The sequence below is a fragment of the Atheta coriaria genome, unplaced genomic scaffold (genome assembly GCF_025399875.1).
Source record: "Atheta coriaria isolate IRGN ID8LTWV9N9 unplaced genomic scaffold, Caltech_Dcor_3.1 hic_scaffold_5_pilon, whole genome shotgun sequence".
Classification (NCBI taxonomy): domain Eukaryota; kingdom Metazoa; phylum Arthropoda; class Insecta; order Coleoptera; family Staphylinidae; genus Dalotia; species Dalotia coriaria.
The window spans coordinates 7,330,837-7,434,960 of record NW_027045447.1 but is presented as its reverse complement, the minus strand read 5'-3'; the positions used below and the strand labels follow the sequence as shown (position 1 = coordinate 7,434,960).

Here is a 104,124-nt window from a genome sequence, read left to right as displayed (position 1 = left end):
ACACTGTTTACATCCCCTGTAATAACCAATTATGAAATTTGTTCTTAATAGTTTATGTAGCAATTGAACACCTATAATATAATTGTCGTATACACATTCGTGGATAATGAAATATTAAATCACCACCATTGATTCTAATTCCTAGAAAGTGACTAAGATATTTCTGGTTTCGGAGAAATTTAATTTTGGCAGGAATTGTTCTTATTCACTGCAATTCTGAATAATTATGAATCATTGACAATGTCAGGATGATTAGTTAATCATAACTGATGTCTTCGTCTTAATTGAAATATAGAAGGCGTGTAAAATTAATTCGTCATAGTTAAAGCCTACATATTTATGAGTTGATATAAAACGGCGCTCCAGGCGTACAATTTACAGAATTGGAGCGCTAATATCGCAGCCTATTACCATCTGCAAATAATGGCGTAGTTTCTAATAGAGGCGAGCAACCCTTTCGTGTTTTACGGCCGCGACGCCGGAAACTATTAACGTAATTGAATCAACCTACCGTAACATTACTAACTAAATACTCACTCATTCTATTCGTGCCTAATGAATAAAAATAAAATGCACGCGCATACGTGGCAAATATTTGATTCGCGGCTTTATTAGAATTACGAGCGTCGGTCCGCGCGGCGCGGCGCCGAGCACTCGAAAAAATATTATATTTAGAAGCGATTCCGGACCGGCGCCGTCAACTTATGCGGGCTGGCAGCGGCACCGAGCGTCGCGGCGAAGGGGGCGTCGGCAGCGCGCTCACGCTCGCGGGCGAGCACCGCGCCGCCGTTCAGTACAGCAGCGCCGATCACATGCGTCGTGCCGCCGCTCCGCCGCCGCTCTCACACACACCGCTCCCGCATTGATCACGCATCCACCGAACACAAGTTGATACCGTGTTCAGATAAAAACGAACATTCGCTTGTTTGTTGTGCGAGAGTTTCAGCGCGAAAATATCAAGCGTTAAACATCCGAGTCGAACAAGTCAATAAATAAAATTCATAAACTCAATGTTTCAAAAAGAAAATTAAACAACCACAACGAGTTGTGTTAATGTTTCGAGTGCTGTGCTTCGTAAATGTGAACATTAACTGCACTCATCGATTTTGGACGTAATAGTAAACGAGTAATTCAAGACGTGGAGTTGCGTCTTCCTTCCTTCGAGCGACCGCAAAGCCCAAAGGACTTATATAACAACTCCTTACGTAGCAATCTAGAAAAAAGGGGTAAGTGTAGATGTTCATGTAATTGACGTTGTATTACAAAGAAAACTAAAAATAAAAAGCGTTGTTATTTTCGTCTGCGACTGCTCCAATGTACTATTTTGAGCAACAGCAGTTTATATATACAATTATGTTAATGTGACTTGGTTGTGGTCAATATTTTAAATAAAATCAGGCATATATCACTCCCTCGTGTACAATTACTTGTAGATGTCAAAGCTGCGCGCGGTCGCTTTAGCATAATGTTTATTTTATCTAGGACATTTTTTTGCGCACCCCTGGCGCATATATGCCGCCGGCTTCGGTGTAGATATATATTTGCTACTCGCCCGCCACCGAAACCGAAGGGAATATATTCTTCCACTTAGTTTTCTTTTACTTCGAGCGTCTTTTTGTCGTTGTCGTTGCGAAACTTATGTACGCGAGCAAACGCGTAAATATATAATGGCAACGTCATTAAAGTAAAGTGGTAAAGTGGCAACGAGCTAAACTTGCCCTCGCGCGTAATGACAAACATGATAAACACTCCTGAATGATTCAGTGTTTGTGTATACACTTTGTATACCGGTACATACCATGCGACAGCGTTTGAAATTGGTGGTATTTGATATTTCAGGCGATCAAATGTGGGTTTGTGTTCGACACGAGGTCAGACGGTCATGCAATTTATTATGAATTCCATTTATTCGCCGCGGCGAGTGCACAATGGCCACCCCATTAAACCGGTCCCATTGTCGACAGCGGGTCCACGAAATGGACCGCGCACGGTTTACCCCGCTTGCAGTGGTCGCAGTGGCGCCCCCTTTTACAAACCGGGACGGTTTCATTAATTAAAATAAATAAATTATCGATTCGGTATTCACCGAATATTCGTTATCGTCAGCCTGGCTTACGGATTGTCCTCGCTTGGGCTTACAAATGGTCGTACAGCTTGTTCATTCACTTAACTACAGTGAAAATTGCTTTCGGAGCTGATATCCGGGGCACTATTTAACATTATGTTGGGTTTTTAATTGAATCCTTTGATCCTATGGGTCATCATTCAACAAAGGATTTGCATTGTCAGCAAAATAAATTGCCTCGATTTAAGTAGCATCAAATGGCATTTTATCTAATGATAGTACTTTTATATTAGGAGATTAAATAACTTTTAGGGTACAAAAAAGAGAAAACTCTTTTTATGTTACGTCTGGACTGACCTAAGGTTTTACCTAAAAAAACAGAAATTTATTTGAATAGCAAACAAAAACTAACCTCACATTTAATTATGTCAACTTGAACGAAAAATATTTTATACCTACCGCATTAAATTCGATTTCTCGTGGAAGAGTAATTATATTGTTACACTCGGTGTAATCTTGGAAGGTTGCCACAGCCGTTATAAACTTGTCGCATAAATTGCTCATTACTACAACCGCCACATTGCCACACCGCCGCAGCAGCGCCGAAAATCAAACAGAGGAAAGTAATAATACGCCAGTTTAATATAAATTACTCGTTCATAATGCGATGCATGAAGAGAGCGCAGGGAGTTGCAGCGAGTGCACGAAGTTGCTCGTGGTTGACAGGATTTCCATCGAGCTGGGAAATTAACGCCGCGCAAGATTACGTGCGCGCGTGCGCGTCATATCTTGCCGAATCATTGTTTGTCGCCGATGATGACATATAAATTATAAGGCTCATCTTGGAGATGCGCAGGACATGCTGGAAGGGCGATGCATGTTAATGTTTGAACTTTACGCTGCCGGCGCTTTTCTACGCTGCGAAAAGTTTTAATGGGCACGCTTTAAAAGTGCACACATGTGCAAACTACGAAAATTATACCCGTCAAGGGGCCGCTTTATTCCGCACACTTTAGAATATTCTTTTAATTTCTCACTGCAAATTGAACGTAATTTACGTTGCGTTTTTTTTAAGGAAATAAATTTTTGTGAAATTGGAATCGTGTTTGTTATTGATTTATGCCTAAAATTAGCTGCACAAAAGTGGCAACACAATTGGATATATGCCATGCATATTAACCACCCTCGTTGCGAACGGGTCGCAAAAACAATGTGTGAAATATGCAGGCTGGGAAGCGTGAGCGTGTTTTGCAAATGTTGGAGTTGCTCGCGTATATATTTATCAATCTACGAATGGTGGAGGCGCAGCTGGGGGTGAATAGGGAGGACTGGGGTGGTCGCCGTGTTCTGTTCGGAAGTAGAAATGAGAAATTAGTCGAGTCAAAACGTAACAGATGTTGTTACCAGCCAGGTTTTGCCGTCGCGCCTCGACTATCTCGAATTTATTGCAACATGTTTAAAACAGACTTAACTAACAAACACACACACACACAACAACTCTCGGAAATAAACACACATTACATTTGCGCGAAAGTCGTTTTACAAAACAGCGGGAATTCAAGACATCGTCGTGGAGGATTATCAAAAAGAAATTTTGCGGGCGCACATTTTGTTTCTCTCCACATAAAACTGCGTCCGAGGTTCGTTTTTGCTGTTTCCTTTTAGTCGGGACGTCAGGGTTTTTTTTCTTGCATTTGGGAAGGAAACCCAAAGCCAAGCGCGTACACCCTTCATCCTCCTCCCACAAAAACGAGGAAGAGAAGATGCGAGAGGCTGCGCCGAGAACAAAATTCTTTATGGATTAGTTTCTTGTGTAACTCTGTATAAAATTCAGTTCACGTGGTCTTGATGAAGGTCGTAAAATTCGAGGGTTCGTCAGTTTGCGAAAAGAGAGCGGCGGCAAGACGGCGCGCAATACCTAATCTGAAAAGGAATTTCGCGATTTCCTCATTCTCATTGCCTCATTTGATGGTCGACGTTGCCGGGCGATATCAAACGAAACAAATAAAAAATTCAATTGAAGTAATGGATTTTTTGCGCCGCCAGCACGAAATCCAAACGCGGCAAGAAATTAGACAAATGCCTACGCGCGAATTCTAACACCGCACCCTCCGAAAATAGTCGACTTGCTTTGACACTTACTTTGAGACGTGTCAAGGCTCGTGTGCGAGTTTAAAATAACAACAGATTTGCATTCCGACGCGCCGCGTTATTTATGGATGAGATTAATTGAAGTTAATGGAAGGGATGAAAGTCTTTGTAATTTCCGACATTCGATTGCCGACCTCTTGGGGGCTGGAGGCGACAGTACGAGAAAATACGCGCGCGTAAATTTTAGATGTTGCTTTAAGTGCGCGGCATCGAAGAGAGGCGAAACGCGTCTTTTAATTTTCTTATTTTATTTTGCTTTCTTTCCGAAGAAAGGACGGAAATCTATTTGATGTCGTGAATCCGGAAAGACGCTTTGAAAGGCGCGCATTAAGTTTGCTCGCCTCTGCTTGGCCGCTTAGTTTTTCAATTCGAGAAAGTGCAATTATGTACGTTCGTCATGTCTCGCGCGTATATTTTTATTTTATTCACTTGGTTTCCGAAAGGATTGCGCTTGCTTTTGGGTTGGTATTTGTGTATATATGTGTACTGGCACTAACTTTGTCCGGGAGTGTTATGAAGCCCCTCATGCGCTCGTTTTACTATCCATATTACGCTTGGGAAATTCGGAATGACTTTATTTGATTATATCTGGAAAGTAATTGGCTACAAAGCTGCGAAGTGATTTTTTACACAAAATCTGCAAACAACTGAATTTAATTTTCTACAAATTACACAACTGTCCTAGTTTTTGTGTTTTCTACGCGTTACTAAAACTAACACGGAATTTAAGTGAAACAGGTAAGCTGAAACACCTAGAAGAAAATTATAAATACAAATTGTGCCCACAAGGGCACACTCGTGGCTGTTGCTGTGGTTACGTGCATGCACATAGGAAAGCAAGTTTGCCCAATGGGAACAATAGCACCTTTTGTCGAATCTTAATTAAATTTCTCCGTGTTTTTCTTTCGGCTTCCGTGTATACAACGAGTGGTCGGCGCGCACAACGCCTTTATCCACGAGGGGTGTTCGCACCCGAACACCTTTCCCGCGGTGCAAAGGAGAAGAAAGCACGCGTCTAGCGCAAGCAGCAAAACGAAGAAACGAAGAATCGCCGACGGGCGGACGGAGCGAATGAAAGAAAGCACTGAGAGAGCGCTAAAGAAACACGCGAAATAGATTTCGCCACGCAAAGGAAAACTTCAATGCATACTAATACGGGCAGAGATCTTTTTATACTTTTTATGGACTGACTGCTTCGTTACCAATTCGCCGCGACGTGCCATGTTTCAGTTCGTCTGTTTTTGAGTCATTTATTCATTCGCTTACCGAGGTGCGAGTGCGTTTGATGCGTTCGTGCGCGAAACTAAAATTGAACCTAATTTCACAACGCGTCTTTGTCTCGTTTGCAACAATATATTTTTTTGTTATAATATATTGTCATGCTGATTTATAACACTTCTAAAAATCCTTGAATTTTTTTGCTATTTTTATGCTTTGTGGAAAGTTCCATGAAAATAAGCTCCAACTAAAATCGCAAATCAATAAAATCCTTCCCGAGAAACGAGTGTAAACCCCAATACTTTTATGGACGAGTCAAAGCGATTCTGGAAATTCGAAAATTTCGAGTTTGTAGACGAATCATTGAGCAAATTGTTATAGAAATACATGTTTGCCTAAAATAACACACAAAAACCCTAAGCAAACAGAAGATATACTTTAGTTTTATATTATTATGTTATCAGTCAGTATATATTTCCAAATACACACAAAAGAAAATAAATCATGTGGAATCTAACGATATGAAAATTGTATTTTTGTTGTACCAAAGTTGCGCATTACACTGTGCTCCTCATCGCTGTTCTTTTTTTTTTATTCTATTCGATACTTGATTCCAGTCAGACAGCGCAGCAACTATTTGCTGGGATAGATTCAAGAGGAAAGCTCGCATAACATAAAGCAACAAAAAATTCGACTGCCCATTGAATATGTAATATACGTAAAGGAATTTAGACAAACAAATATGCATCGATTTATTGCGCTTTTTTTGCCAAACGCTCAAAATTTATGAGATAATTTCTAAATTCTTACAAGATTAAAATGCTTGCAATGTCTATCTGTAAGCGTCTTATATTTAAGCCGTTCTAAAAGACTACGTGATTAAAGTGAGTTTGCTTTTTTTCTATTGCAAATCGCATTAAATTTTGTTTGTAAGACTCATGAATAGAAATTGGGTTTCAAACTTAATCAAGCAATGTGTACTTACTTAAGCATTAAGAACAGAAAAAGCAAAGGCGTATAATTTATCTAAAAAAATAAAAATTGCTATAATAAAATCAACTTTTTATTTTCTAGTGAAAATATTTTGTTTTACGAACCTAAAACTTCATTTAAATCTGTAAAGAGAGCATGATAACGACTTGTTTTCACTAACAAGCGTTGTACACACTCACAAAAACCCACGAATTGTGCGAATTGGGCTCCGGGCAAACATGTTCCGGGAGACGCAAATATAACGCCGAAATTATCGCCGCCGAATATTTTTTGGCCAACTTTCGGTTTGCACAATAATCCTCCGTCCTATACACACACAAACACCGAGAAATATGAGGATGGTCCTCATTGTCCCAATGGATTTGTCAGAAAGTTTTTTACACGCATGTCCGATTATTACTTATGGGCTCATACAACATGTCAGGAGTTTAAATTATTAGTGCATTACAATACGTCCAGGCAAACACGCAAACACTCTGTATGCAGACGCGTATAGGTGAATTATTATTTAATATTTTTGTTTCGCGGAATAAATGCTGGCTGGCTCGGAAGTTTTACCATTCATTCATGCGAAATGCGTGCACATCTAAAGAGGGGGTGGTTCTCCGGCTATGATATAATGATATATCATCTCGGGCCGGCGTAAGAGGGCCGAAACAAACATCCTCGCCATGAATAGCGACAGCGGATTAAACTTTTAGACGAGTGCCAAGTTTGAGATTTATGATTTTAATGGGCCGGAATTACCACGACAATCACATGCCTTTATCTCGCGTATTTTTCCATTTCTATATCTGTGAACGTGTGGAATATTTTTTTCGTTTTTTTTTTTCAATTAGCAAGTCTTGAAACTAGCTTGTGATTGTGGTTTTGATTGCACAGCACGTGTAATTAATGATAATTTAATGAATGCATGACAAATTATCCCAGCTGCGACAGTTGAATGTTTTTTTGGTTTTATTCTTTGCTTCTGAATTGTCTTTGATGCAAAGCGGAATGAAAGGAAGGACTGAGCGCTTAATGAAAAAAAAAAACACGAAGAATATTAATTACGCGGAAGGAAACGCGAAGAGCTTTTTGCCTGAGCGCGCGTCAAGCTGCCGAAGTTTAATCATCAATTAGGTGTTGTGTTTTTCGGCGTTTTACGCATTCGTGCACGCTGCGGTTTTGCAGCAGACGGAGGGCGATCGGTATCGTTTTGACGCCGCGCTCGCAATTCATCAGCTAATTACAGGCGCGCAGCCGTCAAAAGGCAATTAAAATGCGTGCGCAGCGCTCGCAACACATTTTTATATTACATTTGGCGCTTTGTGTTGTCGCGCGTCGCATAATGGGAAAACATTTTGCGCAGTCGTTTTGTACACGTGGAAATATTATCGTCTGCGCAAGCCAACACAGGTTTCGGGGTAGCATAACAGAGTAATATTTGCAGCGAGACTGAAATTACACCTCATCAGACCCCTCGTAGAGCCGGAATAGACTAAAACTAGTCAGCGTATTCGCCTCGGCGCACAGAGAAAATCATCTGCACGTCGTATATTACTTTCTCTTGCTGCACTATCGTCGACGACGTCTTTTGTTGCGCATGTCTGCGATATTTTCTATTTTCTCGTCCTTAAACGTGACACAATGAGACATCGCCGTATGCACGTTGCGCTGAAATGAAATTAACTTTTTTTCTTCATATGCCGGCGGACTCGGTGCTAAACAATTTTTTATTACGCACGCAGAAGGGTTTTACGACTCAAATATTTTTTATTGAGCGTATGCTTCCGCGTTTTAATTGTTACCACAGACGTTCGAAATGAAATTTTCCATTTTGAAATTGAAAATTTTCTATTTCAGCATACGCCTTGAATTTTAATTTTTACAATAGTTAAAAGTTTTTTGCTGGAAAAAAAAATATTTGAATGGGGAATAATGCTTTGTTTGACACATAAAACATTCGCAGGAAAAATTTTTTTAGCGCTGAAACCGTGACGTTTCTCGCATCTCATTTATGTTTCATTTCTGGCGCACGTGCGACGTGCGTTCGGTGAGTTTGCATCATATTAACGAGCTCTGCCGTCGTCGCCGAACAAACACCCTGCGTATCCTCGTGTACAGAACTCGCATGCGGTGGCAAAATATCCTGAAAGATTCATAACGACGCCAACAAGCGTCGCGCTGCAGTTAATACGAATGTGCCCAACGCCGGTCGTAATTTTTTGCGTAGAGCAAAGTTTGTGTACGAATTTTTGTAAACTCGAATTGGCATAAAACATGACCGCACCGTGGCTCGCACCACGAATATAGTGAGTTGGCGATTAATTCGGATTCCGGTTGTTTTCGGTCGGAAAATGTATGACCGCTGGAAGTTTGTTCGAGCGAGCCGACGTGCAGCCAAGCATTCCGGCTTTAATTGCCCGGATACACATGCAAGAAGTAATTAAATCGAATCGATTGCAATAAATATGATTAGAATCCTTTTGAGCGCCCGGTGCTTGCACCATTTGGTTTTTTTTTTCAAACAATGCGGTGTACAATAGACACAAACCTTTTTAATTAATATTACATATTTTTTTGGTTGGATTTGAGCTGCAAGCTTTTTGTTATTTGCGGATTTTTTTTTCATCCAAATCAATGCATTTGATTGTATTTTTGTCGGATCAATTATTCACATGAAAGTTTTTGTGATGTTTTTTTTTTTCATTTGTATTATACTCTTAACAATGATTATCCGTCATACTATTTGTTTTCAACATATTTTCCGGCGTTGGTATGAAAAAGTTTTATATTTAATAAATTTATAAAACTCTCTAGTTTGATTAAAAGTTGATTTTTTATCGGTCACAGCACATTAGCGCCCTGTAATAAATCGTTTAGAACTTGCCAATGTAAAATAAATTACGTTGAAATATTGTCGGTGCGAAAAAAAGCGCGCGCGCAGAAGATCTTTTGTTAAAAACCATATTGAAACTTTTCAATTTTCTTTTATGACCAAAGTAAAAGCTTTCCAGTGTACTCGGTGGCCCCAGCCAGCCAGTTAAAGGCGTCGAGTGCGACGCTGTCACGGCGATGCGTCGCGTGCTGGACGCGCGCCCGTTTCGTTTCCATCGCGATGGTGAAGGCGCCGGGCTCGTCCAAAACTCTACGTCGAGGTGTATTAGCCAATGGCGGGTGAAGGCACCGGGCAAACGCGGACGCGCGCGCGTTCCAAACTTGGCTTCAAAGTGAAATCGTTAAAATTTTAACGAGAAAGTTTCACTTTTTCGATGTCGAGCTGACTGAATATTTAATAAACGAGCAAATGATTTATAAACGTTTTATAATTTCGCGCTGAATTTAATTTTCCAAACAAGCATCACACGCAGTACAAAGTGTGCGTTGCGCAATTCGTTTAAATCAAGGCTTTGCAATTTGAAATGCGAAATGTGCTTGTTGTATCGTCAACATTCCGCGAGTGCATACCTTTCGCTGAAATACGGGTTTACGGTGGCTGCGTGGGCGCCATCCAGGGAGGAATACACTCGTGACATGTAAGCTCATATCGATTTTGTGATTTAACCAGATTTTGATTTTTAGCTCTATCTATACGGGCGTGCACAGGTTACACGTCCGCGTGATAATGATGCGCCGTCATCGCGGTTGTTATGCGGTTGTACATCCCCCGCGGGTGCAATCTACACCACGACGGAGATTTTTTTATGTTTTAAAACTCACGCACGTCAATATTAGATTTTCGCAAACCAAAAATTGATGGGTCCTACAGAAATGTGCATTCACAGCCTGAATAAACAACAAAACAAATCCGACATTTGGCCAGAGATGAAATTTACAAACTTTTAACGGCCATTTGTAAATTTAATTTAAACCCTAACAACTTTTCCGCATGGCATACTCTTGTTTCTTTTGTTTTCGTGTTCATTTAACTACGAAAAACTCTAATTGTAACCGGCGTAATCAAATACAATTTAAGCGGCGCGTACCCTCGCGGCCGTTTGCCGGCTTTTTTGTCTCGTCGCTGAACCCGAATGGTTTTTAGCGTGTATAATTCGCGCCAAATTAAAAAATAAAATAGCGGAAGCCTTTATATATCTTTTTTGTGCGGTGTTGCCTCAACTTGGCTACAGAAGCACGTTTCCAAGTGTCTGTGTGTCGTCTGAGTTTTTTCTCGAATTGCGCTTGCTTTGCGCAGATAAATGTGAATTATGACGACAGGCACAGAGACAAAGGTCATGCGGAGATTAAGTGCGAGAGAGGCAGTGCAAAAAACTCACGCCTATATTTACCTACATGCGGGGTGGCAGTGTCTCAAAAGCTCTTTTTTGCGCTCTTGCAAGCGCAAATTAAATGTCTGCATAAAAAAATCTTCATAGAACGTTTGATAAAAATAATATTTATATTGCAGAAATAATGATAAAATTCCAAGAAAATGTTTAGCTGATAAATGTGTGTCAGAAAAAATATGGCCGCCAGCGGGATATTCTATTTTACCATTGTGAATAGTGCATTTACATTACTTCCAAGTAATTTGATGCCGTTTGCGTACCATTGTACTTGTCATTTTTACTATAGGTATTCAAGAATAAATTATCCTTTGCTAGGCGAGGATCCTCGGGACGAAAAACCAAGCGCAAAAACTTTTAGGTGAACGGAAGCTCCAGCAAGCTTTCGCTTCGCAATGCCTTTGAAACTATGTGTGGCGCTTTGAGCTTTTGAGGGTTAGCGTACACGCGGATTCTGCTGGCTGGTCGATTTGCGCGATTACGGATGCATTAATTCGCGCGTTAATTTACATCGAACGCGGAAATGCTTTTTTAATATGTTCGCGCGTCGAAAGCTTTCTAGTTTATTAAATGCGCGCGCTGCATTTTAATTTGCGCCAGTCGTACCTCAACTCTCGCAATATCACGCGCGCCACCCTCATTGCTTCTTGTTGATGAAAAATACAGCATAAGTGCAGCTATTTTTGCGTTTCTATGCTGAGTCGTTTTTGTATGCACAGTACAATCACTGCTGGCACATGTCAAAACAGAGACGTAAAAAACAAACCCGGGATGCGTCAAGCGTGTGCGCGCGCTTTCGGTCGAAATAAAAATGCGGCCGAGGCGGGTTGAACTCGACCACCGGGGTCGACTGCCTGAATAAAACACCCGAAAGCCACCGCAGATGTTTGCAACAACCCGGCGCGACCGGCTTTGCAGACTTTGCGGGAGGCTTTTATACGCCCCTGCATCGGCGCCCCAAAACTGCCCTCGAGAAAAGTTTGTCATTTGAATTTCAACGATTTTCACAACACGACGACCGACGACCATATTCAGTTTGTGTGGTTATACAAGATTTAAACAAACTTTTTGCTCCAAAATTAAATTAATTCAAAAATTAACTCCAAATATTCGCATTTATCATCATGCTCATTAAGGATTATGTTATTGGCGTGTCTACACAGCAAACATCTGCTCGCTAGCCCGGCGCCTCCACCATCATCAACTGGCATTGCTTTATCATCTCGAAATTATTGAACCATGCATAATGCGCGTTTCGGTTATCAGCTATGAATGAACAGGACGTAGACAATCTATTGTCAACGTTAATGATTTGATGAACCTCAATTGAACATAATTGTGGTTGAATTTACTCAGAATACAATATTGTCACTGACAAACTAGTAAAATCAATAGTTTAAATTTAAACTATTTTGGTGTATTATTTAGACGTGCTAAATTCGTGAAGACAGCAGCAGGAAGCGACAAAAGTCGTTTTCTGAAAGCATTTATTGCGACCCGTGCATTATCCGCCTCCGGGCGCTCCACGTACAAATCAGACAATAAATTGAATTAATGAGACAGAAACAGTGAGCGCCAGCTCGCCCGTCGACGTCTATCGAGCGCGGGTGGTGCGCGCTGCTCGCCTGCCACACTATCCTGTAATCACGTCGTCATATTTCCTTTTACGCCCTCGTGGCATTAGCATACAAACATTCACGCTTGCTATCGCTCTTGTCTACAGCTCTTTAAAACTAATTTCTTCCAACAACCGCGTCTTTTAAATCCGAGACTTATATTATAGTTTGACTTTTTGTAGTGGTTTATTTGACATTAATGTGTTTGGCATGTTTGAATAGAGACTCTCCGGGGTGGGTACTGTCAACCAACCCTGTGCACTCATGTCGTATATGAGCTTTGAATATTCAAAAGATTATATGCGGGCGCGGGCGTGCACAAAGTAAAGCGATAGTGATAACGTGTAAGGCACTTTAATAAACAAACTTTGCGCTTGGGTCGACGCGCGCGCCGTCGTCATTGCAGCAGCACTAGACTTTTTCGTCGGCGTGGGCGTTTGGAGCTTCTTATATGAGTCGCAGGCGTGCTTCGTGCGCGATCGCACGTACTACATAATAATAACCGTTTGCATGGTCATGACGCCGGAGCGGAAAAACTTTATTATAAACTCACGGCGCCTCCACCAAAAATGCTACAGCTAGGCATAGAGGTTTAAAATATTTTTGGTGTACAAGAAAAATAATTTGATTTTAGGTCAAAGAATTGTTTAATTTTTGAGGGTAAACAGCGAGTGAAACGCGTGCGGATTGACGTGTTGCTGGCTTTATCAGAGTTGGAAACAGAAAGCAAAGGTAGAAGGTAGAGATGCTGTGCGTAACTGTGTCTGCCTGCATTAAGCATGTCGAGAGACGCGTATTTTCAGGGGTTTCAATTATTCCACCCCGGAGATTATAAATAAACTTGTTTTGCGTCGCGTCTCCAGGTCTCCACTCGTTCTGCGCGCTTGTACGTGCTTCTTCTATTAAGATGTACCGCACGCACCCCTGCCGCCATTGTGTATAACTTTCCACATGGCATTAAGACCATTTGCGTCGGAGTAAATTAAAGTCTTTAAGCATTAAAATCGTCTGCAAGTAGAAGGGACGTAATGTTCCACTAAAAGTGTGCGTTGTTTACGAATTTATTGGGTTTTATTTCGCTGTAAATGTTGTGCGTTTAAATTTTTTAGTGTTTTTTTCCGTTATCTTGAGGTTACCCTTATCGGGAGTGAAACATTTCAAAAATGATGATGATTGATGCGATGATGAAGACGTGTCTGGCGTGCGTCTTGGAGTGCGGTGCATTCATCCCTTGAATTATCCCTGCAAATAGAGTGGAAAAAATACTCGTGGCAAAAATGGAGCCGAGATCGTTTTCGATGATGGTGACTTGCAATGTGACGTTGTTTTCCCTTAACAAACTCTTTATATTCTTGCGCGTGCGAGCGACGTCGAGGGGGTTTACCCTTATTACCCGAAAGACATCCAGCTCTGCCGATTCGGGGCATCAGTGGTGACTTGCCATCCGAAAGCCGCGACCGTCACCGACTTCAGTTTTCTGCGCCGCTGCGTCTCCGAACCAAAATTACCTCTCGCGTCGTTTTGGCAGATGACAAGGGAAGTACATTTTCGGTGGTATAAAATATTTACGCCTAGTCAAGTCAAGTGAGCAGGTATAAACCACCCACATGCACCTACACATCAAGTAGCAACCCTCTTAATATCCTGCCAATTAAAATCTCAAGTTTCATAACCTAAGTTAAAGAAAAACTAAAATTAAATGAATATCGAGTTTGTTGGAGTAGTTACACAGTTATTTCGACTATAGTTATATTATTCGGCTTCGGATCGCTGGCGAAAACTTTTCGCGCCCGGATTTAGTTACTTGCTTCAATTTCGTCCACAGTTAACTGCCGCTGCGCAGAAACACACAACGGAGTTTTCAAGAATTTGCTGGTACGCGTTGTTCGCTTTACGAGACTTTGCATTCGATTCGCAGCGGGCGGCAAGTTTTATCGGGAATAATAAAGCAATGAAAAAGTAAGCAAACATTTGGCGAGTTCTGAGCGCGCGTGCGTTTACATTCATGCCAATTAGGGCGCGTAATTGCGTCGCTTGTGAAACAACTCGCCAACAAAACAATTAAACTTATTTTTTGCCACTTAACTCAAGTCCCAGTTTAAATACTATTATATTCATCAAGGGCAGAAACTAGGGCGTTTATTATACTTTTATGTAGAGCAAATTAAAACATTTTCAGAAATATTTTAACCTAATTATGGTTTAAAAGTTGATTTGTTAAATGTGTACAGTTAACAACTACTAAACCGCATGCTAAATGTAACTCTAAATGGATGCATTTTGAAACAAGTTGCTGGAAGTAATTCGGTTAAAGTTATAATCTAACCCATCTGGAGAGTTAAATTACGAGCACAAGGATTGCATGAAATGAACGTACGCATTAATATTTCACTTTGCACAATGTCTCTTAAAGTCGAACAAAACATTTGTAAAAATTTTAACTGTTTTTCATTTATTTTTCATTTTTTTGATTTGTACATTGTAACAAAATCCGTCTGTAAGTTTAATTCCATTGTCTCGTCAATGAAATGAAAGCGCTGCATCTGTGCATTGCAGCCCTTTTATATTTATTATTATAATAAAGCTCGTAAAAGCGAATAATTTCCGGACGCGTCTGCCGAGACTGAGAAAAATCTGCGACACATAAACTCCAACATCTCCAACTGAATAGTTTTTGTTCCTAGTATTTTCCTTCGTCTGTATATTTTGCATTGCGCTGTCGCGTCGTGTAATTATCCATTAGCAAATACAGCTTTTCACGAGATGAATCATAAAAGAATTGCTAATTTGCATCTTAGTTACGTTTTTTGCAAGATAAATACATTGTATACAATCTTGCTAATTTAATAAATGAAAACCTGGCTTGAATTCTGAGATATCTACGTTATAAATATTTATAGACACGTTCGTTAATTACACAGATGCAAAATTAGCAAAAAGCTTTCCATTTCGTAAAAGCTGTTACTTTGACGTGGAATACCTGAAGGTGCACGCGTTTCAAGGATCTCCGACACCTTTCTCGTGCTCGTTTTTGATCAACCGCTACGCGTTAATATTTAATGTGGTGTACGGGTTTCCAGGCTCAAATTGCGGTAGTGGCGGTTCGTTGCACTGCGCATCGTAAACGAACCGATGGTGGAATATTTTAAAGTGACCCTTTTGAGCCCATTCTACCAGCAAGGAATAGATATGAGATGTGAGATGTTCCAAATGTAAAATATGAATATATTAATACATTCACAGTTGTAGTAAGTTGTTTTGCATGTTTTACATGTTCTAAATGTACCGAGTGTTTTTTTTTTATTTGTTTTTGTGTAATTTTTGTAAATAGTAAATAAATTCTGTCTGCTTATAAAATTGTTGTTTATATCAGAAGCATTTGCAATTTTGCTTTGCAAGCTATTTGCATTCCTTTATCGTGAAAAATATATACACCGAATAAAAAGGTCGCAAAGGATGTCGCTGAATATTTATGAGATCGAACGCTTTATGAACTTTAATTGAAGTATAATATTGTTTGCATTCCCTAACGTTTTACAAATAGCTAATTTACGTTAAAGTTGCTTGCTGCTCATACATGTAAATAGAAAAAACATCACCAAATATAAAATAACGATGATCATTAAATTTATGCGCTGGTAAATTCAAATGTAAACGCTAAAAGCTTGCGCAGTAAAGAACGCAAACTATTTCGCCGAGAGACACGTAAATTCGTCTCTGATTCCGTGTGTCGACGCGTGGTCACTTGCTTATTTAACGAATTTTAATTAAAAGTAAGGGATGTGCATTTATTCACGCCGCGCACTCGCCACTAACTGCGTGCGTTGTATATTGCATAATCCAAAGCGCAATTTCGTCGCCCACGACACCGGCGCCTCCACCAACACAACTTTTGCGTGTCACGAGTGTGCGGAAACAATGAGAGAGAATTTAATTTTCTACTAGAAGTGACATTGTTTTAATTAATTTGAGAAATATTTACCGCATAAATTCGGAATATAATGAATGTTGACTCGCCGCATAACCCGCATGCACACGCGAACATCACGTGTGTAAAATATGTAATATTGTTATAACACCATCCGCGTACGTACTAATTGTAGCGCACGTATGTGTGGGTATGTGGGTGGAATTGTTGTTGTGGTGGAAAGTTGTCGGCGCGCACGATGCACGAAAATACCGCCAACCCGAGTACATTCCACCGCTTGTTACAGCAGGACCATCAACTGTAACTATCGTTATGAGCGTCGGTCCTCGGTTTGATGCTGGCGGCCGCGTCGAGATGAGCCGGTCGTTATTGCGAATTGCTAATTATGCCAACGCTTTAATGACAAACACAGCGGCGCCCGATATTGGCGAATAAGAAGAGAGAATATTTGATAGATTGAATGATTATATACTGCCACGTCAATATAATCTCACTTAATTGACACCTGAAGTCTTAAACTCTCAAATCATTTTATATCACAATAGAGACAAATACTTAAATACAAGTATAAAATGTTTTAAATGTAATTACTAATCAAATACAATGTTTCCAGAAGTGGAGCAGCACAGCGGTGCGCCGTAAGAGGATTAAGATTTCATGGAATATGCAATTGACCGCAGAACAACCGCCGAGTTAAAATTATAGAGGTTGGTATTATATACAGCTTAGGTAGTTTATAATTAGCCGCAGAGAATAATAAACAGTGTCGGAATGGTGTTCCCCTCGGTCGCCTTCGAGGAACCGCCTACCGAGTTGAATCTAATATTAGGAAAGTTATTGTCATTGCACCGGCCGACCGGCAGCTGCTGCTGCCCAGTTGTAACAAATTATAACTACCTACGGTATTCACTTAGGTATGTGCACGATGTACGTACCCAATTTCGGTACAACTTCAAAGCGGTGGAGAATGGTGGAGGCGCCGGGCGGCTGCACAACTGGTCGTTACAGTTGAACCAGAAACCGCTGGTGTAGCTGTCAGTGCATATATTATTGTAAATGGAAATTGCGTAATTTACTATACCATCCAAAGATGTATAAAGTACAGGATTTAACAATAATATGTAAAATATTCTAAAGCCAATATACTAAAACGCAAATTAGTAACGCACAACGTTTAATTGGGTCGAAACGGGATAAATCGTGCGTGTGCGTGCTCGCCGCGTACTTTTTGATTACGACTACGATTTTGTAATTAGTTTTGTTGCATATTTATGGAAATGCGTGCGGCGTAACGAACTGCGTGCGAAATTTAATTACTGCGCGTCACAATCAAAAACTCAACCGGACAATAAAACAAACTCAATATTTATGAATTGCTAATTGTTATAAATTAATCGTGGTTGTGCATTCTACATCACGCGCCGAAATATAAATTTAGGTTTGATTCCATTCACAAATGAATGAATTGTGATTTTTTCAAAATGAAAGCGGATTTCGTATTTAATCGTGACAATTACGTTTAGTTGGTATTAATTGCTCGCGGATTAATTAAAAGTCATTAATCGACATGTTTGTTGTAATGTGTGTGCGCACCTGGCCAATTGGAAAGGAAAACCTAAAGTATGGGTTAATTTCCTTTGGTGTGCTCACACTGGCAAGGGGATCTGCGGCGTAATTAGTTTGCCAGCCGGTTATCTGCCCACACGGCGAGTATAGAGGATGGCTCACACACAACTCTTAGCATTTAATGCTTGTAATTATTATTAGGGACAAATTCGTTTCGTCCCGCGTCGCGTTTCCCTATTATTAATTGTTATTGCGCCGGAGTTAGTATAACATTGGCGCAAGGCATGCGGCATGCGGCGCAAATGGTTTGGGTGGATGCGCCGGGAGTTTTAGCCAGTTGATGGACGACCGTATTAAGCAGCGAAAAAATGAGCTCGGACCGAAGGCGCGCCACCGATGCGGCACGAGACGCTGCCTTCGCTAAAGTTTTTTAAATAGTTCCTGGGTCCTTTAGAATTATGGCAGTATGCTAATAAAGTGTCTAAATTTTAATGAGAGACCGAAGACGTGAACGATGAAGACGTTTTAACTATTTTTACAACCAGCCATCAGAAAATATATCACCCGGTTTTGTTGGATGACACAAAACGTTTGTTTTAGTTTTTTTCTGTTTTCAAGAGTAAGAAGATAAATTATATAAATACACATTAAACGCTGCTGGGGATGAACGTAAAGAACGGCGGAATGAAAAATGGAAAGTTTTCTTAATTTCCCACGCGCGGCGCGCAGAAAAAGAAAAGCGGAAATCTGATTAAGACACTTAGAAGGATTCGTCCGTGCGCTGCGCGCTCGTTTCGCCTAGGTGAAATTTTAATGTAAAAAAGTTTCTGCATTGTTAGCGTCGCCGACGTCGACTTGTTTAAAAACTTTTTCGCATGCACTCCGCCAGTCTCGCTAATGCTTACTTAGTCGCGCGCTGTGTGTGTTCGAAATTCTAACTATGCGACGGTCGGAAAAAGTGTAACTGGAGAACTAACAGAAAATACGAATATTCTAACTAGTTGAATATCTCCGGCGAGACATTACCGGCAACAGAAAAACTCACAGGACTCGTAAAGTTTCTTATATTCTTTAAATACTTCTTTATTTTAACAAGCAAAAGTTTCCATAGAACAACAGTGTAAATTCAAACAAAAATCGATTATAAATTAATTAGTTGTTAAACAAACCAAGTGACAGGTGAGTAAACACGACAGAAATGCAGTTGTGTAACAAATGGTACTGTTCCCATCGGTCGCATCATCATTAACCCAACATAATATTATCTCACTGACGTGTTTGACATCTGGCGTCATAATTACGCCAGCCACATCACAAATTTGTCATGATCAGGAAGTTCACCGGCGATTTCATACCTCGGCTTCAGTTCTCTGATGTTATGCTTTACAATAAACGACACGCTGGTATTTGTTGTAGAGTTAAGCTCGCGCTTTGTTCCAGCGAATCCTGCGAGTATTCGTTGTTCTGCGATAACAATGTCGAGCGCAGTGTATCGGGCCCGCTTCGGCCGGCTCGTAAGTGAGTCATAACTTATATGGATATTTGTTCAGATGCAATTTCCTCAGTTCTAAAAGCCGCGGCAGGCAGCGGCAGAGATGTCGTAATTTGACCGGGTTTCTCGGAAAGGTTAACTAGGAATTTATCGTCGCTGCCGTTGCCGCCGTTGTCGGCGAAATCGGTTTGCTTTAACTGCGCGCGGCGCGCACAACAACGCGCAAATCGAATGGTGTATCGCCGCCCCCAACACCAAACACCGGGCCACTTGGTTAAATCACTACTGTAATAACACACTTGTCAACTGCACGTGCGCTCACTGAAATACACCGATTCCATTTCCTCGATTTTCTTCGGTTTTTATTTTGAAATTATAATAAATTACTATCAAATTACATATTGTTATCCGTTATAAAAAGTTGGCGAAAAAAAGCTAAATCATTTCCGGGCCTATTGTCTCATGTCCGGGCGTTTAAACTAATTTATCGGAAAACTGTCCAAACACATCATAAATAATTCATCAAGTGGCAACACGCCTCGGCTTATAAAAAATTATGCGGTCCTATAGAGAATAAAGTAGATTATACGAGGGTGGCGCGCTACTGTAACAGTTCACTAATCAATAACCAACTTAACTTTCCCATTAGCACAGAGTAAAATATTTTTTATTTTTTATTGTGACGCGTGTGGAACTTAAATTAAATTGAAACTTTCTGGGTGCTTTTATTTGAATATGTATGCAAATTCTATTTTTATGTTCGCATCATAAAAATAGAAAGCCACATGGTGAAGGCGCCGGGCGCTGACGGCAGCAATCGTAATAGAACGTGCCACGCCGTCCAAAGCATCAAAGTGTCAATACAATTACGTTTTTATGCCAGGTACACTCGCCGGTTGCGCGCCGTGCATTTCTTACTCTGCTCCTTACCTCGCTTTTTATTCGTTTTCATTTACCGCGATTTCCTCGGCGCTCGCACATCGATTGAAAGCATCCGGAAGCGCACCACGCACCAGCACATCCTATACGAAATGCAAAATATAAAATGTAAAATATGTAAACGTATATCGAAATAGTTTCATGGATCAATCCAACCTTCATTGAATTTTTGCTTTAAGCCTCAGCCACTTTTGTATAACCTCAAAATTATTTACTAAACCCCTGGATCTTGGGTCTGTAAGACATGTAAGCAGGTTATAACTACAGCTATTACTTGCGTAGCACATACACCTTGCACACCTTTAAGCAGCTGTAATACAGTAATGCCTCCTCTGCTTGACTAATTCCACCTGAACGCCAGCGGTGGCGTAACATGCGGTTATTGCAGGGAATATGCCTGCGACGACTAATAAAGCACGTCGTGGATCTACTCATTAATATCCCGGGACCTTTACTCGACGGCTGGCAAATCCTTTCAAGATTCTCGCCGCTCTAATGCCACGTCCGCCGACGCGACGTCCAATCATCTCAAGTTTACTCAAAGTGGTCTCTAATGCGGCTACATTGAATGATGCGGTCGGGTTGTGGTCATTATGGAACCAGTTAAAGTGTCCAGTTTCTAAAATTTCATCTACCTAATTACCTTTGAAGTTATGATTTTCTACACTAATCAAAAACAAGTCCAGATATATTAATAGTGTTGTTTTTTTTTTGGCTAGAAATATAATGAGACAATAAATCATTTCTTTTCCATTTTTGCTCGAAACTCCATTTTCTCGTGTATTAATGTTATCAGTATTTTTCAGTATTCCACCCGGGGTGCCGCACACGAGCTTTTGCCCGAGCGCGTTTTATTACAGCCAGCGTATAGCAATTAGTCCGACTCGGCTCTCTTATCGCTTTTTGCTCGAGGCCGCCCACCGAAAGTCCCCAACACGAGCAACGGCTCGAGCGTGCTCCGCCAACTTATATAAAACACAGCTAGGGCTTTTGTAACTGCTAATTAATCGATTATGACCGATAATTTGTTTATGTGACAAGCGCGCGCCGCGAAAAACAAGTCTGCATCTAGCGCTTTTACGCATCCTTCTTTATTTAGGCGAGATCACGCGCCCTGAGCCGAAGAGCTCTTCACCGTTTAATTAAATGAGGCACTTTGCAATGATATCACGAGTTATGATCCTCGTTTTCGACACGCGCGCGCGGAATGAACTGCTAGAGACGCCGCACGCTTGACTCCCGCAAGTTCGTCTTGATCTAATTAACCTACATGCTTCTGATTTTGATGTGCGTACATAAATCTCAGCAAATTGACTGCGCGCCTGCCTAAGTCGGCGTAATTATATCTGAAACGTGTAGTTTCATGCATCGTGGATGTCAACATCTGATGTTATCATTTGCATAGTAATATTAAACGTACCTAGCTTGTGACTGCAAACATTGATAAAATTTAATAAAACTTAATGATGCGTATATTGGTATTTGAAGTTTTAAAAATTCTTTTCTTCCAATTGTTGTACATTTCAATAGCTGGAAATGGCAGAAATGTTTGGGTCGGGTGGGTCGGGCAGCCTTTATGTTTCTCCGGCCGGCCGAAAGGTCTTCGGCTTTTCGTGAAGCGGTAAATGTAACGGAATGCCGAGCGTTTCTCGCATTCGCACGCGAAACGAAAAACGCTTATTATCCGATTCATTTAAGTTGGCCTTTGCTCGAACGGTCTCGGCCGGGCGTTAAACGGAAAACCGACGGCAACAAAACCCGCCGATTGAGTCGAGTCCTCGCGGCGTCCTTCTAGCCTGCCGGCGGAGCGTAGGCGACGCTTTCGAATGTTTGGGATTGCTGATTGATCGATGGATGACGTTGACTGGCGTTCGGTTCGGCACGTTGCCATTACTCTACTTGCTTCAAAAATTTCAACCCAACACACACACACACATAGTTGTTTAGTAACGCCCAATTTAGCGAAAGCACCAGGCCTGAAATGCCAAAATCGAAAATTGGAATCCAAAATTTGGCAATCTGGATTTTATAGCTTGTTCTATTGCCTTGAAATAATTCTCAAGGAATTGAACTCACACACACATATATAAAATTGCAAGTCAACGTCGGGAAGCGTCTTCATAAATAAATAAACTGATCAAAATTGCTGATGATACAATAATAATTTATCTTCGCTTTAAATATTTGTTTTCGTTTTGTTGGTCGCTGCAGGACGCGTTTCTTAGCCTGTCACGCCTGGGTTGATTTATGAGCGGCTGCTTGCATTTTTAGTTTCTTATTTTTTGTTGTTTGTTGCCACCCTTAGCGCACATCTTACCCACCAAACGCATGTGTAGACATGCATTTGAAATATGAATGTTTTTCTCGGTTTTCAGAATTTCCGTTCTTTTCACATCGAATGCGTTGGGCGTTTTTATTTTTTAATTTGCATTTCCGCCCCTCACATAAGAGCAATGCATTACACGACGTTGTAGTTAATAAATATCACGTCTAATAAAGTACCCGCGACATTTTCATTTTCCTGCATATATGCATAATGCATATATATATGTATATGCATATAAATTTGCATTAGCCACCTCGTTCCAAAAGTGCAATTAATTATGTTGCTTACGCTTACCGCATCTAATGCTGCTGCTGATGTTGCTTTTATTCGGCAAGGAGGATAATAAAGCAGCATGTCGCTGCTTACATACTAACCACTATCAGGGATGTGCATGTGAGCTGAATGACATGCCACGAAATTCGCCTCGATGAGCACGAGCGAGCAGGACGTCGGCAGTTGTCGCACCCCACGATGGGGATGCTACTCTTTTCGAATTTCTGCGTCTACGTGCGCACACGTTGGATGAAAGTTTCTTGGATTTAGTGAAAAGTGCTTTCGTTCGTGATTTGAATAAAATCGTTTACTTCAATAACAAATATCTTTTTTGGCAAAATATCCTCATACATCCACGTATTTAAGGATTGAGGATAAAAAATATTCCTGCCAATTGTAAATCGTGACGTTTTGAGCACTAATAGTTCAGTATTGCAGCCGCCACCAGACGTATTGAGGCAAATTAGAGACAATTTCCAATCTCCGTGTAATAGAAGTTTCCTTTCGTCGTTACGTCCGGGGGTTAATGATCGTAATCGCCCAACTGCCATTTCTAGCTGAAGCAGTCGTTATACGCCAGCAGCGCGGCACGAATGTTTCAGAACTTGACAGGATATACAATTGCTAGTCACGTTCGGTGTGCTTCCATCGCGCGCGCATACGCCACCCCCACACGAAGGTGCCGAGTGAAATAATGAGTTGAACATACATTTAAGATTAACGCATGCACCCTAAAACTTTTTATTTGTATTTTAAATTATCCTGACAAATTTATCCATGCTGGATTATCGGCTGTCCTTGGAGGAATACATTTCAACTTTTCACTTTTCGTATTGATTCGATTGATTCGATTCCATTACGGCGCAAACACGCCGGCACAATGGCGATGGCTGTCTCGCGCCGAGAAGTCCCGCAGCGGCGTTTAGTGACTTTGAAGTAAACAACGGCGGATATATACACACGCAAGGGATGTGGGTCGCGCTTAATGCCAGCAGTCAGTGTGTCACCAGCACACGAGGCTTTGCTGAGGCCATCAGCTCTAGCGCAAAGTTAGGAGAACTTTTTTTATTCTCTACCGCACTGCTAACTGCTGACGCTAGGCGGGTTTTTCGTCTTTCAGTAAATAAATAACCTACAGATAAGAAAACCATTATGATATGCAAAATTTGCTTTTCCTGCCAAAGTGAGCGCGAAATTATTGCGTGTACTACGTGCAACAATATTATTACATCGTGTGAATATGAACCAAAAGCTTATTACTTAGTGTGTTTTTCAACAAGCACGCGTTCGAAATTTTCCAACGAAATTACGCCCGAATGAGCAAATTACGGTAATATTCAACAAAATTACTCAGCAATTTACGTACCTTTCGCCTTTTCCAACGCACCCCAAACCAGTAAATTGCGTTCGCGTTGAGCACGAAATGTTATTATATTCTTTCGGCAAAGAATATTGTTGTTTACCAGCAAACGCGCTAAATTTCCTAAAGTTTTAATTGCTAAATTCCCCAATAAATGCCTCTTGCAAACTTTAAGTTCCTCAACTATAATTAATATTTTCTATCCGATCGTATCGAAACGTTTCTATCTGACGGCCGTAAAGTGTAAATGATTTTTTTGTGTGAGTGGTTTGAAGTAGCAAGCGCGTGGGCGACCGCCCCGAGTATCGATTTGCCATAAACGAAAGAGAAGATTCCGCTCTAAAGACAAGTTACAACGCAATGCACTCCCCGGCGCCGAGGAGTATGATTACGGACTCTCGTACGTTCGAATCATCCCATCTTGTGTTCGATGCGGGAGGGCTCGGTGCCAGAGGATTCCCGCACGCGGATGGTCCTGGCGGCGGCGGCACGTAGTCGCGCATAGCCGCGTCCGAATCGATTCGCGCGCAGCTAAGTCTTAAACTTATGTCATGCGGGTCCGGTCAGGCGGCGACGGCGGCGAGTTGGAGGTGCGGCTAATTCTCCATTCTAGACTTATAGATTTTACTTACATGTGCTCCCCAAGTATTTATTTCAAATCTTTATCTGACGTAAAACTACATTCTGTTCAGATTGCACAAGTCCATTCCGGTTAAATCTCTAGATAAAGAGATTTGCAAGTAATGAAGCTATTATTTGCAAAATTAAAGTATCACTAGTAAATTATGATTTAATCTCTATGGCACAGGGATCATTTATGTGTCTTGCTCGTTTAATTTGGTTTCACCTCTTCGACATGACGAGAATATGAAGGAGGGCGGAAATCAAATTTCGGTCACGCAGACCGCACCACCGCAGGTTGTGATTGAATTCTCGAGAGCGGGAACAAACAGTGTATCAACATCGCCAAAGTATTTTTACATTCGTGCACAAAATTTTCCCCTTACTCCCACCACCGCCATCATCCCTTGTCATGCAGACGCAGTCCTGCTAAATAAAGCAAAGAATTTTAAAAATGTATTCCGAGCAAAAAACACACGCACAGGCAGAAAAAGTTTTCCCCGAACCTAAAAGAGTGAGCGCAGTGAAGCAAAAGAGGGGATGGTTGTGAAGGGTCGCACGGATGGTGTAACCCCACACCGCCTAAAAAGCGCGGGGACGTCGAGCTTATGAAAGTTTGCGCTCAAAGCAAAATTTATTCAATTTCGAATGGAACAAACGAAAAGTAGACCCGACGAAAATCAAATTCCCAAGTTAACTAACTCGAAATATAAACACACGGAGACGATGGTGGGTGGGGAGTTGGGGGGGGGGGGGATGGCAAAGCGCTGCTTTCGTTTCGTTATGAGCTTCCGGCCTGAATTTGATTCGTTGCGAATTCTGGCGGCGACGGGGGAGATAACTGCGTCCGCAGGTAACGCAAACACAAGTTGGCGGATTAATAGTGCGCGCATCCCACACCGCCAACCAGTAAATTACCCACCGGTACATAGCTAACTGACCACGACGAAATCAATGATCGCTCAATTTAATTCGAACACAATAAACCCCAGCGCTCAGAAGCGTTGTGCATCCGTTTCTCGGATTTGCGATTCTGCGACAAAGTGAAATATGCGCAAGCCGGGGTATATTGGTGAAATTAGTGAACCAACAGTCAGCGCAACGCGCACGTTGACGCATGGCGGGTGTTTAAATCGCGCCGGATGCTGTAACAAACCCCTTAATGTTTGCGCGCGCCGTGGAGCAGCAGCGAAATAGGTTTTGGCGGGTGTGCAGCGCGGAGAAGGGTGAAACTGGAGCGCCACCAGTTTCGAGCGGGTCAAATTATCCCGGGCGTGGTCCGTGGTCCGGCTATTAGCAATAGTAAATGATATATGGTTTGTAGCAAAGGTCCTATATTTCCCAGGACTCCCACCGCATCGCCGGCGACTTGCTTTCCCTGCTCGCCATCCGCCTTCGACCTACAGCGCCAATAAACCAAAGACCTAAAACTACAACTCAAAATGTTTTGCTCATTTCAAACCACAAATTATTATTTTTCTCAATTTTTTCTACAAAACAAGGAAAAACGAAATAAATCTAGAATAAATTGAATGAGCTTCCTGGAACTGTTTGTGGTGCGTATGCATGAGCCTGTGGTAAACCATTGGCCAAAAATGTTTTCCATGTTAGCAGTAAATATAATCCAGCACAAGAGGAAACTGCAACCAAATGCAGCCAAAACCAAAAACGACAATTATATTACACAAATCCACAAATCTACATAGCGCGCATAAATCAGCAGGGCGATCGTGTCCTGCCAAAATAACCAAATGCATGTAAATTGTCTGAAATCACATTACGCAAATCCGCTCCACTATTACAAACTGATAAATTTTCTCTTAAAAAAAAATTAACTACCCAACTAAAAATTGGCGCATAATTTAAACTAGAAAAACTTTCGGATATTGAACAGTGAAGCCTGACCGTGCGCATAAAATCCAAACTTTATGCAAATTTCATATATCATTAAATTCGCCAAGTTGGCAAAAACTTTTACGATGGTTCAAACCCAAGAAAGGCCGCGATTGATGGGCGCAAATGTTTTTTGTCCCAAAATTAAGCAACCACCCCTTTAACACTTAAAGTCATTAAATTATATTGCCCGCTGGCTGATTGATTAATCTTGATAAAACGTTTATCGTCTACTTTAATTATTCAACATTTACATTTCGAAAATAGGATTTGAGTGAGTGCATTAACCTTTAGTCTGCGTTGTCTGAATCACACTCATAAATGCATAATGTAGGCCGTTTGGCGGCGGCGTAAATGGTCTAATATAAATTATCGAGTCGAGTGACGCGAATCGATTTGTGGGAGTTCGCAATGGCAAAAACAAACGCAAATAAAATCGCTTATTCGCGACGCTTTCAACCTCGAAAAGCGCCGGAAAACAACGCAAAAGCTTTCCCAACTCGGATGAAAATTTCGATTATTGCGGGAGCGTTAAGTCTTCAATTAATTAGCGTGAAATGAACTCCCTGGGCCATCACGCACAAACGCAACGAAAACAACTGCGCGACGAACTTTTGCTAAATAAACTATTTCGAAATTTCGTTTCATTTCGTGTGTATCGACTGCTCTGCTGTGCCTGGAGGGTTAACCGTTGCGCACACATCTTGAATAAAACACGAACCCAGCCGAGTGAAGCAAAACGAGCGAGAAAAGCGGCCAGGTTCTGTAACTAATTAGAACTGGCATTATGTTTTTCTACACTCCTTCGGTGCGATCCCAGCTTTTCCGCACCTTTTGAGAGCCACGCACGCAGGCGGCAGGAAGAAAAACAAACACGCTAAGATGACCGCCAAACACGCGCTAAACACTCGCGCCTAAAAACCGAAAGTTTCCGCGCCGTGCCGCAGTAAAATAAGTTTTATAGGCTTAGCGGTCCTCTCCATCGCTGACGCCACCGACGCACACCGCCCCCAAAGTCGTCGTTCTTAGGTATTACGCAAGCATAAAACTTTGAGCAAAGGGCGTGAAACTTGACCGTACTTTGAGGTTAATTTTACGTGCAAATAGACCGCGAGCGTTTTGTGTATGCGAAGACAACCCCCAACCGCCGCCGACGCCGCCGCGTCTCTTCAAATAAAGTTACTTGTTGTCTCTAGGCGCTCGTACTTAAAGTGGAATGCGCGACTTGCCTCAAGTGTCTCGCTCTTTTGAATTATATTTACTCTTCGTCAAGTTTGTCGAGTTTGCAACTCTCGGGGTGTTTTAAAATTGCCGCCGACATAATTTTTATATACCCTCAAGGGTAACATCGATTTGTTAAGCAATAAATCATTCCGATAAACACGATTGTTATTCTTTATTTGCATACGCCTCATTGATGGGGGAGGATTTTTTTTACTGTTAGTGCTCGTGGCAAGAATAAAAGCGCGTAAACTTGTCGGTTTGTATATAGCGGCAATATTTTATATTTGATCGCGTCTCGTCATACGTCCCCTAAGGCCAATGCGCGAAATTGAAGCCGAGCGCACGCCGCCGCCCCGAAAAACGGACACCGCCCGCCGGTTTTGAAATAAAAACGCGACGAGAAAACGGAGAAAGAAAGTTAAGCCCTTGTTTGCATTCTCAAGTGGACCCGTCGAACCCTCGAGACCTCCTGATTTACAAATAGAATAAATTTGGAAACTTTCTGAGGCTTGCCGTGCTCTTTGCCGTGGTGGAAAGTTGTCGCACGCGCGCGCGCGCGCTTTGGAAAAAGGTATCATTTGTAATGAAGATTTTCCTAGAAATGAAAAAATTCACAAGTGCGACAAATGACAAAAAAAGCAATTCATCTAAAAATGGCGCAAAGTTAAAGTTGGAGCACTAAGCGTGTCCGGAAAAGTTAAAGCACTAAGTCAATAATTGTCTTAATTTAATTACATTCCTTTGTTGCCGATAATGAAATTATTATCGTTCGGAGGGTGCGAAAAATTTAATTTCCAACGCTGCATAAAATTCTTTATGACGGATGTGCGGATTTTTCACGGTTTTGTTCAATCTCGCCAATGCTGAGTGTAAACATTGACTATTGCGAGTTTTTAATACGAAAATTTTCCAATCAAAAATTTGAATTTTTGCAATTTCTCTTTGGTTATTTTTTTCCACATTGTGTGTGATTATATTTCGTCACGGAAGCACACATATGTGAAATTCTCATCATGCCTCACAATCGATCTCTTTTGTTGGGAATTATTTTTCATGCACACCATCGTGTTTGGTTATTCACAAGTAAGTTAATGATTTTTTTCCGGTCGGTTCGCGGGCTCTTGGAGCTTTGATGTACGCGTAAAATAAACCACTTTGCAGAAAATCTAAAGTACGCCGCGTTTGCCAGCCGATGAAGCGCCGACAAATTACTCCGGAAACTAATTTTTATTCCATTAATTGACTTATCCGCGCTCGAAGAATCCCTGGCTGATGGATTTTCTCTTTTCGTCCGCATGCCTAGCCTTCCAGAGTTAATAAAAATGTTTCTGCGAAGCGGGAACTTTTTAATCTATTCTAATTGAATTGATTTCCACACAATGAAACCGAAAATAACGTGGCACACTAACCAGCTTAAATAAAAAAAAAAGAAGCGATATAGTATTAGAATTAATCCCGTGCAAACGAAGTGCAAATTTGAGCGGACGTCTCGGCTAAATCCAATTTTTGCAAACTGGCGTCATGCGCACTTGACTCGCTTTTATCACCGCAAAACCCCTGCTCGAAAGGGTGTAATGTCACTGGTGCTACAAAAAATACCGAACAAAAATTTCTTAATAAACAAGCGGTTTTATTATCAAAGGCGAGGGTCGCATTGTTCCAACTTTTTGCCGCTTTTGCAAAACAAAACCCCAAAAAAAGCTCGGTGCGAGCGCAAACCCAAAGGAGTCAAAGAAGTAAAAGAAAGAAAACTGCAAATTGCCATATCTATAATTCGGCTCTTGTAATTTTATGCCACCCCACGACTTTGTATTCGTTGGCGTAGAGCAAGAGCAAAGCTTGCGAAACGTATAAATGCCTTCCACATCTTCCACATCGCGCTTGCTTTATCCGGGGCGCCTCCGCCATTTTTGCCGACGCGCGTTTGTATCTGTGTTTTCCGGTCGCTGCCGTAATACTTTGGCTTTTAGTTAAAATCCCACAGCGTAAACGCTGCATTTATTTGTTTTGCGTACTCCCCAAGGCAAGCTATCCAAAAAATTCCCCTCCAAAAACATGTTTTTTAAAAATCCGCTCTTCTTTCTAATTAATTAATCCGATTCAATTGCGAGAATCAGTGTGCAAACACACGCTCGTGTTAATAAAGTTGATCGTCGAGATTCGTTTAATTAACTGCTTGATTTTTAGTACTCTGGAATTTGATTGCGACTCATAAAGGGAGTAACGCGTTGTCTGGAGAGCTTTTACGGCCGAATGTTCCGCCGAAAGTTCTTAGCGACACGTAAAGTGGCATTTTCGTGGCCCGGCGGCGCATTTCTTTCGAATTCGTTGGGCAATATAAACGCGAGGTAGTTAATAAGGCATGCGAAGCGTGGCGAAACGACAAAAGGCATCACCGGCCATACTGACAACCAGCTCCCCACACGCCTGTGTGTTTCTTTTAATAAAATTCGAGGCGAAAATATTTATCAACTTCGAGATAAAAATAAATCTCTTTTCTTACGTGCGCGCGCGCACTCACACGCACAAGAATGATATATTTCCAATCCTTACAAATCTCCTATTTCCAGGTAGCTTTAACCGAAATCCCTGTTATTCGCACAAAGGCCCTGAAAAAAGTCGTTTTCCTAGACGCGCAGCGAAAAATGAAAGCTGTAGGTATATTCTTCAACGTGCGGAAAATAGAAAATCGAAAAGACATCAACTGAAATAATAATTATATACACAAATAATAGCTATTATCAGATATAACCTAGTTAAACAGTTACTATTGAAATTTTGTTGGAGTCTTTTTCGATTTGCAATCTGGGAATGAAAAATCAGGTTTGATCTATTGGTCAGAGCGCACCGGAGAGAAATGGTAATAATTCAATCACTGAATATTGAAAGCCGAATTCGCTGGCCAAGCTATAAATTCCTCTCGCATCTCTTCGGGGCGAGCGTCTATGGTGAAATCGATTTAAATTACGTACGCCGGCGCTCGCAGTTTTTCTCGATTCTATTTTTTGTTCCTATGCATCCAGAGCCTTTCTCGTCTATCAAGTCAATGGACGCCTGAATACATATGGCGGTAACGCGCGATAGTGCACCGTACAAACAACATTTTTCAATGTATCGACGTGCAGCTTAATTGCAATTTTTAAAAATTTTCCACATCAACGGTTCGCTTTGTTTCGTGTAATTAAAGTTTCAAATTAGTTTGATTAAAAAAGAGTTGCTGTTGATGTTTATGTGCTGACTGAAAGTTATGATTGAACTTAATTAAATTAGCTTTTGCTGGTGCGCAAAATGCAGCTGTAAAGTTACGCGATACTGGGATTTAAGTTCGTTGCAAGTTTCGTGGGCGGCAACAAAACCCTCGGACTCGTTTTGCATTGCACAGTTTTGTAACGCCGCACACTTCACGTCACGCTATCCTCCAGTGTGAGTTGGGCTGTTGGAATATAAAAAAAAAACTGGGTCTCCGTTGGCGCGGTCGCTCGCATCATTTATCAATCTCGCTCAGTGGACTCGCCGGACGTGCGCTTTTTCAAAGAACAATCCGAATATATTTCAACTGACGTACTCGTTGGTTGTGGGGTGGTTGGGCGGTGGTGCGGTGCGCCGGGGAAACGTTTGGTCGATTGCGTCCGCCGTCGTTGAATAAATGTATGAACACACGATAAACGAAGGAGGCTCAGTCGGACGCGGCAGTGAGATCAACCTCTACCACACTGCTGGTTGGTTGTGTTGGATGGTGGCTCAACCCAGGCTAATAAAGCTCTCGCTTCGCATGTTGCGAGTCATCGTTTAGTCGAACGTTAGATCGTTATTGATTATATCGTTGCCAACAACAATAAAGTATGATTTTATTTTGCGCGGAAAATACTCTTTAAAAAATTCTGCTTCCGTTTGGCATTAGGGGCTTGTTCAATGGTGCTAAATCCGTTTTGCAACGTCTTAATCCAGCGTAATGAACGAGCTAGTCATTATTTAAAGCACCAATTTATCTCGACGCTGTAAAACGGGCTCAACTAAATAGAAAATTAATTTCGGGAAAAATAAACGAGCTTAAAGTACGTGTATAATATTGGTGAAACCTGTGGGGAGTTGTGTGCGGACAACCCATGAATTGTAAATCGAGGCGGTTGGTTGGACACTGATCAAATGCAAGGGTCGAACACACAGCGCAGCAGTGCCACAATGTTGCCGTCCAACAACCGCGCGGATATCTCGGGCAAGTCTGGCTCGAGCAGCAAAGACCTAAAGTTATACAACACTCGGGTCCCGGTGCGAACCCTCCTCATGCCCGTCACGATATTAGTAACCAGGCTGGTAGCAAAGCAGTGGAGTGAGGTGGTATCGCCTCGGCGCGTGAATATATTTCGCTCGGTGCAGCCGAGTATTGTTTGTATTCCTCTCCCTTATTTACATTTGCTACGAGCGAGTGGGCTTCTTTTAAAGTTGTTGGTTTTTTTGCGTGTTCCAGACGTTGAGGCTCGTCCGCGCGGAAGGAGAACGCAAAGTTTTGCCGAGATGGCATCGTTGGAGAAGTAATCCACAATGAGCGCATTGTGGCGATGGAGGACGCTGGCGCTCGCCACCCTCCTCGCCTACCTCGGTACTGTCGTCGCCTGCCCTGGATCGTGCGTCTGTAAATGGAAGAATGGTAAACAGACAGTGGAATGCAACGACAAAAATCTTCTGTCGATTCCAGCCGGTATGGATCCAGGCACGCAGGTGCTTGATATGACCGACAACAAACTAGATGAACTCCATTCAGAGATCTTCCTCAAAATGGACTTAATCAACCTACAGCGGATCTATCTCGTGAGATGCCGCATACACGCTATCGATGAGCACGCATTTCGAGGTCTTACCAATCTGGTCGAGTTGGATCTTGCTGGGAATCTTCTAGATGTGGTTCCGACTGATGCATTCCTCGACTGCATTTCACTCATGAGACTTACACTTAGTTCCAATCCTATTAAGATCATTAAAAAGGCATCGTTTGCCCGTCTTGGGTTTCTCAATACGCTGGAAATTAGCGATTGTGAATTGGAGGAGGTGCAAGAAGATGCTTTCCATGGTCTGCACAGTTTGGAGTGGTTACGATTGGACGGCAATCAGTTGAAGAGCGTGCAAGGACGGCGTGTATTACCTGAGAATTTGCGCGGTGTAGAATTACAGGGAAACCCGTGGGAATGTGATTGTAGGCTGGTTGAGCTACGCGCGTGGCTGAAACGTTACAATGGTTCGCAGACCACGGAGCCGACCTGCCACGGGCCGTCGAAGCACGCGAAGCGGACGATCAAATCGATCGCCGCAGACGACCTCGCGTGCCTGCCGGACGTGTCTCCCACCAGCCTCTTTCTGGAGATCAGCGAAGGCAAGAACCTTACGTTGATGTGCAACGTGCACGCGACACCCGAGGCGCGCGTCACGTGGTGGTTCGAAGGGCAATTGCTACAGAACGACACGCTGATCTCTCCCGGCGTCCGCCTGCTGTACTTCATCGAAGAGGATGGTGAAGACAAGCGGAGCGAGCTGTTCCTCTACAACGCAAATGCTGATGATAACGGCACGTTTGTCTGCACCGCGGAGAACCCGGCTGGGAGTGTGAGCGCTAATTACACCATTCGGATCATTGTTAAAGAGGAGCCAATCGTTATCGGCGAGGTGTTCCCGTTCGAGTACGTGCTTGCGGGGGTCATCGGAGCCGTGGCCCTATTCATGGTCGTGATCGTTACGATTATTGTTTGCGTTGTCAAATGCCGCCGCAATAATAAACGCATGGAGAAACGCGAGAAGACCAAGGAGGTCGCCCTGCAATACCAACAGAATACAAATTCGAAAGTCACTCGTGAGGATGACACCGAACAGATACCACCTAGTATTAAACAGAACATCAACGAACAAGAGCATCAGCAAGATATCATGTTCTATAGCCCACCTTTGAGCAAGAACATTCTAGGCACAATGTCACCCGTTGCGATGGCAAATCAACTCCATAGTCCTATTTCTCTTAGAAGATATCAACTGGAGCAAAATCCTGACCTCATTAACGATACTGAAACAGGAGTTCGAGTTCGGAAGGATGACGTTGAAGGATGTCGCGATGCTTCTGTATGCACTGAACAGTTGACTCCAATGTTGCACCCAACGCTGGTGCAGTTCCAACCCATTAGCTGTATGCGAGGTTCTAGAAAACTCTATTCATTACACAGTTGGGACGCTGGTTGCTCAATGGATTCCGAAGGTTACCCAGCTGATTATGGACTACCAAAGATCCAACCTCAACACCAGCATCAGGTACCACATTCACATCAACATCACGCCGCTCCTCCACCACAGCCACAACCCGCTGAGAATTTCTATAGAACGTTGCCTTACAATCGCGCCGCAAAACGCGCATCCGCCGCAAACCCAATGAGCAGGTACTCTCGAGAAGCAGAGTTCCTCTCGCGTAGTGCCCACCCTGCTCCTTACGAGCACTACTGCCCTGATGTCCGGTACACGGCTGATGGTTATCTACCGAAACACTGCGACGTCGGCACGATACCGCAGGTCACGGTCATTCCATCTCCTCCGGAGGGTTATAAAACTGACGGGGCGCCCTCATCGCTACCGTGCGCTACCACCATTTGCTGGCCAGCGCGCGTGAAAACCGCTCCGATAACGAGCGCAGACAACAAATGCTCGACGATTAGTCGGCGGTGCGTTGGAGCCCAGACCACCGAGACTGGTAACGACCGGCAGCATGCGGCGAACGCCAAGACTGAACCGCCGCCGGGGGCTACTTCCACACCTGACGCTAGCAACGAAGTGAACCAGAGCCCAGACGAGGGCTACGTCGACGAACAGGCAGTGACACTCTAGAGTGCTCTAGACGAGACGTGCAAAAAATCCTGGTGCGCGACGGGTTAATTGAGAGTGGTCTCTGACAGTGTGTTACAAACGGCTAGGACGTGTTATAAACAGGGTAAAATTGTAAATTATTTACGATCACGTTTAGTTCACATTTCCACTAAAACTGAACCATTACGACCTCCCTCGGCTATACATCAATATATATATATTGTCAAATTCGGAATCTTGTAGCACTTGTAGTACTGCATTTCTCAATGTTCAGTGCAGGCCGTTGAAGTTGTTACTAAACTCGAACATGAATACGCCGTCGATCGGTGAGCGCTTTAGTACGCTGTATGCCCGCGGAAAACAAAACAAGCGAATGTTATCAGCGCAAAATGGCGGTGCGCGCGCACAGCGAATGCTTTTGACATACTCGAACGTAACATGACGCCCTGATACGGTGCGGTTGGAGAATTCGCTATATGTGCGCTGCATGCACCTGATGATGAATCGAAGTCGTACATTAAAGCAAGCTTGCGAACAATCTCGCACACCGAACGACCTGAACGTGCAACACGCATTCAGCCGGTGTTACATCGGCGCACACTTGCTTTCCGCGCGGAAAACAAGAACATTGACGCGGAATGAAGAGTGGAAATGCGGAAGCGCTGAAATAGACGGCGCGTAGCGGATTCGGATTACCGACGTGGTCGGGTTCGAACAGTTGCAGAAGCGTCGAATACAGGTTAGACGAGGGAGGGACAATGATGGCGCTAGACTTAACAACAGGTAATTCAGATTAATTAGAAGCGCAAAACTAATTGTTTTCTGTATAGAGGTGCACTTGATAGCAACTACTCAATTGCAGAATTTACACATTGTACAATGTACATAAAATTGAATTTGTCCAATTTGTCGGATGAATATAAAACATGTAGATAAAAAATTTTAAACGATGGTGCGATATTTTACGTTACGTAGGAGACTTTTGTTTCTGACGACTCTTAATGATATCATAGAACAAAACCGATTATAATGAATACCAATCATTACGGCAGTAATAGAAATAATGCGAATCTTATACACGGAATGTACTTACATATATATAAATATATATACTAGTTACATTTACACGTTAATTGGTAGAGTTTATGTAAACAAACAAAGACGTAGAGGAAACTGTTAAAGTTATTATTCGTTTTTTGTAAATAACTGTTTGGTCTTTCATTATAATGACGATATAAACACAGGATATAATAATAAAATTTTCACAAAAAAAGTTTTTAATTTTTTTTACTTTGCAGGTAAAAGTTTTAATGTGACAGTCTGCAATCGATGCAGTTAATGCAAGCCACAAAGATAAGACGTTGTTTGATGCTGGTATCGCAAGTTTACCACACGGCGTCGTAAGATCGACGTCGTTTGCGCGCAAAGTCGGACGGGTAATGTATGCCCGACGCGAGCAGGCCCCTCATTCCCCATGCCCATCGTATATCACCTCCCGCCGACGGGGGCGGCGGCGTGTATGCGCGTAATTCTTGGCGGCGGCGCGGTTGGCCTTGTTCGCTCGCTCGAAAACTGATGTATGTGTATCTAAGAGCCAGCCGCGCGCTCTGCATGCCGTCGCGCGACAAACTAAGGAGTCGTGTAGGACTAAGCACGAAGACTGCGAGAAGAGAGCAGCTACGGTCGCGCGTCGGCGGTACTAGATAATGTTAATGTAATCTTGGGACAAATATAATTCAGCACATAAATCCCGAGTATGCCTCTTGTTAGTTTACTTGTTTTGGGTTATTACGTTATGCTAAGAAAGCTCAGGAGAGATCTTTATCACTGCGCGTGCATTAGTTGGGGATATATCTTGGCCTCGGGATATATTGCGCGCTCGTAAGATCTACGCGGTGCCCGTAGCTTAATCTATTATGGAGCAGTTGTCCGAGCCGCCTTCGTCGCCGCCGCGCGCATGCTGTGCGCTCGCCAGTTTTGCATACAGAATAATAAGAGGTAAGTTGCAGTAAATGCGTCGTGAAATTTTCCATAATGAAAACCTCTAATGCAATGCAAGCGCATTATGTCTTGTATTATCTTGCTAGCTCCTATAAACTGCATTAATTATTTTTCTTGTGAAATTTTTAATTAAAACATAAAAATGGCCATAATTTACGAATTTTACAAGTGTGGCGGTTTTGACAGCGACACATAGCACTTCTTAGTTTCAGTTTGACTTGCATCTCGACGGGCGGAAGTTGTTACCACCGGCGTGCGAATGCGAAGTGTGAGCGAGGATCAATACACGCCGCCGCGGGAGCGGCGAGCGAACGCTGCGGGAATCTCAATTGTTCCGCGTTCCGCGCCCGCTGTCAGGACTTAAAGAGTGGTTGGTCAACTAGCGCACATGCCTGTCTTCTCGAGTTATCCCACCGGGGACCTGCCGCCGCCACCGCTGCCCCGGGTTAACCAACGTGAAAGCGCATGGAATGAAAAGAAATAAACGTACGCGCATGCCGCAAATAAAAATGTTTTTATTTACTCGCGCGACACGTCAATGCCAACGTGTGCAGAATGTCATGCAGAACAAAAACTGCAGAGCACTTAAAAAAATACTAAAAAGCTGACAAATACAACAGATATATTAAATTAAAATATTAGATATGCCAAAATTTATTACACATGATTGCGCAGTGTTTGAAAAACATGTTTTACTATGTGTGGGAAGCAAGTTTGAAAGATGTTGCGTTGTTGCGTCAAAATTTAATAATGTAACTGCTCCGAGCCATCTGGAGAATTATTCAGTATGTGCTCATTAGAAGCGAAGGATATTTACGAACGTATCTATCAATATTTACATTCAGTACGCCAGCAGAGCACATAAACAGCACATACATTCATTGAACCTGATTGGCCCAATTTGTTACCTTAGCACGAATTATACACGCATGCATTGCGACCGCAAAATTTGTGTTTCTGATATCTTCCTTTAATGATACTAATATTTGAATGATAATAATGCAACCATGCAAAAATATACAATATCATATTTCTGCTATTGTTAAATTATTAGCCATTAAATTCTAAATATTGAATAGTTTATGATATGATATATTTTTGATTACACTCGGTGGATGTTTGCATTTGGAACCTCAAAGGTTTAATTTGACGTCGGAAAGCCACAACCTTAAAGTGCTGGAAGCTTCTCAACGAGTAGTTTGCATGACGATATTTGTACAGCAAAATTTATCGGTAGTTATAATTCACTATGAATTTAATCCACAACGCAATGAAATAAATACGCTGAATTTTGTTGTGCTGTTAGGACCGCAATGCACAAACCGCAATTTAAAAACATCAAAATCACGAATTGCTGGTTTTTGGTCAAATGTTATTATCGGTTGTATGTAGATTGGTTTTGAATTTACGTTTTGAACTAATCCATCCACACACCTGCATAACTTTTGTGTTAATTAAAATCCTAAAAAATATTTTACGCCTCAAATTTTAAATTTTGTTTATTTTTGCTCTTAAACCGTGTTTTATTTGCAAATGAGCGTAGAAATTGTGTCTTCAACTAGCGGAAAATATTTTTTTGCTTTTCTGTATATGCGCTTACTATTTTTGGATTTGCATGATTTGCATGACGGCGCTTGCATATATGATGTCGGATATGCGATTAAAAGAAGCACGCGAAGGTGTTTGCAGGCTGTAATGAAAGCATGCTACCTTTTTCAACGCGCGCCCGGTTTCAGAAGCGGGGCGTGCAGATAAGCTAAATTAAATTTTATTCACTCCGCAAACACACATCCGCCTCACGCGTACGCTAAAATGATTGCAATTACAAAGTCAGATGCAAACTCACAATGCACCCGCCCGACAGTTACTAACATTTAATAAAAGCCCAGCGCCTCCACCAAAAAAAGAGCCGACCGTAAATGGAATAATCTGCATGCGCGAGAGAAAAAAAAAACAAGTCACTTTACAAATTCATTTTTAAATTGCGTTTTATATTCACTTTCCTATATGCTTTATGCCCGAGATATAGATTAATACACAAATTGGTATTCAGTGTGTTTAAACCATTTTTTGTAATATTTAGATTAGTTGGATAATAAATTGGCAATTTGTGCGTTTAAAATTCCATCAAGGCAGAGTTGGCGAGATAGTGTGATGAATGCATTGCACATTTGCTGGAAATGGTTGGTTGGAAATGATTACGTGCGGGCGCGAGCGTCGCTTTTCTCTTTCGCCGTTTTGACGTACTGCATTTCGCGCGGGCGCCCTGCATTTGTCAGGCGCGGCTAAAAAGCTTACCGAGCCGCGCGGAATGGTAATTTGCTGAAGATTCGGAGCATATCGGAAGCTCATCAAAACTCCGCGGAATTAGGACGCGACCCGAACATCCGTCACACAGGCACGCGCACACGCCCGGCACCTCCACCAATGCGATTTGACGTTCACGTTTGCGAGCGAGCAATTCTCGACTCTTGACTGCGGTTGATTTATTAACGCCTCGTACGTCTATCTGTGTACGGGCTTCTCCCGCGGCGTGTGTAAATCCGTCGCGAACCATTTTTCCTTTTCGCCGAGCATTCACTCACACACACCTTCGCATTTATATCTTGTTGGCGCTGATGAAAACATTACTACGCGGAAAATCAAAAACCGGAAGTCAACGAAATGTCACACACCGGAAATGACTCATATTATTACTTATTACTAGGAAATCGTAAATTAATTACAAACGTCAAATTAGAAAATTTTGCAGCGCTGCACTTTTCTGTACTTTACGAAATAAAAAATAAAATTGTCAGCAAAACGTTCAGCGATACGGGTTTTTATTTAAAAAGTTTGAACAGTTTCCGCCCGTTAAGACAACGCTTGGCCGATTGCGACGTTTCCGCCACGTTTGATAAATAAAAAGCGCCCGTTTGGCTTTTTGCGCACGTCCAGCATGCATTTAAATGTGCACTCCGAACTCTATCTCTTTGGTCGCATCTGAAATTAGCAAACAAACGCGCATAGGATGCCACGCTTTGTAGACGGAGAGAGTGCGCAAACATTTGGTGCTTGCACAAAGCGAATTGCACTCGGTGGACTTGCGATGATGAGTATGTCCGACGATTCAAAGTAGCGTACCACTCGCATATTGTTTAACGTGTCTGGTCGTCAATAGGTTGCCACCGCGTTGGCCGCAAAGCGCAGTCGAGAGTCCATCGGATGGGGAAACAACAATTGCGCCAACCTTCAACTATTCAATCAGGGGAATTTGTTTGGTACATCTCGGAGTCTCTCTTGCAATAACAATGGTTGTGAGTGTTTGTCGTGTGGCGACGGAAGGACAAACTTTGCTATTGTGTGGTCCTGGGTGCGGGCAAATTCGTGATGACAAGATGTGAAAAAGTTTAAATGTGATATTTCAGTTGCTATTTGTTTTAGATTCCGGTCCGGGGGCTTTGTGACTGTTTGCGTACAAATTGCAAAAAGTTACGTGATGTCATTTTTAGTCGCCTGAATTCTCAACTTTTGAAAACGCAATTGTAAGATCCTGTATTATGCAATTTAAAACTCACCCTGTGAGGTGGCTACTTTAAGTTTCATGGCAGCAATCCATACTTACACGCCTTGTCAGTTCGCATTGAAATATGAGGAAATTTGATAGGAAAACCGTGCGGCGTCAGAAGTGGGTGGTTTCTTCGAGGCATCGGCAGGGCACAGCCTTCGGAAACTTTTACCGTCCTGGAAAATTTCGCGTGCTTCCTGGCAGGTCGAACAAGATACTTTGGCGAGTTGAAAATTTAGTGCAAACGAGAAAAAACATTGTCGAAATGCTTCCGAAATGCCAGCAAGGTAGCAAACTTTTCATTTTCGCGGCGGTAGCGCAAAAACGCGCTGCAGTCGAGTGGATTTCTTGGCGTGTTATTAGCATCAAAAACTTGCTGCCGCCAGAACTATTCAAGAAACGAATTCGGCGCTAACGTGGCTCAGGTGTTCGTTGAAAAGATTAAAGCAATTTGCTGCTGATATTCGTCCGGATCCTTCCGCGCGCTGGCAAATAATGATTGCACTATAAAAAACGACAGAAAAAACAACCTTTCTATTCTGGGTTTTGTCCTTTCCAACTGAACTCGCGTTGTTTTAGTTCAGCCCAAAAAAAGTAAAAACGACTACACGTGGAGCCAAAAAAAAAATCCAAGCATTTTTATTGTTGTCCTGCGCAGGGTCCAGAACCAAGGGGGAAAATAAATTGGCGATTATCTGCTACAATGTTGTTGAAATATAAATGAGGCCGCACACCTAGGTCGGGTCGCCAATTCCGCGTGCCACACTCCAAAAAGGATAACTCAAACGCAATTGGACGACGACGCCAGGACGAGCGTGGGAACAATTTAAGCTCCCCTTGAATACATGGCGTCCGCGTGTAATTTACGACGTCGAATGCAAAACTGTATTTATTTACGTCACGCGCTGCATTTAGTCTAATCTTCCAAAATAAAATAATTACATTTGTATTCTTTTGCTCGTTTTTTTTTTCATTCTGACACTTTTTTTGCTGGAATATTATACGCGCGTTGTTGGTGAATTATGAATTTCGGCGTTTCATTAAATACGTTCCACTGGCCGAGTATAGGGCGAGGCGATTAATCATTCTTAATTCGAGTCACACACAAAGGATGAAATTAAATCGCCGCGGGCGCTGATAAATTATTTTAATTAAAGTTATTGAAATTAAGTCCGAGCGAGGGCGAGTTCATTAGCGCCGCGCGGGTTTATAAATCACGCGCGACTTCTCCGTTCGTCTTCTTATAGGGTTTATGAAGGAGCTTTAGTGAATTCGATGCCATCGAGACTTGATGGTTGCTGGAATAGTGTCCTCCAGGTATGTGCTTCGTCGATAGAATGCGAGGACACCGAGACTTTACGTAATTAAAATAGTTTCGTTCTCAATTTTCTTGAGACGCTCCAAGGCATTGGGTAAATCACGGCAGGAAATCGATCAAATTGAAGGATTGGAAATTCATCTAGCGGTCGCGACTTAAAGAACCTTTCGGGAGATTAAATTTGTTCACAATTTTTTCACCAATTCTACAGATTTTAACTTAATTAAAATTTTTATAAATTTTATTTTAAGTTGTTAGACATAAAAATAGATAAAATTTGATGTGTGACTTTTATGCCCCACATCAAATCGAAACTAATCTCCTCCGGCCATTAAGCATAGCTGGCAGCAACATTTGTGACTAAAAGGCTTTAAGGGTTTTGCTGGTAGCAGTCGATTTGGCGATTTAAATATATTAATGATAAATGAAGTCAGCGCTGCAGCGACGCGAAAGCTTAGCCCAAGAAAGCCGAGCGTTTGCGCCACCGAAGGTAAAGCTGAGCAGAGCAGGCGAGAGAAAGTCGTTAGTACATGACAGAGGCACCGAAGCGGGAAACAGCAGGAAATTCTCGACAACAGAAAGTAGAAGAGATTAAAATTCAATTGGACGTTTGTAAGCTTACACCTTCTACTTGAGTGCCAGCGCCCCTGCCGCCCTAAAAAAGTACACGACAAAGAAAAAAAATTCCTTGCAATTTTAATTACATTGTTAATGCATCAAGACTCGGCCCTGCTCTATGAAAATTTCATCTAAAATTAGAATTGCAAAAAAAGTAGGTGAACGCGTTTGTGTTATTTAATGTACTCGTGAATGAGACTCGCGAGCCAATTGTAAATTGAAAGTGACAAGAATAAAAAACGAAATGTACGCACCCCGAGTGTAATTATTAATTTACCCCGAGGATTGTTGAGCGAACAATTAGAAAACTTTCTACATCTCTGCACTTTACACGCGCTTTTGATACTGAAATATTAAAATGAAAGCCGACTGCAGGATTTAAAACATTCGAAAACGTTTTTTTTTTGTTCTGTACAAAAAGTTGCCCCTCATGCCTTTCGGCTGAAATTGGTTGGCGACGGTATAAACATCAGAATGTTAGCAAGCAAGCTTATAATAACTCTCCGACGCGTGGAGAGTGAAAACATTTCCTTTTCGGCCGCCACTGCCGCCGTCGCCGCTTGCTGGCATCTGTCACCGACACACCCTGGACAAAGGATTAATTAACAACTCATGTGTTAATTAAAAACTTAATACAATTTTTTGGAAATTTCGAAACAAGTTTAATCCATTAACAAAATAAAAGATACACTTTTTTATTTTTTATTTTTACATGATAATATTTTATTCACGATCGTGTATAATATATTTTTTTTATAAAAAAGTTGAGAATTTAAATTGTGTCCTGCTGCGTCTCCAAGTGTCAAGGATAAATGAACACAGATGGGATCAAGTGCTGATATAAATGAATGGTTATTTACTACGCCGCCGCCGCTGCCGCCCCCGTCTTCTAATACATTGTTGTCGAACGATGTAGAATGCAACACACACTGGTTTCCTGCTTGCAACGTTTGCCCTGTGAATGATTGATATACATTTATCTTAAAGCATAAATACGAGTTTATTTTATTAGGAGTAAAATCACGCATGCGCATTCGAAATAAAGGCGGAGCAAAATATAATATTTTGTGTTATTTATGCGGAAAATTGTATTTTCCAAATGAATAATTTATTAATTATAAGCAAAAAATAAAAACATAAACGAAGAAGATGTAATTTTAATGCTCTCCACTGTATTCCAATCAAAATGCGCTGCGGCCGCCCCGAAAGTTAATTAAGAATTTCCTTCCGTAACTTTATGCAACGCGAGCCGGGGTCGGCTTCAGGCGCTCGCTGTCCAAACGAAAATAATTATCCGTTCGCTTTTCCCTCTGTTATTATTATTATTTGCTCGTTGGCGTCCGGGTTGATGCTGATGTTGTTGATGGTGATGGCGATTCCAATATCCAGCAAATATCTCTCCGTTTCTTTTTTATGTGTACGTTACACTCCAGCAAGACAACACCCAAAGAAACCCAGCGGCGTTTCTTCTCAGACGCACAATTTTTTGCTCATGGTAATCCCTCGCAATTAATCATCCGGCGAGTCGTAATAATAAAGAAGCGAACGGCGTCAAGGTGAATAACAAAAAGTTGTCGTCGCGCTCTAGCAATTTACCTCGCCAAAAGCTCTCGAAGCCTCCAATTTCGTGCGAGTCTCGTAGTGTTGTCGTGGTCGTGTCTAGAGCGGCAAACAAACGGCTTTCTACACGCGCCTACGACGGAATGGTGTGGATTAACCGAATTAGAATTAGAAATTTAGCTGAAAGCATCGCGTTTGTGGCGAGACTAAAAGTTTCGTTTAATTGATTTCGCTTTGATTGGATTAAATTAGAACCTTTATGTCTCGCACGACGACAATAGGAAACTTAACTCCAGCTATAAACATTTACGAAAATTGGTATAATTTTCTCCAAAAATAATTAAACAAATAATTAAACTGAAAAAAAATACGATGTGTCTACACATTTTTAGTTTTGAACTTTTGAGATTTTAAAATAGCTTCTTAGAGTGAGCGTGAAAGTTTCCCAAAGTAGAAGCCGATATAAGGTATGATAAATCGCTTCTATTTCGTGCGTTCCCTTCCATTACCACCGGCGGCACTGATTTATGCCGTCTTTTTACCCAATTTGACCATGTCAGCCGCGTATTCATACTTTCTTCACCTGGATAAAAATTGACCTCATTTTATATAAAACAGCCATATGTATCCATATCTTTCCGGATTAATATACGGACACATTTGATGCGCGCATTCAAAACATTCCAAAAGTCATTGTCCACCGGAAACAAGCTCGTTTACATTCAGTATTAAACTAGATTCGGTTTGTTAGTATTTTTTTACGTGACGTTGTAAAAACGGTAATGTGAGTCCATCCATCGTCTTGCTGCTGCATTGGGCTAATCGTAATATTTATTTTTATTTTACGCGTTCGTTGATAAAACGGCGCCGTATAACACGTTTAATGTCCGTTTTATCGTGCCGGCTAAATGACCATCGGCGGCAGCGCGTGAGTGCTCTCCATTGGTTTGCTATGTAAGGTGACCCGATTGAACACACTGGGAGCGGGCGCCGCCGCCAATCGTTGCAGAATTAAAACATCAGCATGCAGCTGGTCGACAATCGGTTGGCGGTGCAGAAAATCGGATTGAGCGCCATCGCCAAAAAAAAAAACACTCACGTCACACTGAGCAAACAAACTTGTTTGCGTATTAGTGTGGTTGACGCTTTGTATGCTTATCAATAATGATATCACATCAATTCGACCGTTAAGCACACCGTTTGATGATTGGTGTTAATGCGTGATTTAACGAAACCGCTCTTTGTGCTTTCACATCGAATAATCCAATACAATTTTAGTACAGAATTAATTTAGCAATATATTGACAAAAATCTATTTTTGGTGTTTTTCATATTTTGGTGTTGTAGGTTATGGTGTGTAATGAAACAAAAATAAGGTGATACCAGGTCTGAAACTAACAAATTCACACTACTACGTAAACAACAACACAATAACTAAAAACAACAATTAATTAACAAAATCAACAACCAAGTCAAACATTAGCAGATGCAATATCTGCAATTGTTTGTTATTTTTTGCTTTTCTAACTGCAATGCATTTTTTTTAAATTGTACAGCAGCAATGTAAGCAAATACAATGATAGCATTGGTAGTAGATCTAATACAAGAAAGTCCAAGTCAAAATCAAATATGCGGATAGTAGGCCCAACCGCCAAAGACATTATACGTCCCAACATAATCAAGAATTTACCTCGCATTAACCTCGACGCGTCGTTCGCATAATGGAAGCGACACTAACGCGTGTGCATATTCATAACGAGATATACTCGCCGACCTTTCTCCACCTTTGCCGGTCGGATATCAGCAATAAAACTGGCCGGCTATTACAACGCGATCCGGACCGAATTACACCCGCTCCACCGGGAGGCATAAATCCCGCATTTATTTTACAGCAATATGTAAAACATTTTTTGTTGAGCAATATAAATTACGACACTGCGCTGCAAATATATTTATTGTCGTCGTAAACCGGCAAGCTAATGAAATTTAAACATATTATACACTCCCTGGACAATTCAACAATGTTACAGTATTTTATACTACTATATCTTAATAATATGATATTCGTTTTTAATGTACAGATAAATGTAATAAAATAGTTTTAATGTTTTTATCATTGGTTTGAATTATGTGGATGCGCCGGGCGCTGTAAAATGTGATTTTATTTTGCGTGATAAATAAATAAAATTCGGATGCACCGGGAAGTACCTTTTTATTTGCAGCCTTATTTCTTCAGCAGTCACTTCATTCGAATCCCACTCGATCCATTGCTGGGTGCTTTTCCCTAAGAACCTAAGCCCAGAAGAAAGGAAGAACATATGCAAGGTACGTTTTCGACTGCAATTTAGATAAAAGCCAAGTTCTGTTTGCACCCCAAGCGGAGCAAATTTTATAAGCAATTGCAAGTTTTACGCCCGGGCCTTATCAACGCCTTCGCCGTCGCACTATCAACCCCAAAAGGAGCGTTTTAATATAAGAAGCTCAAGTTTTATATTATTAACACAAAAGCTCGGCTTCTATTAGCGTATGAAATAATGGCGGGTCATCAGTTAGATTTAATCATGCCGGCGGAGGCATTGTCATTGTTGTTATCGCAAGTAAAAACGGCGTTAATACATCGACGAATCTGCGTTGCTTAGAGCTTGATTTTGCGCTAGGGAGAGCAGCATCACTTTCATTAGCGACGGCGCATCAGCGTCGAGCGCTGATATCTGATTAGAGAAACAAGAAGTCGAGAGTTTGTGCACCGACGATAAGAGATCAGATAATTAATCCCACTGTTCGCGCTGTCACTGACAGATGCGCGCTCTGAAAAACTGCTACAGAAGTCTCCGGATCCTGTGACGCGTGCACGCTCCTACTCCCTCTCTCTTTCTCATCCCTTGAGTGTCATCGACCAAGACCGGCACGAAAATCAAGAGGACATCGCTTCTTCTTGTGTGCCAGTGTTTCTCGCGTGTTTCGTATTTTTTTTCATTCTGTTGGATTTTTTATAAACTCGGATTTAATTCGATTTTTATTAAATTCTAACGATATTAAATTGTTTTATATTTGGATTCTCATATTTTTCAGGGGTATTTAACTCCTAATCGAATATCTTCCAGGTGACTAAAATGTAAGGCCGCGACCCAAAGCAGTGAAATTAAGTTGAGTGAGAACTTTGTCATTATTAAATTCACTCTTTGTGCCTGCGTTGTTGCTTGATGTCGAAAGTGGCAAATTAAAAGATGGAATGCGGCGGAGATGGCGCACTCTGGAGCGAAGAATTTAATTCGCTCGCTTGCGAAGAATGTGTGATGGCCTCCGGCACGTAATGGCAAAACAAAGTTCTATAATTTGCCCTCTTTGTGATTAGCAATCCAACATTGCGGCTTTGTTCATACTGAGCGCAGCATCAACTTGTTTGCGGAAATCTCCCCGCAAACGAATAGAAATTGCAACTCCACTTGTTTTGTTACAGTTCAATTGATCTACAAATGCGTGAGAGAGGGAATTTAATTAATTACATTTCTGAAAACAGGATTGGCATTGGTTTACAATATAATTAATTCTATAGCGAATATTTCCGCGTTTTGATTTAGCTAAATTTTAATTGAATTTGTTATCATATTTTGCTAACAATCATGTTTTACATCGGATGGATTTTATTGCGATTACGATCGAAAATCACAGCATGTAAACAATTTTCATGACAGGTAACGTACTTTGTGATACAACTTTGTGTACATTAGGTAAACATTACAATATTAAAACTGATTTTAATACCGCATATGAACTGAGTAAATTAACATTTATCCTTGCGTGTTATTATAAAAATAATGGAGTTTATTTTTTGTTTGGCAGTTGATTTACATAAACATATTATACAGCGAGATGAAGTCTAATGATTGGCACGCGGAAATACAATATTTCGTGCATTCCTGACGTATTCGAATTGCCTGCGACTATAAATAAATATGTGATAAATATATTATGCGGCCGCGGTGGCGGCGGCGGATGCAATTTTACCTTCGTATCTCTCCTGCCAAAAAAGTCGAGCGAAAAAGTTTGATAAATTCGCTCTAACTGGAATATAACTTTTTCAACACCTGATCCTGATTGTACCTCTTCTTCTCGCCGCCGACTCGACAACCCTCTTTTTCATCCGCTGCATTACGAACAAAGAAATACGTTTCAAGTTTTCCGGCTTCTATTTTTTTCTTCCTTGCTTCACATACGTGAGTGTGAGGTATAAGCCGTCAAAATTGATACCCCAAAAAATGAAATATACCACTCACCGGTACATTTCATGCATGCGTCTTTTTCAGAGCTTCGGAGAGCACTCGCCCACATAGATTCCAACCGCATACAGTAGATATTTCTCTTGAAAACCGCGCGCACAGTTCACACAGCGCAAAAGAAAAAACCGGCTTGAAAATGTAAAACTACATGAGTACTTAGTGCTTAGGCCGCCAAGCATGAATAGGTCACGTAATGTAATTTCAACGGGATGAAAAATTTACAGCCTAGATGTGTCCTTTCGTTGCGTTGCTGTGCGAAGAAAATTAGAGGAGTGAGACGAGCGGAAAAAAGGGTCGTCTTTTCGTCGCTCGAAATTTTTGCCCGTGTAATCATCCTACATCCCACCACTTTGGGTCTAAATACAGACTGCAAGAAAACGCTAAAGGTTCCAAAGGTCCAATTTATTAGTACAAAGTGTACGCCAGAGAATTAGAAAAGGTGGTATAATCGCAAATAAATTGGCTACTTATTTCGAATAAAACGGAAATGGATTACATCCGGCTTTTGTTCGGCGTAGGTTTCTATCAACTTATTGCGGGATAACTTTATTTCCGGATATAATCCGCTTGCAAAACATTTGAATTCTGTTTTCGATGCGTTTTGTGCCTGCGTTTGTTTTCTTTTAGGGAGGCGCACAGCACTGCGCTTTAATTAATCTCCATTTAATAACCTATCAATCTTATCGCGGCGCTGTGGTGAAATTTGCGGAACATTTGTAACAACAACGCGGAAAATGATTGATGGCCAACCGTGTGGTGGATATCGCGGTCTAATGTGATTATGCATGCATCGCTTCGATTTATAGATTTACACCGCATTCTCTTGTGTTTTTTATCAATGGTTTCAAGAGATAAAATATTTTAAAGTCAAGTAAAAACAATATTCCCATCCATCATTTTAACTAAACTAAAAGTGCATCAATTGCATTTTCTAATGTTTTTAAAGAACAAGTATAAGTTCTATTTTATTACATAAAGACAATTTGGAACAAAGAGTGTCTAACAAGATGATGTTGAAAATCTGCTTTGATATTCATCTTCAGCACATTTTTATTAAAATGCCATCTATGAGTATGATTAATGTTGCACGCAAGGTGCATCGAAGCATAGAAAGAAACGTATATCTTCTGTTGGATGATACCCCAAATTTTTTGACAATTTTTTTGTGAAAATTCAAAATAATTTCGGAATTATCTTCTTTTGACAAAATGGATAAGTAGATATAATTGATTAATGAATGAATCGACGTTTACAAAAGTATTATTAATGACATCCGCTGTTTTTGCGATTTATCGAAAAAGTAACACACACATATAAAAGGAAAAAATGTATTTGCTCTTTTGAACGAAAGTTTTCTGACTGTAAAATATTAAAACCTAGCCTGCGGGCGCAAAATAAAATACATCTTGTGAACTTATTCGAGCATAAAAACCCGCGCATTATTGTGTTTGATGTCGAGCTAAATCGTGTCAGCGGTTTTCCGTTTCGGGGCCGCCGTCGCCGCGCCTTGCCTGCTTGACTTTCGGTTTCCGTTCGCGAGATGCACAGCATACAGATTTATGAGTATCAACACCGGAACCGTTTTACATATCCTTTTTGTGCGAAGGTGCCACCTATGTGTAGCGTTTGCACCAACTCACGTCGTGCCATAAAAAGGCGCAAACGCCTTCAAGTACCCTGATCGATTTCGCCCCGGCTTTATATTCACGAATTTTACTCGCGCATGAAAATCAAATTTTTATCCGCATATGAAAGTGAAATGTTTCAGTTTCAGTTCAATTATGAAGTTTATCGCACAGCGTACCAGATGTCGTTTATATTAACCGTTTTTTTTCTCCTTTTCGTGCAGTTGAGTGTATTTAAGGGAATGTGGAAAATGTCCCCAAAGTTAAATATCGAGCGACGCCCAAGGGATTGCTGCACGATATGCCATTTGGGAAAAAAGAAAAAATAACCGGTTAATGGCAAACTGTTCAAGGACTTACCGTCGGTCTTTGGATAGACATTCAGTTTATAAAGCAATGTTATTACCGGTTTAATCTTGTAGCATTAAAACCTTCTTGGCCTGCATTGGTATTATTACTTCCGAGAATGGTGGAGGCGCCGGGCAAACGGTCAAAAAGGTAAGAGGCGTTTATGTTAACTATCATGAGCTTCAATTGCTATTTGACTCCACCTATTCAATTCAGTTTTATATACATGGAACCAATCATAATAAAATAGCGATAAATATTTAATTTTTCAATTTTTTTTTATTTTTTTGTTTTTGTTTTTGGAAAGCTTTGACCTCCCAGGTCATTTATTGGATGTTGCACGGTGCTCACATAAGGGGTGAAATACAACCGTTTTACGTGAACTTGATACGGCTATCGCTCCCTTCTTTATTGATTCCGCATTCTACGAATGATTGTTTTAAAACTACTTTTCTTCGTTTCGCGCGCCGAGACTTATAACACTATAGGAGACCCGGAGAACAAGAGCAATAAAAACGCCTCTCGTCCTCGCCGTGCACATTCGCTCGCTATTTCTCAACCGTCCCACATGGCGCAGCACACACATACGTAGAGGAACGCAAAGTGAAATTTATTAAAGGTGAAATAATATATCGGCGCCGACCTCGTTACTTATATGCCGCGGCGCCGAAAAATTGAACAAGCCGTGAACAACGCTTTCAACTACTCACGAACGCCCTGTATATTTTATAGCCTTTTATTTATATCGTCTGATTCAAAAAAAAAAATCCAGCGACGCCTTGGGGCGAAAAAATCGGGCGAATCTCGAAGTCGATTTCTAATTCTGTCGGCATAACCCAGATTTAAACCGCGCCTTATCATTTATCGTTGATAAATGAGCGGTCGGAGCCGTAAGGGATGGCGTCCCGCAACCGCAACATTTTTTCTTGCAAGCAAAGAGCAGAAAAACGGAAATCGAAAAAATTCACCACGAAAATATTTTAGTACTTTTTGCGCGCTGTGTTAGTCCAATGGTGTTCGTGTTCTTTGTCTGAATTAAATTGATTTTGGTAATGTCGGAGCGCGCGGGGGGTGTATGTAGGTAAAACCTAACATCTATATCATCCGACAAACAATAGGGTTCTGCACATATGTGGGTCGACGTTGGACGTAATGAAAAACTGTCGGTTAATTTACTTACGGCGTACGCCAGCCTTCAATTTTTCACCCTCCCCGAAAAGCTTGTTAGCGAATGTTAAACAATGCGGTTGAATTCGACCCGACAGAAAAAAAACAACAATAAACAAACTGTTGGTGATAATATTGTTCCCAATTTAAATTGCCAATGGGGACATATGTGTAGGTGCAACAAAAAAAAGAGAGTGTCGTGCGCGTGTGTGACGTGCCGGAATATTGGTTACGTGAGCGTGCGTCGCGTACTTCCGGCAGCCGGAAGCGGCGTAGCGCCACCGGGCGAGAATCCGCAGGAGTCCAATTCGGACTATTTGTCACCGAATTCTCGGCGGCGATCGGCAGGCAGCACCATATGTGCGGCGTAACGCCGAACGTCGATAACTATTTGGATTCGCTGTTGACAGTGAGGTCATCCATTTGTGTATTAAGCCTGATAGCGCGTGTGTTGATTTATCGCCACGCAACCAGCACCAACATCAACAGCAGGATCACGTAACTATCTATTAATATCAATGGTGTGATACCACTGAAAGTTTTTAAATTTTGCCAGCACAAAATAATTAGCATGCCTTTCTTCATGTGGCTGGTCGGGTGCACTTGATGTCCGGGTCGACGGGATACGAGTGGACTCTAGTGCGCAGACGGTTGAACACAGCAAGCGCGCCGACGACGCAATAATTAAAAGAAACCGACGCTGGCGCATTAATTGCGAGTCCTTTGAGTGGCGCGTCGAGTGCCTCGTCCCCGGACGCTTAACAACTTTATTGCAACATCCTGCTACACGGTCTTCACTAAGGCATTCACACACATTTTAATATACTGTACTTTATTATTATTCTTGACCTGCCAGGAGAAGATATTTAGTTATAACTTTATTCACTGCAGCATAATTTTACAAACTATTAATATAAAATGTAAGGGAAACGAAAAACAAAAACCGGAAGTAACAAAAGGCAAGATTTTTCTCTACTTGTCATCATTATATTGAATTTCTCAATATATTAACTTTCTAGAGCTTGAAAATGTCTAGTTTTATAGTATATTATATATTAAAGTTTTTTTTAGAGTTTTTGTTGTGTTAACAGCGTTCCACGTATTTTAGCCACGGACTTTAGTCACGGCCTTATCCGTTCGTGATTAAAGTACCACTTTTGGAATTACAAAACTATGAAAAACTGTTTTTTAAAGGTGGAAACAGAAAAAAAATTATTATCACCTGATAGCTAAAGAGTCTCTTTGTATTGTACGTGTGATTCCTGTTCATATTTATGCGTGCATAATTTTGTAAAATTTGCTAAGCACTATTGTGAAATTTAATAATCCACGCTCGGCGGTAATAAATTTATTCGCCATCATGAATTATAAGCGATTAATAATGTCACGTACGCGCGAATAACGTGCGCGCCGTTAATATAATCGATCGACAAGCATTTGCCGCCGCCGATCGTAAAATTGAGATTACGCGGCCGCGCGGTTTTGACGAAGAACTCGCGCTTCATAAATCAGTAGACAGCAAAGTAAAAAAAGAACCGGCGAGGTTCGTTTGTGCCCAGAATTACGTTAACTCCAGCAACTCAGACAAGTCGAACATTGCTCGCACTATTTGCGCAGAAGAACTTCACAGCGGAAATTCTGATTAAGTTCCAATATGTGTTTGAAAATCTCCGATGAATTATAATTCTATTACAAAGTGTACTTTTCGCTGTCTGCCGACGAGAATTTCCACTTTTGACATCAAAAAGAAAAAAGAAAACAAATGGTTGTTTTATTTTTTTTATTAATACATAAATTTTATTATTATTGCCGTGTCAGCATACGCATAAAATTTATTGCAACCATTAAAGTATTAAATATTGAAAACGGTTACAAAAACATTTATTGAAACTAAAGATTAAAAATTGATGGCCAGGGTTATTGTTCCCAGTATAATAAAACACCTACTGAATAGTCAGCATAAAAATTTGTGAATTTGTAGTATTTGTAACTGAATTTCAACAAGTTTAATCCAAAAGCAAGAGTTGATGATGAATGCTTCGCTTCTCGGATATCCTCACAGTCTGAGGCACTTAGAAGTGCTCGAATGCTCTTTGAGTAAGTCGATACGCGCAACTCTCAATAGACTGACTGGCAGCGAGTAACAAGTTGCTTCATCGATGCTTGACGCGCCCGTCGTGTTATTAAATTATTAACGGCGGGTAGTGCGCGCCTAGGCCGATGTCATTTATGAATTGGGAAATTTTAATTAAATTTGATAGAGTTTTCCCTTGATGGGGCGTCGGAGTTGTGCACACGCCGGCCCGCAACGGCCCACACTGTATAAATCTTCATTAAATTTATCGAATTTTCGGCTAACTGCGGTGCGGGACGCACGCAAATTCCTTATTAATTGACGCTTCCCGTGACTAAGGTCTCGGTCGGCGGGGCGTCAAAGATGTCTCATTATAAACCGGCTAAGGCGGCAACAACACGCGTTAATTTTGCAGATGTGTAATTAATTTGACGAGATTGCTGCCAATTCATGAATAAGACATATGCAATTTACAGGAAGTACAGTATTGTCATAAAATACAGGAAAACCTTTAAATCTCAAATAATTTTTTATGATTTTTGCGCGAATTTATCCACACGGCGTGCGCAACAAGAAAAAAACGTCGGTTGCTAAAGTTATTTCCACGTTCGGAGGAAATAATATCTTTTACGGTGTATTAGGTCTGTAGTCTACGTGTTCGGGCGCTAAGTACCTCGAGTCTCCTTAGGCTACCGACTCCACAGCTTTTTGGTGGAAGCGCCAGGCGCCAGGACGACGCGGCGCGAGCACGTTTCGATAATAACATTTTTATTAGTGGCCAGCGAGCTGGAGATGACATTAAGTTCACCAGTAAACTCGGTCGAACTGACAGTTGCCTGCCTCCGTAATCCCTTCTGATGTATGACCCTGCTCGTCCTGGCCTGCTTCCCCGTACGCCTGACACTCACCTATTTTCACACCAGCTGAGTATTTCCCACTTTATAGCACCATTGAAATATTTTCGTTGATTAGAGTGTGCAGTCGGTGAATGTGATTTTTGTCGTTAAATTTCTGTCGCAAATAACACATCGCAGCGTAAGCTTCAAGGGATGAAAACGCGTCGGAAGCAGAAAAAATCGTGCGCTTGCAGATGTGCTGCGTGCATATGGCACGTGCACAAAAAGGGAAAAGTCCAGTCCATTATTATCGAGTAAAATAGAGTAATCGAAAAGTTTTTTCTCTTCTTTCGCTCGTTTCCGCCTTTCAGGACGAAAGGTATAGCGCTCAGCACTTTTTCGCTTCGTGCCCGAAAGGGACGCGCCCATTCAACTCTTCGCTTTTCGTATGCGACCCTAAAGGCGACAATGAATGGTTATAGAAATACGAGTTTTTCTAAGCGCATGCAAACGAAATCCTGCGTGTTGATATGACATTGAGAGCACTCTCGATTCGATTTAAATAGGGCTAAAATACCTTTGAACCCCAAGCTAGAATCGGAAAATTGTAAATGTAGTTTTAGAAAGCACGAGAATATACAATATAAATATTATGGCAAAATTAAATCGAGCAACTTTTGTATGGTTTGAAAATTTGTTTATTTTCATAAACGAAAAGTTGCGCCCGTTATTCTAGGAAATTGATTTAATAATAAAAATAGAATTAAATTGAAATCCGCTCTATCCGTTTTATTTTATTGCGTTGATTACTATAGCTGAAAGTAAATAAACATTACAAGTTTTATCAATTTTGAAATATCAAATATTATTAAATTTTATTAAAATTAATTAACGTTTCGAATAGGAAGAGTAGTCGTACAATTTTTACATCTTTGGGCGTTATTAAAAATTATTGATTCAGTATTTTATTCATTTGCAGCGTACACATGTTGAAAAATTAATTTTGCGTAGCAATATTATATTTTATTAAAATTCAGCATCAAATATTTTTCCACATTGATGAAGTTACATTTATTGGTAATAAATTTCGGTGATTTTTTTTGGAAACAAAAAATAGCGCCGTATAATTATTCGACATAAAAGTTTAATCACAGTCCACTGCTATCTGAAGAACTTAATAGTTGAACGGCGCGGCGAAACAATTAATCTTTAACTTTTAAATGATAGTTATCAGAGTTTTGAGTTAATTGCAATTAGAAGGAAGTGAGTGTAAGTATCTCCATTCCAACAGGCGTCATACAGTGCATTTACTCGGTGGTAAAGTTTCCAAGGCGATTAATATCTTCGCAAAACTTACTGCGCGCGAAATACTTTATTTAAGTAGCTATTAAGCGCTACAATTCCAGATATTTAAATTTTTCTCTAGGAATAAGTCTCATCGTTTATATAAGTTAGTAAAATTTGTTCGAGGCAAAAGAGAATTTAATCCTTGAACGTAAGCGTAGCAATGAAGCAAAAAAATCCAATAAAACTAAATAAATACCCAGTCCGAAGTTGTTGGTCCGCAGTGTTTAACCGGAAATCGAAGAGTTTAAGTGCAATAAATCGAAGTCGCAGTGATAAATAAATTCAATAGAGGCGAAACGGCCAACGGGCAAAAAACCGACATGTATCGTGGATGGACGTGGCTGGGAGGACGCGACGACCAGAACGTCCTGTGTAGCGCTGAAAGCAATCTGCAGCCGTAGCTGGAACTGAAAGTGGAGCAAACAGGATGAGGAGGAAAGTCCGCTAAGTAAATACGAATCACAACATCTGCGTACGCTTCGCTGACGGTGGATTTTAAGACATTGTTTGGAAACAAACAAAAATCAAATTATAAATCGAATCATAAAAACGACGACAATCAGAAATTGCAGATGATTAATTAAGGAAAATATAATGACCTGGCCAATTAGCATTGTAAGCATAATTGATGGAAAAGAGAAACCTAATTATTTCAGATTTAAATCAAATTATTATTTTGCTGATGCTGGGAATATTATAAAATATATCAATTTTATACGGTGTAGATAATTTTCAGAACGGATTAATGTGAATTTACCACGCGTTTTCAAAATGCCAAAGGCATAGTTGTGTGCGTGGGTGCTTTTTTGAAATAATTAGATAACTAATGTGGAAAAGCGGATTATTCGGACCGAGGATCATGTATATGTGAATTGCATTTTCATGGGCTTTTTGACTAAATGTAAAATTAATCGCCATGCCTCTAAATTAACTCCGTTTCTGCATTAATTTATTTTTCAGTTGCTATATGCAAAACTGATTTAATTAAAAATGTATCACCAGACAAATAAAATTGTAACTTTATTCTGTTTCATGTATCTTTTTGGCGAAGGCGCCGGTCAAACTGTTAAATCGAGCCACACTTGTCGATGTCAAAGTACAAACTTGAGCAGGGTCACCAACGTACTAAATCACTAATCGGTCAAACTGTAATTCGCACTAAATGCGTCGAGCACTACGATTTAATTCATAGTGAAATGTAACTTAATCACTTGAGACGCACGGCCAAATCAAATCAATTTTAATTAAAATAATCAGAATGAATTTAATCAGTGTATTAGTGATAATTACAATTAATGCTTCAAAATCTAAACCAGATGTTCTGGTTACCGCTTCCACAATAATGTAATTTTGTGCAAATTTTACGTCCGCAGCGGCCACTCGCGATTTAACGTGCGCCCATTACGGTCGATGATGCGATTAATTAAATCCAGACCGAATGATAATAATAATCCATTTGACACGTTGGATGCGGTGTCAGTGTGCTGAATTCTGTGGTGGGTTGCATCCTCTGGTGGTCATGTTCTAATTAAGTCAATTGTAGCTGAATTATTGCTGCAACATCTGAAATAAATGCAGTAAACAAAACGCAGTTACCTCGTTTATATTTATATTGTATATTTGTCATGTAATTTTATTTACAAAATTAACAAAAGGATAATTTATGTGTTTTGCTTGTATACATTAAATAAGTGTGTATGTTTAAAGCTATGGTATGTCTCAGTTACAATTATTTGTCACTAGGAGTACACATTCTTTTAGTCGGTAGTATTTACATACATTTTTACATGATTTAGATTTTTGTTTGGTTTTCTTCTCCTTCGTACCCTTCGTCGGGGCTTTCAGTGAGTGTCTCAGCAATTTTCATCGCTACTGTTCTATTCACCGGTTTTGTATTAAGCGCAGTAATATCTGTTTGTGTTTGTGTGCCAACCACACATTTTTTCAGCTGCATATTTCTCTCCTCTGTGATGGGATGTTTTAAGATTGACACGAGTGGAGTGGCGACAGCATGCGGCAGCCATGGAACCGCCGGTGCAGAACAACACGAACGTAACGACTCGGTGTCCGAGAATTGCGTCTCTTGTTCAGCGTCGCAGCAGCCGCCGCCGCGCGCAGGATATCCGTCGGCTGTGTAGCGCACGTTCGCCGGATGGAAATGCTCGAAGGACAAGCGCGGCGCGTGCGGCGACGCGAACTCGGCGTCGCGATGATACCTGTGCGTCTCCTGCAGCGACGCCTGCCGCTTGACGCCTCGATTGTACGGCAGTGTGCGGTAGCAGCTGCCATTAGCAAAGTTGGCGGCGTTCAGCAATCCGACGGGATTAAGATGCACGTCGGCTGACAGCCTGTATAAATCACGATTAGATCGCTGTTCCTCTTCCACCACGCCAACGACTGGCGGCAGGAGGACGGGTTGCAGATAGCACGCCTGCTGTTGGTGGAGATTCGATGATGACAATTCGAAATTTTCGCCGCCGGCTTCATGTTTATCTTCACCGTCGCCATCATGCCGCTTGCCGATGCCTACACCCAGTGCTTCGGCGTCGCTAATGAGATCAGGATTCTGCTCTGGTTGATAGCAAGATGCTGGACTGCGTAGCTGATTAGCGGCTAGAATCGGTGACATTGAACGTAGCAACTCCTCACTGGTTTGTGCACTGCTATACATCATCATTTGTTGGCCTTGCACTAAACTTGGATCACTACTCTCCTTTGACAGTTCAGAAAACTCCTCCACACTCTCCTGCAATAAACTGTCTTTGGTTGAATGACTGAGCACAAGGTTCTGACTGGCGTGCTCCTTTTTCCGGCGGCGGTTCTCGCTATGACATTTTATTATCGATAGGATTAATGCGAAGCAGATCACAAGCAGAGAGACCCCTGTAGCGGAGACAATGATCAGCACAAATTCAAAGGGAAGCTGTGCTAGCTCATGGCCCGGTACATCTTTTAGTATGATGCGGATGGTAAAATTGGATTGCACCGCGCCGGCCGTATTCTCAGCAACGCAGATAAACGTGCCGTTGTCCTCCGGATTGGTGTTGTATATGAACAGCTCACTCCTTTTGTCCTCGCCGCCTTCTTCTACATAATATATGAGTCTGGTGTCTGGCGTGAGCATGGTGTCGTTCTGAAGCAACTGGCCCTGGAACCACCATGAGACGTGTGCCTCGGGCACTGCGCTGATCTGGCATCGGAGCGATATGTTTTTGCCCTCGGCGATCTCCAGATAGAACGTCGTGGGGGTGACGTCCGGAAGGCAGGCCAATTCGGCGCGCGGTATCGATTTGACGGGACGCTTTGCAAGACGCGGCGGGCCAGCGCACATTGGCGCCACACTCGTTGGCAACTCATAACCTTCTAACCAACTTCTCATCTCAACCATTCTACAATCACACTGCCATTGATTACCCTGTAGATCTACCTCTTGAAGATGCTTGGATAGTGTGCTAGCACCATCAATGGTAGTCAATTGGTTACTATCCAACCTCAATCTCTCTAAACTTTGCAACCCATCAAAAGCTCCACTTTCGACTTTCTCCAACTGACATCCACTTAACTCCAGAGTATGCAAGAAGTACAAATGACCAAAAGCTTCTCTGTGAATGATCTTGATTGGGTTGGCGCTAAGTGTGAGCTTCATCAACGATGGACAGTCCAGGAACGCAGCTGTAGGAACAACTTCCATTGCGTTACCAGTCAGGTCCAACTCTACAAGATTGGTTAGACCCTTGAATGTTCCCGGCTCGATTACGAGGATGTGACATCTTGCTAGATAGATTCGTTGGAGATTGATCAGGTCCATCTTGAGAAATTTCTCTCTGTGCAGTGTGCGGAGATTGTTGCCGTTGAACTCGAGCACTTGAGTGCCCGTATCCATACCCTCGGGGATGATCAGCAAGCCCTTGTCGCCGCACTCTACCGTTTGCTTGCCGTTCTTCCATTTGCATACGCACGCAGTTGGACATGAACAACATTCGTTCGCCAAAAGCGTCACCGCGAAAAGTATCGCTGTCAACTTCACCAACCACTTCATATTCTTCATCTACGTATCACCATTGCAGCATTTCACCTGTAAACAAACAGAAGTTAGATTAAAATTCAATTTTGCGATTCATTTCATGCGTGTAAGTGCAAAAAAAAATTGAAAACATAAGCGGATTTTTCAATTTGCTCGTTTCTTACATAAACATTTCCAATTTTTTTATTCTCTTTTTGCACCTTTGAACGCTGCGTTGTCGGCAGCCAATCTCGATACATGTGCGGCACATAATGCAGACTGCCAAACGTAATATTAAATATCATCAGACAGCGACATCGTGTCGTTCTCTTTTTTTTTTTCGCTCTGCAAAAACGTAAAACGTGCTTTGCAGTCTTCGTCACGCAATAACCAACGCGCCCAGAGCAAAAGGAGCATTCTATGTGCCAAGCGTGAAATGAAATATGTCACTTGTAAATTATTTTTTATGATTGCAGCGTCCATGTCTATCACGTTGCGCAAATCAATCCGTACGTTGCTTTTTATTTTGCCTACGTGAGAACAAAATTGCACGAAACGCAATTCAACGTGAATCCAGCAAACAAAAACCAAAATATACGCAGTCGTAACATAACCGCCACAGCTAAAGAAAACTCTTTTTCAATTTGGTGCTGGCAAACGCGCACTTCCGGTCGGGCGAGCTTTGCCACGCGGAGTATTCCCACGAAGCCGCAGCAAACACAACATCAACGTAAACTTTGCTCGCGGCATAAAACAAAAGAAAACCGCGCGGAATGCAAAGCGGCACGTTGCTACGAGTACTACATGTAGGTCAGACGCGTTTGCGTTTAATTGCGACAAACAAAAAGAATATGATTCAGCGATGCGCAAATCGAACAAATGAAACTTATACTATGGAACTAATTGGCTTCCATGCAATAACACCCCCACACTCATACAATTACAATCAGGGATATCTTCACCGAAGTAAATCCCTCATTGTGCGACTAGAACGTCCGTTAACCCAATACGTAATTATCTTATTAAACAAGCGTCGGCAGAAATGGTGCGGCACCCGAATTTAAACAATTCGACTGTCTTGCTTGGATTGCCCAACGTGCGCGTTTAAATTAAACGTCTGACACGGCGTGTTTCTGTCAGTAACGTCTCGCGCACGTCCTTGGTGAAGGCGCCGGGCTACACTATCCGCAACTTTCTGAGTGAGTCTGTGTTTACACGTGTGCGTGGGCATAACTCCGCTTCTAACTCTCGTTCCGGCGTGGCCTAAGTAAGCAAGAGCAGCACGGCTCTCGTGCGCGAGAAAGTCGCTTTTCGTGGACTTTACCGCCGCGTTGCGAGTATGTGTTGGTCGGAAGCCGCAAGATCCACACAATCGCGACTATTGTTAAGCTCCTTACACGGTACGCTACATCCGCGCAGCGAATCCGGCCGTTACAGCGTTACAACAACAATTAATTCGCCTAGTTGCCGCCGCCGCCGTCGCCGCACAGTGTATCAGCGTGCCAGGGCGCGTAAGTTGTAAGCATAATACGCGGGAGCGTACTACGCGTACTAACAAATACAATATTACCCCTTAAATAATGGACTTATAATATTTTCACGTCAGGCGCATCGTACCACACGCACCGTAAATACGTTTTCGCTCTGAGAGTTTCACTCTTGACGACTGACTTATTGTTGCGGCACTGCCGCAGGAATTTTGACACGGGGTGTCGGAAACGTGTTAATTTTGTCTTGCCGTCACTTACAGCTCTTTAACTTGTTCACATAAATGCTTTTAAAACAATTAATTTTAATGTATACAACAAATTTTTCTCACTTTTGAATATATTACATTGTTTACGGGTAGTTTTTAATAAAAATTCTGTTATATAATGATTTATGAATATAAATTCTAGGTGAACTTTGCAATCTGCTAAATTCGTCCCATTGTAATATGTTTCGTGTCGTTAATTAACCGATTAGATATCATGACGCCGGCAGCAGAGAGAAAAAGCCCCGAGGTTTATTAATGTCTTTATTACCCCCGCCGCTTTTAATTAAAGATATAACCGCTTTTTGTTTCCTCTCTGCCTTGCGCTGCAATATCAACTCGTAACAAGGCATTAATGTTTGTGTTCGAGGCCGCGCCAAGAAAAATATTAAAAACGAGAAAGACCTTTTATGCGCAGCGCATTTTTTTGCTGCGGGGCGACGAGGGAGATCGCTGAATTTACATTTTGAGCCAATTTTCATAATTTATATTCCGACTCGTGACTCAAGCGAAACGAACGCGCAATATGAATAATTTCCTAATGTTTGTCGTAACTTTATCAATGCGATCCGCACGGCTCAAATAACCAGAATTGAAGGGCACGAAATTAAATAATACACTCTTTGCATCAATGATGAAAAAAAAAATTCCAACGGATGCGTAGCGTTACGCATATTTGACAATACCGCTGCTTTCAGGAATTTGAATAGGCAAAAAAAAAACGAGAATGTTTAAAACGAACACAATGCACACAAAAATCTATTGAAGTGATAAAACGGCTAACAACGAAAGGAAGGAAAAGCCGAAATAAATTAGCCTCTTTATGCGCAAAAATGAATATTGTGAATATTATGGTCAAATAAATATATTCTTGCGTTTTACATCGGTGCCAAAATTTTGCGGACGTTTCGTCTATTCTTGCTCGTCGCCACGCCGCAATGGCCTTTTTGTTATCGCACAGTCGGGGCTTCGCTTGCGACGACTGCGACTTCCTTTCATGCGGCGGAATATATTTTTGTTTTTATTATTGTCTAGACTTCAGACGCCGGGGGCGAAATAAGTTTCCTCGTAAACATTCCCATGTTATTATAGTGCGAAAACGTGGGGAAACGTTTTATGCTCGTCAAAATTCAAAAACACTGCAAACCAAAATAAAAATAGACAAAATTTATTTTATGCCACCGCTTAGCGTGAAAAAAGTACGAGTAAATAAAGCAGCGAGAATACTTAATATATTATAGTGAAGGCGCCGGGCAGCGCAATGCTAAGCATGCCATAATTACACAAACGAGCAAAACACTCAAGTGTACTCAGCTTGTGTACACGTTCTAAATTATTTTTACGCTTGTTAGTGCAAGAGCTTTTTCTTAGAGTTGTAATGTACACATTTAATTTCAGCTTGTACGCTCCTAGGCTTTTCTTGTTTTTACAGCTTGTATTTATAGATTTGCACCTTGTTATTACAATTAAAATTACCTGGTTAACCTCTGTAAACTAGCGCTGCTGTTGATTTAAAATATCAACTTGTTTTAACATACTTTGTATGTGGGCGTCTTCTCAACAAGCGCTCACCCTCATGTTGCGAAACATTAACGTCGAGATAATAGAACGTCGGTCCAACAAACACTGCGGTAATTAAGCAAACGATTGCTAGTTATTTACTCTCGACTCGCGTACTGGCGAACAAATAGTACACGTCACGGTCGTTAGCCGGCATGCAGGACCAGCGCGGGTTCAAAGTGCAATTTACTGCAAGGATTTTGCCAAGGGCCGCTTTTGTTCGCCTCAAGACATACTTTCGCAACTTTGATAAATAACGTGCCATTCGAGTATTCCATCACTTAACTTGGGTTTTGGCTAGCAGCGCGCGGCCGCAAAGAAACGAATGTAAACAGTAAAAAACCGCTTCATGCTTCATTCTTTCATTCCTTTTCGGTGAGCGAGCTCGTTTTTTGGGTGGCTTTCCTTCGCTCCAAAGGATTCCAGTGAAAAAGGGCACTAGAAGTTGTATGCGTTGCTAAAGATATTTAAAAAACGATCAAGCAAGTTTTTTTTATTTTTCACGCCGCCACGCAGCACGTTTTGTTAGTTGTTAGGCATATATGAAAAGAGCAAAAACGGTTTCCACTGATGACAAAAAATACATTCTTAGAATAGTAATGACGCACAAAATGATGGAAATCATTTTCTACTTTTAAGATACAGTTGTTTGAGTAAAAACGTCGGCGTATTTTTTATATACAACTTGAAGCTTATTAATTATTGTTAATGAATCACAAGCAGTCTAATTAAGCCGTAATTCCATTATCCGGATGTCCGGAATGAAGCGGGCGTGTGACAATTGAGCGTGCGTAAGAAGAACTCGGCGAATTGAAACAGTTAGCAGACGACACGACGACGAAACGCGCGTCGACCACCCGGAAACGCGATAAGGATAAATAAGGTTGGATTTTTCATGCGTCCTTGCACTTATTCCTTCATTCCGAAATTCTACCGCCGCTCGAACGCAACCCGCTTCAGTTAAGGAGCTTTCCGCTTTGCAAAAACACGAAACGGACAAAGCGGCACAACAAACACTGCAGGACGCAGCAGTGCACGAAAAACAATACCCCCACAAACTGGGCGGACTCGGTAAGCTGTTCGCTTCAAAACAAAATAATTGCGCTGTTTTCACGCTCGCTGAATGCGCGAATTGATTATTTTTGCCCGCCGGATGCAAATATTATTCGGTGGAAAACCGGCAACGAGGACATTGCTGAACGCCGGCTGTATTACTAATTAATGTTGAGTTGAGGAAAAGTTTGGAGTCGTAAATAATCGCTGAATTGCAATGTATTACTCCACCTTGTTGTCAGCACGGTAAAACTCCACTCAGTTCGGATGAGATGAAGAGAGAGTGAGTGTGGAACCACTCCGAGGAAAATGTTGATGTCGAAAAGTTTGCTCACATGGCGGACGTAGGTGTGGTGGTTTATTGCGTCGGAGAAAAAGCGGAAAGTATTTGGAGTGACCGACCAGGGACCCGCACCGGGGTTTGCTGGAGCGTCGGAGTGTGAAACACCATCGAAAAGACATATTTTTTGCTTTTCGTAAATTGATACATAAAAGTTTTTACGACGATTTTTTTTATTATTACGAACTCATGATGCACACGGCTTTCTCACAATAACCATAAAAGTTATCCTTTCGCAAAGCCATAACCTAGATCTAGGCGTAAGTCAAAGTCAAAAAGATATTAAAGCAAAGAATTTCAAGCTGTAATACAATTACTAGTAAATATTTTATCTTTGCAACATGTTCCACGAAAAGAATATATTACATTGTAACATCGACCAAAGATTTTATATGAAAACAAGTTGGAATTTTATTTTTAAGGCTGGAACTTAATATTCCCAAATGCGTTTTTCGTTTTTCTTTCATTTACTGGCCCAGCCGACTAGTGCTCAACTGCTGAGCCCTCATTTCGTTGGATCCCCGCGTGTGGGAGATGTGCTCCGCGATGTAATAGCTGAACATGCTGACCCGTTGCTCGGACATAATGTAGTTCATCTCGCCCACATGCCGCGCCATTATCAGTCATTATCGAGATCCCCCGGAGAGCGCAACGCTGCCGCCGCCACCACCACTACCGCCACATCGGCAATCGCGCCAAGCTCCGACATACCATAGCAATTTTTCATGCCGATATTACGCCCGACTCCTAAGCCTTTGCGAAACCAAAACACACAACGTGTATGCTTAGTGGAGGAAAAATGCAAACAAGCTTAACATGGTTACACGGTTTTAGGTCTGGACCCTCGCATTCCGACTAAATCTATTTCAATGTGAAAATATGCAGATGTGCGGCCATTAGACGAGGCGATATTGCCTGGGATGCAAATCGACTGCCTGTAATTGTGTAACGGTAATGGCTGTCCACATATCAGCATATTTTTAACATTTCCGGCTCCCCGATGCGCGGCTGCCACTCTTAATATTTAATATCCAAAACCAGTGCACCCACTCGTGCGCACAAATTAACTACTCGACTCGCGCGACAACATCGGCCGCATTCACAATTACAAATTCAAAAATATCATTTCATCATATCGTCATTGTCGCGTTCATTTCGAGTGGAAAAATCAATACGTGCAGCCGATGATATTAAATCAGGTGCAAATGAAAAAAAACGTAAATATTGCGTGACTGGTTTTAATGCAATCAGCAACCAATGAATACAATTTCCAAATTTGCCAATTAAACGCAACTATTACACAATACGTCAACTGCACTGTTTATAAGTGCCTTTGTGATTTGACTGCGTTCAATCTATTCATCGCTCGAGAGCTGTCTAGATGAAGCGTGGAGCTTTGTAGCGACAGGTGAAACACAAATAATATTTCCATCCATTGCAAATGAAACAGTTTGTTGAGTAGCTATTCAATTTGTCTCCTTGACAATTCAACGATTGGATTTGACAACACAATGATTTTATCTTGAACAAACTCGCTATGGCGTTTTAATTAATTTTATCATCAAACACACTCAGTCAAAAACCATGTAAACTCACGCTTGAATATTATTTCCAGTTGCAGGATGTATTAAAATATTGAATGCATTTTGCAAATTGAGCGGTTAAATATTAATTTGTCGTTAATCCGGGGTTTAATTCCTTAATTACAGGCGAGAGCGATGCGACGCGGACGGTAACTTTGGTGTTGCCTAATGACTACAGCGTAGAGTGTGGATTCAAGGTGTGACACAATGAATAGCACTTGCAAAACAGAAAGTTTAATTGCTTTGAACATTTGTACACTCATTTATTAAAGTGTTTTCGTTTTCTACTGCATTTTAACGTTTTGTAAAAAGTAGATTTTTTTATAATTTAACATTCTAGTTGTCTTCGTTTTAATTAAAATTTAAAAACATTGGAACGTTTGCACAAATCCAATTGACTTGCTTTTTAGGTATTGATGTTATCCGATATTTGTTTGTGCGTGAACCAAAAGCCACTTCAACGCACATTCTGCGCGTGTGGTGGAGGCGCGAGCACACAGAATGGTGGAGGCGCCAGACAACTGACTCTCGAAGCGCGCACCTTGTTAACCTGTATGTGAACTGTGTGCAAACGCTCGTCAACAATTTAGAATGTCGAAATTGCGTGCCAGCAAAGTGTAAATAATTCACGATAACCACTATCGCATCCATGTCGCCGTGGTAAGCAAAATCACAAAGCGCGACCTCATATCCTCACATTATCATTTAAACACCACATCATCACTTTTTTATCTAAAAGAATAAAATTTAAAAAAAACGTGTTGGAATGTTTTTAATTGAAGTACAATCAAATGTAGATAATATATGCAGATGACGCGTAGGACTAACACAGGACGAAATTTAGATATGCAAATTATGCAAATTGCATCTCTATACTAGTTCACATGTGATAATTGATTTCCTCTAGTGGATTACTACATTCATGAAGTTAAAATTCGATTAGGAATCGATGAGATGACAAAATTCACGAAACAAAACGAAATAAATATTCTTCTTGTTTTTTTAAGCTTTCAATTGATTTATTGAACGCTTAGATGTCGCATTGCTACAAAACACATACATAATAAAGTTAATAATAAATTTTGCTTTAGCGTTCAAATAAAATACACCTATTTCCTTTTCCTGCCTTCAGAAATATCAAAATAATATATCACTCTGCATTAGAAAATAAATATTTTAGTATATCCAAAATTCAGTAAAACAAATAATAATTTGACCGATTTATGTCATAATATAAAATTGTCAAACGTCAAAATATAAATTAGCCGTTATTATGATATTCTACCGTTTACAAATAATAATTATATTTACGATATTTACGAATATTTTCCTCCATTATTGCATTCAAGAATATTCAAAGGTAACAATTACTTTATATTGTGAAATAAGTGAGTTTAATGAAGTAATAACATTTTTAGTTTGCACTAGTCATGCGCACGAATGAACATCCTTATTTCCTCGCAAATTCAAGCAGAAACGCAACGTTACGATGGCCCGACGAGATGATGCACGAACGTAAAGTGCAGCCGAGGGAATACGCGCTGCGCGAGGATAATTTGCCATGGCTACAAGACGATTATGATAATGTCGTCGACGTCGTGAATAAATCACAATCGCAAGTCGTCCTATATCGTAGGTATTCCATCCAGTATCGGTAAAATCCGCACTTTCATTCTTTACCTTTTAGTGCGCCAAGATTTTCAAGATTCTACCAGATACAATCATCGACGGGCACGGCGATTGCTTATAGCAATTCCACGTTAATCGAACTACACGTTTTACTTATTGGTATGGCAATAGTTCTGTTCATTGCATAAAAACTTGGAAATAAATTGAGTAATTTATTTTTTTTATATAAAATCGAACAGGAATTAATTTTTCTGTGATATAACTCAAAAGTTGCGGTTGAACTGCACGAACTTTGAGTTAAACTGTGCGTGGATAAAATAAAAACTCATTTCGGAATCGCGATCGTACACCCCGAGCGAAATGGTCGTTGGTTTAAAACAGAACGGAAAAAATTTCCTGCTTGCGCTCAGCTTGATGTTGGGCCAGCAATGTTGTTAGTCGGCATGCCGGCAAGCGAGTCGTTGGCAAAAAGAAAGAAAATAAAGTAAAGTAATAAAAAGTTGGGCTGGCGGAGCAGTTAAATTTATGTTAATGGCATTTCCACCGATATAATATAGCCTTCGGGGGTGTGTGCGGGCTGCTTTTGCAACGTTCTGGGCTTCCTGCTTCGAATCACACTGCGATTTTTTGTTCAAGTGTAACAAATTTTAGACGGTTCAACTTTAACATATTGAGTTTTCATCTTTAACTTTTTTTCGGCTTTACGTATGATTAATTGCCTTAAAATTTTAACTTTTTGATGGATTAATATTTATTTAGTCTTTTGAAATTATTATAAGTTGATATTATTGTCCTAACACAATAATTTTTTATTATAGTTTTTATGATTGTGAGAAATGTAAGGGGAACACTTGAGGAAGAATTGCGGAAACGTTGCGGCACTTAACGTCCTCCATAAATGCATTATGGCGAGTTAGTCTAGAGGTGGGCGCTCACTTTTATTGTGTGCCAACACGGCCAGCAACTTATTCATCATCGCCACCGCCTCCACCGCTGCCACGATGTGAGTCTCGTAACCACCAACTGAGCACCGCGTTACTTCCGTTCACTTCACTCTACTCCTCGTGCAACTTTTAGACATTTCCATTTTCTACGCGAGTTTTTCGGGACATGTTTAACTTTCGGATGTTTACCAAGTAGCTCAAATTAAAACGTTATCATTAACATTCTACCACGGGTAAATTTCGCTCTAATAATAAATAAATATTTTCATATAGTCTTGGAATGTGGGGTTCTAGGTATTAGCTGGAAGCAATAAAAGCGTGACACGATGAGCTAAAGCCAAAATGCGGGCGACGACCGCGGAATACCCTCAGTAACACCAATTTCTACGAAACGACAAAGCCCTACGCTCGTCCTCGGATCCTCCGGTCGCGCGCGCGTAAATTATTACAAACGTTTTATTACATCGTTTTTATTAGGAAAGCGCTGCGCAGTTCTCGGCCCGCCACTCGGCATAAAAGCGAATGAAATATCTTTATTTGCCTTTATGCGTCTGCGTATATTAAATCATATCGCACTGCCCACCACCAACACGTTTACGTTTGCATCCATCCAAGTGGAGGTTCGCTTTGAAGCCAACACGTTTCGCGCTGCGGAAAGATACCGGAAACATTTTTTCCGAAACAATTGAAATTGTTTGTGCTGCAAAGAGGGTCGTTCGGTCGCCGACCGATTCCGGTCCATTCGACGTTCACGCTGCGCTAATTCCCGAAAAGGGACCTAGGGCTCGACCAGCGACCCTCTGAACATCCGGCGTTACCCAAGATTGATTGAGTTAAGTTTCATTCGGGGCACAACACATACACACACACAACACACATATAGAAGGAAACAAACTTTCGACTCTAAGTACGTCTAATAATCGAGGGTTTGTTCTGTCTTCTTGTTGTTGTTCTAGTCGCCAAAATTCTCCTTGTTGCCGACATCCTTCTCATTCCTGTCTTTAGGTCGTTGATGTACACTTATCTAATTTCATCGCGTGAGTCTCTCGCGCTTATTGCATTTCCGGAACACGCACATATACGTAGCCAAGACATGGGTGTTGACGTTAGCGCCCCGTCATTATTTCTAAGCTCGTGACGCACGTTCCAGAAATTGAACGAAATTGGAAAATATTCATTCTGCTTTGCATAAAATATTGAATTAGAATGAGTTATATAAACACCGGCGTTTGCGCCGCGTTATGCTGGCAGCGCGAACGACATGGGCTTTAAAAGCGGAAGAGAACGAAACGGGAAAATCACGAAAATTGCGCGCGGCCTTCTTATAGTCCTTGGAGAAATCAGTATATCGCTTCTTATCGTGTATGCTCCACATCCGGTGCTCGCGGGCGCTGCGTGTTGTGCATTTCTAAAAAAGTGGATTCAATCCATACAGAAGATATGAGCGACGTTGCCGCGTACTTTATAACGACGCAGAAAGTTGGTTACTAAAAGAGCTAGAAGAAAAGCGCTTGCAAATTTTGAATCTGCGAAGTAAAAATATTGATGTAATGCAAAAGTGACGCGAAACTAACCAAGGAAACGTTTATTGACACGCTCGTTCGTCTTTGTTTGCTCAGCGCGTATTTGTCTCGCAATCAAGCCTGATTTTCCACTTTAACTTTCAAATCGATAAACCAACTGCGACCGCACTATTCTCGAGCGCTTTCTAATGAATACGTCCGCTTAATAACCACTTCACACGCCGACTTGCAAGCAAAGAGTTTGGCGAGCGTACCAAAAATTTATCGCGCGAGCAACAACTTCACTTAATAACTTTAATAACGTACTAAATGGCGGCAACTTACGCCTCCGGCTTCAACTATCTCTCAGCACCCCTTACACTCATACTAATACGCAGGCACAGAACGTTGGTTTCGAACAAAAGAAACTTGTGCGGTGGCATCCCGCGAGTGTGGGCGTGAGCAAAACTAAACTAATTTATTCCACGATTTCGCCTCCTAATATATCAACCATTTGTCAAATTTCCTATGAGAATTCCAGCAGATAGCTTGGCTAAGCAGCCAGTCGGATGTATTATATTCACCGTTCAACAATATCCATATTCTCCGGCTTGTGGAGTCGACAAGCGAACAAGCCGCACGACGCGAGCGGGCTGGCAAGAAACGCCGCGACGCTTAGTAAAACCACAATAATTTCATATTAAATGGGAAAAGTTACACGGCGCCGCGAGATACAAACGACGCCGACGCTCCGTTTACGTAACAACCGTAATTATTGAATCAAGCGAAACTTTACGAAAAACACCAGCTTATAACTACACCACGAATATCACACTGAATATTAATTAATCACCCAAATTTGCCACCAAATCCGAGTTGAATTTCACTTTATTTTTGGCAAATCGTTAGCAACACAACAATATAAAATATTTAAATATTTTAATTTTATTTGGGGTTTTATAAAATAAATTTGCTTGTTTTGGTTCGCAGATTTTTTTAAGGATGTTTACGGTTGATTTGCTTCCGGGAACTTTTTATGGCCAAAAAATTAGAGCAAGAATTCAGCGTTTCGTAATGTGCGTGGAATGCGTATTATTGCGTACGATGGAGAACAATGTGAAGAAAGGGAATGTCGACATTCTCGAGTAAATTTAGATGTTAATATGGTGCCACTCCTAAGCCTGACATGACGTGACATTGTATGTCAACAAGACATTAATTATCTTAACATTACACGCAAGATTTTTTTCTTTTCATAAAATTTATTTTTTTATTTAATGCATTGAACGCGCTGTATATGCGTGTTTATCGATTATTAAATCTATAATCTATATGCAAATATGTTGGTGGGGCAAACGACAAAGAAGGTCGTTGTGAGTGGCGTCCGCATAATTTGCATAATAACATAATTCTTATCCCCATCATCCTTTCGTCCGCTTCATTTTTCTTCATCGTTTAGAGCAGCGCACATCCACGGCGAGTAAATTACCCGCGCACGGCAGCGCCTGTGGAAATAATTACAACGTAATTCAAAACGTGCTTTTTCCTCCCACACGACGCGCAAAAATAGTGCTCGAGCTCATTTGCGTAACCATCAATTTCCGCAACGCGCGCGCACCCGCTTGTAGACATGCTCAAGTGCAAAGTGGGAAAATATTTGCACAAAAATAAATATGCGCCATGCGTCCGTCTTGTATTACAAGCTTCCTTAGAAACATATTCCATTTCGAATAGCGACACGAATGCGCGTGTTGCATTCATGGAGCGCAAGAAAAATGTCGATGTTTAGAATCCTTTAGAAGTTGACATATTCTACATCTTTGCAGTTTGTACTTCGCATGGAGTTTTTGATGCGCCGCAGTAGCTTTTATTTGCATTGGCAAGACCGATCGTGTAGGTGGGTGAATACATGCAAATATGCTGATGCGCGCAAATGTTTATTTTCCCATATTATGTGTAACTGGGCTTATTGGCAATAACGCGTCTGCTTGCCAACGTGATGTTGTGCTACGAAATTGTTTTCAAAAGGATTTCTCGGGACGCACCATTATAGCAAAAATACATTTGAAAATAAATTTTCAGAAGCGCACGAAAAAAGGTTACAAAAGATAATGACAAACAAAAATATGACACTCACAAAAAAGTTGGGACGTTAGCGCAAGCAAGTTTTTTCGTAAGGGTGTAGTCGTTAAAAATGTTCCTCGCATAATTTTTATTGTCGCACCGGCTGCTTTATTAAAATATGCGCTTGTAGGTGGTGACGCCAACGGGTATTAAATATAAACAATTCAATATTTCCGGAAACTGAGGCATTGTTGGTGGAGGCGCCGGGCTGCCGGATATTGCGCACCAAAATGTGGTCCATAAAGCGGACGACTCGATTTAATGATGATTGCACGTGTTAAATTTGCATTAAACGATCTTCTAACTTTCAACTCACAACGCAAACACAAATGCGTAACTCAAATTTTGGTCGCAGGCGATGTAAATGCCAGTGGCTAACAAAACTAACGTTATTCCTTTATGCACACACTGTCGCCGTAAACAAAAATAATAAGGCTGGGAAAAGCGCTGCGACGCGTCGTGAAATTTATGAATGTATTTGTGTTTTGGAAAGCGTCCGACGGTGCTCTTTTTCAGAACGAAATTTACTTTATGTACTGGCGCCGGCGAGCACACGACACGGCCGTCCGCTGTTGGGCGCCGTTGTAGCGCGATTTATAGCTGGTAATGGTAACGGTAATCCGATGCTTAAATCATGCTTTTAATAATACACTTGTCACCGGCACACACCTAGGACCAGTAAGAGTGCAGCTAAAATCGAAAATTGAAAATTGCCAGCGTGTTATATCGAAAAATTGGAAATTGAAAACGGCCGTCTGCAAATATAAATTTTACGCGTGGATTTATGTCGTCCGATCTAAAAAAACATCAACATTTACCAATTTGCAAATGTTTAAACTACGATTTTTTCCGGTGGATGATTTTTAACAAAAACATATTACATTTTTAATTTCAACACGCCGAAACAAGAAAATAACAAATATTTATTTACGCGTAAAATATTTGCTTTAATTAATTTTCAAATAATATTATACAGGGTGGTAGATAATAAAATTTAAAATTAAGATAATAAAGAGTGAATTTATCACGGGTAATAAAAAATGTCTAAGTGCACATTAAAGCAATCCCACCGTAAAATCTTGAGAGTATTTCCGCGTTAATTATCCTCTCGACTGGACGTTACAAGTCATCATACAAGCCCAGACGGCATTATCAGAACAATAACGGCCGTCCGCTCGACACGACCGCGCGATCGCCACGCTCGTTTCAATTGCACTTAATGCACGTCGTTCGACGTCGAGCTTCCAGGCTTCATTTCGTCTGTGTTCCGGATCGTAGCAAATTCAAAGTCGAAAGCTGCTTCGAATGGCGTAATGCGAGCACGCTGCGAATTCGCTCCGTTTCGGTTCACTTCGATTCGACGTGAATAGCCAACGACTGGAAATCTTACAATCGCTCCCAGCCAAGTATGCACAAGTTCTACCAGTATGGCAGGTAGCCCACCAAAAGGGTCGCAATTGTACCCGGAACATTCGAATACGCGGCTTTCACTGCATATTGATGTCATCATCTCATCGAAGGGCGCGTGGAGAGAACAGGAGGATAACATTATCGAGACAGAGCTACTACGAAATGGCACAATTTCAGAACGGCGTATTAGACCGGAAGCGAATGAAAACGTACCTACATTGAGGATAATTTCATTTCTTGTCTCTTATCGCCATTGCGGAACCTCAACTTTTATTTCAAGTAACTTCCCACTCGATCTCGTGTTATAGTTTCTTTTTTCTTTTTGAGTTTTTCAAAGCGGGGATAAGAATGAACCACAATGCAAGCAAGTTTTTATCAGTTTGTCGCATGAGGGCCCTTTTTTCGCGTTGTGTCAAGTCGGATTTCAGTTTGGTTCGGGTTTTTTTTAAACATTGAAACAGATAAAAAGTCGAGGCAAATTACCCAGAAAGTGGGTGGATGGTATTCCCATCCGGGTGTCCTTTTTTATTTAGAAGATGAATAGCAGTAAATCTTGGCCACTAGACATGAGGAATGACTTGAACCCTCTCAGGGCCGAGGGCCTTGCTTGACGACGACGTGAGCTGCAACGAGGATCGCGCTTCTCTCGCCACACCGCCGCACTTTCCACCCCCACAGCTCACGCTCTATTCTAGTTCACCTAACTTCGCTTCCGCACCGCCACTTATCTTTCTTCTGCGATTCTTCACAATCCACACCGAGTGGATTCCGCCATCCCATGGTGGATGTAATATTTAATAAGCCACTTTATTTATAAGTGGAAACAGAAGAAGAATAAAAAGTTTTACGCATTGTGCAGTATGCATTATTGCCGAATAAAGTTTACAAGTTAAGTTAAAAGCCCCAAACAATTGAATAAATGCATCGAAATCAAGCTGACGCAGCATCCCATTTAAATGGTGTTTTATTATCGCGTATCGTGAGCTTCGCTTCAGTTTATTTATTATCTGAGTGCGACGATTTGGCAAACGCTGCGCGCTGCATAAAATACGCCCGCATTGGCGGCGGAGAGCATTGTCTATGCATGATTGTGGTCGATACGAATTACTGTAGTTTGCCGACTTGCCGGCACACTTAACTAAAGCACAATTTGTAACACTTTATTTCCCATGCACAAGATGAAGTTCCTCACCAGGCGTCCGTTCGGAACAATCCTCGGAAACAATGTAGAATTTCCTCTGGTCACCCACAAATTTCTCGTCCAGAATAATCTAGAAATAAAGTCAAAAAATTAATATCGTGTGTATTTTTTAATAAAATTTTCCACCCTAATCCGACCCTCATTCGAAGTTTTTGTGTTTCCTTATTGGAGGGTGAAAGAAAATGAATACGACGCAAATTTGATGCCAAGGCTAAAACTTGGCAAGCGAATTCAAAGTCGTTTCACAACGGCCGGTAGTAAAAGCGGAACTTATTTGTTCGAAATTGTTACTTTTTCCTTTCGGGGGTTTTACGTTTTGCAGTCCGTTTCATTGCGCACCTCCCAAAGATGTTTATAGCTCACGCCTTCGAAATTGAGTATTGTTCAGAACGTTTTCAAATTAGCATCCGCTGTTACGCACTGCTTGTAATCCAACCTGGGTGGGGCCGGAATTGCGATTATTAAATTCGCAATTTAATTGGACTTTAATGTGAGCCGGAATAAACGAAACCCATTGCTTACCAACTCATGTAACAAAGAATACAAGTAAAATATAAGCAAAGTTTGCAATTACAATACCAACATGAAGTCCATTACACCACTCCAGCAATTTGGTGATAAACCAACAAGGAATTGGAATAAAATCGTAAAATCATGTATGTGCAAAATGTGGTCTGACCTCTCTGACGTGGTGTCATAAAGAGGGCACACGGTGTGATAACAAGTACGGATTTTAATTGGCGGATACATATCTGTGCCGGCCGATAGCCGGGGGTTTATAAAGGTCTGCGAAATGCATGTATTATGGGTGATGGGGATTTCGTTATCTGTGCGATGGCGGCCGCCTCGTTCTATATTGTAATACCTTCGTCTGGTTGGCACATTTACGGTTATCCCGGTCTGGTGCGCGCGTCTTGTCTCCAGGCGGATTTGGTCGCGCGAGCTCCTTTTTTTTATAACGCCTCCGCCTCAGTCCAAACTCGGCGCGCAAACCCTTTGAACCCAAAAAACGTGCGATTCCCAAGCGACTTGTTTTTCTTCTTGCCGCAAAACATCTGCGTCGTTGCGGCGTTTACATAACAAAAAAATCCCACGCTCCACAAAAAGATTACACGCTGAATAATCAAAATAAATCCGAAATATTCCACAAAGAAGCTCAGTTTTATAATTGGTTAATTTCGCAAAGATTTACAGATTAAAACAGTGGAATTACACTGCGTAGGAGATCTTGTTAACACCACGTCGTAAACGATTACAATCTTATTATAGTTTTTGTGCGGATTTTGTCCTGCAAATAATGGATAATGACAAAAACTGAAATAAGGTTTTTTTTGGTTGTACAGAAATTAATTACCTGGTTATTATTTTTTTATTGTGTGGTTTTAGTGCAAAATAAGCGTAAGGAGTAAAAAATATAATACCGCGTGATGGATAATGTCTAGGTCTAAGCTTGCAGCACGTAGAGAATGGCGGAGGAGCGTGCAAAAGGAACGCGGAAGAAGAGGTTGGTAACGCCGAGTGAAAAATATGCGGTTGCAGGGAGTCGGTGATGCGTTTATAATGGTCGATTGATGGGTTCGAATTTTTAGCGAAACCGCTCGACGAAGTTATCGATCATTACCCCCTTGTGCAAACGCGCTCGACTCCTCCATCTTGCGATGGCGTGTCGCGAAGGTGGAACGCGCGCGACGCCTGGAAGCTCATCCAGAACCCGACCATCTTTCTCCCATTACTACCGCCATTCGGGGTTCTTATCTACGAAAACATAGATATTACTCGGCAGCTACTTTTTTTTCGACTTTGCAGGACATTTTAGCTGGGAAATAGAAAAGAAGTCAAAAAATATTTTACTAAAAGTTGTTTTTTGTTTTGCTTTTCTGGTCTTTTTTGTGAACTACTTGTGTTTTAGTGGGGTACTTTGGTCGTATTAACCCCCCAAACTGGAAGAACAAATGCATTACCTTATTTTGTCCCTCCATTGCTCGTTTCTTCCCTTAGGATCATATAATCTTGTCCGTTTCGAAAAGAAAACTCGCTCGGCCGTACCGCGCACGAATAGAGAAATCGACTTCATGAGGCGGAAGCGGCCCCGAAGCATTGTGGAATTAAGAATGAAATCAGTAAGGCATAAAAGAAAAACGACGGGCGTGCAAACAGGCGCGGGGAATTAAAGCGACGCCGAAAAAAAAGTCACATTAACCGACGAAGACACATCGACTGCTTGTTCCGAGACGTGTTCCCAGAAGTCAATCAAGTGCGCCCGGTAAAGAATGATGTTGTCCCTGCGACAAAAGGACTTTTAGCGGCCCACTCCGCAGGAGTACATTAATCAAATCGAAATGAATATTCCTTTGTATTGGAGTACTGCTGCGTCGATAAACAAAAACTGTATTGTCTCACGAACCGTGACGGAAAAAATAGGAGCAGAAGAAACGTCGAACAAAAGATGGCGGAGGTGGGGTGAAAGCCGGAGTAAAAAATGTTCGCCAAAAAAAGAAACCGCTGCGGATGGAGTAAAAAACGAACGGGAGGTGCAAGAAAATATATCATATTTCCGGAAATGGAATATAAAAGAGTGATAATTTTTTGTTAGCTGAAATCCCAGCAATGCGCAAATGGCACTCGCACATTTTATGGCGTTTTAATATTTGAATAGAACTTTTGATAGTTTTTCCTTTCGTGTGTTTTCATGATGATTTTTTTTTCTTTATTTCTGTAATCCAAATGCTTATTGCTCGTTTTCGAAAAATATCCTCCACTCGACGTTTAAAGCAAATGGATGCCACATTATTCAAAAGTGCGATCCTCTTGAATGTGCAAATGTTTGATATTAAAATTGAAAAGTTTCGCAAAGTGTTCTCAACCTGGAGGGTAGCGGAGTGAAGGCGCCGGGCGCATGCAAAATGCAAAAGAGACGCGCCGAAAAGATTTGCCAAATAAACATAAATCAATTCATAAAGCAGCACGTCGCGCTCGTTTGCCCAGCCGCTTTTCGCCGCATCTTGCTTCCACTCGCTGTCGATACGAGGACTACCCACCAATCCGCATCTTAGCTTTTAACGTCATGTGAGTTTTCGCAGTTTTCTATTTGTCCGATTCGGATGCGAGCGCGCTCCGAAAAGGAATTTCTATCTAATCTATTTAATAAAGCTTGAATTTGCTGATAAAACTTTCCGTCCCGAATATCCGCTGATCCTGGCAATTCTCCAGGATTACAAAATACAAACTTTTCAACGCAAACGCAGCGACCCGTCCGACGCCCAACTTTGTGCGCTGTTTTCTTTTTTGCATTAATTTCCAATCGAGCAGGCATGAAAAAGTACTAATTGTGCAAGAACAATAAAGTTTTGTTCCCCGCATGTTCCAATGTTTTCAAAATCGGTTTATATAACAACAGCATTACCATTCTTACCATTGTCATTGAAAAAAATCGAATAATGAACCAGAAATAGCAAATTTTGTATTTTTCTGTTAAAAACGAATATAAAATATAAAATACGCAAGAAATTATTTACGTGCCACAGAAATATTATTTATTATCGTGTAAATACGACTGTAAAACAGACCCGAGGGCATATTGCTAGGTACGTACTATGAATTTCCTTCTCTAAGAATCTGAGCGCAACACAAGTTTACGGATTTTTCACCCAGCGACAGTTTTTCGCGCGCTGACGCGCCGGAAATTACATTTCTTGTCTGCTTAAGGAATACACAATCAGTTAACGCGCAGACGCGCAGCGTGCAGATATGAATGCGAATCGAGGCGTGCAAACCGGCAAGATATTAAGAGGGTGCCAAGATTAAATCAAACTTTAACAACGGGCTTATGAAGCGGTTGGCTCGACGTTTATGCATGCAGACAAGTTCATCTCATCATGTCGCTCTGTTAAAATTAACGCGCGTCGAAGATTTAATAAGTAAGTAGTGCTTCTACGTGCGTTACAATCTATAGACCAAAATTATTTTAATGTTACACATAAACATTTTATCGCATTTGTAAATTGATTGAAATTTAAATTAATTCTTATAGAAAAACATGTAGTGGAAGAATCGATGAAAGGACTAAAAATGGCAATTGCAAACGTCAATACCAAGCTCAGTCTTTTATTGCCCAGCGCTTGTATTTTTTTCATCATTTTCTTTCTCCGGATGCGACTGGCACGTTTAATGGCATCGAGGCGTTTGCATCACGCGCACACTGACATCTAATAGCTTCTCTGCCGGGCTGTCCGTCTGCCCTCTTGCGTCCTGCGTCCTGCGTGCTCTCTAGTCGGATTTGTTCGATTGCTACAATGTCGCCAATATTGCGCTACACTGTAACGCGAATGTTGCTGTACTTTCAATGTTCGGAATTCTCACAGTGTTTGCGCGCTCAATTACCCAATTGTCGTTCATGCCATCGACGATGGGCACGATGGCGGCAGCGCACGCGCTACCATTTGTTTATTGCTTTTATTTTGCTTCACGCGGAGCGCATTGGATCGCACATATTATTCACAACCAATTGGGAATTTTCCAGTAGTCGCGGGGGCAAATTAATCAGTTTATTTGCAAAATTGCAATCACGATTTGAATGCGGCGCAATATTTCCATTAGAAGCGGATTAATGTCTGGTTTACACTGTGGTGTAACTAATTTGATCATTTAAATGATGCACAAATTACATAGAAAAACACTTCAAACGAAGCAAACGTATTAACGACTTTAACGTGGTGGAAATAATATTAAAATTATTTTAAACAAAAATAGAAATAAATATATATATAGCGCTTGGTCTAATCTAAAATATTTTGATTCCCATCAAGATTTTATGTTGTTCTCGACAGCACCAAACGCTTGATAAATAAATCACAACAACGATCATAAATCATAAATATTGACGGGTTTCCCTGACGTGAGTGGATTTCCATTCTTATTTAATGTAAACAAACTGGCCGTACATTTTTCATCCATGGAGTTGTCAACAAACAAAAAAACTTTAGATAATAATCTAATTCAACTCAAGTAATATACGAAAAAATATAATTACACAAACATATTCTTTCGTAAAACTTAGATTGGATCACTCACACCGGGCGATCTTTCTTATTCACCAAAGTTGCTGACAAAGTTAAATTAAATAAAAAAATTGCCGAAGCGCTAAGTTTTCGCGCATCGCCAAAAAGAGCGGAAAGCTTTTCGAATCTTTTCATCTCACAGCTCATTTTAGGAATTTTTATGATGAGCGCAGGCTTTTGTAATATATATGTATATATATACCTGTAAAATTGAATAGCCGAAAACAATGGGCGTGAATTTACATTCAACAAACGTAAAATCCCTCGCAAATAAAACAATATTTGTTCGCATCGCTCGGTTTCGACAAAACGTACCGCGAATCGCGAAATTCAAGCGCACATAAAACCAACGCTGGTCGGTATGTATGTGAATGTGTTGATGGAAATTACTGAAGCGCATGACGGCTTACGCCACAAGGTATGATTATCTTGATGTACAAATTGTTTGAGAGCTTTACAAATATACCCGAATATGAACGCTGCTAATTAATATATTTTCTCGCCTATAGAGCACGAAACGAAACGAAACGCGCTGGATATTTAATAATTTATCAGATTAAAGTATTTATATCATGATATACTGCAATGCTAAATTTATGAATGCAATGAATAGCATCATGATATTGATTACTTGTAATGTAGCAATAATTATCATAAATTTTTAATCAAAGTTATTGAATTATAATCTGTATTGATTTGTAATATTAGAGTTACCATTTGAATTTTGTCGATTTTGTGTTTTGACGCATTTCTGATGCAATAACTATGGAAACACCTACACACCGCCCCCAGGACGATACCAGGCTCAACGCCGGAGTCAATGCATTTGATTAGCTCAATTTAAATGCATTACATTCTCTATTATATTGGCGTCGCGTGCATTGTCAAGCAAAGTTTCGTAAATTCATAAAGTTATAATAAAGTTCTGTGTTTAACATGAATATTCTATGATACCTTGGATCTACAATGTTGCTTTCTCAGGTTGAGCAATAATTTGTAAAAATACCACCATCAATCATTCAGTATTTGAACAAACGTTTCGTTTCGCAAAAAAATATGACAGTAATTTGCGCTAAAATTATAAAAGCTGTTTATCTCCTTGGAAATTCTCGCGCACGTATAAATATAAAATACCAAACGGTATAACAAGCACGTTCCGCTAATTAAGCGCTTTTTGCTTGTTACAAGTCAGCCACGTTTTTGCTCTGTTCTCGCATCTCTTTCCATGCTCCAGTTTCTTTTCGCTCATCTTTGCGTGTCTTTTTTTCAACGCCATGCGCGCCACACAGAGGAAAAAAACTACAACATCGCGCGTGTAATCCCAATCAGTAAGCTGGTCACATTTCGTACTTTCGGGCGCTTGCGAAACAAAGTTAAATATTCCGACAAGTGAGCGGCCTTTTGCGCACTTAACGCTCGAGCAAACTTCTAATTCCGGCGCGCCGCCGCCGGAGGTCCATACCGAATGTGCCGAATTCGACCTTTGGACCTTTCCTGCGACGTCACGAGGTGTATAACGAATGAGCCCCAAGTTTCGGAAGGAAGTTTACAGGTTGAATTTGAATGTTCGCTGATTAGCCCGACAGCCTCGACAATCCATCCGGTCGAAAACCTGACCGAAAAGTTTGTGTTACGATCGATCGTTTTGACAGCAGTTCACAAAAGTTGCCAATTAGCACCACGTATGGATGACTACCTTTTTAAATTGGATTTAGTATTTAATACGCATGATAATGATGTCGCATTGATGGAAATCAAAGGACAGAGATAAAAAGGATTACGTTAGTTCGGCGATATTAATTTCTACTTAACCCTTGTCATTTTGTCATCGTGTTTGGAACTGGCAGATTATTACGTAAACGAACCGCCCGTCGTGTGACGAGCCACGAAATGGCATTCGATAATGAAGAACAACAGAGGACAAAGGGAAGGATGCGATTTGCTCATGCGGCACACGTCCACAGAGGAGAGCAGGAGTGTTTCTGTCGTCGCTTAACCGGAAGCACATTGATGCTAAGATGCAACGAGCAATTTCGCAACTACGCTGGGGGGTAACATCCTTTACATCGCGCAACACATTATGTCAGAGTTTAATTACTTCTAACCTAAAAATAAAATAAAATGAACGATTTGATATAGGCAACTTAAATCACATGAATTCATTTGCATCGTAATACATTTTCGTACACGTTTCTTGCGTTAATAATTATTTATAAGAATATTATACCCATGTGACCAATGAGAGCCGTTAAGATTGTTTTCCTCCGTGAGGATTCTGTAAACTGCGCGCGGAGACTTCTGATTTTACGACGTTGTTTACCGGAATGAATTGTAACTCGCATCCATTTTTCCCATTTTTGCGCGCGTATAAAAAGAAGCCGGCGTGCGGGAAGAAATTGCGATTTATACAACAACGAAGCAAACAACGACGACGCGTTCAGCACAAAGCCAAAGTCGGCTATTTATGTTCACAACCCTCAACCCTTGTACACCATGGCGATATATATATTCGCAAAACATTTTTATTTCAATTTCAGGAACAATACATGATTGCGAACCAAATACTCTACTAGTACTCCGATTACAAAATTGAATTAAAGTTTCGTTTACCTTGTGTGATGCAATTTTTAATGTTTACTCCCACAGAATGAAAATATGACATCATAGATTAAACAAATACAAAGGAAGCAATATGAACCTCTGTGAAGTTTCGCTACTTTGAGTGGACGTGCACTTTGCTTGTGTTTTTGCTTGCTTGCTTTTACCAAAAACGCTGTATGTGTGTGTTTTTGCTCGTTTATTTTTGTCCGGCGAGTTATCTGGCCGTATTGGGCAAATATTGCCCTCCGCCTCGGCCGATATTGAATTATTGTGCTTTCCGTGCGCTGCGGTTTTTGGTGGATTTATTATGTTTTATGTTTGGGCAGAGATTGAACATCCACGGACCGGAAGGTTTCTCGCGGCAACGACGGCGCGCAAAAAATATGGCCGCGCAAGAACGCCGGCTAGAAAGAATGACGAAAACTAAAAGCAAAAAGGAATACTCGTAACACAAACGACGAAACGAAACAGAAAAAAAAATTGCACGCGCGCGCGATGTTATTTCGTCTGTAGATTAATTTATGTTACAGCTTTTTGGAAGCGCATTGCATGCGAGTATAAAGTGCGCCACCGCCTGGAGTAAGACACATGTCATGAGAGGTTATTGCAAATCCGGCCGACATTGTAAAAGTATGGCGAGCGCTTGCGCACATTCAGTCCGCATTAAAGAAAAAAGCGCAATTCCGTGCGAATTTATGAAGCAAATAGAATAAAAACGCTTTGCAATAAAGAAAACCGTCTCGAACCGAACAGGCGTGCCATTTAACAACGTTGTAAGCGTGTTTACGACACGATGCTTCGCAGTAATGTCAAAAACAAAACAATATTTATATTAAAAGCAGAACAGATTTATTTCTGTATTTACGAATTGTCATTATTCGAAAAAATAAAATAAAAGTGTTAAGCATTATTTAAAAACGTATTTGAGTTTTTTATTATTAAAATTAATTTAAATTAATTAAAAACTCTAACTACTTCTAGACCCTGACGATTATCATTATTATTGCGATTATCTTCAAAACGCAGTGAAAAAGAAGCTTAAAACTTTTAAATGTCAAATTAACGCCGTCTAGCGGCTTCCATCAAAGCTCACATCAAAATAATTGAGTTCAAAATCATCGACGTGGATTTTAATCGCACATCAATTTAATTACAAGAGTTTTTTCATAATAAATAATAAAATAAATGTATGAATGGGTATCAAACGTATTTATTTGTTATTATATATTATAATGCATTGTTTTATTTGTAATATTTTATAAATTGTAATAAACAATGTTTTTAATAAAGCTTTTTGTAGTTTGCATTAATAATTGAATAATTTATGCGAAAAATTACAATTTTACCCTGCGGTTATTTTTTTAAATTAATAATTAATCTGGATTAAAAGAATTTATATAATTTTTTTGTCAATTGAACAAAAGAACGTTGGTTAGCGGTGTTCTACCGCTTTCATAATTAATTAGAATGCGTGCACTCAATGGTCAGTATTTTTCACCCTTAGTAATCCTTAAAAATCTTTCTAATTTATCGTGTGGAAGCCATTTATTATACTTAATAAGCGTAATGTAGCAAAAATATTATTTGAATATTTTTTCCGCATAACTCTGATTAGTTGTAGTTAAAAATGCAAATTCTATCATTATGGTTGTAACAGACTTACCCAGCTGTATCGCAAAATAGCGCCGACGTGCTTTTCAACACTATTAATTAAAAGTTGAATGCAGAACGCGGTTTCGGTTTCAGCTCAGCAATTTGCCAGCGCGTCGGCGGCGCACTACTTTCGTACTTTCCACAGCCGGAAACGCGTACGCGAGAGTAAAGAGAGAGGGGGCGGTTTGGCGGCTGGCGGCTGGGCCAGGCGCACACGCGGCTCGTGATACCGTAATAACCGCGCCGGGACTCGGCTGCAGCAGGACTAAATCGCGCGGCGTCGCTTCGCCGTCTCCGAGCTAACACACACCGCCCCCCGTTCACCACTTCTGCCCCCGCCGCTTGTGTTGGTGGATGCTGGGCGCCGTGGACGGAAGGCGTCGCCAGTACGCCGGTCCGACTTGTTATTATCTTAGCTTTTCGATGCCGCTACTGCCACCATACCACTGCTTCTTCCTTCTTCCTTCCTTTTATTCGCCAGCCATTCGATACGAGTTTATCTCGCGGGCGTCTTTTGTTCATTCATTGTTCCACTGTCACTGATAGCGACGGCAAACATTCGCAACAACATCAATGCGCATTTGACAATCTCCTTTCGGAGCAATGTGTAATTACGGCTCATTTTTGTAAAAAGAAATTAAATTTTCTTTTAAGAAACACTGACCGAAGTGTAATTTTTACGTGTAATTATATACAGGCGACCGTGTGGAGATAAAAGCGCCGCGACGCACCAAGTGGCGCCTCGTTAATTATTAATGAGAGCTATTGTGCACGCACGAGACGTCGCGGCCGCGCGCATCGTAGAAGACATGGTCGTTAAAGGCTTTTCGTTGCTTCGTTGCAGAAATCGCGTATTGCGGTAACGACGCCGCCGTCACTGACTGCGGGTGCCGCGACGTGTGTACGCCATATCCGTGCTGGAGCTTTAGCGTCGAAGCTTTTACTCCTTCGACAACGACGACGTTGCTACCTTCGCTACACAGCGCATTTATGAACATTCACCTATTTTCAAGATTCTATTCTACTAAATATATACACATTGTTTAAACAACTGCATTTCACAGATACCGCAAATATCAACAATATAAATTAATCTATGAATGCGTTATTAAATTTTTTACATCATTTCACACGATATTTTTACTGCTTAAGCTTGCTACATTCATTTTTTTCTATTTATTAAAGCACATTGTATGTTTTTATGCATGAAGGTAGCACAAAGCTTTGGGAAAGCGCAAAATCTTGAGGATTTAGTCGCGGTGCGCTGATTCAAAGTTCTTATAAACAATACCCTGCACACTCATATGCTTAACATACAGTGTGTTAAAATATTAAAAACTATTACTTTCACATCAAGAAATATAATAATAACCTATTTTTTCAACTCTTACTGTCGACTACGTTAATATTTTACCTGTTATCATTTATTTCAGAGCTTTTACGATTATCACCATTGCGCTTCTTCAGACGTGCCTGCTTGTAACATTGTTGTGTTTTATTCCTGGCTTGCATTTTACTATCTCTGCACTAGCTTGAAGATGGCGGAGATTTTCGCTGGCGCTGTGATTATGTGGAGGTGCCGGGCTGACGGTGGAGTCGCGTTTACGGCTGATTTATGAAAACGTCTCGCCCACTAACTCCGAAAGACAATAATGCGCGCTTACATAAAGAATACTTTTTTCCCATTTCGCGACGCAAACGAGCGACATCAGTAATAACATCAGTGTGCGCGCACGCGCTCGTCCACACAGCAGCATTGAGAGCCAGGAAGAACACACCGAAAACCGTAAACAAACACTTTGCCACGAAACGACTGCGAGCGCATAAACATCAGCGCTAAACAAAATACTAATGGCGGTGCGAGAAATAAAACGAAACGCGATTAACGCAACGCACAACACGCAGAGCGGTATTTAGAGAATTTACAGCGTGCAAGACAAAAGTAATTTTTAGCAAAAGAAGTAAAAAATTTTAAATTGTTCGACAAATGAACGTTGGTAATATATAAAAGTAGAGCGGAATTCACGTTTTAAACATTGAGATGAACAACAGTAGTCGCCTGAATACGACGGGAAAGCAAGGATAGAGAAATAGGATGTAACGTAATGGCGGCAGCATTGTAATGACCTTTTAGCACGTTGCGACGCTTAAAACGCAATAAAAACAGAATTTATTGACGCCAACGTCCGACGTGTTTCTCTTCGCGGACGTCACTATAACCATTGATTCTATACGTGAGATAAAAAATAAATCCATATATATATATTTTTTGTGTGTCATAAACCGGATCATAAAATCATAAAAATTGGCAAACATTCTTTATTACAAAATCAATTTTGAATTTATATAGAGGATTAAAGTTATATAAAATAAATTTATTTTTAACACTAGAAATACTCCCAAGAAAGCAATAAATAAATTATATGTTTGCTTACTTGTGGTACATTGAACTTGGTTAATTTTGGCTTAGAGATTAAGTTAACTAAATCGGCTAATAGTTATAGATATTGTTTGGTGGATTTATGCTTGCGCACATGTATCACCCGCACGAAACTTATGGCGCACAGTTAATTAACGTTGCGCCGAAACTTAATATTACATGAATCACGCAGGGACGCGCCTTGTTAGTAGTAACGCAAGTGTGCGGATGTTCTTAAGCTAAGGAACAGCACGATTTCGTGGAAACAAGACCTGAATCAAGATATCGTAAGGTAATATACCCACAATTATATTTTAAATTATTTAAATAACAAATATTAATCATATGGCTTTATGATTAATGTGTATTATAATTATAAAACTGAATAAATAAATATCTTAACACAGAAACATGTTTTTACATGTGCATTAATTAACATTACGTAAACAACTTTTGGAATAAAGGTTTTGTGGTAATGAAACAGTAAAATAATTATTCTATATGTAGGTTTACGGTTTTTCAAATATCAATTTCAATTTCGCATTAATAATTATTTTTAATTTGCTTCAATATTTATTTCTTCAATTGAAACTCAACAGTATTAAATTAAACAAAGCATTTACATTAAATATTAAAGTTTAGCAATGGCATAAATTCTATCTTTGCTGAATAGCATCCAATTTCAGTAGATAGTAAAAGGAAATTTATTACTGGATGGAGTTTAGCATTAAAACAAGACAATTTAGAGTCAAATAAAATTTAACTAATATCCGAATAAAATTACATTTTGGTGGGCATTATGTGCAACTATGAAATTCTATTAGAAATTGATTTGTAATTCATGTGTGAATAATGACTTTTCAATTTCAACTCAACTTCTGCAGTCAATATGTGCTGATGCGATGATAGTTCATAACTAAATTCATGAATTAGTTATTACTCTTTAGGAAATATTACATTTGAATACGTTTTATGACGAAATGTTAATTTTATTTCAATGGTGCATTAAATCAATATCTATTAAACATCAGTACTACTAATATACAGACCATAAATTTGCTATAACGCAGTTTGTCATGTATTGATTTAGAACAAAGTAAAAAAAATCTTGCATGAGCCAAGATATCCCGACCAGTCAAGTAGAAAAATATTCAAATTGTTCGATCAGGTCTTCTACGTGCGTCAAGACACAATATACCTACGGTACTACAGGATGTTGAATGTTGCATGTTACAATATTGTTCAATTCGGTCAATATGCTAATTCCACTCGATGCTACAGTAACAATAGTCAGATTTGGCCAATACTATCCGATCGCACAAACAGGACAACACACAACCCACTGAGCCAAATCTGACATATCCAAACAACTATACTATGAGCCATGGAGGTTTAAATTGCGCAAATAAAATTTACGACCCATCAAACAAAACAACTTACGTCCGCTAATCGTGAAACCCAATCAAAGTTATATCAAAGCTCATGAAGTTGATGGTAAAATATTTTTAGTGCTACACGCGACGCAGTAAAATCGAATCAGCGCGCTAATGCTTTTTATCGCAAGTTGAAAGTAAAGCGGGCGCGTTTATAGTTATCGTATCAATACAGCGCGCCATTTGCAGCGATTTGCCGCGCCACTATATCAATTATCGCAATTGGATAATATCACGCCACCCGCGCGCCGCTTTACCAAACGGTCTGCGAACCGATCACATAATTTCCGATTACGACGTTTTGGACCCACCTAAATGCAATTAGAATGAATTCACCAACACACCAACACACAAAAGTCATTGTGTGATTTACCCAGCTAAGATTTATAACTATCATTATCACCAAGTTGTATAATATTGAAATAATTACTTTATAAACTATTTTGATTTACCTATCATTGATTATAAATCAATACGTTGGAAATAGATGGATATACCTATATATTTTAAGTCCGCGGTGCGGATGCAGGAAGCGAAGACGATCCGCTCAGCGGAAATAGAATTTTGTGCAGTTGGCAGTTCCAACCAATACATCTCGCACCACAACTTAAATTCCACGATTCTCCTCACCGTATACATATTTTATTCATAGTAAAATATTGTAAATCTTATTTTTGTCTTAAATCTGTATAAAATTAATCCAACTTGTCAAGCCGAGTTTTAGTCAGGGTACAATGTAGTTCATCACGAGTTGTATTAAGTATTTGCACTCATGTTGTGCTTGCAGCTTGACAATAGTGTCCGACGCTGTGCAAATACAACTGCAATGGCGAAGACATTCCTAGTAGTTTAAACCACTGGCGTCGTTTGCGTCGCCACTAAAACTTTCAACCCCAAACCAACCTTTAGAAGTGTGCGTCGCGCCGGCAAATTTATGCGACTCTCCATTTATTATGCACTATTTGCACTCGTAAGAAGTTTAAAGCGCTGGCCGCTTTTTTTGCGTTTTGCTTCATCCTCCTCGGCGCGCTTCAAACGCTGGTTTTTCTTTTAACACGATTTAGAGTGCTCTTTAAGCATAACTTCAAGCGCTCAGCAGCCAGCAGATTCGATTTTTAATCTTGCGGTAAAAAATATCTCAGTAAATTAATATCGCAGACTTATTGATGGTGTAGCATCTTGCGTGAGCTTGATATATTCTCAATTATAAATAATTAATCGAATGCCGTGTCGAAGGCGTTTGGAAGCACGCAACGCTTATACTGGCGTCCGTTGGGAGTGTCGATATTGTCTGATGATAGAAATGGTGGAGGCGCCCGAGCGCCAGGCGCGGTTAATGTTGCGTTAGCGTTTCGGTTGCGCAAACAATTATGAATGCCCGAATGGAAATTTATTCTAATAATGACTATTCGATAGTGGCGGGTTGAAACCCTTTGGGGTAGGTGGAATTGCTAAATTGAATGCACCAAAATTGCTAGTTTATTGTATCAGTTCGTTTCGATCACGCGAAATGTATTTCGAAATGTGTCAGTTGGCTGAAATTGATTTCGATTCCCCGGAATTTTCCATTTCGGGTCGGAGTTTAGTGTTCTCACATCACTTCTCACTTCCCATTACTACGCGCCGTCGATAACTAAGTTTATGCTGGAATTATTGCGCTTTAATAAAAGCTCGAAAATGAAAACTCAATTTGATGTAAGTGTGCACACGCACGCGCATTTAATCAGTTTGATATGCAAATGTAAACGAGCGCAGAATGTATGTTTATGCTTAATGCATGAATGCCTCGGGGCGTTGGCGCGTGCTTGCTAGCTGAAATAGCAATTAGAACAATTAACACCAAACACACAAAAATCACCCTCCGCGTTGGTTTTTTGTGTGTTATAACGCATAAAACAATTTAATTCTCGGAGAGTGCGCGCCGGAAGGCCGGAATTTATTACCGCATGCGGTCGCGTTATTCCTAAGTGTTTTTTTCGGATAAATCGTGAATACGTGACAGCGAATGCTGAGCGGAACGGTCCTTAAATTCACCGCGTTTAAAAATTTCCCCCGCGGTAAGTCTTCGATTTATACGCCAGTTTGCATTAACTTCCAATGGATTTTAAATGTTTACGGATACATTTCCATTACCAATACTAATAACTTAATCCTGTGACAGTGGCGCAACAATGCGCGCTATACAAATAACACAAATCGTTTTTTAACTCACGTTTTAAACGCGAATATCCTGTGTAACTCAAAAGAAACGAACATCTTGTAACCGTAAACGTAGCCGTTTTGAGAAGCGGAAGTAATGGCGGAGTAACACCATCGTTGAAAGAGCTAATGGCACATCCGGACAGGCAGGATACTTTTTGTAAAACTTTCCTTTTTGGAATATGCGCGTGCTTTATCTGGTCGTTACTCTTCGTGGTCATAAGCGTGTGTGGCGAAAGTGTAACGTATAGTGGTGGTGCTCGTGCACATTTGTAACGTTTAGCGCTCATGTACTGTACTACACTTGCACACATTCGTCTCCCAGACTCCCTCATCAGACGATTTTCTACGAAAAGAAAGTGCTGGAAATATATTGGTTCTCATCAGGATCGCATCCATCTAGAATCAAGCAGAGGAAAACTCACACCCTGATACATCCAATAAATGAAGTTGTTCCGAGTTGTTTGGTTGCAATAAAAACAGCACACACATGTGATTAATGCTTAGTTAAACTAGTTTTTTTCTTTGTTTTTTATTTTTTTCTCGCTGCGCTTTGTTTAATACTGAAGTTCGCCGTTGAAAGTTCACACATCATTCGTTTAAATTTGTTCTTCTGCTATAAGTAAGTTTTAATGACTAGTGTAAAGTGCTTCCGTATTTTTCTCCCCCAAACACTTTACTTCCAATGCTGGGGTAGGTGAAGAAGGCAATCGAGTAACGTTATTGCTATTTGCGGATATATTGCGCGCCGATAGGAAAAGAATAGATTGCCGAGGCCGCGCTCAAACTTTGGTCATTGAGTTTTAATTAAATTTGTTTTCGCCCAGGCGCTATACGCCTAATGCCCGGCGCCTTCACCAATGCATTTCGTATTTAAATGAATATATATGTAATTTGGCTAAACTCGTTGTAGTCACGCAAATCACTCTCTAATTTAGTTCGAGTGACACAATACAAAAAATTATACAGTGTGTTTAAGAAGATACTTATAATTTATTTAATGAATACATGATTGCACAATTAATCAATCATAATAGTCTGATTCATTTGTTGTAAAAGAAAAGCTTTTAGTAAGACATTTTATTTCATCAATCAATTTTTTAATGCAAAAAGTTGCGCCGACTGGGACAACTTGTATTCGTTTATTGTCTGCGCCGCTTCTGTGAAAAGATTCAAATGATTGAAACAGCGCGTTTTTGTTTGAGCGCACATCTAATCTCGTTTCGGTTAATATTGCAAAAGCTCGACGTCTTTTTGCTTCCTCCCCTAGTTGGTGTGCACGTCTGCCATTCGTATTATTAACGCTTTGATAAATTTTAATCGAAGACAAACTAAATATTTCAAATTAAATTCGTTGCACAAATTTTTTTTATTGGACTAATTTAAAAATTACATAGTGTTGAAAGATTTTTTATTACGGAAACGCTCGAAGGGTGGAAAGAAATTGTCAGAAAGGAAACAGGCCAAAATAATTTTCGAAATTGGGCCAATAAATAATATTTTATCGCGGCTCGAAAATCGAGTCGAGTCAATTATAGTTGCCTTTACTGCCCCCGCACCGCCTCCTCGAAGTAGATTTTACCCGGGAATGAAAATGCACCAACACCACTACCACCGGCGTGCGAGGCTGCGTGAGATTAAGCCACATCGAGCCGAATGGATAATATTAGAAAATTGAGTTTGCCCGCGTTCCGGGGGCGGCAAGATAGTCATCGCGATAATAGGTGCTCGGCGCGTTTGCGTTTTCCAACCCAGCTACATCTTAGCATCTTGACTTCTTGCATTTTTCTTACTGTCAGTCATTTTGCGTTTTTACAAGCCCCAAGCTCATAAATCAATATCTCCAAGTTCCAAGCATCTTTATTAATGTGCACCAAGATAACGGTAAACGAATATTTATCAATGCGTTCCATTTTTTTCTCGCTCTGCCACGGTGAATTCACAGGGAATACACAATCGTCGTGTGTTATTGCCGAAAAAAGAAGCGGTTGAATGCAATCGCATCACTCAACGCGATGCGGAACCTATGCCCGGCCTGGGGGTGAGATTTACTCCGGGCGTGCACATTCAGTGAAACTGAACAGAACCAGGCGTGATCGATTTATAATCATTCATTGTGCCGTGAGAGATTTAGAGCTTGCATTATCGTAATTTCGTTCCTAACACGGATGATTTACACGGCGACAGGACTGTGCGCTGGAGTCGTGTTTCTTATTCCGGGTACAACCTAACTGTGCACCTTCTGCCGCAGCCATTAAGAGAAAAACTATTTTAATTTCAATCGGCGATCGGGTCATTTTTCTACTTCTTCTAACCCAGCGGTCAATCGAGCGTAACGATTCAATACCGGAAATTGATTTTTGTATCACATTTATTTTAAATTGGCAAAATAAATAATTCCGTTTGTTTCAACCGAAACTCATGTGTATCAAAGTGATAGACGCAAATTATTTGATTTCGTTTCAATTTAGTTTTTGGCAACGCGATTTTTTTATTGTTTTTAATCTAGTTGCGTGATTTCGAAATGAAATTTTAATTGAACGCACACAAATTGTACATTTGCACCCGAGGACAGCGAATGATGTCCAGGGATATTTGATTGGCTTTGACCGCTGTTCATTTAATGAATATAAAATGATTATACAACTATTTAAGCACGCATCACTGAATTCAACCAAAAATAAAACTTAAAATGTTAAAAATCAGTCTATGCTTGGGCATAAATATCTAATAAAAGAGTATGATGGATCGTCAATAATGATGTACACACAATATCCAAAGCCGAGTAAAAAAATCATGTGTGCAGTTCACACGCGGTAGAAGTGATACCTTCAGAACACTGCACTGCCAGAAAATAAGATGAAAGTAGTATCAGGAATGGGATAATTTTAGGGTATTATTATTATAGTATTAAATTCAATTGTAAAAGTTAATTAATATTTTTCTGCCTACCGGCCCGTGGCTTTTGTCAGAGACTGATCGTAATACTGGAAAATTTTGTTTTTATTGTGGTCAGCAAAGTAATACCCTGTATATCCCAAAATATTACTTTTTTTAAAGTCTCTCACCGCCATGATAGAGTTAAAGAGTTTCCATATACGCTGCAAACATTTGCAACCCCTAGCACTTCTGAAATAGCTCAAAAGTTTATTTTTAGAAAGTAGCATTTTTATAAAGTAAATAAATATGGTGTAGAAAACACCCAGTGTCTCGGGAACAAATTAACATCCTTAAAGTTTATCACCGCCATTTTAAAGCTTGAAAGTTCCTCTATACGATGCATATCTTAAAATCTTCTGCCCCTTTTAGAACTGCCCCAAAACTCTTTATAAAAATTGACATATAGCAAAAAAATTAAAAACGTGGCGCGCAAAACACCCTGTATCTCGCGAACTAATTGACTTATTTACAGTTTGTCACCGTTGTTTCAAAGCTCGAAAGTTTCTCTACACTCTACATGCCTTTTCAATCTTCTAGCCCTTCCGGAAGTGTACTAAAATGCCCTTTGAAAATTAGCATTTTAAAAGAAAATAGAAAGCATGCTGTGGAAAATACCCTGTATCTCGAGAACTGTTTGACTTCTTTCTAGTTTCGTGTCGCTATGTTGAAGTTCAAAAGTCTCTCTACATGTTTCATACCATTTCAATTGCCTGGTACTTTCGGAAGTGTCCTAAAAATCACTTTGAAAATAGCTATTATCGTCCCAAAAAATTCATTTTCCGGTCGAATAACAGGGTCAAACTCTCTTGTTAAAATTTTTTTCGGTTGCAGAACACGGTCGAACTAATTTTCCTAATAAAATTTTCGGTCAAACAACAGGGTCCAACTTTTTTGTTAAAATTTTTTTTGGTCGAAGAACAGGGTCGAACTTATTTTCCTAAAAAATTTTTGGTTGAACAACAGGGTCGAACTTTTTTGTTAAAATTTTTTTCGGCAAAGAACCGGGTCAAATTTTTTTCTTAATTTTTTTTTGACAAAGAACAAGTTCGAATTTTTTTTTAGTCGAATTACAGAGTTGAACCGTATTCTTAATTTTTTATTGCTAGAACAACAGAGTCAAACTTTTTTCTTAAAGTTTTTCCTTCGAAACATTAAAATTAAAAGTTGAAATGTTGAATTCCTGAATGAGAAAACAATAATTTTATTTTAAATTTAATAAAAATTATTAATTATGAAAAAAATGGCGGAGGCGCCAGATATTTAAAAAAGTGGTTTAATTAAATATTGAGAACTATCTCATTGTGTAGAAGGCTTCTTAATAATACAATTTAAACAACATTTCTCCAAATAGCAGTAAGGAATTTTCCACTAAATCTCATTAAGTGAAATGTGCACTCCCATCAAGACTTAAAAATCCATTATCTCAGGAATTAATAGAGATGAACAAAAATTAAAAACACCACGATGTTTAGCATTAAATCCTAGAGAAGACAACAGTTAAAAAATTTGAAATATAACATGTGCCTAAAAAAATTTCCGCTGCGATTTTCTCGGAAAATAATAAAGGTAGAAAAGAACTCTCTTCATTTTGTTCATGCCGTGATATGGATCTATAAAATGGCAGATTTAGTTTTTCCATTTTCCAAAGTTGACCAAAGACCTCTCAAAAACATCAAGAGGTTACACTTGACCCTTTTTGGACTCAAAAATTTTTTTTTGAGCTAGAAGAAAATGGAAAACGCTAATCGATTGAGTTTTCCAAGGGGATGAAAGATATCAAGTCAGTTTTCCGATAACATCATTATTTCGAAAATCCGTGGTAACTTAAAAACTGATCAAATTAAACTACCTCTCTAATTTTCCCCAAACTTTCCACACTGATGAAAAACAATGCCAGGAATCCATTAATCCAGGTTTGGTTGCGCAATCTTAATTAGTTCTTAAGTTACTGATAATTTTTAATTATTACTTAAGTGTTGATAACTGTAAATTTTAACATGTTATATAATGTGAAATTTAATTCTATATACGAATATGAAAACCGTTTTTCCTTATCTCTAATGGTTTTCAAGATAAGTAAGGAAAACTAGTTTATTCGTTTACTCCATCATTTCCTAGGCAAAAAATAAAATTTGGATATTTGATTTTTTTACTACAGAATATTGAAGAACATGTAATTCTACATACTTTATCTTAATAAAATATTGTTCTAAAATTAAGTCTTTTGATAATAATCACCCTAACAAAATCATGTTTCGTTGCTATTCAAATTGTATTAAGTTTTTATTAAAATTGCAAATAGGGCCTAAACGGTAAATGTTAGCAAAAAAAGTTACGTAAATAATCGATGTAAAATTAAATCATCTATCAGAATCCGAAAACAGAATTTAAAAATTCGAACTTTTAATTTCGAACATAAAAAAGAGAAATCTTTTGCCTTTTTTATAACAAAATATTTTCGTTAAATTTTTTTATGCACTTTTGGTCGTTTTTCAAGAAAGGCGTTATCTTGTAGAGAATTCTTTAAGGATTAAGAATATGTAGTCCTTTTTTCCGTAGCACTTTTAGTTATCGAGATAATTGCAATTTAAGTTCACCGGTCTCACGGGAAAATTTTAAGAAAAAAGTTCAACCCTGTCGTTCGACCAAAAAATATTTTAACAAAATAGTTCGACCCTGTTGTTCGAACGAAAAAATTTTAGGAAAATAAGTTCGACCCTGTTCTTCGATCAAAAAAAAATTTAATAAAAAAATTTGACCCTGTTATTCGACCAAATAATGAATGTTTTGGGACATAAATAGCTATTTTCAAGATGATTTTTAGGGCACTTCTGGAAGGGTAAAGGTATAGTATAGATATGTATCGCATAGAGAGACTCTCGAACTTTAAGATGGCGGTAAAATACTTCAAAAATGTCAAATAGTTCTCAAGATGCAGGGTGTTTTTTACACCATGTATTCAATTTTTTTGAAAAATGTCAATTTTTGAAAGGCAATTCATGGCACTTCCGAAAGGACTAGGAAATTGAAATGCTATGCATCGTATAGAGAGACTTTCGAACTTTAACATAGCAAAAAAAACTTGAAGAAAATCGATTAATTCTCGAGATACAGAGTGTTTTCTACACCATGTTTTCAATTTTTTCTTAATAATGCCAATATTTACAGGGCATTTTAGGGCACTTTCGGAGAGGTTAGAAAATTGTAAAGGTATGCGTCGCATAGAGGAACTTTTGAACTTTAATATGGCGGTTACAAATTCTAAAAAAGTCAAATAGTTCTCGAGATACGGTGTGTTCTTTATAGACGATGTTTTCAATTTTTTTGAAAAATGTCAATTTTTTGAGGGCATTTTATGGCACTTCCGGAAGGTTTAGAAGATTAAAAAGGTATGCATTGTAGAGGAAAACTGTCGAACTTTTAAATGGCGGTGACAAACTTTTGAAAAGTCAATTAGTTCGCGAGATACAGTGTATTTTATACTCCATATTTACATACTTTATACATACAAGTTGGAGAAGAAGATAATAGGAAACACTGTATATTTGTATTCTCTTATTTTCTCACACGCTAAACTATATAAACGAATATGTTTGTCTCTCTTTAGTGTCGTTTCATTAATTTTGAAATAACAATGATTCTAAAGAAGTTTTCCCTTCCAAAAGGATAAAGAAACACTACAACTGCGACTATAAGGACAAGAACAAGGATAATGTAAGGGTAAGAGTGAATGGTTTCAACATCACAGGCATAACCTTTCTTAGTGAGTCTGACACAGTATCGTTGTTGTCTGCTCTTTGCGAGAACATCGAGAACACAGCACCGCAGCGTCGATATCCGAATGATATGAGGATGAGTAGCAGCAGAATGAGGATGAGGGTGCGAGCGCCAACGCGGAAGCCATTGAATAATGGAAATCCGTCAGAAAATCGAGGCTCATCTGTCAATGTTATGTGCCATCGGCAGCCGGCAAAGTAGCCCCTCTCGTTCCACCGCCTCCAACCGCCACCGCCATCGCAAGAGCTGACGCGTTCGCTTTAAATCTGATTTGATGCGTTCGAATCGCGCGTCGATTTTGCTAATTCGCATTAATCAACGTTAATTACAGGATATTAGTGTTCACTTTTCGAGGGGTAACTATTTCTACAAAATATTCCAGATAATTTTCACATCATTATTATTTTAAGAATTATAATATTATTATTTATAATAAAATAATAAATTAATTTCAATAATTTTATTAAACCACAAATATTAATAAATAATTTGATAAATGCAAATTTAATTAATTTAAATAAACAAACGTGCTTCAACACCTGTTCAGCTTTCCGGAGAGTATTAAGTGAGGATATATATTTTTATGAAATGCGTAAAATGCGAGAAAATATTGAAAATTTCAATTTCAGACTTTTGCTGGAAAAAAAGCGCTGAGAAACTTGCGAGCGGAGAAAACGAAAAAGGGCCTAAACCTAACCTAAACTCATAAATATAAATTGAAGTAAAATAGCTGAGGCGCTTTTAAAAGCGAACTCGGATCTTTATATCGAACATGAACTATGTCTATTTCGTCCTTGAAATTATATTTTCTTTTAACTATTGCAATAAAACTTAATGTTTTCGAATGATAAAGTGATCTCGGACAGTAAACAGCTAGTTTTATGAAAGCCTGAAAGCATCGTTAATTAGTCGCGCATTCCACGTTTAAGTGGCGGTTAATTTTATTCAAATTTAACGAGTTGGAGCAACGACGCTAACCGCATAATTCGCGCCGTAAAAACGGTTCGTGTCTTGTTCGGTGGTTCGACGACGTTTGCGGCCTCGTGATCGCAACCGGAGGCGGTTGCGTGCACGATTGTAGCGTGTCACGTCGAGTGGATGGCATACAAAAGTGTTTGCTTTATAGCGCTTTACGGCGGTGCAAATAAATGGCGTGAAAATTATAGTAATAATAAGGATCCACTGCGATACCGCGCCAAACGCGCCGCACAACCGCGCTGCCACCAACACCGACCCTAACGCGATGTCGACATTCGACATCAAACCCTGCAAAGTACATGTCATCGAAATTTCATCATTTATACCGATTGTTACGTTAAATTTTATTTTAAACTAAAGTGTTTTCGTAAATTACTAAATAACCAAACTAAACAACTTATTTTTGATTTTAAGTTGTTGTTACTAAGCAGCTTAACTATTGAACTAAACCACTTACAACTTGACTAAAAGAATAGTCAGTCCCAAAATGAAAGGTCTATCAAAACCGTGCTAGATTACACACACCGTGTTGGCGTGATGTGCGCACACGGGTTGGTTACATTTATGTCTCCTCTATCACGGGGGCGGCGTGCGAAGGTAGTGCAAAATCGTGCGCATGATGAATGTGTGGTTGCTGTGATGCGTTTCACCGCATACTAAATGTGCTTTCAGTGGGACATTTCACCTTTACATAAATCCACAACCACAACCAACCCTCAACCTATCAATTAAAATATTTTATTCAATAAATTCCGAATAATCTCCTCCAATGTTCCCAAAAATAGCTCAAAAAAAACTAGTTTAAGACTTTGCTCTTAAATTGCTTTCTGAAAGCAATAAAATTATTCGCCTCGCAGCAGGGTGCTCGTAAAAAGACCTATTTATAATGATATCGAAGGCTGTCTATCTGCATAACGTAAAAATATAATTCCAATGCGAGTGGCGGCGTCGTAAAAGTGCGAAAAAGCAATTTTTCGCGCGCGCGAGTAAAAAAACGCGTGCTTTTTTCGCAAATCACTTACAGTATTGCCGGCGCGCGTCCCGACAAGCCGGCATCGACGATATATTAAACACTTCCGCCACTTCCGGTGCCTATAGGTTTAGGTTTTGCACATTCATGGACCGCCGGAGCGCACGAAAATGCACTGCAAGCTGACGTGTATTCGCACTCGTACATTTTAATACAGAGTGTTTTGTTGTTGCTAGCAAAAAAGTTTTGTCAGAGCGTTTGATTTGCATAAATCGCAAGCTTGTACAATGTGACAAAGATTTGCATTGGTAAATCTTGCCCAGGAGGGATGCAGTTTGTTTTTGATGCATGTGAAGTATACCAACTGTTGTTACAATATGATTTAAATCATTTTATTTACAAAAACAACAAGTATAATGTATAAAAACAGTATTTAACTTTCCATTAAAGCATGAATTATTTGTATTCTCTTAGTTTGATGTTTATATATTTTGAGTACAGGATATTTGTGTAACACACTGTATACTAATCCTAGTTTGTTGCATGCTGGCTTGCGGGGTTGCAATGTAGCGCGTTATTTTCTATAACCCGCGTAATAATGTGCTCGCCAGCGCAAACTGCCAGCACTCAAACCGCTTACTCCCGCACAACCCCGGCACTTCACCGCTCACACCCCCGCAGGCGGCTCGGCTCAAGTTTTCCCACTAAAAACTTTTTATTATCTCGAGAATTTACTCGATACATAAACCTACCGCAAGATATCTATAAAACACCTTGACGTTATCTCTACCCTCTACCCCACTTCCCTGTACATGGCCAAAACAACACTTAACACCCCCCGATAAAAATCAACAGTATATTTAAATAAATTTAAATTCCACCCCAAGCCTAATGTAAATTTTACGTGAATTATGTATAAATGATGTTGACAATTGCTCAAATTTTGTACCTTGTGAATATCCTTTACATTTGTTGTTCGTCACGTGCGCGCACAGCCGAGACGGAAAACGAGCAGCAACCGGAAGCGTAAACGTACAATCAATAACATAGCGAATGTGTTTTTGTTTCGATTCCAACCTTTACAAGAAGAATGCGCGGTGCTGGTATTGATATTTATGGAAATTCGCGCGCGGCCGCCTTCGGAGTCAAATATGTCCTGTCAAAAATGTGCACGAATGTATAACATGCATGTATCGGCAGTGTTCGCAAACAAATAGGACAATCGATCATGTCCTCTACATGCACAAATAGAAATGCGAAAATATTCATCATTGGAAAACCTGTGTCGAACAGAAATATAATGCACTTTCATAACCAAAACTATTTCGACAAATTTTAGTCAATTTTACTACATCTCAAACAATGGTTTGTTTTGTTAAGTTAACAGCGTTGACACGGTGACATGCAGCATGAATATTTATGATTTTATTTCGAATTTTACGCCGCATGCGGATGGTACCAACAAATATCAGTGAGGTAGAGCAGTGTAAATAAATAATCGATTATTCTATATGGCGTTGATTTGATTTGTTTTTTAAACACATGTATAATACAAACAGTTTTTTAAATAATATTTTTGTTGATTAAAAATTCTATTAGCAATTTATTTACACCAGATTAACCAAGATGGAACGGCATGGTTGTCAGTTGAAATAGAACCAAATATGAAATGATATTGTCAATTTTCGAAAGTTCTAGGTGAGCGCGTTTTGGGCGTCCAACGTTGGACTTTAATTAAATAACCGAAAGCGGTTCGATTAAATTTGCAAATGAAATTTGTTACACATGCCTGAGCAGCTTCCTATCAAGAGAAGGAGGCTGGAGGGTCTTCGGCCGAAGGAAACCGTTTTTGGCCGCCAAAAGTTTCGATATGTGCATGCTTGAAATATTTCATTACAGAAAAGGGACTATTTTGCACGTCGCGGCCGAAGGCCCGTCTTTGGCCCAGCTCACATCAAATATTTTCTTATATCCGGTCGCTGCCGATAGATAGACCCTTGCCGGTGACTATGATTAACTCCTCAAAACCGTTGATATCCTTGCCCAAACGCCAGCTCAATCAATATTTGTCTATCGTGGACTTTACTAAATATGCTTTGGCTTTCACATTGAATATATCAACACTGAAAACTTATAATCTTAGATAATAATTTTGATGCTTTAAAAGCGAAAGCAAATCTTGTTTTGTTTGTTCTACGCTTGATGCAAATAAATTCGGTTTTGCATGCGTGATAATGTGGGAAATATTAACATCAAGATAATCATAAACATACACATTAAAAGAGGGAGCACGCAAGCGCGGCTTGTTAACCTTGTTTCTTTTATCTATGCACATCTCTCGGCGTTTGCTCAACTAAAGAGTAGAAAACAAAGTTTGCGCCGGAATTAATTACCCCAATAACCATGGGGCCGCGGCTCACTGTCGGCCCCATGCTGCGGGGAATACTTTAGTCCGCCGCCCCGAATTATGCCCGTAATCCCGATGTAAATAAGTCCTAAATTAAAATCCCAGCGCGAAGAAGAATTTATTAACAGGAAGTTCCCGCCGAACAAAGACTTTACGGACTTGTGCGCCGTTTGCGGATGAGATTTAAGTCAATTTTACGCTGTGGATTTTAACAAAAACATAAAACAAAAATCTAAACAAAGAATAATTTTCAAGTTTTTTTGCAAAAAAAGAACTTGAACATGTCTTACGATGGAAACGATGTAAACGTTTACGTCATTCTCATTCAAAATCCAACATGTAGAAATATGAATTCTGAACACAATTCATGTCCATAATGTATTTCAACTCTTCGATTCACATGTCGATCGTTTATTGTTTCACGCCGAGAAAATCAGCATAGTTGTCATCGCCAACGTCATAGAAGCAGAAATCCTCGATGTATTTATAGAAATGCTCCGATGATGCATGCCGGCAGATTATTGACGGACGTTTTAAACTTTACATTTCGTTATTGCATCACACATCAGTATGTAAAGCTTTCTAAAAAAGGAAAATGCAAGGGATTAAAACTTATACTCAAATCAATATAAATTTATTTCCTGCTTTTATATTTTCAATTTTCTATTTTTATATTTGTCGTTACAGAGAAAATAAAAGTAAAATATCTATCTTTTCATTTGGTACTTGTAAATAAATGATATCCACTAGTCATGATGATTCCGAATACCCAGTAAAAGTAATCAATACTGGTGGGTATCGATGCGCACATGCACGGTTAATCGCATACTGGAATCGCGATGCAGACGGATGTTCGTTCGACGCGATTGTGTTTTCCTGCTTACATGTCACGAACCCGCCAGATAAATCTACATATCTGCATGGCCGCATGCGGTCCACATAATCGCCGCACCACGAATTGCTCGGACAACCGAGGCCGGCAAAAGTGTGGCACATGTTTAAAATATGATTTATGCGCATTTATATTTCATGTCAAATGTATATAATATTAATGTCAAATCAATCGAAATCAATTTATGTCGACATTTACCGCACCATAATATTTGCGCTCGAATTTTCTGTAATTTCCGTAACATTTTTTCCGGGTCTACAGTTTGCAGTGCTTGGCAGCTCCACCAATTACTTGATTAAATATCTATTCTGACTGATAAGAGCCGGCGGCTTGGTTTGGGGATGTGATGCATGAGATATACGCCGCCCTCCAAAAACGATAGGCGATCGACGTTGTCGATCCCGCGCACACAGACCAACGTTACTGCTCGCACTGATTGATTGGCTTGTATAATTTCGGGCGGCAAGATGGATTACCTTGCACGTTAATCATGAAATTTATATGTGCCGCTTAAGCTCAAACGCGACGTACACTTTCTCCGAAAACACTCAAAGCACACAAAGCTCGGGGCTTAAATTTTATTTCAATCTAATTCCAATTTAAATGAAATTTAAATTATTTCCTAAAAAATATTAATAGTTGAATATATACGATTCTAGCGTTTAATATTTATGCAACCCAATTAACATTTACGTATTTGTATATTATATGCATGCGCAGTAATCCTACCGAATGTTATTAGTATGTTTACGAGTGAAACTTTTAATAGACATCGAAATTAACTCAGTTTGACAGCACATTCAAACAAGTAAGTCACAATGCAACACACATGTCGTGCGCATAGTTTGATTACAATGCGAAATTGTACTGGCTTGTTGTACGCGTTCACCCCGCCTCATCAGCCAACCTCTTGTGCAGATTATGCACAGAAGCACTTCGCCGATCAGATTATTAGTTGCAAACTCCCGCAGTACTCATACAGCGTACACTCCATACTTCGTGCTAGAGCAGTAATAATCAGATTATATGCATCATTGAAGAAACTTGGGTAATTCAATTGAGTCTTACTTCTGCTGTTGGCTTCGCCCATCACATCATCATCATAATAGTCATTCTGGTTGGTGGTTGTTGTTGTTTGTCGCCCTCCCAGGGGACAACGATTCAATTCGATATGCATTTTGATGGTATGTTTACTAATAGGTGGGTTACGTGCATCAATTTCTGCTGTTGCAGCAGGTAGGAGGCAGGATGATGGGGATATAGATGAGGAGCTCGCTGGTATTTTGCCTACGAACGTATTTTGTTGTCACTGTTTGGAATAGTTCTGACAGCGGGTGGTTGCTGTGCATTTCCGTAACTTCCTGCCTGGATTTACGCAGAGTCGCACAGATGTGCATTGTGCCTTCCAGATGCATTCATTAAGCTCAACCCTTGCCAAGCTGAAGCACAACTTTGTTGGCATGCCAAACCAGTGATATAACAGACGTATTAATCATCCAACCATTAAAATAATTCTGCTTTAATTAATTAATAACACACGCACATTTAATTAATCAATAATTCAGGAGCTCTATATCATAGATACTTAAATTGTATATATTCATTATTAACGCTTATTAATTATAACATTTTAAGTAGAGACATCTTTTTATCATGCTGAATATTGTAATTAATAATAGAATGCTGTAAATATTTTAGTTTCACTCTCGGCGTAGCGTTCTCTTGCATTGGTTTGAGTCCTTGATAAAAATCAATAACGCACCCCACAGTTTTCATCCCCTTGCGAATTCCTGCAACAAGTTACTCGTCTATTCGTTTACAGATGGCGACTACTGTGCTGTTTATAACCTTTATTTTCATATATTATATTATAAATCACAGACTTTGTAATATAATGTAACACAATATTTTGCTGAATAATTAAAAGTTTGTTATTTTCATATTTTAATTTTACCGAAACAAAAATAGTTCCCGATGTGCATAATTCATTATCGACATCCCCATAATGAGCAAACGGTTAGCTACCTGGTGGACGCAACATCCGATTACAACCATAATTAATTACTGCATTATAACATAGAATTTCCATTATGTGGTTATTAAACTACAGATGATCGTTAATTATCCACCGCATGGATACCCTGATGCCATTTGGTGTTCTGCATGGACCGTAAGGATAGGCTTCTAAACCAATATACAATAGAT

The 104,124-nt window shown here is 40.3% G+C and overlaps 2 protein-coding genes and 1 long non-coding RNA gene across 5 annotated transcripts; 2 read left to right on the top strand and 1 right to left on the bottom strand.

Moving 5' to 3' along the window:
• The first annotated feature begins 810 nt into the window (after positions 1 to 810).
• kek2 (kekkon 2) lies at positions 811 to 36,043 on the top strand. Its single transcript, XM_065303097.1, has 3 exons — positions 811 to 1,226; positions 16,853 to 16,946; positions 32,402 to 36,043. Exon 3 carries the CDS (start codon positions 32,476 to 32,478, stop codon positions 34,789 to 34,791), a length of 2,316 nt encoding a protein of 771 aa, XP_065159169.1. The 5' UTR covers positions 811 to 1,226; positions 16,853 to 16,946; positions 32,402 to 32,475; the 3' UTR covers positions 34,792 to 36,043.
• Positions 36,044 to 57,088: 21,045 nt separating this feature from the next.
• On the bottom strand, positions 57,089 to 84,149 carry LOC135791859 (uncharacterized). 3 transcript variants are annotated; one of them, XM_065302415.1, is made up of 3 exons: positions 83,915 to 84,149; positions 74,585 to 74,663; positions 57,089 to 59,566 (listed from the first exon to the last, which is right to left on the bottom strand). In XM_065302415.1, exon 3 carries the CDS (start codon positions 59,537 to 59,539, stop codon positions 57,284 to 57,286), a length of 2,256 nt encoding a protein of 751 aa, XP_065158487.1. In that variant the 5' UTR covers positions 59,540 to 59,566; positions 74,585 to 74,663; positions 83,915 to 84,149; the 3' UTR covers positions 57,089 to 57,283. The 3 variants fall into 3 exon arrangements, with proteins under 3 accessions (XP_065158487.1, XP_065158488.1, XP_065158489.1); XM_065302416.1 differs by lacking the exon at positions 83,915 to 84,149 and adding an exon at positions 76,555 to 76,581; XM_065302417.1 differs by lacking the exon at positions 74,585 to 74,663.
• LOC135792323 (uncharacterized) lies at positions 66,996 to 67,635 on the top strand. The gene is made up of 3 exons (XR_010548265.1): positions 66,996 to 67,143; positions 67,202 to 67,415; positions 67,471 to 67,635. It is a non-coding gene; the product is annotated as an uncharacterized lncRNA (long non-coding RNA).
• Positions 84,150 to 104,124: the final 19,975 nt, after the last annotated feature.

Coding starts and splice junctions, on each gene's coding strand:
- LOC135791859 (XM_065302415.1), bottom strand. CDS start 59,539: ATGAAGAATATGAAGTGGTTGGTGAAGTTGACAGCGATACTTTTCGCG.
- kek2 (XM_065303097.1), top strand. CDS start 32,476: ATGAGCGCATTGTGGCGATGGAGGACGCTGGCGCTCGCCACCCTCCTC.